The sequence below is a fragment of the Pantherophis guttatus genome, chromosome 8, assembly GCF_059756535.1.
Source record: "Pantherophis guttatus breed Tessera chromosome 8, ASM5975653v1, whole genome shotgun sequence".
In the NCBI taxonomy this organism is placed as follows: Eukaryota; Metazoa; Chordata; class Lepidosauria; order Squamata; family Colubridae; genus Pantherophis; species Pantherophis guttatus.
The window spans coordinates 2,062,875-2,192,252 of NC_142070.1; the positions used below are offsets into that span (position 1 = coordinate 2,062,875).

Below are 129,378 nucleotides of genomic sequence, written 5' to 3' on the forward strand. Positions count from 1 at the left end.
CAGTGGAACAGCTTGCCACCAGAAGTTGTGGGCGCTCCATCCTTGGAGGTTTTTAAGAAGAGACTGGACAGCCACTTCTCTGAAATGATAGAGAGTCTCCTGCTTGAGCAGAGGGTTGGACTGGAAGACCTCCAAGGTCTCTTCCAGCTCTATCCTGATTGATTGATTGATTGATTGATTGATTGATTGATTGATTGAATCACTGCCGTTAAGTTGGTAACACAATCGTTAAGCGAATCTGGCTTCCCCATTGACTTGCTTGTCATAAGGTCACCAAAAGTGACCACTGGGACACTGCAATCGTCGCAAATATGAGACAGCTGCCAAGCATCTGAATTTTGTTCCTAAGAACACGGGGAGGGTGCAACCGTCGTAAAGTGTGAAAAACGGCCATAAAGTCACTTTTTTCAATGCCTTTGTAACTTTGAATGGTCACTAAACAAATGGCTGTAAGTCAGGAACTGCGTGGACTGGTTTTCTGAATTTCAGCCGCATCCCAACCCTCACCAGATCTTCTTTCCCTGGTCTAGAAATCCCAAAAAGGAAGATGCCCCCCCCCCCACAGCCCTACGTCTTTTATCATAGGAAAGCCTTTGGCGCCACCTCCTGGCTGCCTAAAGTCATGCCATTTGCTGTTTGATTCTTTGCTCCATTTCAATCAATCAATCAGACTAAAGCTAAATGGGTACTTTAGAGCAGCGCCTGCCCCGCAACCTTTGGGGCACCAGAGACCGGTTCTGTGGACAGAGGTTTTTCCGTGGACCGGAGTGGGCATGATTTTGCATGCTGCCTGCTTGTTTGCGTGGGCCGGTTTCTGGCATGCCATGCTGTCTCAGGAATTCTGGGAGTTGAAGTTGCTATCTTTAGCTAACATTTCTTGATTTTTCTGGGTTTCTGTGTTGAACCTACAAATCACAAAGGAAGATGCCATCTTCCTCTCTTCAGTCAGAAGATTAAAGTGGACAACCAATTAAATATGAGCCAAGAGTATGCAGTGGCAGCCAAATAAACCAATGCAATCCTAACTTGCATTAACAGACGGGAACAATCAAGATCAAGGGAAGTACTAATACCACTCTATAAAGCCTTAGTAAGACCACACCTAGAGTCCTGCATCCAGTTTTGGTCCCCACACTATAAAAAAGATGTCGAGACTCTAGAAAGAGTGCAGAGAAGAGCAACAAAGAGGATTAGGGGACTGGAGGCTAAAACATACGAGGAACGGTTGCAGGAACTGGGTATGTCTAATTTGATGAAACGAAGGACCAGGGGAGACATGAGAGCAGTCTTCCAATATCTCAGGGGCTGCCCCAAAGAGGAGGGAGTCAAGCTATTCTCCAAAGCTCCTGAAGGCAGGACAAGAAGCAACAGATAGAAACTAATCAAGGAGAGAAGCAACCTGGAAATAAGAAGAAATGTTCTGAACGATCAACCCATGGAACAGAAGTTGCCTTTGGAAGTTGTGGGAGCTTCATCCCCGGAAGCTTTCAAGAAGAAACTGGACTGCCATCTGTCACAAAGGATATAGTGTCTCCTGCTTGGACGGGGGCTAGACTAGATGACCTCCAAGGTCCCTTCCAACTCTGTTAATCTGAGTTTTAGGTGCTCCATCACTGGAGGTCTTCAAGAAGGGACTAGATAGTATAGGATGGTATAAACTCACTCCTGCTTTGAGCAGGGGGTTGGACTAGAACAGGGGTCTCTCTCCAACCTTGGCCACTTTAAGACCTGTGGACTTCAACTCCCAGAATTCCTCAGCTCAGCTTTGCTGGACTAGAAGACCTCGAGGTCCCTTCCGGCCCCATCTGAAGCAAGGCAACCCAGCTGCCTTTCCTTCCATGACCTCCAGAGGGCGCGCCCGAGGGTGGTGGAGGAGGAGGAGCAGCAGAGCCGGAATTAGCGACCTTTTTCCCACCACCACCACCACCACCACCTGCCCTCACTAAACATGGCGGCGCGCAGAAACGGCGCCGCCACGTGGCGCCGACGGAGACGGCCGGCGTGCCCTGATCCAAGATGGCCGCCGCGGCTTCAGGCGGGGCTTGTGACGCAGGGCTGGGCGCCAAGCGGCGGGACCGGGGAGGGGGGGGGCTCCTCCGCCCAGCCCCCCCCTCTCTCTCTCTCCTCCCCTCCCCCCCCCGCCATGCCCCGCCGGTTGGAGCGCCTGGCCAACGTGGTGCTGCGGGTGCCGCCCGTCGTCCTCCTGGACCTGCTCTACCGGTGGGACGTGCAGGCCTTCGCCGACACGGGGCGCCCCCTGGCGGAGCGGCTTCCGCTGCTGCGGGGGGGCCGCCTGTGGAGCCTCTGCTACGCCGGTGAGGGCGCGGAAAGGGCGCCACGCGGAGAGCCAAGAGGCCAAAGGGGGGGGAGGGGCAGGGACTCCAACTCCCATGGGGCGCTGGGGGGGAGGGGAGGAATTAAAGGTGGGGGGGTCTCTCCCCTCCCCCCCCCCAGGAAGGAGAAGCGCAACTCACAAAAGGAGGCAGAGCCTGTGGGGGGAGGGGAGGGGAGGGGGGGTTGGGGGGCTCAGCCTTCGACCCAGGAACCCCTCCCCCTCCCCCAACACACACTCACACACCCCCTTTATGGGATGTGGGATGGGGGTCTCTCTCCCCTCTCTCTTATACACACACACACACACACACCTCTGGGAAATGGGGTAGGGTCTCCCTAACACTCATACACACACACACACACTTCCCCCCTCTACTTCTACCTGGAAAGTGGGATGGGGGTCTCTCTCCCCTCTCTCTTATACACACACACACACTTCTACTTGGAAATGGGGCAGGACTCACACAGACATACACAGAGAGAGAGAGAGAGACCCCTCTCCCTGGGAAGTGGGGAAGGGTCTCCCTTTACTTTTATTTGATTTGCATACCGCCCTACTCCCGAAGGACTCAGGGCGGTGAACAGCCAACAATAAAATACATACATACAAAATTTAAAAAGCAGAAATAAAATCAAATTAAATAGTTTTGGCCTAGACAGATTAAAACCCCAATCAATTTAAAACAAATTTAAACTTTGAGGATTAAGGATATTAAAAATATTAAAATATTAAAATTGTTTAAGTGGGGCAGGGTCTCCCTAACTCTCATACACACAGACACACATACATATACTTCTACTTGGAAATGGGGCAGGACTCACATATACACACACAGAGAGAGACCTCTCTCCCTGGGAAGTGGGGAAGGGTCTCTCTAATACACACACCTCTCTACCTGGAAAATGGGGCAGGACTCACACACACACACACACACACACACACACACACACACACAGACCCCTCTACCTGGGAAGCGGGGCAGGACTCACACATATATATACACACACACACATACATAGGCAGCTCTACCTGGAAATGGGGCAGGTCAATCAGATCTCTATCATCAGTGCACAACATTGTGTACAATGAGTAATGAGGTCTCACACAGACATATACACACACACACGCAGAGGCCCCTCTCCCTGGGAAGTGGGGCAGGGTCTCTCTAACACACACACACACACACCTCTACTTGGACGGATGGACACACCAAGAGCCTTGGTGGCGCAGTGGACTAAAGTGCTGTTAAGTAGCACCAGCTGCCTGCCATTACTGCGAGTTCGAATCTCACCAGGCTCAAGGTTGACTCAGCCTTCCATCCTTCTGAGGTAGGTAAAATGAGGACCCGGTTTGTGGGGGCAATAAGCTGACTTTGTATAAAAAAGAACCCCACTTGTGGGGGGGGGGGGCGAAAGCCCTACTAAGCAGGTATATACAAAAGTATGAAGGCTGTTGCCCTGAGTCTCCGGAGAAGGGCGGCATATAAATTGAACCAGTAAGTAAGTAAGTAAGTAAGTAAGTAAGTAAGTAAGTAAGTAAGTAAGTAAGTAAGTAAGTAACAAATAAATAAATAAATAAATAAATAAATAAATAAATAAATAAATAAATAAATAAATAAATAAATAAATAAATAAATAAATAAATAAATAAATAAATAAATAAATGGGGCAGGACTCACACAGACATACACACGCACACAGACAGAGAGACCCCTCTACCTGGAATTGGGGCAGGTCAATCAAATCTTTATTGTCAGTGCACAACGTGTGTACAATGAGCAGTGAGGTCACACACACACACACATATACACACACACACACAGGAAGAGACCCCTCTCCCTGGGAAGTGGGGAAGGGTCTCTCTAACACACACACCCCTCTCCTTGGAAATGTGGCAGGACTCACACAGACATACACACACATGGGAAATGGGGTGGGGGCCTTCCTCCCTCCTTGTGAGTGGGGTGGGGGGCTCTAGCGGTCCAGGCAGGGAGCGAGTTGCAAGAGCAGGTCCCAGCGCCAGGATGGGGGGGGTGAGGGGCTGTGGGGGTGTCGGAACGTTGTTGGGCAGCTGGCGGCCTTGTGGCCCACTTGCAACATCCTTGCCAACCGTTGTGGCGGAGAAAAAACCCGGGGGTGTGGGGGAGGAGGATGCAGGGGGAGTCACCTTATTTGGGGGGGGAGAATGCAACTTGTGAGGGAGGCAGGAATTTTGAGGTGGGCACTTTGCATGGCCTGCATCCGGCCAACTGACATTGGTATAGCTGGTCCTCGACTTACAACAGGTTGCTTAGTGACCATTTGGAGTTAAAACGTGGTGGGAAAACGTGACTTATGACCGTTTTTTCACCCTTCCTTATGACCGTTGCAAGGTCTGCGATGTACATTCGGACACTTGTCAACTGACTCACATTTATGACGGTTGCAGCGTCCCCCCCGGGGTCACATCATTCTCCTTTTGTGACTTTCCGGCGGGGAAAACCGGATTCGCTTAACAACCGTTTTACTCATGGTAACAGCTGCAGGGATTCACTTAACAGCAAGAAAAGTCGTAAGACGAGGCAAAGCTCACTTAACAAATGTCTCGCTTAGCAACGGAAATGTCGGGCTCAATTGTGGCCGTAAATTGAGGACTACCTGTATTTACTTATGAAATGTACATTCCGGGCCATTCTGGGTGCTGAAGTATCTCGGGGCTCTTTGCAAGGAGATCAAAGTAAGAATTAAAAGAAAAACATCGGAAATGCAACTTTCTGCCCCCTTCCTCCCCCCCCCTTTTCTGAGGTCACCTGCTGTGCCTGATGGTCTTGGTTCTCCCGCTCCTCTCCCTGGTGCAACTCTACCTTCAGCTGCTGGCCCTCCTGCTGCTCTACCTGTCCCACCAGGTAGCCTGGTAAGACGGCTGCTTCCTCCCCCCCCCAGGAAAGTCCGTGGGAGGAAGGGTGGGGAGACCCCCGGCTTTGGAAGCTCGCTGGAGACACCTTGTGTCACCTTAGCCCGGCCTACCTCGCAGGGCTCTTTATTATTATTATTATTATTTTATTTTATTTTATTTTATTATTTTATTTTATTTTATTATTTTATTTTATTTTATTTTATTAATTAATTAATTAATTAATTAATTAATTAATTAATTAATTAATTTAATTAATTAATTAATTAATTTGTATACCGCCCTACTCCCAAAGGACTCAGGGCGGTGAACAGCCAAAAGATAAAATACATATAATACAAAAGTTAAAAAACCATTAAAATACAATTAAATAATTTGGCCCAGAAAACAAAATTTAAAACACCCCCAATTTTTTTTTTTTAATTTATGTAATAAATTTGTTAATTAATTAAAGGCACTGGCTTATAAAATGTATTCGTTTATTAAACTATTGATCAAATTTATTGATTTAAATGCCCTGCTTGTTAAATTTATTACATTCATTCATTACATCGATTACATATATTACATATGCGTTTATTGATTCATTTACATTTGTCTCTCATTCATTACATTTGTTTATTACACTTATTCAGTAAGGTATCACTTTTATCTCCAAACATGGCCGCTTTGAAGATTTGTGGACTTCAGCTGGATGGGGAGTTCTGGGAGTTGAAGTCCACAAATCTTTGGACTTCTGGGAGTTGAAGTCCACTTTGGTGGCCATGTTTGAAGAACCCCGATCTGGAGGGCTAACCGGGGAATTCTGGGAGTTGAAGTCCACAAAGCTTAAAGTGGACAAGGTAGAGAAAGGGGGGGGGGCTTCTGTAGACAACCGAGCAGGCAACGTTGTGCTTGTGTGGCTTCCTTTGTGTCCCTCTCTTGCTCTTCCAGGGACTACATTGACCATGAGGTGGAGCGTGGATTCCAGGGCGCCATCTATGAGGACCCGGTGGCCCTTGGGCACTTTGCCACGGCACTGACTGGTGAGGAATGGCGGTGGGAGATGGTTTGTTGGGTGGGGGTGTCCTGATGCTCTCCCTTGGTTGGCCTGTGGTTGGAAACGGGGGCACCGGTGAGGGGGTGCGTTGCCCAGGGAGACCGTGGCTTTAGCGGTAGAGAATTTGGGGGGAAGAGGTGGAGAAAGGGAGGGAGGAAAGAGAGAGAAAGGGAGGGAGAGAAGAAGGGAGGGAGGAAAGAGAGGAAGGGAGGGAGAGAAGGAAGGAAAGAAAGGAAATGGAGGGAGGGAGGAAAGACGAAGGAGAGAGGGAGAGAGGCAGGAAGGGAAGAGGAAGGAAGAAGACAGCAAAAAAAGGGAAGGAAGAAGGAAAAGAGGAAAAGGAAGGAAGGAGATGAGGGAAGAAGGGAGGAAGGAAACGGAGAGAGGAAGGAGATGGAGGGAGAGAAAGGAAACGAAGAGAGGGAGGGAGGAAAGGAAGGAGGGAGGGAAGAGGAAGGGAGGAAAGAGAAAGGAAATGGGAGGGAGGGAGGAAAGACAAAGGAGAGGGAGGGAGAAAGGGAGGAAGGGAAGAGGAAGGAAAAAGGGACGGAGGAAGGAAGGAAAAAGGAAGGAAGGAGACGGAGGGAAAAAAGAGAGGAAGGAAGGAGACAAGGAAGGGAAGGAAGAAGGAAAAGAGAAAAAGGAAGGAAGGAGATGAGGGAAGAAGAGAGGAAGGAAAGGGAGAGAGGAAGGAGATGGAGGGAGAGATAAAGGAAACGAAGGAGAGGGAGGGAGGGAGGAATGAAGGAAAGAAAGAAAGAGAAAGAAAGAAAGACTATTCCTGGCCGTTTTCTTGGCAAAATCTTTTCGGAAGATTGTCCAATTTGCCATTGCCGTCTTCTGAGGGCTGAGAGAGAATGACTGGCCCAAGGTCACCCAGTCGGCTTTGTGTCTGAGGCAAGACTAGAACTCAGGGCCTCCCCATTTCCCGTGGCCGAGACCCTTAACTCTCTGCGTCCTTCCCAGGCCAGGTGGCGGTCGTCACCCTCTGCGCTCTGCTGCTGAAGACCCGGCAGGTGGGGCTGCTCTGCGCCCCCCTCCTCCCGCTGGCCGCCCGGCTGTGCTGCCTCCCTCCCCAGGCTCTGCCCACCGTCAGCTCCTGCGGGGCGGCCCTGGCGGCCTTGCAGCTCCTCTATGGGGCAGCTTCCTACCTCACGGGGCTTTTCCGCATAGCTGCGGCCGGCTGCCGAGAGATCTTCCAGGTAAGGAAGGGTGGAGGGGTTCCTACAGGTGGGGGGAGGGCCTCAGCGCGCCCTTCCCTTCCCTTCCCTAGCTAGCCCTCCTTCCTCCTCCTCCTCCTCCTCCTGGCCACTAACCCCACTGCCTCCTATCACTAATTGCGTCTGTGTCAGCGTCTCACCTCTGACATAGAAAGGAAGATTGTACAATTGCAATTACAAGATAAGCCCTGGACTTTTGCCTGCTAAATCCCTTTGAAGCTCGGTCACCGTGGAAATGAAGGGAGGGGGGAGACATTCCTGTGAAATGACGAGACAAGAAGTCAGGAGAGTGACTTGGAAGATAGCCAATGAGAAGCAGAGAATTGGGGATCGGAAAGGGAGGGATTGGGAGGGGGCAAAAGGTCAGTCTTGTCCGCATCGAGTCATGATCCGGTGGCTGCGCTCGAATAAAGAGAAGATTTCCTTAAAGATTGGCAGTTTGGAAATTCATTTATTTTGAGATTGCATCGAAGTCTGACAGACTGCAAGAAAACCGCCAAGCTCAGAGAGCACCCAGGACCTCATAGTCCTCCTCCTCCTCCTCTCCTAAAGTCCTACCACTGATGAGGTTACCTAGTTGGGTCCTGAAACGTCTACAAGGAAGCTACCAAGCTCTGAGAGCACCAAGGACCCTGCAGATGTCTTCCTCCTCCTCCCCTCCTCCTCCTCCTCCTCCTCCTCCTCCTCCTCCCCTCCTCCTCCTCCTCCTCCTCCTCCTCCTCCAAGAGCCCATGCTGCTCCTTCCTCAGTTCCAGGGTGCCCCCACCCCCGAAAGGCCATCCTACTTCTCAGCTGCCCGCATCGAAGGGTCGTTGTGCTGGCTGAGCTTTGGCTGGCCTGCTCTCCTCCTCCTCCTCCTCCTCCTCCTCTACCCCCTTAGGAAGCCCCCCTTGGACGCTGCCGGGTGTTGCCAAAGCCGACTGGGGTCCCTCCGTCTCTCTTTGCAGGACCCCGAGGCCTATCATCTGGTGACCCTGGCCGGGTCCCTCTGGAGGCGGCTGGCTGTGCCGCTGGTCTTCTCCACCTTTTGGCTGGTCCTGTTCGCCCTGCAGATCTTCACCCTGGCCTCCTCCTCCTCCTCCTCCTCCTCCTCCGGCCCCCTCCTCTCCCAACAGGGCTGGCTCTTCGTCTTCCTCAGCAGGTAGGAGCTGCACCTGGAGGGGAGGGGGGAGGGGAGGGGGGCCTGCTGTCCGAAAGAGGAGGAGGAGGAGGCAGCCCTGGGGCAGCTGGCCCAGCTTGTCCTGTCTTCCGCCTTCCCAGCGTGGCCAAATGCTGCACCACCCCCTACTCGCTCATCGGACTCACCTTCGCCGTCTCCTACCTGGCCCTGGGATTGCTCCAGCTGGCCAGGCTCTATTTGAGCGGCTCCGGAGCCTTCCAGGACGGCAGCGTCACCCACAGGTGAGAGCATCTCCCTCCCTCCCTCTCTCTTCTCTTTTTATATCTCTCCCTCTTCTCCCTCCCTTCCTCTTTCTCTCCCCCTTTCTCTCCCTCTCCTTCCGTCTTCCCGCTCTCTCCCTCTGTTCCTCTTCCTGTATCTCTCTCTCCCTCTCTTCTTTCTCTCCCCTCTCCTTCTCTCTTCTCTCCCTCCCTCCCTCTCTCTTTCTCTCCCTTTTCCTTTCCCTCTCTCCTTTTCTCTCCCTTTCTCTCCCTCTCCTTCTGTCTTCCCGCTCTCTCCCTCTGTTCCTCTTCCTGTATCTCTCTCTCCCTCTCTTCTTTCTCTCCCCCCTCTCCTTCTCTCTTCTCTCCCTCCCTCTCTCTTTTTCTCTCCCTTCCCTTTCTCTTTCCCTCTCTCCTCTCTCCCTTCCTCTTTCTCTCCCTTTCTCTCCCTCTCCTGTCTTCCCGCTCTCTCTCCTTTATTCCTCTTCCTGTATCTCCCTCTCTTCTTTCTCTCTCCCCCTCTCCTTCTCTCTTCTCTCCCTCCCTCCCTCTCTCTTTCTCTCCCTTTCCCTCTTCTTTTTCTCTCCCTCGCTCCCCCATCCCTCTCTTCTCTCTTTATATCTCTCCCCATTTCTCTCCCTCTCCTTCTGTCTTCCCACTCTCTCCCTCTATTCCTCTTCCTGTATCTCCCTCTCCCTCTTTTCTTTCTCTCCCTTCTCTCCCTCCCTCCCTCTTTCTTTCTCTCCCTTTCCCTTTCCTTCTCTCCTTTTCTCCCCCTTTCTCTCCCTCTCCTTCTGTCTTCCCGCTCTCCCTCTATTCCTCTTCCTGTATCTCTCTCCCTCTCTTCTTTCTCTCCCCCCTCTCCTCCTCTCTCTTCTCTCCCTCCCTCCCTCTCTTTCTCTCCCTCTCTCCTTCTCTCCCCCTTCCTCTTTCTCTCCCTTTCTCTCCCTCTCCTTCTGTCTTCCCGCTCTCTCCCTTTATTCCTCTTCCTGTATCTCCCTCTCTCTTCTCTCTCCCCGCTCTCTCTCTTCTCTCCCTCCCTCCCTCTCTCTTTCTCTTTCTCTCCCTTTCCCTCTTCTTTTTCTCTCCCTCTCTCCTCCATCCCTCTCTTCTCTCTTTATATCTCTCCCCCTTTCTCTCCCTCTCCTTCTGTCTTCCCACTCTCTCCCTCTATTCCTCTTCCTGTATCTCCCTCTCTCTTCTCTCTCCCCACTCTCTCTCTTCTCTCCCTCCCTCCCTCTCTCTTTCTTTCTCTCCCTTTCCCTCTTCTTTTTCTCTCCCTCTCTCCTCCATCCCTCTCTTCTCTCTTTATATCTCTCCCCGTTTCTCTCCCTCTCCTTCTGTCTTCCCGCTCTCTCCCTCTATTCCTCTTCCTGTATCTCCCTCCCTCTCTCTCCCTTCTTTCTCTCTCCCCCACTCTCTCTCTCCCCCTCTCTCTCTCTGGAAGAGCACCCACAGAACTTTCAACATAGCCCTACAAACAGGTGGCAGCCCCCAGGGACTTGGTGGGGGGGGTCTACAGGATCTCCTCACATCCTTCTGCTCACCCCCCCCGACCCAAATCCCTTCAAGGGGCGTGACGGAAGGGGTGACGCTGTTGCTGCTGGCCATCCAGACGGGCCTCCTGGACCTTCAACTCCTCCAGAGGACCTACCTGCTCACCGTCATCTTCTTCATCGTGGCCACCTCCACTCTCCAATCTGTGACCGAAATAGCCGAGCCAGTCGTTCTGGGGCTGGGGGCATCGCAGAACAGGTGAGGTGGGGGGGGGGGCAGTGGTGGGCTGCTACCAGTTTGAGCAAACCGGTAATTGCGACCTGCGGGTGGGCCTGCTCCCGCCGAGGCGCAATCCCGTCTTATATCGCTGTGTTTGATGCCGCATGCCAGTGGTGGGTTCCTCCCGGTTCGGCCCGGTTCGGCCGAGCCAGTAGCGGTGACGATATGACAAACTGGTTGCTGGGCAAACCAGTTGTTACAGTGTGTGACGCCCAACTCTGGGGGGGGTAGGGGGCAGGCTTTTTCCATCGTGGAGTTCCACGCAGGTGGGGAGAGGGCGGAAGAGGGGATCCTCGACATATGGCCACAATGGAGCCCAAAGTCGCCATCATTAAGCGAGACGTTTGTTAAGTCAGCTTTATGCCATTTTTGCCACAGTTGCTGAGCAAAGCACTGCGGTTGGTCAGTCAGTCACCCGGTTGTTAAGTGAGTCTGGCTTCCCCTTGGGTTTTGCTTGCCAGAAGGTCGCAAAAGGGGATCATGTGACACTGCAGCCGTCACAAGTATGAGTCAGTTGTTGGGATGCTGCAACGGTCATAAGTGTGGAAAACGGTCCTAAGTTGCTTTTTCCAGTGCCGTTGTAACTATGAACAGCCATTAAACGAACTGTCGTAAGTCGAGGACCACCTGTATTTATCTACAGGTGGTCCTCAGTTTACGACCAGTCGCTTAGTGACTATTCAAAATGACAACCTAAAGGTAAGTCCTCGACTTACAACAGTTCATTTAGTGACCGTTTGAAGTTACGACGGCACGGGGGGGGAAAAGCAACTATGACCGTTTTTCACGCTGATGACCGCTGCGGCATCCCCACGGTCACGTGATCGAAATTCAGACGCTTGGCAAGCGACTCACATTTACGACAGTCGCAGTTTCCCAAGGTCACGTGATTGACATTTGGATGCTTGGCAACTGACTCACATTTATGACGGTGGCACTGTCCCTGGATAAGATGATCCCCTTTTGCGACCTGACGAATCCATGGGGGAGCCAGATTCACTTAACAACTGTGTTACGAACTGCAGCAATTCACTTAATGTGGTAAGAAAGTGTGCTTGAAGGGGGTAAAGCTCACTTAACAACTGTCTCGTTTAGCAACAGAAATGTTGCTCAGTTGTGGTCGTAAGTCGAGGACCAGCTGTATTCCTATGAAATCTCTCAAATCTCACTTACTTCAACGTGTGAAACTGGGTAAACCAGAAGAATCTGGGAATAGAGATAGTCCTCGACATACAACAGTTCGTTTAGCGACCGTTCAAAGTTACAACGGCCCTGAAAAAGGTGACTTACGGCCGTTTTTCACCCTTACGACCTTCGTACCATCCCCGTGGTCATGTGATCAAAGACGCTGGGCAACTGTCTCATACTTATGACGGTTGCGACCTTTCCGACCAGCGACATCCAGGGGGAAGTTGCTGAACGAGCGTGCTCCTAACTTAACAAACCGCAGGGGATTGGTTTAACAACGGTGGCAAGCAAGGTCGTAAAACGGGGCGAAACCCGTTCAACGACCCGTTCTCGCTTAGCGACGGAAAGGTTGGGCTCCATTGGGGTCGTAAGTCGAGGACCACCTCCTTGGACGCCATCTAACCCCAGCGTGGTCCCTCCTGGCTTGAGAAACGGGGTGTAGAGTTCACGAGGGACCTGAGTTTTGGGGGGGGGGTCTCCCCATCCGTCGGTCCACCCACCCACCCCGTTTTTTTTTCCCCTCTTGCAGGAATTTCTGGAAACACTTCCGTGGGGTGACCCTCTGCCTGTTTCTCTTGGTGGTCCCCGGATTCATGGCCTACAAAATCGCCCACTTCTTCCAGCCGGATTTCTGGCTGGTGATCCTCGTCTCCAGCTGCATGCTGACTTCCCTGCAGGTACAGCTCGGCATTCCCAATTCCATCCGAATAGAGCTGGAGGGGACCTTGGAGGTCTTCTAGTCCAGCCCCCGGCTCATGCTGGAGACCCTCTGCCATTTCAGAGAAGTGGCTGTCCGGTCTCTTCTGTCCAGGGATGGAGCACCCCCAACTTCTGGTGGCAAGTCGTTCCACTGGCTAATTGTTCTCCCTATCAGGAAATTCCTCCTTAGTTTTAGGTTGTTTTTGTCTTTGAATCAGAATAGAGCTGGAGGGGACCTTGGAGGTCTTCTAGTCCAGCCCCCTGCTCAAAGGAGTTTTTGGACAGTTGACTGTCCAATCTTCTTAAAAACCTCCAGTGTTGGAGCACCCCCAACTTCTGGTGGCAAGCAGTTCCACTGGTTAATTGTCCTCACTGTCAGGAACTTTCTCCTTAGTTCTAGGTTGCTTCTCTCCTTGATGAGCTTCCATCCGTTGCTTCTTCTCCTGCCTTCGGGGGCTTCAGGTAGAAAATAGGTGGAGCCCCCTCTTCTTTTGGGGCAGCCCCTCAAATATTGCAACATTGCCATCGTGTTACCCCAATCCTTCTCTTCTGCACTTTTATACAACAATGAATGACAAGAGATGGAAGGGACCCTGGAGGTCTTCTAGTCCAACCCCCTGCTCAAGCAAGAAACCCTTGAGCAGGAGGTTGGACTAGAACAGTGTCTCTCAACCTTGGAAGCTTGAAGATGGGTGGACTTCAACTCCCAGAATCCCCCAGCCAGCAGCACTCAGACAAAACGGCCATCAACGGGCACATAGAGATGGACCACATTTACACACCATTCAAAAGAGACAATCCAAAAGCTAAAAGATCACTGCACTTCCTGGCCAGAAATAAAATACCCACAAGAGCAGAGATTAACACAGTGTTTCTCAACCTTGGTAGTTTGAAGATGGGGGGACTTCAACTCCCAGAATCCCCCAGCCAGCGGCACTCAGGCAAAATGGCCATCAACGGGCACATAGAGATGGACCACATTTACACACCATTCAAAAGAGACAATCCAAAAGCTAAAAGATCACTGCACTTCCTGGCCAGAAATAAAATACCCACAAGAGCAGAGATTAACACGGTGTTTCTCAACCTTGGAAGCTTGAAGATGGGTGGACTTCAACTCCCAGAATCCCCCAGCCAGCGGCACTCAGGCAAAACGGCCATCAACGGGCACATAGAGATGGACCACATTTACACACCATTCAAAAGAGACAATCCAAAAGCTAAAAGATCACTGCACTTCCTGGCCAGAAATAAAATACCCACAAGAGCAGAGATTAACACAGTGTTTCTCAACCTTGGTAGCTTGAAGATGGGTGGACTTTAACTCCCAGAATCCCCTAGCCAGCGCTGCTGGCTGGGGGATTCTGGGAGTTGAAGTCCACCCATCTTCAAGCTTCCAAGGTTGAGAAACACTGGACTAGAAAATCTCCAAGATCCCTTCCATCTCTTGTCAATCTGTACCATCAGAAGATCACAAAAGGGGATGAACTGACCCCGGGGAGACCTCACGACCATCATAAATAGGAGTCAGTTGCCAAGTGGCTGGATTTTCACCAGGTGACTATGGAGGCCCTGCAACGGTCGTAAGTGTGAACCATGGCCCTAAGTCCCTTTTTTTTTTTCAGCGCCATTGTAACTTCGGTCACTCCATAAACGGTCGTAAGTGAGTCTACCCCAGTAAGAAGCTTCCCCCATTGGGTACCCAATCCCTTACACATTAACAGACTTGGAAGGGACCTTGTAGGTCATCTAGTCCAACCCCCCAACTCAAAAAGGAGACCCTTCACCATTTCTGACAGAGGGCAGCCCAATCTCGTCTTGAAAGCCTCCAGGGATGAAGCTCCCACGACGACCCATCAGGCACAGCCTCCCCCCAAGTCGTCAGGAGGAGGGTGGGAGCCGACCTCACTGTTGTGGCTCCGTTACCTGAGCCTGTGTCATCGGCAGGAGAGGACTCCGAGAGTGAAGGAGAGGAGTTGGCATGCCTCCCTCTCCAGGACCCTCCTCTCTGGCAATGACTTCGGTGTCCGCCGAAGGGCAAGAGATAGGGCCGGGGCCAAGCACGTCCACGCAGCCACAGATGGACAGTGATGAGGGTAATGAGTCTTGGCTGGATCCATGCCAGCGTCGCAGAGATAAGCGCGCGCAACAGAAGAAAAGGCGTGCCCGAGATTAGGCTGAGTCACTGGACCACACCCCACAGGGTATAAAAGGGAGCGTGGTGGCCAGTCAAACCTTGTGACGAACAAAGCTGAAAGCTTCCACGCCATTCTGCATTGCCGGACTTTTGGCTATAGACTTTGCTGGATTATCTCTGGACTTGAGTGACTCCGTAATTATTGAGCTGTTTCTTTTGATGTACCAGGAGTGGGGAGAAGTTATCTCTCCTCTTTGTAAATAATAAACTCTTGGCAGGCAGCCACTAGGTTGTAGCCAAGTTCTGTTATCATAAGGAAAAGGATTTTGCCGGCTGGTTTGGTCTTTAATTCTTGAACGTCTGTTGGTGTGTGTGCGTGTGGTTGGGGACAGAACACTCACTTCCTCGCCCCTCGTAGGTGACGGGGACCCTCTTCGTCTACGGCCTCTTCGTGGCCGAGCTCCTCCAGAAGACCCCCGTGGAGAAGATGGACGAGATCCTTTACTGCGTCCAAGCCGTCAGCCGGGTGCTGGAGTTCCTGGTGGCCCTGTGCGTGGTGACGTACGGCACCTGGGGGTCCATCGTGGGAGAGTGGACGTGGGTGGGGGCCTCGGTCATCATCGTCCACTGCTACTTCAACGTCTGGCTGAGGGCCCAATCCGGCTGGAAGAGCTTCTCGCTCCGTTGGGAGGCGGCCAAGAAGATCGGCTTGCTACCCAGGGCCACCAGCAGGCAGCTGGAGGATCACAACGACTTGTGTGCCATCTGCTTCCAGGTGAGTCACCTCCTCCCCATGTCTCCCCCACTGGGAGACCACAGGGGCAAGGATGGGCTTTGTAATATAATGCATCCAAAGGACAAACTAGCTTGAGGATGTTTTAATCCAGGGGTGTCAAACTCGACTTCGTTTGTGTTTGACCTTGTAGGGGGGCATGGTAAGGGTTGGTGTGGCCAGCTCGACGTCACTGGTGGCCCCAGTGGTCTACCAACGAAAACGGGCTCCCGAGCTCCGTTTTCGGCTGCAACAGCCTCCTGCAACGTTCTGCCAGCGAAAACGGAGCTCCGGAGGGCCCTCCCGAGCTCCGTTTTCGCTGGCAGAGACACCGCAGGCCAGTCCTTCGCCGTTTCCAGGGTGGGCCAAATCTAAACACCTCATGGGCCAGATGTGCCCCCCCCCAGGCCTTGAGTTTGACACCCCTGTTTTAAACCCTGGGGAAGGGGTCTCAAAGGTGTGGGGGGGGGGGTTTCCCCCAAGAGGCCACTGGACTTTCTGGTTTTTCTCTGAAGGCGTTTCGCTTCTCATCCAAGGAGCTTCTTCGGCTCAGAGCAGATGTCTGCAAGGAGTATAAATCCTTCCATTCCCCACCATCTAGTCCAGGGGTCTCCAACCTTGGCCACTTGAAGACTTGTGGACTTCAACTCCCAGAGTTCCTCAGCCAGCAAAGCTGGCTGAGGAACTCTGGGAGTTGAAGTCCACAAGTCTTCAAGTGGCCAAGGTTGGAGACCCCTGGACTGTTCAGAGCTGAAGGAGCTTCTTGGATGAGAAACAAAATGTCTTCAGAGAAAAACCAGAAAGCCGCCGCTTGGAAAAATAAAAAATAAAAAAAGGACCTTTGGGACAACGATGACCTGGATGACGGAGAATCTCCATAAACACCTGGGCAAGGGGGTTGGCTGGATGATCTCTTGAGGTCCCATCAACATTTCCCTAGACTTCCCCGAGACTCTCCGTATTCCCCACCCTCCTTTTGTTCGTCTGCCAAGGATTCTGCGGTCTCTTAAATGTACCTTCCACCGAACAAACGCAAACGCCATTTTGTCTTTTATTTCCAGCATTTATTTAAAATCCGTTCCAGAGTTGCCGCTTCCTAATCTGCAGGTAGACCTTGACTTAACAACCGTTCATTCAGTAACGGTTCAAATTTACAACGGCGCTGGAAAAAGTGAAGTTATGACTCTTTTTCATACTTACGACTGTTGCCGCCTCCCCGCATGATTTAAAGTCAGACGCTCGGCAACTGACTCATACTTATGATGGTCGTGGCATCCGGTGGGGGCTCACGCCATCCCCTTGGGCGGCCTTCTGACAAGTGAAGTCAATGGGGAAAGCCAGATTACTTAACAACCGTGTGACTGACTTAACCGCCACAGTGATTCACTTAACGACAGTGGCCAAGAAAGGTCGTAAAATGGGGCACAACTCAGTCAAGGGGGAAGGCAGATTTGCTTAACAATGGTTTCATTAATTTAACAACAGCAGGTATTCAATTAAACAACTGGCAAGAAAGGATCGTAAAATGGGACAAAGCTCAGAGAAATGTTGGGCTCCATTGGGGTTGTAAGTCAAGGACTACCTGTATCCCCTCAAGTTCACCATAGCAAGATCTTCATTCTAGATGAATTATTTGTAATTCTTGAATGTGGCCGAGATCCATCTGCTCCAAGCTCAGTGTTGTGACCCAGGCTCACTTAGTCATTGCAAGACACAATCAGTCTCAAACAAATCTATTTTATTATAACAGTTGAGAATTACTTCATTCCTAGCTTAGTCCAAATTAATTCCAAAACAAGTCCTTCAGAAAAAGTCCTTCCGCTTATCACAAACCTTTATCTTCTTTGGCACCCTGCCAAAGGCCTTTCATGGCAAAGCCCCACGAAGTTCAGAAACAAGAGACACCGACTGGAAACAGATTTAGCAATGTTGCTTTCCTACAAAGAGCCCAAGAGCCTTTACTACTTTTAAGTCTTATGGGAGGGGCCAATCATCTCCTGGCCTTATTCCCGAGTTGTCCCTTTTGCTTTAGCTGTTCTTGCCTTCTGGCAGCTCTGCGCATGCGCGCACTAGGAACAGGCTCCTCCTGTTCCTCTGCCTCTCTGCTGTCCGACTCTGGAGGCTCCGGAGTCAGCGCATCACTCCCAGATGGCTCTGGCCCCATCTCTGCCTCCGACGCAGAGCCCTCGTCCGGGCCTTCCCCAGACTCCAGGACTGGCCCATGTTCCTCCCCAGACTCCTCACTGTCCGACTCTACTGCCAGCTCCGCAGACTGCCGGCAGACCACAACACTCAGATCTACCCAGAGTCTCTTCTCACCTCTCTTTTTCTGTCTCTTTTTTTCAGGAAATGACCGTCGCCGTGATCATGCCCTGCGGCCACATTTTCCACGAAGGCTGCCTTCGCAAGTGGTTCTACGTGCAGGACACCTGTCCCCTCTGCCACCAGGCGGTTCAAGTCCCGGCTACCCAGGAAGTCCAGCAAAGTGATGCTGGACCAGAGGGGACATCCCAGCCAGAGCGTGGAGGATCCGTCGGCCACCAGAATACAGAAGACTCCAACAATGACAGGCTGCTGGACCCTGGCACGTCCAGTTGCACAGAGCAGCCTGGGCTTTTGCCACAGGGGTCTGCTGAGGAAGACGCTGTGTGTCCATGAGGGGCTGTACCTGGGCTCAGCCCTCCCCCAGAAAGAGCCCCCACCGCAGAAGAAAATTACCAACTGCCTGTGCTAGAAAGTCTAGAAAAATTCAGGGAATCGGTAGAGGCTCGGATTGTGGGGCAGCACCCTCTCCAAAGCGAGCTGAGATTACCCAGTGTGCAAAGAGACACCGGTCCCCCTTGGCCCTCGGCTGCTCGGAGTGCCGAGGGGCGTCGGGAGAGGCCCATGCCAACTGCCAGCCATCCTGCGGCAACGGGCAGCAATGCCGAGATTGTGGACGAGATTCAGGAGAAACCGGACGCTATCCGTGACCAACTGGACAGTCTCAGGGACATCCTTCCCGCCTCCCTTCCTAACCCTCATCCGTCACTTGCGGGCATTTCTCCCGAAAAACCCTGTATTCCCTAACCTCCTACTTCCCTTACCCTGTCAATTGCCTTTTTGCCAGCCTCACTCAGGAACGTCAACTGGAGAACTGTATTTTTCGAACCATGCAAAGTTTTGCTCGGAAAGCCCGTTGCTCCGTTCACCTTTTTTTCTGTTCGGGAAACCCGTCGGCTCGATTCTCTGAACACAACAGGCTGACTTCAGCCTGGTAGCTCGGCCCTGTGGCTTCCTCGTGGATTTTGGGGGGGGGCAATGGGTGGCATCTGGGCAAGTCCATAGGGCGGGCAGGTAACTCAGCGTCCCAGCGAAAGATCCTCCCAGGAGTGACCCAGCCCAGTGAGGTCACAAAGCACAGGGCAGGCATGAATTCCTCGGTATCCTCTTCTGCCCATTGCGTGTTGTGGTAGTTGTGTTGCAAAAGAGCCGTCCCAGGCTGGGGTCTTGCTTTCTGGCTAAATGAAGCAGGGATTTCCCATACAGACCACTTGAAGACAGCATGGCTGGCTGGGGAATTCTGGGAGTTGAAGTCCACGTGTCTTCAAGTGGCCAAAAGTTGGTACACATGAAATAAAGGAGAGGTGTGGATTTCCGGTGTGCAAACGGGAAGAAAAGAAAAAACCCGCAACTCGGCAGAGGGCAGATTCTGGGAAAAATAATAATAATGGGGTCCTTAACCCCAGAGTGGGGGGGGGAAATATGGGACTTGCCTCCCCCCTCAAATTCAAAGCCGACCAGCGTGAGACAAACCTCAAATCCTGAACGGTCGGTAATTAAAGCTCGAGGTGCCAAAGTGGGCTTAACTTGACCAAAGAGATTTAATCACACGGGTGGGCTTTTCAATAGGGTGGGGAGCAGGGGTGAAATGTAAAATTTGTTACTACCGGTTCTGTGGGCGTGGCTTGGTGGTGGGGGTGGGGGTAATGTGAGTGAGTGGGCGTGGCCAACTTTTTTTTTTTTTTTTTTAACTTTCCAAAGCATTTTTTTCTAATGCTTTGAAAAACCTCTCTGCCGATCAGGCAACTCAGCTGGGATCGTCAGAGACTTTTCAAATCATTATTTTTACCACCGCTTCGGCCAAGAGTTTGCAGAAAAAAATGCTTTGAAAAGCCTCTGACGATCCCAGCTGAGCCGCGCGATCATCAGAGGCTTTTTTTTTTACTTTTAAAAGCATTTTTTCTACCGAAGAGGTTGTAGAAAAAATGCTTTTAAAAGTTAAAAAAAAAAAAGCCTCTGATGATTGTGCGGCTCAGCTGGGCATGGGGGGGGGGAGCACAGGGATTTTTGCTACCGGTTCTCCAAACCACCCGTCGCCATCGCTGCCGGATCAGGCAATCGAATCCGAACCGGGAGCATTTCACCCCTGGTGGGGAGGAGGAGAAAGGCCGAAATTGGGCTTGTCAAAGGACAAGCCGGTTTCGTATGAATGGATTCTTTGACTCTCTAAAATATCTCAGTTGTGACCCAAGCCGATTCTCGGTTGTCTTCCTTGCACCCTGGTGCGCGTTGTGCGTTTGTCAAGTTGAGATCTATTGCTGAACTTAACCTGCAGGCGTTGTCGGTGCTTCAACACCGGAGGTTTTTTAAAGAAGAGATCGACAGCCGTTTGTCTGGAGTGGTTTGCGGGTCTCTCGCTTGAGCAGGGGGTTGGACTAGATGACCTGCAAGGTCCCTTCCGACTCTCCTTATTCTGTATCAAGACTAAGGGCGACGTGATCACAGTCAACCAATATTTGAGGGGCTGCCCCAAAGAAGAGGGGGGTCCACCTATTCTCCAAGGCACCTGAAGGCAGAACAAGAAGCAACGGATGGAAATTAATCAAGGAGAGATTAGGAAATAAGGAGGAATTTCATGACAGTGAGAACAATTAACCAGTGGAACTGCTTGCCACCAGAAGTTGTAGGTGCTTCATCACTGGAGGCTTTTAAGAAGAGATTGGACAGCCACTTGTCTGAAACGGTATAGAGTCTTCTGCTTAAGCAGGGGGTTGGACTAGAAGACCTCCCGGGTGCCTTCCAACTCCTGAACGGACAATCGGCTCCAAAGGACAATCCACACTACTCTAGAGTGTGGTTTTTTTTCCTGTTTTCTTCGCAGGTCACCCGGGTTTCAGGTTGCCATCACACAACTGAGTTGTGTAACCCGGTGCACAACTGGGTCTGTGAAGAGATTAACAAGGATTGTTCCCAGTGGTGAAAAGCCTGCCTGTTAATCTCAGAAACCAGCATATCTGGCTGGGGAAGTTTAGATGGCCTGCGTAGCCTTTGAGGATGGCTGGATTTCAACACTCTATACAGATGGCGCATGTGATACACAGTATATGAATACAGTAAATCCCACTCCCTTCTAGCACTGATGATGTAACCTAGACGGATAACGAAATGTCTGCAACGAAAGAACCAAGCTCAGAGAGGACCAAGGACCCCACAGTTCTCCTCCCCCCCCCCTCCTCCTCTGCAAACCCCACTCCCTTCTAGAACTGATGATGTTACCTAGTTGGGCAATGAAATGTCTGCAAGAAAACCGCCAAGCTCAGAGAGCATCAAGGACCCCACAGTCTTCTCCTCCTCTCCGCAAAGTCCCCTCCCCTCAAGCACTGATAATGTTCCCTAGTTGGTTCATGAAATGTCTCCAAGAAGACCACCAGCCTCAAAGAGCATCAAGGACCCCACAATCGTCGTCTTCCTCCTCTCCTCAAACCCCGAGCCTTGGTAGTACAGTCGTCTAAAGCAGTGGTCCCCAACCCCCGGTCCGCGGACCGGTGCCGGGCCGTGGAGTACCTGGCACCGGGCCGCGTAGCGGCCGGGGGACATGAACGCTGCAGCGCAAAGGCTCCTGGGCCGTGCGCAATGGGCCGTGCGCAAAAGCTCCTGGGCCGTGCTCCCACCCCTGCGCGCGCTCAGCGGGCCGCGGCGATAAAAAGGTTGGGGACCACTGGTCTAAAGCACCCTGTTATTAACATCAGCTGCCTGCAATTACTGCAGGTTCAAATCTCTCCAAGGTTCAAGGCTGACTCAGCCTTCCATCCTTTCTAAGGTAGGTGAAATGAGGACCCAGTTTGTGTGGGCAATAAGCTGACTTTCTATAAATATACAAAAGGATGAAGGGCTATTGCTTAACGCATTGTAAGCCGCCCTGAGTCTCCGGAGACGGCCGGCATATAAATCAAATTAAAAAACAAAACAAAACTCCACTCCTTTGTAGCATTGATGATGTGACCTAGTTGGGTAATGAAATGTCCCGCAAGGAAACAACCAAGCTCAGAGAGCATCAAGGACTCCAGAATATATTAATTTTGTGAGTCTCTTGATGCGCTCTAAGCTTGAGGACGTTTCATTACCCAACTAGGTAACCTCATCAGTGCTTCCGTCTCTTCCACTGGTATATTAAACTTCAAGTTTTTCTTAAAAAAAAAAAAAAGGCTGCACGTTGAACGGTTTTGGAATTAATACAAGGAATGGATTTTTATCTCTCGCCCTCCCTTACAAAACAATGGATGGGGCTTTGGAGATTTTGTAATAAAAACACATGGAAGCTGGTTTCAGGCCAGATGCGCCATTTCCAAAATAATGAGCTGCTAAAATTCACAGCGTGGAAGGAGAGAAAGGCGGGATTTTGCTATCATCTCCTTCCTGCCTTCCTTCCTGGCGTTTCCGCTCAGTTTCTCCAAGCGTTTTCTCTGACGCACCCAGGACAACTGACATTTTGACTCGGAGCCATAATCCATTTAGCAGGACGATTTCCGCGGAAATCTATCCACGCTTTGCTGTCTTTCCAGCTATACCTAACATCAAAGTAAGCTGGCCTCTTCCCGATTGGCCACGGTGACGTCTCCCAGAATCCTTAGCAAGCATGGGGCAGGAATTCTGGGAAATACGCCCCCAGAACATCATTGCAATTGATTGGAGAAGAAGACTTGTCAGCATCATGTCACTTCACCCCTCTAGCTGAAGGTCTAGCTGTTTGTTTACGGTTAGTCCTCGACATACGACCACAACATTTCTGTTGCTTAGCAATAGCACTTAGATACCGCTCTGCAATGCTTTTACAGCCCTCTCTAAGCAGTTTAGAGTCAGCGTCTTGCCCCCCCCCCCAACAACCTGGGTCCCCATTTGACTGACCTCGGAAGGATGCGTCAACCTTGAGCCAGTCAGGATCGAACTCCTGGCCGTGAGCAAAGTTTTGCCTGCCATGCTGCATTCTAACCACTGCGCCACCACAAACGCCATAAAAGACAACGGTTGTTTGAGTGAGTTTTGCCGTGTTTTACAACCTCCTTGCCATCATGTTAAGCAAATCACTGCAGCCTTAAGAAAGTCATTGAGACCACTTGGAGCAGTGTTTCTCGACCTTGGAAGCCTGAAGATGGGTGGACTTCAACTCCCAGAATCCCCCAGCCAGTGCTGCTGGCTGGGGGATTCTGGGAGTTGAAGTCCACCCATCTTCAAGCTTCCAAGGTCGAGAAGGAGTTTATCTGTGCCCTCGGGGTCACATTTATGGTGCAAATGGGTGTGGACACTTCTTGGAACTGTTTGAAAAAGGCCTTGTAAACTGCTGGTTTGAAAGAGGGGTCAAAGAGGCCATCTAGGTTAACATTAACAGAGTTGGAAGGGACCTTGGAGGTCACCTAGTCCAACCCCCCCCCCCCGGCCAAGCAGGAGACCCTCCACCATTTCTGACAAATGGCGGTCCAGTCTCTTCTTGAAAGCCTCCAGGGATGAAGCTCCCACCACCTCCGAAGGCAACTTCTGCTCCATCGGTCGATCGTTCTCACTGTCAGGAAATTCCTCCTTAGTTCCAGGTTCCATCACTGGAGTTTTTTTTTTTTAAAGAAGAGATGGACAGCCATTTGTCTGGAATGGCTTGGGTCTCCTGCTGGAGCAGGGGGTTGGACTAGATGACCTGCAAGGTCCCTCCCGACTCTCGTTATTCTGTATTCTGAATCTCTCCTTGTTCAGTTTCCATCCCTTATTCCTTGTCTGGCCTTCAGGTGCTTTGAAGAATTGCTTGACCCCTTTCCTCCTCTCTGGGGCAGCCCCTCAAATATTGGAAGATGCTCTCCTGTCTCCCCTGGTCCTTCTCTTCACTAGACTAGCCATGTCTTCTGTCCCACTATGATTCACTCAAATTTCTTTCTTTCTTTCTTTCTTTCTTTCTCTCTCTCTCTCTCTCTCTTTCTCTTTCTTTCTTTCTTTCTTTCTTTCTTTCTTTCTTTCTTTCTTTCTTTCTCTCTCTCTCTCTCTCTCTCTCTCTCTCTCTCTCTCTTTCTTTCTTTCTTGTGCTTTGGAAAACAGCTTGACCCCCTTCCTCCTCTCTGGAGCAGCCCCTCAAATATTGGAAGATGCTCTCCTGTCTCCCCTGGTCCTTCTCTTCACTAGACTAGACATATTTATTCTTTATATGTTTTAGCCTCCAGGCCCCTAATCATAGAGGGACGCGGGGGCTCAGTGGCTAAGACGCTGAACTTGTCGATCAAAAGGTCGGTGGTTCGAATCCCGAGGGCCGCGTAACGGGGTGAGCTCCCGTTCCTCGTCCCAGCTTCTACCAACCTAGCAGTTCGAAAGCACGTAAAAAAATGCAAGTAGAAAAAATAGGGACCACCTTTGGTGGGAAGGTAACAGCGTCCTGTGCACCTTTGGCGTTGAGTCATGCCGGCCACATGACCACGGAGACGTCTTCGGACAGCCCGGGATCTTCGGCTTTGAAACAGATGAGCACTGCCCCCTAGAGTCAGGAACAACCAGCACATATGTGTGAGGGGAACTTTTACATTTACCTTTACGCCTAATCATCTTCGTTGCTCTTCTCTGCACTCTTTCTAGAGTCTCAACATCTTTTTCATAGTGTGATGACCAAAACTGGATGCAGTGCTCTAGGTGTGGTCTTACTAAGGCTTTATATGGAATAGCCCTCAATCAAAGGAGATGGGGGTGGGGTACGACACCACCCATCTCCTGTTTCCGACACCATCCTTTCAGTAGTTCCAAGAAGTAGTTTCCCCACCCAATTGCACTATTCAGGTGATCCTCAGGGCACGATGAACCTCCAAGTGGCCTCAATGACTCTCAGAGAGAGTACTAACGCCCAGAGGACTGTGAGGAATGTAAATCCTTCCGTTCTCCACCATTCAGTCAGAACCGAAGAAGCTTCTCAGATGAGAAGTGAAACGTCTTCAAGGAAAAAAAGAAAAAGAAAATCCGGTTGCCTCTTGAGAAGAAAAAAAAAAATTACCTTTGGGACTTGTAATATTTTCCAACCACTCTCCTCCTTCTCCGGCAACTTGCAGACCATAATAAGAGTGATTGGTGGTGCTTCTTCTGGCCAGCAGCTGCTACTACCGGGCGGGAGAAGAAAGGAGAGCTTTCTCAATGGCTGCCTTAAATTATCCGCCATAAAACTGTAAGGATAAAACTATGCACAAATTTCATCCTTGTGGTGGATAAGAGTTCAGTCATCTGGTTACCACAAATTACACGAGCCTATTTTTTCTGCCAACCTCAACGCTGGAGGAATGCAGATTAAAGAGACTTTGATGAAGGCCCTTTGAGAGTTAGGGCCCTCCTACCTTCTCCAGGGGACGTGGTGGCTCAGTGGCTTAAGACGCTGAGCTTGTCGATCAAAAGGTCGGCAGTTCAGCGGTTCGAATCCCTAGTGCCACGTAAAGGGGTGAGCTCCCGTTCCTTGTCCCAGCTTCTGCCAACCTAGCAGTTCGAAAGCAGGTAAAAAATGCAAGTAGAAAAATAGGGACCACCTTTGGTGGGAAGGGAACAGCATTCCGTGCGCCTTTGGCTTTGAGTCATGCTGGCCACATGACCACGGAGACGTCTTTGGAGAGCGCTGGCTCTTCAACTTTGAAACGGAGATGAGTACCGCCCCCTAGAGTCAGGAACGACTAACACATATGTGCGAGGGGAACCTTTACCTTACCGTCTCCACCAGGGAAAAAGCTGCATCCGTCACTAAGAGGACATCCATAGCAGTAGTGAAATTCAATTTTTTTTACTACAGGTTCTGTGGGCGTGGCTTGGTGTGGCTTGGTGGGCGTGGCAGGGGAAGGATCCTGCAAAATCCCCATTCCCTCCCCACTTCTGGGGAAAGGATATTGCAAAATCTCCATTCCCAGCCCACTCTGGGGCCAACCAGAGGTAGTATTTGCCGGTTCTCCAAACTACTCAAAATTTCCGCTACCGGTTCTTCAGAACCTGCTGGATTTCACCCCTGATCCATAGACATCATAAGTTCTTGACTTAGACCAGACATGTTCACCACACTTCCAGCTGTTGGAAGTTCTCCACGGGTCTGGTGGTCTTCCGACTTAGCTTTGACTAGCTTTGGGCTTCTTCAGATAGCCATACCACAAGGAGCTGGCTTATGGGGCACTTTGAGAGACCTAATAGGGGCACGAATTATGACGTTCAGGACTCAATTCATCCGACACGTGAGATGGTTATTAAGTGTGAAAGAGACACCCAAGTGTTTCTTCACGTGAGGTCAAGCGATCTTGGAGGTACGTCTTCCAAAACCACATGTCCATCTCCCTTTCTTTCCTTCTTCCTGGTCATAAAGTCCTTCTCCCTCAAAGCTTGGCCCCTGATGATGTCACGTTGGTTTCTTCGCCGCAGAGATGTCCACCCAACCTTCTTCCAGCGCCTGTTGGGACCTTCTCAATGGGATGCCGCGGACTTGAATTTATTCCTCCAGACGGGGGGGTAGAAATATAGGTACTCCTTGATTTACAAGCATTTGTTTAGTGACAGATCGAAGTTACGACAACAGTGAAAAAAGTGATTTAGAGCAGGGCTCTCCAACCTTGGCAACTTTTAAGACTTGTGGACTTCAACTCCCAGAATTCCTTGGCTGAGGAATTCTGGGAGTTGAAGTTCACAAGTCTTAAAAGTTGTTAAGGTTGGAGACCCCTGATTTAGAGAAAGATCTTTAAAAAAAAAAAAAAGTAAACGATTGAGTTTAAAAATCTAATAAATAAATAAATTCGGAAGAAATCTAGATAAAGTGAGCCAGAATGGGATGCGAGGGCAGAGGCTGAAATTTTAGGGAAAAAATTAAAAATGCTAGAAAAGTAAAGAACTAAATGATTTTTTTAAAAAAATAAGGATTAAAACTACCTGAGGTCTCCTCCACCTCACTCGGTCCCTGCAACTGAGCATGTGCAAAACCTAGTATAGGCAGTCCTCGACTTATGACTGCAATTGAGCCCAAAATATTTGTTGCTAAGCAAGGCATTTGTTAAGTGAGCTGTGCCCCATTTTACGACCTTTCTTACCACAATCATTAAGTGAGTCACTGCTCACTTGTTAAGTGAGTAACATGGTTGTTAAGTGAATCTGGCTTCCACATTGATTTTGCTTGTCAGACGGTCGCAAAAGGGGATCATATGACCCCGGGACACTGCGACCGTCATTAAGTTCATGCCAGTTGCCAAATTTGTCTGAATTTGGATCATGTGACCATGGGGATGCTGTGACGGTCGTAAATATGAAAACTAGTCGTAAGTCACCTTTTTCTCAGTGCTGTTGTATCTTTGAACCGTCACTAAACAAATGGTTGTAAATCAAAGACTACTTATAGTCTTTAAGCCCTTCATTAATTCAGCCTGACAGACATCCGGAGGGACATGTTCAGCATCTATGCAGGTAGTCCTCGACTTACGACAGTTCATTTAGCGACCGTTCAAAGTTACAACGGTACTGAAAAAGGTGACTTAAGATGGTTTTTCACAATTACAACCTTTGCAGCATTCCCCAGGGTCACGTGATCAAAATTCAGACTCGGAAGTCTGGGAGTTGGAGTCCACCCATCTTAAAGCCTACTGGTTGGAGGATTCTGGGAGTTGAAGTCCATCCATCTTAAAGCCTCTTGGCTGGGGAATTCTGGGAGTTGGAGTCCACCATCTTAAAGCCTGCTGGCTGGGGATTCTGGGAGTTGTAGTCCACCCATCTTAAAGCATGCAGGCTGGGGGATTTTGGGAGTTGGAGTCCACCCATCTTAAAGCCTGCTGGCTGGGGGATTCTGGGAGTTGTAGTCCACCCATCTTAAAGCATGCAGGCTGGGGGATTTTGGGAGTTGTAGTCCACCCATCCTAAAGCATGCAGACTGGGGGATTCTGGGAATTGAAATCCACAAGTCTTAAAAACTTCCAACTTTGGAGACCCCTGTGTTGAGCCCTCAAGCAATCGGAGCCAAGAGCAATTAATGGGGGGTGGGGTGGATGCGTGGTGGGAGGGGCAGGGGGGCAATTATAACTGTTCCCCCACTCCCAGAGGATTTTAGTGGGTTTACAAACAACAGAACGTTGTTGTAATTAGAGATCAAGATTTCTAACACAGCAATCCCAACAGCTGTCTCCACACCAAACATATAGAGAGTCCTCAATTTACAACTCTTCTTTTAGTGGCCGTTACAATGGCACTGACCTTTTTTTACACCTACGACCGTTGCGGCATCCCCGTAGGTCACCTGATCAAAATTCAAGACCCTTGGCAACGGACTTGTATTTATGACGGTCGGGGTCACGCGATCCCCTTTTGCGACCTTCTACTGACAAGCAAAGTCAGTGGCAAAGCCAGATTCACTTAACAACCGTGCCCCTAACTTAAGCAACAGCAAAGATTCACTTAACAACAGTGGCAGGAAAGGTCGTAGATTGGGGCAAAACTCACTTAACATCTGTCTCGCTTAACAACCGAAATTTGGGGGCTCCACTGTGGTTGTAAGTCGAGCACTACCTGTATTATTACTTCTGACCACAATGGAGCCCCAAAATTTTTGTCGCTAGGCAAGACATTCGTTCAGCGAGTTTTGCCTCATTTTATGACCTTTCTCGCCGCAGCTGTTAATGAATCACTACAGTTATTACGTTAGTAAAACGGTTGTTAAGTGAATCTGGCTTCTGCATCGACTTTGTTTATCAGACGGTCGCAAAAGGGGATCATCTGACCCCAGGGCTCTGCAACCGTCATAAATACGAGTCAGTTGCCAAGCGTCCTGAATTTGGACTCCATGAGCCCGGGGGATGCTGCAATGGTGGTTAAGTGTGCAAATCGATCGTAAGGTCACTTTTTTTCCCAGCGCCGTTGTAACTTCAAAACAGTCACTAAACAAACTGTTGTAAATCGAGAACGACCTGTCATGCTTAAAATTAAAAATCCCAGGGAATAAAATCCGGCAAAGGTAAAGAGGATCAACAAACTCCTCCTCCTCCCTCTAAGGCAGTGTTTCTCAACCTTCGAAGCTTGAAGATGGGTGGACTTCAACTCCCAGAATCCCCCAGCCAGCGGCACTTAGACAAAACGGCCATCAACGGGCACATAGAGATGGACCACATTTACACGCCATTCAAAAGAGACAATCCAAAAGCTAAAAGATCACTACACTTCTTGGCCAGAAATAAAATACCCACAAGAGCAGAGATTAACACAGTGTTTCTCAACCTTGGTAGCTTGAAGATGGGTGGACTTCAACTCCCAGAATCCCCCAGCCAGCGCTGCTGGCTGGGGGATTCTGGGAGTTGAAGTCCACCCATCTTCAAGCTTCCAAGGTTGAGAAATACTGCTCTAAGGAAAGTTGCACCAACCTTCCCAAATACTTTTCGGGATGGACAAGAAGGAGGGCAAAGGACATTCAGTAGGAGCAGCTTGCAAAATTTGGCTACCTTGGCACATCCGCTGGCTTCAGACAACTCACCAAACTTTGGCATGCTTTGCAGGGCCTCCAAATGCCGTTTGCTCCCTCGCCCTACTCAGGATCGGAGCATCGGCTACTCAAACCTGCATTTTATCTGTCAGTAATGGGGTGTAGGGTCTCCTGCCTGGGGAGGATGGAGAGACGGGGGGGGGGGTGTTGGACTAGATCAGGGCTCTCCAACCTTGGCAACTTTTAAGCCTGGAGGACTTGGAACTCCCAGAATTCCCCAGCTTCAACTGGGAGTTGAAATTGCCCAGATTGGAGATCCCGGGACTAGATGACCTCACAAGATCCCTTCCGACTCTTTTTTTTTTTTTAATTTGATTTATATGCCACCTTTCTCCGGAGACTCAGGGCGGCTTACAATGCATTAAGCAATAGCCTTCATACTTTTGTATATTTATACAGTCAGCTTATTGCCCCCACAATCCGGGTCCTCATTTTACCTACCTTAGAAAGGATGGAAGGCTGAGTCAACCTTGAGCCTGGTGAGGTTCGAACTTACAGTAATTGCAGGCAGCAGATGTGAGTGGATGTTAATAACAGTGCTTTAGTCTGCTGAGCCACCAGGGCTCTTAAGAGCTTGGCCTGGGATACGGGGGTCCTCTGAATGCAAAGGGAGAGAGAAAGCAGGACTGTTCTTAGCTCGAAGGAGGGAAGGAAGGAAGGAAGGAGGGAAGGAAGGAAGGAGGGAAGGAAAAAAGGAAGGAAGGAGGGAGGGAGAGAAGGAAGGAAGAAAGGAAGGAAACGATTAAGGAAAGGGGGGAGCTTTGGGGGAGTGAGGGGGGCTGCGGATAGGGCCCTATGAAGGGGGGTCTCGGGGAACGGAGACCCCTGGGGGAGGCACATGGATGGATGGGGGGGAGCCTGCAAAACTTTGAGGGGCTCCCAGAGGAGAGACGCACTTTCCGAGGCTGGAATATTTGGGGGGGGGGCTGCGAGTGGGGAGGGGGGGCGGCGAAGACCGAGGCAGGGATCCCGGGGGAAGCGAGGATGACCAGAGAGGGAGGGAGGGGGGGGGTCTCCAAGCCCAGCGCGTCCCTCCCGCGGTCATCCCCGCCGCCGCCGCCGCCTCCGTCCGTCCCCTGGAGTCCGCCCCTCCCCGGATGATGTCAGCTTGCTCGGCCCGGTGGCTGCAGCCCCCTCCTCCCTGGGGAGGCGGAGGGAGGCGGCATGGCCCGGCTCGGCCCGGCCGGAGGAGGCGGCGGCGGCGGCGGCCCGCTCCCCCTGCGGCTGGAAGCTGCGCCCGGGCCCGCGCCGCACTGGCTGGCGGTGCTGATGCTGCTGCTGCCGCCGGACGAGGCGGACGAAGAGGAGGAGGACGAGGACGAGGAGGAGGAGGAGGACGGCGGGCAGCAGCACCAGCAGGGCGGCCAGGCCGGCCGTCGGAGGCAGCAGCAGCAGCAGCAGCAGCGCAGGCGGAGGCGGAGGCGGAGGAGGCGGCTGCGGGCGGCGGGCGCTCCGGCCGGCGGGCTGCTCCCCGGGGACCCGCGGCGGCGGCTGCTGCTCCTGCTCCTGCCGGCCAATGGGGGGGGCGGAGGAGGAGGAGGAGGAGGAGGAGGAAGGAGCCCCGGACCGCGCTCCGACCTGCCCGCCGCTCCGGTAAAGTCCGCAGCCGGCGAGAGGAGGGAGGGGGGGAGGGAGGGAGGGGAGACCCCCAGCCCCGTCCCCCTCCCGCGTGCTCTGGCAGACCCCCCCAACTTTTCCTCTATCCAGCCCCCTCCAGCCCCCTCCCCCTCCCGCTGCCCCCCAGTCCCCGGTCCCCACTCCACTCGCCCTCTCCCCCCTCCATCCCCCCCCCCATCTCGCCTTGGACGCTCGCTCACCTCCGGCGGCCCCGGGCTCTGCATCCCGGGCGCGCTCCGCTCCGGTGGTCCCCGTGGCCCCGGGGGTAGCCCTGCCTGCTTACCCGCCGCTGCCTCGCCTGCCGCTCGCCGGCCTCCTCCTCCTCCTCCTCCTGCCCCCCGCCCTTCCCCACCCCTCCCCCCTCCCTCCCTCCCTCCCCGGGGGCTCCTTGCTCTCTGATTCCTCCATCCTCTCCCCGCCGAGGCGTCCCCACCCAGCGCTCGCCTCCCTCCCTGCCTGCCTCCCTGCCTGCCCCGCCGCCGCCGGGAAGCCAGCAAAGCATCCCCGAGCCCGGATTGTCACCCCGACACCTCGTGGCGGCGGGAGCAGGTGGTGGCGCCAGGGCAGCCCCTTTCCTCCCGGCCCCCGGCCCCCCCCAGGCTGGGCTGGGGTCTCGGACGGCGCTCAGCCTCTGCCCCGCTCCCCAGTTTCTCGCCCCGGGGTCCTCCCGTCCTCGTCGGAGAGCTGCTGGTCCCGGAAAGCCGAGAGACCCCAAACTTTCTTCCGAGCGCCCCCTCCTCTCCTCCCCAACAAGCCCCTGCTCGGGGGGGCTGGGATTGTTTTGGTTGGAGGACGGCACGCGCGCGCCCACCCGACACACACTCACACTCACACACAAACACACACACACACACCCCTCTGGAGGCAGAGGTAAAAGGCAGTTTTGATGTTCTCCATCCAGGAGAGCCTGGCCAGAGGGGGGCTGACCATGAAAGAGGAGCCTCTGAGCGGAGGGGGACTCTCGGCGGTCAGGTCGTGGATGCAAAGCACCGGCGTCCTGGATGCCCACACGGCTCTGCAAAGGTAGGACGCAAGAGACAAACCCCCCCCCGTCCTTCTCCTTGTAACTCCAGCCGGCGACCCCCCCCCCCGTTCCCTCTCCCTGCCTCAGTTTCCCCTCTGGTTTAGGGACCCGCCGAGCTTTTTTTTGACTGCCTCCTTCTGCGGGGAAGGTTGAGGGTCAGGGCAGGAGAGGGCACCTCCCTCCAGGAGACCCACCCAAATACCAAAGGGCTGCCGCCTGCTTCGGGGTTAGAACCTGGTCTGGGAGTGGGAGAGCAAACTAGGAATGTTGATTTGCTAAGCGATGCTTGCTTGAGTGGGCGCAAAGGATGGGGGGGGGATTGGGAGAGGATAGTTGTGAGGGTCAGCCCTCACGGTGGTGGGTGGTGGTGGGGAGCTGTGTCTCGGGCATTTGGGCTAAGCAGTTGACCCCCCCTGTTCAACCCCCTCGAAATACTCAAGTGAGCAAGTAGAAGATCTCCTTTGTTGGAGCTCCTCCTGGGCCATCAGGTCCTCTCTGGAAGTCCCTGCAGGAGATGACAAGACAGCCGAAGATGACTCCGAGGTGGCTGATGTGATTTTTCTTTCGGCGTGATTTGGAAAATGTTCCTTGAAAGTAAAATAAGACTTCCGGATGGAAAACCAAAAAGCAGCTAGAAAGAGTTCAGGCTGAGCTCTCCTTTAGTAACACCCATCCCTGCCGTTTTTTCAACTTTCCAGCTATCTTCTAAAGTTCGATTTTATATATATATAAAAATTCTGCAGCTTTAATGATCTTTCTGGTTTTCAAAACAGCGAAAGGATCTCTCTTTCTCTCTCTCTCTCTCTCTCTCTCTATATATATATTTCTTTGTTGTTGGACTTGTCCGCATCGCAAATCTATCTACCTTTCGGTCTTGCTTTCTATCTCTTCCTTTTCCTGCTTGTCAATAAACAAGGGTTGTATGAATGATTTCTCCCAGGACTTGACGAGTAGGAGAGTTAGCTCCTTTGGATTCGAATTGATTTTCTATCGATCGCAAATGTCCCCTGACCTTTGACATCCAATCTTGCTTGGCACGGGAGTTCAGCTTGGTTAAACAAAGGAAATCGGAATTAGGTTGCATAGCTAATGAACGAGGGGCGGGGAAGGATGGACAGAAAGATGAGTGTCCCCTTCCCAACCCGTTTCCCCCCCCCCAAGATTCCCGTAGAATTGGATCTTGGCATCTGCTAGTTAACAGAATATCAGAGTTGGAAGGGACCTTGGAGGTCTTCTAGTCCAACCCCCTGCTCAAGCAGGACACCTTATACAATTCCAGACAAATGGCTGTCCAATCTCTTCTTAAAATCCTTCCGGTGTTGGAGCATCCAGAGACAACTCGTTCCACTGATTAATTGTTCTAGCGGTCAGGATATCCCTCTTTAGTGCTAGGCTGCTTCTCCCCTTGATGAGGTTCCATCCCTTGCTTCTTGTCCTGACTTCAGGGGCTTCGGAGAATAAGTTATCCCCCCTTTTTCATTGCAGCCCATCAAATATTGGGCCATGTTATTATGATCTAATGTGTGGACAAATATTATAGAGTACAAGTGTAAGCAGAATGACAGAGTTGGAGGTCTTCTAATCCAACCCCCTGTTCAAGCAAGAGACCTTCTACCACTTCAGACAAACGGTTGTCCGATCTCTTCTTAAAAACCTCCAGTGATGGAGCACCCACAACTTCTAGTGGCAAGCTGTTCCACTGATTAATTGTCCCCACTGTCAGGCAATTCCAGATTGCTTCTCTCCTGGATTAGTTTCCATCCATTGCTTCTCGTCCTGCCTTCAGGGGCTTTGGAGAATAGGCTGACCCCCTTCCTCTTTGGGGCAGCCCCTCAAATATTGCAACACTGCTATCATGTCTCCCAAGTTCACAGCTTCATCTATCTTGCTGCCAGCCTTTCCCGTCTGTTTGAGCTTGAGGATGGGATACCAGGCCTGCGTCTTCCTTGGGCCAACACGCCATCTGAAGACGGTGCCCCATGGAGGAATCCTGCAACGCAATTTGTACATTCACTAGCGCTTTCTCATTGTCGAACCGTTCGGTAATTGATCCAATTCTTTCAGCGCTCTCTCGTCCCCCCCCCACGCACAAATATTTCAAGTCTTTCGGCAGCCCTACCATTTAGTCTTTAATTAACCGTTCAGTACCGCTTTATAATGCCTTGGTAAGACCACACCTGGAATGTTGCACCCAGTTTTGGTGGCCACGATATAAAAATGATGTTTAGAACAAGTGCAGAGAAGAGCAACCAAGATAATTAGGAGGCTAAAATATATGAAGAACGGTTGCAGGAATTGGGTACTTTTAAGTCTACTGAAAAGTAGGACTAGGGGTGGCATGATAGCAGTCTCCCAATATTTGAGGGGTTGCCCCAAAGAAGAGGGGATCCACCTATTCTCCAAAGCACCAGAAGGCAAGACAAGAAACAATGGATGGAAACTAACCAAGGAGAGAAGCAACCTGGAATTAAGGAGAAACTTCCTGACAGTGAGAACAATTAATCAGTGGAACGGCTTGCCTCCAGAAGTTGTGGGTGCTCCATCACTGGAGGTTTTTAAGAAGAGGTTGGACAGCCGTTTGTCCAGAATGGAATAGAGTCTCCTGCTTGAGGAGAGGGCTGGACTAGAAGACCTCCAAGGTCCCTTCCAATTCTGTTATTCTGTTACTCTGCAATCATATAAGGTAGTCGGTAATAAAAAAAAAATCAGAGGCCACCACTATCATCCAGGATCAGGACTAGAGGGAAGTTGCAAAAGATGATGATGATGGAAGAAGAGAAGAAGGAGGAGGAGGAGGAGGAGGAGGAGAGGAAGAAGATATCCATTCAATCGCGTCGGACTCTTGGCGATTCTATGGACCAACTCTCTCCATGTCTTCCGATCTTGCGCTGCTTCTCTTGAGTTCTTGCAAAAGATATTCTCTTCTTTTTCTATATTTTTCTGCGGACTCTCCATTCCAAAGCTGCCCTGCGCTGTCGGGATGAGTGCAGAGCCAAATGTGTCCCTTAAACCCCCCTGAAGCCGTACAGTTCTGATGGTCTCTGATCCTCCATCACCGCTAGCCAAGAGGCTGGGTGCGTTCATCCAAGGCTGGAGATTTATCCTGCCACTGGAGATTTAATCTGGTTCTCCCTTCGGTGTGCCACCGGTTTCTAGATTGCGGTTCAGGTCTCTGAGCCAGGGCAGGGCTAGGCTGCTTCAGCTGAGTCCTGCAAAGACATTATGTGTATAGATCTGGCTTTGTGGGTGACAGTCGGTCAAGGAACACTGCAAAAAAAATGCATTTAGCCATCGCTAAATCAGGCTTTAAGTGGGCAGCTTTGGCCCGATGACAGAAGCAAAGAGAGGCTCCTAAAAGAATAGAGGAAGGGGCCCCACCGAGCTCAGGAAACCTACATCACAACAAATGGAACAGAGTTTAGCCCTTTTTTTCTGGCTTTGAAGACTTTGGGGGGGGGGAAGACCCTGAGGTTGGGAAAGATGGAAGGCGAAAAGAGAAGGGGACGGCAGAGGCAGAGATGGTTTATGTCGTGTTTCTCCGGAGTCGACACAGTAGTGTCAAGATTTCCTTTTCCCCAGTTTTTGCTCCGGAGCGAAGCTTTCCAATTGCTAAGTGAAATCTGGAGTCGCTCTGGAAAAAGGCAGCGGTGGTCATTACAAGCATCCACATTTTTGAAATATTCCTCATTCTCGTTTGAACCATCTGGGCTGAATTCATTCAGAAAGAAGCGTTGCTGTCTTATTTGGTTTTCTTTTTTTAATGTTGGCCCGGATAGAAACGTCTGCCTGCCTGCCTGCCTATCTCTCTCTCATCTATCTATCTATCTATCTATCTATCTATCTATCTATCTATCTATCTATCTATCTATCTATCTATCTATCTATCTATCTCATCTCTCTATCTCTCTATCTATCTCATCTCTCTCTCTCTCTCTCTCTCTCTGTCTCTCTCTTTATCTATCTGTCTGTCTGTCTCTCTACCTATGTACCTACCTACCTGTCTACCTACCTACCTATCATTATCTCTCTCTCTCTCTCTCTATCTATCTATCTATCTATCTATCTCTCATAGTCTATCCTATCTACCTACCTACCTACCTACTCCTCTCTCTACCTATCTACCCCCTCCTCTTTCATATGTATCCATCATCTCTCAACATCTTGTGCCAAGGAGAAGGAAAATCACTTCTCCTTATTCTTATAAATTATAAGAATAATTTATATTCTTGCCTTTCTCTTTCATGCACCTGAGTGAGCCACTTTTTAAAAAATTCCTCATCGTAATCTTTTCTAGATTTTTCTAAGTGAACCGGAAAACGTTCAACTTTCATTCTTACTTCTTTCTGGTTTGGACTTGTATCATCTAACTGCTTATTTTCTTTCCTTCTATCTCTTTCAATTTTGAGGTCTGTTTTTTCCCCCCTCCACTCCAATGAGGTGAAAATCAGGTAGATGGGTGCTTGAGTTGCAGAGTTCATCATGTTCCCCAGCAAAGCCTAGCTGAATTTGCAGATTGAGAGACATCACTGAACTTTCTCTGAAAAGCCAGATTGGTTGTCGTTGTTGTTCAGTCAATATGTTGTGTCCGACACTTTGCAACACCGTGGACCAGAGCACGCCAGGCCCCCTTGTCCTCCACTGTCTCCCAGAGTTTTCCCAAATTCATGTTCGTTGTCTCCACGACACTATCAGAATAACAGAACAGAATTACAGAATAACAAAGTTGGAAGGGACCTTGGAGGTCATCTAGTCCAACCCCCTGCTCAAGCAAGAACCCTACACCAATTCAGACAAATGGTGGAGACATCTCTTCTTAAAAACTTGTTGGAGCCTTCACAATTTCTCGAGGCAAGTCGTTCTACTGAAGCAGTTGTACTTTCTCCCTGTTGCTCGTCACCTTGTCCCATTAATGGATCAATAATTTCCTTGACTTTTTCTCTTGTTTTTCACATGTTGAAAGAAGCTTCAGGGTTTTTTTTTTGTTGTTGTTATTTTTAACTTTTTGTCGCAAGCCTTAGTTCATTTTGAGCCTTAGCTTTCCTAATTTCATCTTTGCAGGCTCGGGCTGTTTGCTGCTCTTCTGCCTTAGTTATGTGCCTTTCTTTCTACTTTTTCTACTTGGCCTTTTAGTCTTTCCATTTATCAGAGAGTTCTTTGTGCAGCCATGCCGGTTTCCACTATCTAACCATCTCATCCTCTTCTGTCCTCTTCTCCTTTCACCTTCCGTCTTTCCTGACATCATCAGGGTCTTTTCCGATAAAAGTTGTCTTCAAAGCCACATTTTTAAAAAGGTGAAACTCTATTCCATTTATTTTGACAAAGCTGGGTATTTTATTTTTATATACGATTGGGCTTTCTGTGCACCTGATTAGCAAACTGGCTTGCAACAACCGTAAGAGACTCAAAACAACCTTCGTACAGTTGCAATCCAGAAAAAAATTCCTAATGAACGTTTGGATATCTCTGTCCTGGTGGGTTGGATACGAGGCAGCCCACCTTCCTGTGCTTATAATGTTTAACATCTGAATTCCAATTCAGGAGAAATTTAGCAAATCTGTCCTGGATGGGAGAAACCGGGAGCTGGTACATTCAGAGTTAATATTTGTTTCTCTTCAAGCTGTGCTTGCATTTGTTCCCCTTGCTCTGTCCGTAAGGTTGCAGCCGAGAGGAGCGCTAAACCGAGCTGATAAATAGAAATAAATAATAATATAATCAGCCCCCAACACTCAGATCCAAGCTCAACACACGCATTTGATGGCGCAGTGGCGCATACATTTGAATAAAGAGGTTTTGCCCGTGTCAGGAAGATTTGGGCGGTTGAAATCTGCCAACGAAAGGGCTGGAATTGCATGGAATTTATTCTTTTTTAAAATTCAGTGACCAGATGGGTGAATCCATCTGAGTGCAGAATCACTTTGAGTTTCATGCTGAATTGTCAGCTTCTCCCAGGCAGGTCTGGGAACATTCTTGGTTCTAGAGAAGGACTCCAATATTTGTTAAGCAAGAACGGTCGTTTACGGCGTGAAAATATGGAGAAAGGCTCAAACCGGGCAAAATTTGGGTGGTCCTGAATACAGGTAGTCCTCTACTTACGACCACAATTGGGCCCAAAATTTCTGTCGCCAAGTGAGACCTTTACTAAACGATTTTTTGCCCCATTGTACGATCTTTCTTCCACCATCGTTAAGCGAATTGCTGCCGTTGTTAAGTTAGTCACATGGTTGTTAAGTGAATCCGGCTTCCCCATGGACTTTGCTTGGCAGAAGGTCGCAAAAGGAGGATCACGTGAACACCCCTCCCCCCGGGAACACGGCGACCGTCATAAGTATGAGTCAGTTGCCAAGCGTCTGAATTTTGATCATGTGACCATGGGGAGGCCGCAACAGTCGTAAGTGTGAAAAACGGCCCTAAGTCACTTTTTTCAGTGCCGTCGTCATTTCCAGCGGTCACTAAACGAACTGTTGTAAGTCAAGGACCGCCTGCAGTCTTGAATCTCGGTAACCTGGCTGCCTAGGAAAAGCGAAAGAGCCTCTCCTGAAGGAGGTGAACAAGGGAAACCTCTTGAAAACAACGAGATCGAAAGCGGAATACCGAAAGGAAACAATTGAGCATCGAGTTTCCTGCTGGAAAAAAGAATCTTTGCAGAATTTGCACGCAGCCCCCAGCTTGCTGTGGCTGACGGTGGTTGGGGGAAATTGCAAACTCACTGACCTCGATGAAGCCTGGTGGTTCACTCTGTGTGTGCGTGCGTGTAGAATCAGAATAGAGCTGAAAGGGACCTTGGAGGTCCTCTAGTCCAACCCCCTTCTCAAGCAAGAGACTGTATATGACAAGTGTCTGTCCGGTCTCTTCTGGCTGGTGAGCCTCATCTCCAGCTGCATGTTGACCTCCCTGCAGGTACAGCTCTGCACTCCCAAATCAATGAGAACAGAGCTGGAGGGGACCTTGGAGGTCTTCTAGTCCAACCCCTGACTCAAGCTGGAGACCCTCTCCCATTCCGGACAAATGCCTGTCCGGTTTCTTCTTAAAAGCTTCTAGTGATGGAGCACCCACAACTTCTGGTGGCGAGCTGTTCCGCTGGTTAATTGACCTGACTGTTAGGAAGTTCCCCCTTAATTCCAGGTTGCTTCCCTCCTCGATTAGTTTCCATCCGTCGTTTCTTGTCTTGCTTTCTGGTGCTTTGGAGAACAGGTGACACCCTCCGCCCCCCTCTTCTTTGGGGCAGCCCCTCAAACACTGCTATATCAGGTCACGGCTGGTCCTTCTTTTCACTGGCGTAACCGTACGGAGTTCCTGCAATCCTCCTCCGTTCGTTTTATGACGCTCCTGGCCACGGCTTCCCGGCGCTGGGTACAATGCGGGGGCCGTGGTGCCTTTCCTGTAAGAGCCCGGGCGCTGGTCTGCTTTGCTAGGAAATGCTCGGATTGAATTATTAATGGAAGCCTCTCCAGCGTCAGGGACCGGCGGAGCCCCCCCTCCCTCCCCATTCTGCAGGCTGCCCCTCCTCCCTCATTCCTGGGGCCTTTGGGGAAATGGAGGTAGAATTAAATGCAGGTGCAGGAAAGGGAAGCTGCAGTTAGGAAGTTTCTCCCCCCCCCACCATTTTTAACCCTTTCCTTTCTCCATCTGCGCACCCCCTCCCACCTCCCCTCTCCCTACTGCCGGAGGGGCTAGGGTCCGTGTGGGTGTGTGTGTAGGTGTGAGTGTCAGGTGCCCGCTGGCCTCCCTTCCCCTCCCCACCCCACCTCAAGTCGGTATCCCGAACATTTGGAAAAGGAGGAGGGCAGGCAAATTGGGAAAGAATGGTGGGATTGTGCGATGGAAGGGCCCTCCCGAGGTCATCTAGTCCGGCCCCCTTGGATGTAGAAAGTCAGTTCTAAGTCATCCCGAAGAGAGGGCTGCCGGGTTGGACGCAGAGAGAGAACATTTGGGGGCCTTGAGTGACAAATCAGATACTCTTTGGAGCGGCTCCAAAGATTCACACACACAAAGCAATAAAAATATCCAAAATAAATATACACAGCAGTAGAGATACAGGTAGTCCTTGACTTACCACAGTTCATTTAGTGACCAAAGTTACAACGGTGCTGAAAAAAAGGGACTTGCGGCCGTTTTCCCACCCTTGCAGTATCCCCCGCTGATCAAAATTCAGTAGGCCTGGCAAGTGACTCCCATTTATGACGGTCGCAGTGCCCTGGGGTCACGTGATTTCCCCCTTTTTGCGACCTTCTGATAAGCAACAGGGAAGCCAGATCCATTTAACAACCGCATTGCTAATTTAACTGCCATGATTCGCTTAACAACGGCGGCCAGAAAGATCGTAAAATGGGGCAAAACTCACTGAATAACCGTCTCAATGGAAAATTCTGGGCTCAGCTGCGGTCGTAAGTCGAGGACTACCTGGGCTATCCACGCAGCAGCTTTCTGCACCAGTTGCTTCACTTTTTAGGCGATACACAAAGAATCGCAGGGTACATACAAACACTTCTCAGGGATTCCAGAGACGGCATTCATAGAAATGTGGTTTGCATTTAATTTCTGGAACAAACCGAAGCAAGATATCTGAGTGGGGTGCGGTGGAGAAGCAGAATGAGAGAGAGAGAGAGAGAGAGAGAGAAACAGGAATGAAAAACCGGAATTAAGACCGTCTGCCTGCAACTCCCGAGGGATCAGCAGGTGACAGTAAGCGAGAAACCCGATCCCCGTTGTCGCACGAGGCTCACAGCTGAAGTGTCGTTGGGCTGTTGGCTTTAGGGCCGTGTCCAATATCATCTTTTGAAAAAGTCAGCAGTAGCAGAAAACTAAAAGAGAGAGAAAGACAGACAGACAGACGGAGGACTTGAAAATAATCCTCCAGCCCCTGCAACTGGTTTTGCAACGGATGGAAACGTATCAAGGAGAGAAGTAACCTAGAACTAGGGAGAAATTTCCTGACAGTGAGAACAATTAACCAGTGGAACTCCTTGCCACCAGAACTTGTGGGTGCTCCATCACTGGAGGCTTTTAAGAAGAGATTGGACAACCATTTGTCTGAAATGGTATGGGGTTTCCTGCCTGAGCAGAGGGGTTGGACTAGAAGACCTCTGAGGTCCCTTCCGACTCTGTCATTCTGTTGTTTTGAAGAGAGTAAGTGCAAAGTGTGGGCCCAATTGGCCAAAAAAAACACCTCAGGGTTGGAAACCTGCGGAAGTGGCCTTCATCCTGCAGTGGGTAGACAATGGCTAAAATGTGGAGGAGGAGGAGGAGGAGGAGGAGGAGGAGGAGGAGGAGGAGGAGGAGGAGGAGGAGGAGGAGGAGGAGGAGGAGGAGGAAGGTATGATGCACCTGTCATTCATCTTATTTATGCATTTGTTAATCAAAGGAAGAAACTACCTGAGTTGCCTTTGCAACACCAGGAGACTTGCATTAAGCATGTGTCTGTCTGTCTGTCTCAATAACGATTTTATCAAGGAAGGAAGGAAGGAAGGAAGGAAGGAAGGAAGGAAGGAAGGAAGGAAGGAAGGAAGGAAGGAAGGAAGGAAGGAAGAATATTTCTGCAACTGGCTGGAATTAAATTGGAAGCACTGACTTTAGGATGGCTTCCGTTTTCCGTAATATGAGATCTCCTGCCTGGGTCAAACCAATAATTCTATCATCCCCTGCCGGCGTAATGGCTGGGAATCATGGGACTTGTAGTCAGGCAAAGCTGGAGGAGGCTGAATCGGGGTGGTTGTGCTGTATGATGAGAGAAGCCGCCTTTCTAGAATCCTCCACGGTAGCTTCTTCCAAGGATGCCCAGCACAGCAAACGGTGGTTCTAATGTTAGTAAAAACCACTTCTTTTTTTCTGATGAGAATAAACAGAGGAGGCAGTGAGGAATGAATAAACTTTGTTTTCTTACAGAGGAGATGCCACGTTATTAGTTTCCCTGTAATTCCCGCTTGTTTTCTTGCAGACGTTTCATGACCCAACTAGGTAACATCATCAGTGCTAGAAGGAGAGGGGTTTGCAGAGAAAAGGAGGAAGAGGACTGTGGGTCTTTGGTGGTCTTTGAGTTTGGTAGTTTTCTTGCAGATATTTCAATACCAAAATAGGTAACCTCATCAATGCTAGGAGAGGGGTTTGCAGAGAGGAGGAGGACTGTGGGGTGGGGTCCTTGATGGTCTCTGAGCTTGGTAGGTTTCTTGCAGACGTTTCATGACCCAACTAGGTAACATCATCAGTGCTAGAAGGGAGTGGTGGGAAAGGAGGAGGAGGAAGAGGAGGATTATGGATCCTTGGTGCTCTCTGAGCTTGGTTGTTTTCTTGCACATTTGGCACAGAAGATCTCTGTATCAAACCCAATGTGTCAACGCATTTCTGGTCCACTTAATTCATTAACATTCTGAAACTTTTCTGTCCAATATTGTCCAAACCTTTCAGGGATTCAAATACAGACAGTGCGCAAACTCCAACAGTTCATTTAGTGACCGTTCAAAGTTACAACAGCACTGGAAAGAGTGACGTATGACCATTTTTCACGTTACGACCTTTGCAACATGATCCCCCTGATCCCAATTCAGAAGCTTGTCAAACTGTTTCCTGTTTATGACGATTGTGGCTTCCCTGGGGTCATGTGATCCGTTTTGGCGAGCTTCTGACAAGCAAAGTCAATGGGGAAACCGGATTCACTTAATAACCCGTGTTGCTAACAATGGCAGTGACTCACTTAACAACCGTGGCAAGGAAATTCATAAAAGGAGGCAAAACTCACTAAACAAATATCTCACTTAACAAAATAAATTTTGGGCTCCGTTGTGGTCGTAAGACAAGAACTCCCTGAAGCATGCAAGCTGATCTTCGATCCAGAAAAGCAGAGTGGAGTTCAACTCCCATAATTCCCCTGCCAGCGTGGAATTCAGTTTGTCAAGTTTTTCACCCAGTCCCGTGCAGTGTGTAAGGTTTCGGTGAGTCACAACTATCTCCCGGCCCCAAAATTTGAACGCTTTTGTTTAAACGTAAACTCCATCTTTGCAGATTAAAAATACAGTCTTCAATTTTGCTTGTTTAGCGACCGTTCGAAGTTAGTACGACGCAAAAAAAAGCGCGACATGACTATTTTTTCACACTTATGTCCGTTGCAGCATCCCCAAAGTCATGTAATCAAAATGCAGGTGGTTCTCGCCTTATAACAGTTTGTTTAGTGACTGTTTGAAGTTACAACACCACTGACTTTTGTGACCATTACAGCATCCTCAAAATTCAGAGGCTTGGCAATTGACTCATATTTATGACCGTCGTAGCATCCCAGGGTCACATGAGCCCCTTTTGTGATCTTCTGACAAGCCAAGTCAATGGGGAAGCTGGATTCACTTAACAACGGCAGTAATTCGCTTAAGAACCGTGGCAAGAAAGGTTGGAAAAAGGGGGGAAATTCACTGAACAATTGTCTCGTTTAGCAACAGAAATTTGGGGCCCAATTGTGGTCGTAATTCGTAAATTGAAGAACTACGATAGTTCATTTAGTGACCGTTCAAAGTTACAGCGGCACTGAAAAAATGACTTTTGACCGTTTTTCATGGTTACAAGCTTTGCAGCCGAGGTGGTATGCAGCTGGTTCAGACCGGTTCACCTGAACCGGTAGCAGAAATCGTGGGTGGGCCCACCTACCCGCCCACCCTCCCTGGCTCTATGCCATCCTATTTAGGCACGGTTTTGAGGCTGGGTGCATGCGCAAAAGGCGTGCGCTCCAGTAAAGCACATACGTGGAAGGCCGGGCACATGCGTGGGCACATGCATGCACATTTGCGAACCAGTAGGGAAAGTAAGTGAATACCACCCAATATTTGCAGCATGCAACTGGTTCATACTTATGACCATTGCTGCATTCCAGGCTGATGTGATCCCCTTTTGCGACCTTCCGACAAGAAAGTCGATGGGGAAGCCAGATTCACTTAACAACTTTGTTACAAACTTAACAATGGCAGTGATTCACTTAAGAACTGTGGCAAGAAAGGTCGTAAATTGGGGTAAAATTCACCGAACAACCGTCTCACTTAGCAGCAGAAACTTGGAGCTCAGTTGTGGTCATAAATCGAGGAGTACCTGTATTACCTCCATCACTACTGCTCTATTTTTCCCTCTTTCTCTCTCTGGATTTTTTGTTTCTTAGCTAAACAGATCTTGGAGAAAACAGTGGATGGAAAAGTTATTTCCTTGGGGAATTGCACTGAGAAAGGGAAAAGTTTGCCTCACTTTTGTGTGTGGGTTGCAGATTGGGAAGAAATCTTGTTTTGCATTGTTAAAGGAAAAAAGATTGTCCTCTCTCTGTTTTCTCTAATTATTCTTCCCTTTTTGGACTGAAAGGCCAAAGCAGCTATTTCTGGCCCCAGTAAGGCGGATAGAAAGAACGGAAAAATCAGCCTTCCTAACAGATCAGCATGGAAACCCTACCAATTTATCATTATTAAAGCAATTTATTATTTGATCTGTCCGATAAGTCTTACAGGGAAGCCCAAATGCTACGCTTGGAATACAGGTAATCCTCCACTTTACGACTCCAATTGAGCCCAAAATGTATCTTTCTAAGCGAGACATTCGTTAAGTGAACTTTGCTCCATTTTACAACCTTTCTTGCCACCGTTGTTAAGTGAATTGTTGCAATTGGTAACATGGTTCTTAAACGAATCTGGTTTTCCCATTGACTTTGCTTGTCAGAAGGTCACAAAAATAGATCACGTGACACCCCCAGGGACACTGCGACCGTCGTAAATATGAGTCGCTTGCCAAGCGTCTGAATTTTGATCACGTGACCACGGGGGACGCTGCAATGGTTGTACGTTTGGAAAATGGTCCTAAAAGTCACTTTTTTCCGTGCCGTTGTAACTTTGGTCATTAAATGAGCTGCTGTAAGTTGAGGACTTACAGGTCCACAATTGGACCTGTAAGTTTTGGTCACCATAATATAAAGAAGATGTTTAGAAAAAGTGCAGAGAAGAGCAAGAAAGATGATTAGGGGGCTGGAGGCTAAAACATAACAAAAAACAGTTGCAGGAATTGGGTTTAATTCTAGTTTAATGAAAAGAAGAACTATCAGGGTGACATGATAGCAGTCTTCCATTGTTTGAGGGGCTGCCCCAAAGAAGAGGGGGTCCACCTATTCTCCAAGGCAGAACAAGAAGCAACGGATGGAAATTAATCAAGGAGAGAAGCAACCTGGAATTGAAGAGAAATTTCCTCACAGTTAGAACAATTAATCAGTGGAACTCCTTGCCACCAGAAGTTGTGGGTGCTCCATTACTGGAGGATTTTAAAAGGCAATGGACAATCTGGAATGGTATAGAGTCTCTTGCTTGACCTCAGGGTTGGACTAGAAGACCTTCAAGCCAGGTCTCTTCCAACTCTGTCATTCTGTATTCTGTAAATGTTCAGAAAAGAAGGATTAGGGATGACATGATAACAATCTTCCAACATTTGAGGGGTTGCCACAAAAAGAGGGGATCAAATTATTCTCCAAAGCCCCTGAAGGCAGGACAAGAAGCAACAGATGGAAACTAATCAAGGAGAGAAACAACCTGGAATTAAGGAGGAATTTCCTGACAGTGAGAACATTTAACCAGTGGAACAGCCTGCCACCAGAAGTTGTGGGTGCTCCATCACTGGAGTTTTTCAAAAGGAGACCGAACAACTGTCCGGGAATTGCGCAGCAACTGTCCCAATGAAGTAATAGAGGATGACCTGAACTTGTAATTTTATATAAATAAATATATTTAACATTTATATTTATATCAGTCAAGATAGGAGCCTCATGAGGTAAAATCCACACAGGAACATCCTCATGTGGTAAATAACCGAGCTCACAGAAGAAAAAGGCGGGAAAGAAGGAAACACCCCCTTTTGCCCACAGCAACCAATCACGGCGCAGGTTGCCTCATGTAGGCGCCAGCTCTCTCCCATCAATCAGCTACAACTGTGTGTTCTGGCAAATTGTACAACGCAACTGATACGTTTAAATAACAATTAACAACAACCATTTGTTTGAAATTTGTACTGCTTGAACGGGGAGGGGGGGTGGACTAGAGGACCTCCAAGGCCCCTTCCAACTCTGTTATTGCTATTCTGTTGTCATTCTGTTATTCTGAGATGCAGATCTGGAAGTTTGGATAGTTTAAAAAAAAAAAAAGGACGAAAAGGGAGTTTTCAGTTCGTATCAAGGCTCATGCGCCGGTGCAGAATACCTTAATACATAAAAATGAGGGCCGGTGGAAGAATTCCTGGTTGATTAATCATCTCCCTTTTAACTGATTGACTTAATTTGAATACATTTTCTTATTGCTGCTACCTCTGTCGCTTGCTTTGGACCAAAAAATAAGACATCCTTCCTTCCATTCCTTTCTTTTTCTCCTTCCCTCCATCCTTCCCATCTATCTCTTTCCTTCCTTCCTTCCTTCTTTCCATCCATCCATCCATCCCTCTCTTCTTCTCCTACACTCCATCCATCCATCCCTCTCCTTTTCCTACATTCCATCCCTTCCATCTATCTCCTCTTGTCCTTCCTTCTCCTTCCTTCCCTCTTTTTCTCCTTCCCTCCATCCCTCCCATCTATCTCCTTCCTTCCTTCTATCCATCCCTCCCTCTCTTTTCCTCATACCCTCCATCCCTCCCATCTCTCTCTTCTTGCCCTTCCCTCCCTCTGTTTTCCTCATACCCTCCATCCTTCTATCTCTTCTTGTCCTCCTTCCTTCCTTCCCTCTTTTTCTCCTTCCCTCCATCCCTCCCATCTATCTCATTCCTTCATTCCCTCCATCACTCCCTCTGTTTTCCTCATAACCTCCATCCCTCCCATCTATCTCGTCCTTCCTTCCTTCCTTCCTTCCCTCCTTCCTTCCTCCCTCCCTCTCTTAATAATCTGAATAATATGCACTTCCATTTTTAATGGTTGGTCATACAGTCAGCCAGATGTTTGAACTGGATTTGGCATTTTTATCCACCAATGGAGTCCTTTGGCAGGCAGACATTCTTGTTTGAGTTAATGAAAGGTATCATCATCACAGGATCTCAGCTCTTCCAAGTCAAGCTGCCTTTTGCAATTGACCGATAGTGAATTTGTCAATGCCAATAGTGTTTAAAGGGTGCTCCAGTTCCCAAGGCACCTATTAATACTGGTACCATCTTTGCTTGCTTTTGCCACAGTCGTTCTACTTCTATTTGCAGGTCTTCGTATTCTGAGATTTTCTCCATTTCTTCCCCTTCTCTCCTGCTGTCTCCGGCTACTGTCACGTCCGTTACCCAGGCTCTTTTTTTTTGGTCTCTCTTACCAACAGTTGTTAAGTCTGGAGCCTTTTGTAGCAGGAGCTTGTCTGTCTGAATTCTCAAGTCCCAGAGCAATTTTATCATCTTCATTTTCTTCATCTGTTTTGGCGGCTGTTTCTGTGCGGCAATATTCGGGTTTTAAGTCTTTTACGGGCATCAACCTCTCCACAAGTTGGGCTGGTTGAAATTTTATTTATTTATTTAATTATTTTTTAAAAATTACATTTAGTCTTTCAAAGATAACTACAGGTAGTCCTTAATTTACAGGTGTTCATTTAGTGATCAGTTGAAGTTACAACACCACCGGAAAAAAAATGACATGACCACTTACGACCATTGCAGCATCCCCCGTGGTCACATGATCAAAATCCAGATGCTTGGCAGCTGACTCATATTTATGACGGTTGCAGTGTCACGTGATCCCCTTTTATGACCTTCTGACAAGCAAAGGCAATAGGGAAGCTGGATTCACTTAACGACAGGTTACTAACTTAACAGCTGCAGTGATTCACTTAATAACTGTGGCAAGAAAGGTTATAAAATGGGACCAAACTGAACAACTATCTCACTTACCCAACAATGGGTTCAATTGTGGTCGTAAGTCGATGACTACCTGTACCAGGCCCCAATTGGGTTTTGGGTTTCCAGACAGCTGTTTCCTACAGCTGGGTCTCTCTCAGGTTTCCTTTAATCTCCTAAAATTTCTCCTTCATTTATGATTTTTTTCCCCCTCCAGCCCTCTCACGGATGGGTTTTGCAGAGCGGTATTGTACTTTAATTCCCCAAATAAATGAAACCAACATAGCAAATTTCCTTTATACCTAATATTACCTTTGCCAAGTTCCAAAGCAGTTGAAATTCCTGCTTTTTCCTTTCTGTACAAGTCCAGGTGTGTCTAAAGTGTTGATTATAATTCCCGGGAGTTTAAAGTATTTGTTGTCTGGATTGTAATGCACACAGCAATCATTTCCCAACTATGGCAGAGATTATTATATCACCAAAATGTGCTTTCTTTGCAGAAAATCTGCAGTTCCAGGCTTGACAAACAGGCCTAAAAATAAACAGTTCATTTAGTGACAACTTAGTGACCATTCAAAGTTACAGTGGCACTGGAAAAAAGTGACTTATGACCATTTTTTCACACTTAACGACTGTTGCAACATCCCCATGGTCATGTGATCACGGTCACACTGTCCTGGGATCACGTGATCCCGTTTTGTGACCTTCTGACGTGCAAAGTCAACGGGGAAGCCGTGTTCACTGAACAATCATGTTACTAACTTAACAACCACAGGGATTTGTTTAACAACTGTGGCAGGAAAGGTCCTAAAAGGGGGTAAAAAAACACATTGACCAACTGTGTCGCTTAGCAACACAAATGCTGGGTTCAATTGTGGTCGTAAGGTGAGGACTGCCTGTAGATGAAATTGCGCCTGGACGGAGGATACAAAGAACTTGTAAATAAGAAAAATTGGATTTGTTCTGTAAGTGGCTATCTGGGAACTCTCACTCTCCATAAAACAGGAAAAAAGGAGCAATGGGACAAGCTGCCTACCTCAATGTTCTTTTGATGTTCTGGATTGAAATTCTCAAAGTTCCAAGTTTGCAACTCCTTTGGAGTCGTGGAGTCCTTGCTGCTCTCTGAGCTTGGTTGTTTTCTTGCAGACATTTCATGACCTAACTAGGTAATGTAGGCAGGCTCCATGATGGTTGTATGTCAAAGATTATCTGTGGAAAAAAATAGACTGGAAGACCTTCAAGATCCCTTCCGACCCTATTTGTCTGCTATTCTGTTATTTGTTACTCTGTTATTCTGCTATTCTATTACTCTGTTATTCCGTTACTCTGTTATTCTGCTATTCTATTATTTGTTACTCTGTTATTCTGCTATTCTGTTACTCTGTCATTCCGTTACTCTGTCATTCCGTTACTCTGTTATTCTGCTATTCTATTACTCTGTTATTCTGTTATTCTGTTATTCTGCTATTCTCTTACTTTGTTATTCTGTTATTCTGCTATTCTGTTATTTGTTACTCTGTTATTCTGCTATTCTATTACTCTGTTATTCCGTTACTCTATTATTCTGCTATTCTGTTATTTGTTACTCTGTTATTCTGCTATTCTGTTATTTGTTACTCTGTTATTCTGCTATTCTGCTATTCTATTATTTTACTATTCTGTTATTTTGCTATTCTGTTTTCTGCTATTCTGTTACTCTGTTATTCTATTTTTTTTGGCATAGAAAAGGAGGCTGAGTTCAGCCCCTGCAGATGTTTTGCGTTGCAGCTGCTTAAACACCTTTTTTTTCCTCCTTTCTCTCCCTCCCACAGTGGTATTGGGCTGGCTCGGGCCCATTTTGAAAAACAGCCCCCATCTAACCTCAGGAAATCCAACTTTTTCCACTTCGTGCTTGCCATGTACGACCGTCACGGACAGCCAGTGGAGATCGAGAGGACGTCTTTCATCGACTTTGTGGAGAAGGACAGAGTAAGGTCCAAACTCATGCGCGGTTCTCGCAAACACAAGAACCCAAACACACACAGACACACACAGGAAACAGTCAGGATAGAATATCCTCAAACCCTTCCAGTTGCAGTTATTCTGATTTTTTTCCCCCAGCAGCCATCAGAATCCACCAGAGCTAAACCCTTGCTGGAGTAATATTGAAAATATCCTTGATGGCTCCCTGAGCGCCTTTTTCATTCATTCATTCATTCATTCATTTTGTTATTGAACATTTGTAGTGGGGGGGGGGGGGCAAGGGAAGGAAAAAAAAAGATAACCCACAGGAGACACAGCATATAAAATAAAGACAAGAACCAGGAATAAGTGGCAAGCAGAAACACCCGAGAATCTAAAATAGCATAAAGGGAATTTTGCTGCAAGATATCATTATGACTTATAGCATTATAAACTATATCTATCTTTTTTAAAAAGGAAGTGAAAATACCTCTTCATTAAGCCTTTACCCAAAGCCACCAGGTCAACATTTTAAATACATTTTATTGTGTCATTCCAAGATATAAATACAAATAAACCCAAAAATTAAAAAACAGCAAGAGAAAGTGAGAGAGAAAAAGATGACGCCTGACTTTTTCAGTGCAGTAAAATGCAAAAAAACACCACAAACTAAACATTTTGCTTTACACTTCACAACTTTACCAGCCATTCCTATAATAACAAAACCATCGTAATCATCAAACTCCAAGTTTCCTTTTCTTTTCCAGACCAGAAAGTCCAGAAATAGAAACAAAACTCGATAAAATCCCTTTGATTAAAATGGTCTTTTTCTCCTCCTCTACTCACTCTCTCAAGCTACCTGCTTAGCACAGTATAAGTGGCTACTTAAAACTATCAGCTATGATACTTCAACTCCATGCTAGAAATCTAGTTTTCCATACAGTGAAAGCAGTGGTGGGATTCAAGTAATTTAACAACTGCTTCTCTACCCTACTGATTTCTTCCAACAACCAGTTTGCCAAACTGCTCAGAAAGTTAACAACTGGTTCTCCCGAAGTGGTGCAAACTGGCTGAATCCCATCACTGAGTGAAAGGATCATCTCTGGGTAAAGCCCCTCATCTAATAAAGATGATGTTTGTAGGGCACTGAGGGCATATTTGAGGGGGTGCCATCTCAACTTTTACATGCACACACACAGAGAGAGAGAGAGAGTAGAAAAAACAAGAATGAAAAAAAGAAAGAGATAGAAGAAAAAGAAAGAAAGAAAGAAAGGAAAGAAGAGAGGGGAAAGGAAAGAGAGAAAGAGAGGAAAAGAAAGGAAAGAGAAAGAAAAGGAAAGGGAAAAGAAAGGAAAGAAAGAAAGAAAAGAAAGAAAGAAAGAAAAGAGAAAGAAGGAAAGAGAGAGGAAAAGAAAGGAAAGGAAAGAGAAAAGAAAGGAAAGAAAGAAAAAGAAAGAAAGAAAAGGGGAGGGAGGGAAAGAAACAGAAATAAAGAAAAAGAGAGAGAAAGAAAAGAAAAAGAAAGAAAGAAAAAGAAAAAAGAGAGAGAATGAGCAACAGACTGCAGCGGGAGCAGGGCTCAGGAATGAGTCAGTCTGGACAGGATGTCAAGATAAGAGAAGAAGGAGAAAAGAGGAAGAGGAGGATGGTTGCACCCCAGGCTAATTTCTACACGAAGCACTTTCAGAAGAAGACACCTCTGCCCTCTCCTTTTCCCAAACTCCCCGTCTTGGCATAAGGAAGATCAAGGATTTCCCCCAGTCTCAGAAAACAAGAGACAACCCCAGTTCATCCACTCCCCTTCCAGTTGATTGCACCTCCAAAGAAAAGCATCTCCCGCTTGCCCCGCTGTTCCTGGTTAAACGTGTCTTTGAGGAACACCAGGTGGAAGATCTCCGCTCTTCGCCTTTTTTCATTCCTCCTTTCCTCCTGACAGGAGCAGAACGGAGAGAAAACCAACAACGGCATTCACTACCGGCTGCAGCTGCTGTACAGTAACGGTAAGGACCCTATAACCTTAGTTTGGGGCTTTGGTGAAGCTCTGCTGCCTTTGCTGAAGGCTATTCAGAAGACGGAAGCTGCTGAGATACATTTGCTCATCTAAATTTTATCTTGACCCTCCACCTGCAGCCGAATAGTTAGGATAGGGTTCAGGGTGGCTTCAGAAGCTTGCAAGGTATGTTTGCAAGCCATTGAGGAAAGGACAACCCCCCACCCCAACACACCCCAAATTGGTGGCTACAGGGCTGGAGGTCAGCACTCTTTTAATCAAACTCTGGACTTAAGTAAAACGTGCCGAAAGCATTTGTAAGAAACCATCCAGACCTTGAGAAAGAGTGCACAGAAAAGCAACAAAGATGATTAGGGGAACGGAAGCTAAAACATATTTATTTATTTATTTATTTATTTATTTATTTATTTATTTATTTATTTATTTATTTATTTATTTATTTATTTATTTATTTATTTATTTATTTATTTATTTATTTATTTATTTATTTATTGGTTCAATTTATATACCGCCCTTTTCCAGAGACTCAGGGCAGCTTACAATGCATTAAGCAATAGCCTTCATACTTTTGTATATACCTGCTTAGTAGGGCTTTCGCCCCCCCCCCCAAAGCGGTGTTCTTTTTTTTTTTAATACAAAGTCAGCTTATTGCCCCCACAAACCGGGTCCTCATTTTACCTACCTCGAAAGGATGGAAGGCTGAGTCAACCTTGAGCCTGGTGAGATTTGAACTTGCGGTAATTGCAGGCAGCTGCTGCTACTTAACAGCACTTTAGTCTGCTGCGCTACCAAGGCTCTTCCCTTGGTATATGAAGAATGATTGCAGGAATTGGGTATGTCTAGTTTAATTAAAAGAAGTATTAGGGGTGACATGATAGCAGTCTTCCAATATTTGAGGGGCTGCCCCAAAGAAAAGAGGGTCGAGCTATTCTCCAAAGCACCTGAAGGCAGGACAAGAAGCAATGGATGGAAACCAATCAAGAAGAGAAGCAACCCAGAACTAAGGAAGAATTTCCTGACAATTGAGAAACAATTAGCCAGTGGAACAGCTTGCCACCTGAAGTTGTGGATGCTCCAATACTGGAGATTTTTAAGAAGATGTTGGACAATCACTTGTCTGGAATGGTTCAGGGTCTCCTTGAGCAGGGGGTTGGACTAGAAGACCTCCAAGGTCCCTTCCAACTCTGTTATTCCTTGCATGTGTTATCTTAGTTGCTTTTCACAGCTCACTCGTCTTCTTTAAAAAATGCACAATTTGCACCATTGGATGCCAAGTTATAATATATGTTCAGTGAGGTTTTTAACCTTTCAGAACATTTTCCCCAAACATGGCCACTTTACAGAGAGCGAACGTCAACTCCCAGAATTCCCTAGCCTGGAATTCCGGCTGGGGAATTCTGGGAGTTGAAGTCGACATGTCTTCAAACGGCCCAGTTGGAAACCCATTGGGGTAGACCCAGGCTGGGGAGGCAGACGGTTAAACACCGCAGAGGCTTAAAACACAAGGAGTCGTCGTCTTGAGCTGCTGTGCTGCGGTTCTCAGCCTCAGCGACTTGAAGAAGAGAGGTGGACTTCAACTACCAGAATTCCCTAGCAGGGCTGGCTGAGGAATTCTGGGAGCTGAAGCCCACCTCTCTTCAAATCACCAAAGTTGAGACAGGCTGTTCTGAACTCTCTCCAAACTTTGTTTTTTCCCAGGCCTTCGAACCGAGCAAGACCTCTACGTACGACTCATTGACTCCATGTCCAAGCAGGTAACAACGCCCTGTGCTTGGGGTGCGATGGGGAAGCCTCAGTGGTGAAATCTAAAATTTGTTACTACCGGTTCTGCGGGCGTGGCTTGGTGGGGGAGGGAATGTGACTGGGTGGGCGTGGCCTTTTCTTTTTCTTTTTTTACTTTTAAAACCATTTTTTCGGCGAAGAAGTTGTAAAATAATGCTTTCAAAAGGTTTCTGACGATCCCAGCTGAGTTGCCTGATCGGCAGAGGCTTTTTTTCTTTTAAAAGCCTCTGCTGATCAGGCAACTCAGCTTGGATCATCAGAGGCATTTAAAAGAAAAAAAGCCTCTGCTGATTAGGCAACTCAGCTTGGATCGTCAGAGGCTTTTGAAAGCATTTTTTCTACAACCTCTGAAGAGGTTGTAGAAAAAATGCTTTTAAAAGCCTCTGACGATCCCAGCTGAGCCGCACGATCATCAGAGGCTTTTTTTTTACTTTTAAAAGCATTTTTCCGGCCGAAGAGGTTGTAGAAAAAATGCTTTTAAAAGTTAAAAAAAAAAGCCTCTGATGATTGTGTGGCTCAGCTGGGCAATGGGGGGGGGGCAGGGATTTTTGCTACCGGTTCTCTGAACCACCCGCCTCCATCGCTACTGGATCGGGCGATCCGGTCCAAACTGGGAGCATTTCACTTCTGGGAAGCCTCCTTAACACATCTTGGCTTGGGCTTAAAAGGCTCAGAGTTGATAGATCTGGGGTTCTGAACAAACACACACCACAACGCTCATCGCAAAGTCCCCCAAAGGACACTGGGAATTGTAGTTTGGAGTAAGCTGCAGTGGACAGCTTCTTTTCACAAGGGGACATGGCCTTCCCACCGTCTCAACCATACACAGATAGCCCTCGACTTATGAGCACAGTTGAGCCCCAACATTTCCGTTGCTAAGCAAGGAAGTTGTTAAGTGAGTTTTGCCCCTGTTTTACAACCTTCCTTCTGACAAGCCAAGTCAATGGGGAAGGCAGATTCACTTAACAACCGTTTTACTAGTTTAACAGCTGCAGTGATTCACTTAACAAAGGTGGCCAGAAAAGTTTGCAAAATGGAGCAAAACTCACATAACAAATTTCTCACTTATCAGCATACATTTTGGCCTCAATTGTGGTCATACGTTAAGGACTACCAGTATTGTATTTTACTCATAGAAGTACAACAGTTTCTTATTTACCACAAATCTTCGTAACCCTGACCTCTGATCCACCCAGGATCAAATAAAATTAAATGTCCCCCGTGTTACGAAAAGACAGAACTTTTGATCAGTTCCCCGCCCCAAAATTAGGCCTTTTCCTAAAATTTGCTAGTGGAGGAAAATGTCTACAGAGATTCTCTGAGCTCAGAGTTGAAGAAGCTTCTTGGATGAAAAGCGAAACGTCTTCAAAGAAAAACCAGAAAGTCCAGTTGCCTCTTGAAAAAGCACCTATGGGATAGTGGAGGAAAAATGCAATCCGGTCTCCGTTTGATGAGAAAACAAGTCACTCTTAGAATTTGTACGCTCTGAACGAGCTCACTCTGGAAAAGGAGTCCCAGGGAATTAATTCTAGCAAATAATTGAAGATGCTTCATTAAGTCTCCATCTTATTAATCAACACCATTAAGTGGAGAGGCAGATTCCTGGCTGGGTGTTAAGAGCATCTGGCCCAGATGGGACAGCGGGTGTTTAACACCTACTTTGCACCAAGGAGTATCCAACTGCTGTTTTTTTTTTTTTTTTTGAACCCTGGATTTTCTCCCAGAGATCTGACTTTATGCTTGACGTTAAATGGAAAGAAGGAAGAGAATGATGCTCTGTTAAAAAAATTACAGATGGGTCTGCAGCGGAGAAATCCAGCTGTTTTCCAACGCAGGCATTCCCTGGCATTATTCGAATTAACTGGCAAATACACGTAGTCCTCGGGTTACGACCGCGATGGAGCTCCAAATTTCTCTTGCTAAAATGAGACAGTCGTTAAGTGAATTTTCCCCCATCTTCCAATCTTTCCTGCCAGAGTTGTTAAGTGAAGCACTTTGGTTGTTAAGTGAATCGGGCTTCCCCTTTGACTTTGCGTGTCAGAAGGTCGCAAAAGGGAATGATGTGATCCCAGAGTGCTGCGACTGTCATAAATATGAATCAGTTGCCAAGCGTCTGAATTTTGATCACATGACCCTGGGGATGCTGCAAAATGGTTGTAAGTGTGAAAACCGATCATAAGTCATTTTTTCAGTGCCGTTGTAACTTTGAACGGTCACTAAACAAATGGTTGTAAGTTGACAACTGGAATACTGCATCCAGTTCTGGTCGCCACGATGTAAAAAAGATGCGGAGACTCTAGAAAGAGTGCAGAGAAGAGCAACAAAGAGGATTAGGGGGCTGGAGGATAAATCATACGTAGAACGGTTGCAGGAATTGGGAATGTCTAGTTTAATGAAGAGAAGCACCAGGGGAGACATGATAGCAGTCTTCCAGTATTTGAGGGGCTGCCACAAAGAAGAGGGGCTCAAAGTATTTTCCAAAGCCTCTGAAGGCAAGACAAGAAACAATGGATGGAAAGTAATCAAGGAGAAAAACAACCTGAAACTAAGGAGAAAATTCCTAACGGTGAAGCAATCAACCAATGGAATATTTTTTTCTTGAGAACTTGTGGTGCTCCATCATTGGATGCTTTCAAAAAGAGACTGGAGAATCATTTATCTGAAATGGGATAGGGTCTCCTGCTTGAGCAGGGGGTTGGACTAGAAGACCTCCAAGGTCCCTTCCAACTCTGTTATTCTATTTATTATTTATTTATCTATTTATTGGTTCGATTTATATGCCGCCCTTCTCTGAATACTCAGGGCGGCTTACAATGCTTTTAAGCAATAGTCTTCATACTTTTGTATATACCTGCTTAGTAGGGCTTTCGCCCCCCCCCCCAAGTGGTGTTCTTTTTTTATACAAAGTCAGCTTATTGCCCCCACAATCGGGGTCCTCAATTTACCTACCTTAGAAAGGATGGAAGGCTGAGTCAACCTTGAGCCTGGTGAGATTTGAACTTGCAGTAATTGCAGGCAGCTGGTGCTACTTAACAGCACTTTAGTCTGCTGTGCCACCATGTTCTATGTTCTATGCTCTATGAATTGCGCTCACAAGCTCAGCAACAGCCATTAACCACCCCTGCGGCCACAATATCATGTGACAGAACCAGGATTGTCCAGGGGGAGTATTGGCTACAGTATGCTGGACCGGCTGAATTTTCCAAGTCGTCTTCAAGGGCAGCCCCATGTAGACGGAAGCCCAGTAATCCAACCGCATTGAATTTTGTTCCTGAACCAGCTTGTTTGCCACATCCCCTCGATACACCGAAGCCTCAATCAACTTCAAAGCCAGCATTTTCCCAAGGCACCCTGTTTATATTATATACCTCTCCCCTCTCCAAAAAACCCCCCCCCATGGTTAAAGTCAACCGGGCTTTGGCAGTTGTGCAAACACAACTACATTGGGAAGCCCTCTTCAATGCACCGGGTAAATTGCAGCCAGTGGACCGAATTGCCATTAACAGTCTCGAATTTGCATTGTGTTAAATCGAGGGCAGCCCACAGTTCATTTTTTGAGCTGAGTGCCAGACTGAGGCTATGTTTAGTTAGGACTGATGCACCTTACAATGTTCCCCTCAGGTTTCTCTCTGCTGCAAGCCAGTTCCTGGAAGTTGACCAGATGCAGGAAGACAAGCAGGATGATGAGAGGAGGGGTTGCTGCTTTGGAGAAGGGCCCCACAAGGTGATGGCTCCCTCCTTGTAGACCTCTCCATGCAAGGACTGTAGCTCACGGTCTTTAAAGGCACCCTCGCATGGAGATGTCTCCAGGGAAGGGAGCCATCATGTGCTCAGAAGCTGCTGGAGATGCAGCTGTCCAGGACAGAAATGCTTCACCTCTCCTGATGACCCAATTCAGACAGTCAAGGGTGCCTAGCAAGGAACAGAGGGAGGGGAGGAGGGAGGGAGGGGAGGGGAGGAAAGAAGGAAGGAAGGGAAAAGGAGAGAAGGAGGAAGGAAGGAGGGAGGGAAGGAAGGGAATGAGGAGGGAGGGAAGGAAGGAAGGAAGGAAGACCTAGAATTCTGGATGGAAGGAAGGAAAGAAGGAAGGAAGGAAAATGAAGGAGGAAGGAAGGAAGGAAGGAAGGAAGGACCTAGAATTCTGGATGGAAGGAAGGAAGGAAGGAAGGAAGGAAGGAAGGAAGGAAGGAAGGAAGGAAGGAAGGCCTAGAATTCTGGATGGAAGGAAGGAAAGAAGGAAGGAAGGAAAATGAAGGAAGGAAGGAAGGCAGGAAGGAAGGAAGGAAAGAAGGAAGATAGGAAAATGAAGGAAGAAGGAAGGAAGGAAGGAAGGAAGGAAGGAAGGAAGGAAGGAAGGAAGGAAGGAAGGAAGGAAGGAAGGAAGGAAGGAAGGACCGACCTAGAATTCTGGGTGGAAGGATGGAAGGGAGGGAAGGAAGGAAGGAAGGAAGGAAGGAAGACCTAGAATTCTGGATGGAAGGAAGGAAAGAAGGAAGGAAGGAAAATGAAGGAGGAAGGAAGGAAGGAAGGAAGGAAGGAAGGAAGGAAAAGGAAGGAAAGAAGGAAGGATGCAAGCAAGCAAGCAAGCCCTTATTGGTACTAATAACTGAAGCCCTCCCAGAATGACTATTTATGGTCTTTTGCAGGGGACCAGCAGATCTGCAAATATCCGGGCCCTTCCTAATGTTGCGTCTCCTCTTTCATTGCAGGCCATCATCTACGAAGGTCAGGATAAGAACCCCGAGATGTGCCGCGTGTTGTTAACTCACGAGATCATGTGCAGGTAAATCGTGCTTGGGAGTGGCAATGACACAGGCTGGTCATGGGTGGGATTAAGGAGGCCCTCGGGGAAGCTTCGAGTAGGGCATTTTGGGGTGTGAAGGTGAGACCGTTTTGCAAAGCAGCCAAAGCAACAACGGGACGATCTGGAGGTTGGACCCAATGGCTTGGAAGCAGGGGGATGTCTGCTGGGACGGGAGTCAAAAAAGTCAAAATGGCAACCATGACTGTGATTGAAGGGTGGAAAAAGGAGAAACTGAAGAATTCAAAGCAGTCACAGCCATTTTTTAGATTTCAGGAAAGGGTTTGGCTGCCCACTGTTGGGTTCAAGTTGCAGCAAAATCTGTCCGTCATTCTGGATTAATAACAAGAATGTCCAGAATTAATCCTTTGGGTCTAGTTTAAATCGATAGTTCTCCTGGTTTATGTGGCCTTGGGGAAGTGGTTTAAATTAAGATCAAGGAGGAGCATTTTTCAACCCAGGTTTGTAGCCATGGTTTGTAGAAAGTTTGTTCCTCTTAGCCACAGTTGCAAGGGTTTTTTCACAGAGCATGCTGTAACCTGGTCAAATCTCTCCAGTCCTGGCTTTGGAAATATAGAATCATTTTGGGGGTAGGGGTGGCAAAAGCAGCCATTTTTCAGAGTGCAACTACTTCTTCCAAAGGAGGCAGGGAGAGAGGGAAGGAGAGGGATGAAGGAGAGGGAGGGAAAAACGGAGGGAGAGGAAAGGAGTGAGAAGAAGGGAGGGAAGGGAGGGAGGGTAGAAGGAAGAAGAGGGAGGGAGGAATGAAAATGGGAGAGAGTGGGAGGAGGAAGGAGGTGGACAAAGGAGAGGGAGGGAAGAAGAGTGGGAGAGGGAAAGAAGGAGAAGAAGGGAGGGAAGGAGTGGGAGAATGGGAGGCAGAAGAGGGATGGAGGAATGGAAGAGCAGGAGAGGCAGAGAGGAAGGAGAGGAAAGTAGGAAGGGAGGGGAGAGAGAGAGAGAAAAGAAGGGAGGGAGGGAGGAGGGAGGGACGGAGGAAGAAGAAAGAAGGAAGGAGAGGGAAATGAGGGAGAGAGAAGGACAGGAGAAAGGAGAGGGATGGTGGGAGGAAGAAGAGGGAGGGATGAACAAGTGGGAGGAAGGGAGAGGGAGGGAAGGAAGGAAGGCTAAAAAAATACAGATATGAGAAGTGTAGTTCACTTTACACCATGAGAAGGGGATGCACAGATCCGGTGGGCTGTAAGACTTGGAGGCAGACCCCCCCTGGAAGACCCTCAAGTCTCCCAAAATATCAACATTGCAGGAAAAGCGACCTGCAGGTTGCTGGGTTTCCATTCCGTCCGGGTGCTTCTCATTCCCGGCGTTGTGAGAAAAGCGTTGTATCAATTTCAGCGTGCAAGCAAAATCGGGAGGCGTTTCCGATAGCATCTTTTTCCGGCCAAGAAATTTTTATTGAAAAGCTTTCACCTTCAGCTTCTGGGAGAAAGCATTTCCGGCCAAGGGAGCTGCAGCTGACAAATGCTTGCACCTTTTAATAAAGTTAGAGCTGCTGAGCTTGTCCTGATGATTTTTGGCTACACAATTGTAATGCGCTCTTATTAACAAGGCAGTTCAGGTGTCCATAGATGGGGAATTCTGGGAGTTAAAGTCCACACATCTTAAAGTTGCCAAAGTTGGGCACACCTGTCCTAGGTGTTCTCTTGGAGGTCTCTTAGTCCAGCTCCCTGCTCAAGCAGGAAACCCTATGCCATTCCAGACAAATGGTTGTCCAATTTCCTCCTGAAAACCTCCAGTGATGGAGCACCCACAACTTCTGGTGGCAAGCTGTTCCACTGTTTAATTGTTCTCCCTATCAGGAAATTCCTCCTTAGTTCTAGGTTGTTTTTCTCTTTGATTAGAATCAGAATCAGAATATAGCTGGAAGGGACCTTGGAGGTCTTCTAGTCCAGCCCCCTGCTCAAGCAGGAGATCCTAGACCATTTCAGACAAATGACTGTCCAGTCTCTTCTTAAAAGCCTCTGGTGATGAAGGACCCAAAACTTCTGGTGGCAAGCTGTTCCACTGGTTAATTGTCCTCACTTTCAGGAAGTTTCTCCTTAGTTCTAGGTTGCTTCTCTCCTTGATTAGTTTCCATCCATTGCTTCTTGTCCTGCCTTCAGGGGCTTTGGAAAATAAGTTGACCCCCCTCCTCTTTGTGATAGCCTCTCAAATATTTAAACTCTGGTATCATGTGACGCCCTAGTCCTTTTTTTCTCTAGGCTGGCCCAACCCAAATCCTCCTAAACTAAACTGATGATTAGTTTCCATCCGTTGCTTCTTGTCCTGCCTTCAGGTGCTTTGGAGAATAGATGACCGTCTTTTCTTTGGGGCAGCCCCTCAAATACTGGAAGGCTGCTATCATGTCACCCCTGGTCCTTCTTTTCATTAAACTAGAATTAAACCCAGTTCCTGCAACCGTTTTAACTTCCAGTCCCCTAATCCTCTTTGTTGCTCTTCTCTGCGCTCTTTCTAGAATCTCTCTTTCTTCCGCTTCCTGATTCTAGGTTGTTGTTGTTAGTTGTGAAGTCGTGTCTGACCCATGGCGACCCCATGGACAATGTTCCTCCAGGCCTTCCTGTCCTCTTCCATCCTCTGGAGTCCATTGAAGCTCACATTGACTGCTTCAGTGACTCCATCCAGCCACCTCCTTCTCTGCCGTCCCTTTCTTCTTTTGCCCTCCATCGATCCCAGCCTTAGGCTCTTCTCCAGTGAGTCCTTCCTTCTCATTAGGTGGCCAAAGTATTTGAGTTTCATCTTCAGGATCTGGCCTTCTAAGGAACTCAGGGTTGATCTCCTCTAGGACTGACCGGTTGGATCGCCTTGCAGTCCAAGGGACTCGCAGGAGTCTTCTCCAGCACCAGAGTTCAAAGGCCTCCATTATTTGGCCTTCTCAGCCTTCCTTATTGTCCAACTTTCACAGCTGTCCATTGCAACTGGGAAAACAATCGCCTTGACTATGCGCACTTTTGTTGGCAGGGTGATTGCTTTTTAGAATGCTGTCTAGATTTGCCATGGCTTTCCTCCCCAGGAGCAAGCGTCTTTTAACTTTTTGGCTGCAGTCCCCAGTTGTGATCTTGGAGCCCAGGAAAATAAAATCTGTCATTACCTCCATTTCTTTTCCATCTATTTGCTAGTTACTAGTTACTTCTAGGTTAAGGAGGTAGGAAAAAAAACAACAACAACCTCACACCAAGTCTTTGCAGAATCCAAATCCTTGCACTGTAATGTGCTTTTGAACTCAAAAGACTGGGTACACACACACACACACGTACATGGGTGCCACCATGTTGCAAAACGAAGCCTTAAGAGGAACCCCAGGACTCAGGCTGGGCAGGCTATGCGTGTATATGTTGCCTCTGTATGTAGAATGCCTGGCTACATTCGCACCCAGGACCGCCTCCCTCGCCAAGTGCTGGGAGGTGGGCCCACCGGAGGAGTGCGAAGGAGTCTCCCTCGACAGCCAAACTCCCCTGCGACCTATTAACACCGGCGTTGTTGCTTTGTTTACGGCTGTTCTGCTCTTGGTGTTTTGCAAATTAGCACGGCTGCCTGGTTGCCAAGTTGGAGGGCTAATTGATGTTCAGGAACCTTGCTAATGATCCCGGGGGCTAAGGGAATAGGTTGGGTGGCTCGGGAGTCGTAGGAGCGACTCGGGAGGGCAAAATATTGTGCCTTCCACGCACGCCTTTGGTTGTGTTGTTTATGGAACGACGACGACGGATGGAATTGCCGGTCCCCCGAGGGGAATTGGGGTGAATTTAGAGCTCCCGGCTGTTTATCAGATCAACGATTAATTATATTTAATGTGAGGGATGGTACTTGCTCTAATGATTGAGAAAACAGTAATTGGGTTGGGTATCTCGAAAAGTGTAGCATACAAAGGCAAGGAAGCTTAACGCTGAGACAAGATCCGGTCAGTTTCTCCGTCTCTCTCCTTTGGGGAGGTTAAATCCGGAAATCCATGTTCGACCGGCTGCATGAGTGATTTTTCATCTCTGGATTCACTATGTTTGGTAATAGGGATTCCTGCTTGAGCAGGGGGCTGGACTAGAAGACCTCCAAGGTCCCTCCCAACTCTGTTACTCTATTATTCCATTATATAGTTTCTTGCAAAACAGTGTGGCTTGGCTTTCCAGGTGTCCAAACTTGGCAACTGCTTTGGAGTGTGAGTCCCTGTTGGCGTCTCTTTAAAGCAGCTGCTTCTTTTCCCTGGATGAAAAAGATGCGGTTGCTTTAAAGGGAGAATTCTGGGAGTTGAAGTCCACAAGTCTTAAAGCTGCCAAGTTTGAAGGCCTCTGCTTTAAAGAGTTGCAGATGAGCTTCTTCCAGCTCCCATATATGCAGCAAAGCACTTAAAAAAACCCCCAAAACCTCAACCCAAACCACTTCACAGCCTTCACCCCACAGTGGGTGGGGGTGCCTTTCTTGACTGCCCCCCTCCCGCCCCCCCAATGGATGAGAAGCCCAATGGTTTGCAAGCTTTGTTCTCTGTCCTTGAGAGGCAAGCCGAGTTTCAGAGTTTTGTGGGTTTTTTGTGGCAAGAAGAACCAAGTTGCAAAGTGAGCCAGCCCCCTTGGGACTCTCTTAGAGCGCTGATTTCTCTGCTGACTCTGTGCAGGAGGGAAGTCAGGAAAAGGTGACGCGTGCGGGCATCCGGCATTTCTGAATCATAAATACGAACATAGTAGCAGTAGTACTTTTATAGTGTCTTTCAATTCTATCTGGCAAACTTAAATAGTTAAGGGGATAGAGGAAGGATTGGGGTTGGTATGGAAGGGAGGGAGGGCGGGAGGGGAGAGATAGGATGGAAGGAAGGAAAGAAGGGAGGGAGGAGGGAGAGAAGATAGAAGGAAAGAAGGGAGGGAGGAAGAAAGGAAGAGAGGGAGGGAGGAAGGAAGGAAGCAGGGAGGGAGGGAGAGAGGGAGGAGGGAAATAGGATAGATGAAAGGGGGAGAGATAGGATGGGAGGGAGGGAGGAAGAGAGGGAGGGAGGGGAGAGATAGGATGGAAGGAAAGAAGGGAGGGAGGGAGGATAGAAGGAAAGAAGGAATGGAGGAAGGAAGGAAGCAGGGAAGGAGGGTAGAAATAGGATGGCGGGAAGGAAATAGGATGGATGGGAGGGAGGAAGGAAGGAAGGAAGGACGAGATAGGATGGATGGATGGATGGATGGATGGAAGGAAGGAAGGAAGGAGGGAGGGAGGGAGGAGATAGGGTGGAAAGAAGGAAGGAAGGAGGAAGGAAGGAAGGAGGAGATAGATGGATGGATGGATGGATGGATGGATGGATGGATGGATGGATGGATGGATGGAAGGAAGGAGGGAGGGAGGAAGGGAGGGAGGAGATAGGATGGAAAGAAGGAAGGAAGGAGGAGATGGATGGATGGATGGATGGATGGATGGAAGGAAGGAAGGAAGGAAGAAGGAAGGAGGGAGGGAAGGAGGGAGGGAAGGAGGGAGGGAGAAGATAGGAAGGAAGGACGGAAGGAAGGAAGGAAGGAAGGAAGGAAGGAAGGAAGGAAGGAAGGAAGGAAGGAAGGAAGGAAGGAAGGAAGGAAGGCTAATTTTAAAAACATGTCCAAGTAGAAGCCGAAGCAAGACCATGGGTTCTGATTAACACTTCAGAACTGCCAGCCCAATTCTGGTTCTCTCCACACAAAGCATGTAACAAAGCTGCTCTCTGCAACAACCAGCTCCTTGCTTAGCCTTTCTGCATCAAGACAGCTTCATTCCGGCAACACCCGAAGCAGATCAGGCTTTTGCTGGGTGGCCTACAACCCAGATGCTGCACTGGTCCAAAGGGTGGAAAGAACGGTCAGGAGTCCCTTTTTTTCAGGGCTGTTGTAACTTCAACACGAACCGTTGTAAGTCGAGGAATACGCATAGATGCTGACCTAATAGGATGCCTCCTTCTTCGCCGTGCTTTTCATTCAGAGAGTTGATGGCGGGTCTTTTTTTCCGATGTCCAGGGAGGGTCATCGCCATCTTGAGTTCCTCCTTTGCCCTGACCGTCCCTCTCTTTCTTCCACCCAACAGCCGCTGCTGTGACAAGAAAAGTTGTGGGAACCGCAACGAGACCCCTTCCGATCCAGTCATCATTGACAGGTAAGTACCAACAGAACACTTCCGAACGTCCACAATGTTGTTATCCTGCGAGAGAGGCAGAGATACCCGTGAGCAGAGCCAAACACAGATTTGGTTGAAGTGTTAAATCATAGAAAGGGAAGAAAGAGCCTTTCTTCCTTATATAATAATGGAATAACACTTATTCTTTGCAGGTTCTTTCTTTAGTTTGGTGTAGTGGTTAAGGTTAGAAAATAGGGGTCTGTGAGTTCTAGTCCCACCTCAGCCAAGAAAGCCAGCTAGGTAACTTTGGGCCAATCCCCAAGTGACTATGAATATTAGTTCTGCCTTAACCAGCTGGGTGATTTTGGGCCGATCACTAGGAGACAGGGAGTTCTAGTCCCACCTTAGGCCTGAAAGCTGGCTGTTCACCTGGAGCCATTTCCTCTCTCACAGGGTTATTTCTCTGGGGGCGGGAGGAACATGCGTTGTATTGGTTCACCATTTTGAGTCATTTATAAGCATAATAAAGGCGGGATAGAATTAACAAACAAACAAATAAATAATGGCCAAAGCTCAATTGGCATTAGATAAGGAATGAGAGAATTCATGGACATACTGTAAATGTTTGTGACAACGCAATGATTCTAAATCAATGACAGGTTTAACCCCATTTTACAGCTCAGCCTCTTCTCAGAGTAGCAGAATAGAGTTGGATGGGACACTGGAGGTCTTCTAGTCCAACCCCCACCTTAAGCAGGAGACCCTATACCATTTCAGACAAATGGTTGTCCAACCTCTTCTTAAAAACCTTAAAAATCTCCAGTAATGGAGCACCCACAACTTCTGGTGGCAAGTTGTTCCACTGATTAATTGTATTCACTGTCAGGAAATTTCTCCTTAGCTCTAAGTTGCTTCTCTCCTTGATTGGTTTCCATCCGTTGCTTCTTGTCCTGCCTTCAGGGGCTTTGGAGAATAGCTTGACTCCCTCTTCTTTGGGGCAACCCCTGAGATATTGGAAGACTGCTATCATGTCCCCCCTGGTCCTTCTCTTTGTTAACATACCCAATTCCTTAAGTGTTGTACCTTATGATTCTTGATGAACATATCTTTTCTTTTATGTACACTGAGAGCGTATGCACCAAGACAAATTCCTTGTGTGGCCAATAAAAAATTCTATTCTATTCTATCCTATTTTATTCTATTCTATTCTATTCTATTCTATTCTATTCTATTCTATTCTATTCTATTCTATTCTATTCTACTCTACTCTACTCTACTCTACTCTACTCTACTCTACTCTACTCTACTCTACTCTACTCTACTCTACTCTATTTCTGCAACCGTTCTTTGTATGTTTTATCCTCCAGCCCCCTAATCCTCTTTGTTGCTCATCTCTGAATTCTTTCTAGAGTCTCAACGTATTTTTTACATCATGGCAACCAAAACTGGATGCAGTATTCCAAGTGTTGCCTTACCAAGACATTATAAAGTAGTATTAACATTTCACATGATCTTGATTCCATCCCTTTGTTAATGCAGCCTAGGACTGTGTTGATTTTTTTGGCAGCTGCAGTGCACACTGTGACTTGTGGTGCCTCCCAGCTCCGCAATTCTACCTATTGTGTACTGGGAGACAAGGGAAATGTCTTTGGTTTGCAAGGCTGATATATCTTAAGACCCAGCAGAAGCTGGTGGAGGAAGATTTGGGGGTAGATAGGGGCAGAAAAGGCAGCCCAGCCCAACCCAAATCTGGGGGACTATGGAAAGAAAAGGAGGTGTTACACGATCCTCGCAAAGTTTAGTTAATTTTTGGTTTGCCTGGAGATCTTCTGGTCCCTTGGACAAGTCATCTGCTCCCTTCACTCAGAAACCAGGACGCTTCTCCTATTGTCACCTTCTGTGCTTGTGTGTCTGTGTGTGCAAGCACTCATGCAAGTCATTTTCTCCCTCTCCCAAACAAAACACCAAGGGAATGACAGGGGCCCTCCTGTCCCGGCATATCCCAGTGGCAGTTGGGGGGTCTTGATAACACACTGACATTTCCCCAGCCTTTGTCCGCTCCCGATAACATCGGGCGCTGCGCGAGGAGGCCCCATAGCTGGGCAGACCCGCCTGTCACTCAGTCCCACTGCGGAGGCCTCCAGCCGCTGAAGGAAAATAATAAGGATTGACAAGCCGGCGGGGAGATTAGAAGCAGAAGAATCAAAGCTATTAGAGGCTGTCTCGCCTTTGTCCCTGCTGATCTTTCAGCCTTTCCTACCATCGGCTCTCGTTTGCTTGTTGTTCCTCGCGCACATATTCTGACCTAGGCTTCCTGAGTCAGTAAAACACACGAGTAGTCCCAAAAATCCCTTTTATTGCAACAGCTGGGAATTCTGTTCATTCACAGAGGAGTCCCAAATAGTTGTAAAGAGTCCTTCGGGATAAGGACGATAATCACCCACCTTTATCTCCCTTGACACACTGCCCAAAAACCTAATTGGCAAAGCCACACGGAGTCCAGAATCAAACAGAGCTTCAGGCTTTAAACTGAAGAAAATTAACAATGTTGCTTCCTGCAAAGGCCCACGTGCCTTTGCTCCTCTTTAAGCCTTATGGGAAGGGCCAATCATCTCCAAGCCTTACTCCCGAGTCGTCCGTTTTGTTTTAGCTGTTCTTGCCTTCTGGCAGCTCTGTGCATGAGCGCACTGGGAACAGGCTCCCCCTGTTCCTCTGCCTCGCTGAGGTCCGACTCTGGAGGCTCCGGAGGCAGCGCATACCTCCCAGATGGCCCTTTCTCTGCCTCCGACGCAGAGCCCTCGTCCGAGCCTTCCCCAGGCTCCAGGACTGGCCCATGGTCCTCCCCAGCCTCCTCATTGTCCAATTCTGCTGCTAGCTCCGCAGGCCGCCGGCATATCACAACAGCGCAGGACAAAAAAAATCCGTCCACCTTCAGATTAAATTCCAGCAAGTTTGTTGGTGTCAGCTTTGCAAATCCTGGAGCTGGGCCAGGACAAACCAGGGCTTTGCGGCATAAACCTACATCCTACATGCTGCTTTGCAGATCTTGGGGCACAATCCAGATTCCCCCCAAAACTGAGGATATCCGACAGGAAGGCATCAAAGATGCAACAGGAGGAGGAACAGGGGATTGGGCTTTTGCCCTCCCTTCCGCTGTGCACACTTACCCACACATGGACCTACCTCTCCAGATGCAGCCTTTCTCTGAGAATGCAAAACCTCCAATGGTTAAGAATACCGTAGTCCTTGACTTGCGACCACAATCCAACCCAAAATTTCTTTTGCTAAGCGAGACAGTGGTTAAGTGAATTTCCCCCCACTTTACGACCTTTCTTGCCACAGTTGTTCAGTGAATCGCTGCCGTTGTTAGGTTAGGAACACGGTTGTTAAGCGAACCTGGCTTTCCCCATTGACTTTGCTTGTCAGAAGGTCGCAAAAGGGGATTATAGGACCCTGGGATATTGTAACCGTCATAAATATGAGCTGAATTTTGACCGCAGGACCTAGGCATGTTGCAATAGTCATAAGTGTGAAAAATAGCCGTGTCCCTTTTTTCAACGCCACTGTAACTTCACTAAATGAACCGTTTGTTATAAGACGAAGACTTCCTGTACTGGACCAGCCAAGTGGAGGAGTCAAGTAGGGAACCTGTCTGGAATCTCTAGGTGGGCATAAAAGGCGAAGTCTGACCCCTTTGAATTCCATTGAACCTTATTTAGTCTGGCACGAAATTGTCAGTCTGGGAAGATTCCTGTAAAATAGGCATGCGCAATGAAGTAGCTAGTTTAAAATCTTCACATGGGAATCTGGTTGTTAATACCTGACGCTGTCCTTCCGCAAATGCCCGGCAGGACATCCAGAGGCATTCAGGGCCCCATGTCCCCTATCCTTCACCCACCCTCCCACCCACCCCCAACCCTTTTGCAACCCCAAATGGCTACGGCTTTCACCCTTCTTGCAAAGATGGGTGACATTTGGCTAAGAGCAATGAGAAGATAATTGCCAGAACTCCTGTGGGAGTCTCTCAAATTAGCATGCTGGCCATTTTCTAGTACAGATAGTCCTCGACTTATAGCAGTTTGTTTAGTGACCGCTCAAAGTTGCAACGGCACTGAAAAAAAGTGACCCAGGACCGTTTTTCACACTTACGGCCGTTGCAGCCTCTCCGTGGTCACGTGATCAAAATCCAGACGCTTCTCAACTGACTCGTATTTATGACGGTTGCAGTGTCCCGGGGTCACATGATCCCCTATTACGACCTTCTGATGAGCCATGTCAATGGGGAAGCCGGATTCGCTTAACAACCATGTCACTAACCTAACAACTGCAGCGATTCACTTAACGACTGAGGCCAGAAAGGATGTAAAATAGGACAAAATTCAAGTGTTTCGCTTAGCAATGGAAATGTTGGGCTCAATTGTGGTCGTAAGTCGAGGATTACCTGTATTTGACCAGGTCTCAGTTCAAATCCTCTACCAAGAGCCTTGGTAGTACAGTGGTCTAAAGCACCCTGTTATTAAGACCAGCTGCCTGCAATTACTGCAGGTTCGAAGCTTGCCAGGCTCAAGGTCGACTCAGCCTTCCATCCTTTCTAAGGTAGGTAAATTGAGGACCCAGTTTGGGGGGGCAATAAGCTGACTTTGTATAAATATACAAAAGTATGAAGGCTATTGCTTAGCGCACTGTAAGCCGCCCTGAGTCTCCGGAGAAAGGCAGCATATAAATCAAATTAAAAAAAAAAAAATCCTAACCTGAATTGGCTGGCCTCGACTCCTTCTTGGAAAGTTCGAAAGTTGTCCTATTTCTCTTTTTCTGGCTTCCAAGTCCGTCTGCCCACTTCCTCTTCTCTAGCCATGTAACCCTTCCCTCGCATCTGACACGGTTGGGGAGTGGAAGGGGGGGGCGTCCTCCCTCCCTCACCCTCCCTCCTCCTTCTGCTCCCCTTCTCTCTTTCTCTGCCTCCTTCTCTCATCCCCTCGTTCCTCTCTCCTCCGACGGCGGCCAAACCCTCTGGTTTAGAGAGCATGGTAAGTGCCCTATCAACATGTTAATCAAATTACTTAGGAGCTAAAATTGACGCTTTTCATTAATTATACAAGATTATTCTAATTGCGAATTCAAATTTATGCGCTCGGAACAGAAGGTGTTCGGCAGCGTCGCTGGGAATTTGCATGTTAAATGGGGAGCGCGGCACATTAGGCATGCTAATGTATGCACATTGTCTTTATTTTTAACTCCCTGGGTTTCTATGCACCACTGCTACTTAAGAAGGTGAGCAAGTCGGACATGTGTTTATTCTTATTTCCTTCTCTTTCATGCGGAGGTAGAGGTAACCTAGAGAGGAGGGCAGGGTGTTGCATTGGTGTATGTGTAAAATTACCAATTCGCTGTCAATCTTGCGACGGGGAGGGCTGCTTCCCACTTATTCCTTCCCACCCTCTCCAAAATTTATGATTTTTTTTCTTCTTCCGTCCTCTGTGCCTTCCCTCTCTTGATTACCACCTGCAAAGACCTCAGGAACCCTACCCAACCGCTAGTCTCAACTAACATTTCCTTGGAAATCATTTGCTTCTACGATGAACCTCCTAGACGTTTAACAGAGTCGGAAGGGACCTTGGAGGTCTTCTAGTCCAGCCCCTAGTCCTGCTCAGGCAGGAAGCCCTAGACCATTTTAGACAAATGGCTACCCCATCTCTTCTTAAATACTCCAGTAATGGAGCACCCACAACTTCTGAAGGCAAGATATTCCACTAATTGATTGTTCTCACTGTCAGCAAATTTCTGCTTAGTTCTAGGTTGCTTCTCTCCTTGATTAGTTTCCATCCTTTGCTTGTTGTCCTGCCTTCAAGTGCTTTGGAGAATAGCTTGATCTCCTCTTCTTTGGGGCAGCCCCTCAAATATTGGAAGACTGTTATCATGTCTCCCCTTGTCCTTCTTTTCATTAAACTAGACATACCCAATTCCTGCAACCGTTCTTCATATGTTTTAGCCTCCAGCTCCCTAATAATCTTTGTTGCGCTTCTCTGCATTTTTTCCAAAGTCTCAACATCTTTTTTACATCGTGGCCACCAAAACTGGATGCAATATTTCAAGTGTGGCCTTACCAGGGCATTATAAAGTGGTATTAACACTTCACGTGATCTTGATTCTGTCCCTCTGTTGATGCAGCCTAGAAATGCGTTGGCTTTTTTGGCAGCTGCTGCACACGGCTGGCTCGTATCTAAATGGTTGTCCACTAGAACTCCAAGATCCCTCTCACAGTTACTACTATTGAGCGAGGTACCATCTATACTGTACCTGTGCATTTTGGTTTTCTTGCCTAAATGTAGAACCTTACTTTTTTCCACATTGAATTTCATTTTGTTAGATAGCGCCCAATGTTCAAGATCCTTCTGTAGCTTCAGCTTATCTTCTGGAGTGTTGGCTATTTTTTTTTTTAATTTGATTTATATGCCGCCCTTCTCACGGTGGCTTACAGTGCACTAACAATGTGCTAAGCAATAGCCTTCATCCTTTTGTATATTTATACAAAGTCAGCTTATTGCCCCCACAACTGGGTCCTCAATTTACCTACCTTAGAAAGGATGGAAGGCTGAGTCAACCTTGAGCCTTGGTGAGATTCGAACCTGCAGTAATTGCAGGCAGCTGTGTTAATAACAGGGTGCTCTAGACCACTGTACTATCAAGGCTCTATTCCTGCCAGCTTGGTGTCGTCTGCAAATTTGATGAGTTCCCCATCTATCCCCTCGTCCAAGTCATTGATGAAGATGTTGAAGAGCACTGGGCCTAAGACAGAGCCTTGGGATACCTCTACTATTATTTTTTCTACCACTCTTCTGTTTCACCCATGGCTAAACCTAGGGAGTTTCCCCCTCTGCTTTTCTTCACTGGGGTGGAATGGGTCTCAAAAACGGGGAGACCAGTCCTTTCTAGAAGTGGGTTCTGGACCCGAGGGAGGAGATGGCGTTGAACCCAGGGCTCCTCAAGAAGAGAAATGTTGAGACCGGCGTTTCTCAACCCTTGGCAACCTCCAGGAATTCTGGGAGTTGAAATCCACCCATGCTGGCTAGGGAATTCTCACAGTTTAAGTCGCCAAATCTGAAAGTTTTATACAAATTTCATCTGCTTTATCGATAGAAGAGAATATTTGTAGCTCAGGGTTGAACTGTGGGGACCTTGGTGCTCTCTGAGCTTGGTGGTCTTCTTGATGACGTTTCATGGCCCAACTAAGTCACTTCATCAGTGCTTTGGTAGAAGGAAGGGGGTGGTGCAACCTCAGAGAGCACCAAGAACCCTATAGTCGTCGTCCTCCTCCTCCTCCTCCTCCTCCTCCTCCTCCTCCTCCTCCTCCTCCTCCTCCTCCTCCTCTCTGCAAACTCCCCTCCTTTCTAGCACTGATGATGTTCCCTAGTTGACTCATGAAACATCTCCAAGAAAGCCACCAAGCTCAGAGCACACCAAGAACCCTATAGTCCTCCTCCTCCTCCTCCTCCTCCTCCTCCTCTCTGCAAACTCCCCTCCTTTCTAGCACTGATGATGTTCCCTAGTTGACTCATGAAACATCTCCAAGAAAGCCACCAAGCTCAGAGCACACCAAGAACCCTATAGTCCTCCTCCTCCTCCTCCTCCTCCTCCTCCTCTCTGCAAACTCCCCTCCTTTCTAGCACTGATGATGTTCCCTAGTTGGGTCATGAAACGCCTGCAGGAAAACCACCAAGCTCAGACTCGTCCACAGTTCAACTGAGAGCTACAAATATTCTCTTCTATCAGCTGATTGTGGGCTTTTGGCTTTTTCGGGGACCTTTGTGGAGGTTGAGCTATCTTCCCACTTCTCTCTGTTTCTGCCTCTCTCCTCCTGCAACCAGCCCTGGCCTGCTACCTGTTAATTATTGATGCTAGGATGACAATTATAGGTCCCTGCACAAGCAGGCTAAATATTTCATCAGCTTCCAATGCTGTAGGCAGGGGAAGAGAGCATCCTTCCATCCCTTTTCATGGCAGCTTTGTCTCCGCCTCTGACTTCCTGGGTCCAAGACCCACATTTATCCTTCTTTTTTTGGAGCCTGAGGCAGAAGGAACTTGAACCTCACAGATTATTGGTCCATCAAGCCGAAAGCCGCTTCTTCTCCCTGTAAGACATTCCTGCCATCCCAGTTTCTTTTCTCTTGGATCAGTTTGCTATTTTGAAGCAGAATAACAAAATAACAGAATATCAGAGTTGGAAGGGACCTTGGAGATCTTCTAGTCCAACCCCCTGCTTAAGCAGGAGACCTTATACCAGGGTTATCCAACCTTGGAACATTAAGACCTTATGGGCTTCAACTCCCAGAATTCCCCAGCCAACATAGCCTTGATGTTCACAAGTCTTAAAGTTCCCAAGTTTGGACATCTTTACCCTATACCATTCTGGACAAATGGCTGTCCAATCTCTTCTTGAAGACCTCCACTGATGGAGCACCCACAACTTCTGGTGGCAAGCTGTTCCACTGGTTAATTGTCCTCCTTGTTAGGAATTTTCTCCTTAATTCCAGGTTGCTTCTCTCCTTGATCAGTTTCCATCCGTTGCTTCTTCTCCTGCCTTCAGGTGCTTTGTAGAATAGGTTGATCCCCTCTTCTTTAGGGCAGCCCCTCAAATATTGAAACTCTGCTATCATGTCACCCCTAGTCCTTCTCATCGTTAGATTAGACATACCCAGTTCCTGCAACCGTTCTTCCTATGTTTTAGCCTCCAGTCCCCTAATCATCTTCGTTGCTCTTCTCTGCACTCTTTCTAGAGTCTCCACATCTGTTTTGTGATGTGGCGACCAAAACTGGATGCAGTATTCCAAGTGTGGAATATTACCAAGGCCTTATCAAGTTGACCTATCTTTGAGATTTTCCAGCGTGGGCTTTTAATCCCATGCTCCCTGTGCTGGAAGGGACCTTGGAGGTCTTCTAGTCCAACCCCATGCCCAAGCAGGGGACCTTATACCATTTCAGACAAATGATTGTCCAATCTCTTCTTGAAAATCTCCAGTGATGGAGCACCCGTAACTTCCAGTGGCAAGCTGTTCCACTGGTTAATTGTCCTCCGTGTTAGGAAGTGTCTCCTTAATTCCAGGCTGCTTCTCTCCTTGATTAGTTTCCATCCGTTGCTTCTTGTCCTGCCTTCTGGTGCTTTGGGCCTCTCTCCCTTTCTTACCCTCCCTGCGGGCTCAGCTATCTCCCGAGTTCCTATTCCTGATTGATCATTCTCTGCTGGAATGGGACCCATTAGCTGCCTGCGAGGCAGCCAGGGATCAGTTTCCAATCAATACCCTTTTAGACAAACAAGGATGTATTTCTGAGCTGCCTTAAAGGGACCACACCAGGATGGAGAAGGAGAAAAGCGAAGAACCTGCCACGGCAGGATTTTAATTTTGGGGCAGAGAGACGGTCAGCGGTCATCAGCAAAAGCACAATTCTAATTCTCATGAACTCAATTTGGGGATAACCCCCCTCCCCTGCGTTTTCCTTCCCCCTTAATTCTTGCCACTCGAAGCCCTGTAGCCCTTCAATCAGAATAGAGCTGGAAGGGACCCTGGAGGTCCTCTAGTCCAACCCTCTGCTCAAGCAGGAGATCCTAGGCAAGTGACGGCTAATCTTTTTGCCACCGCGTGCCAAAAGCAGGGGGAGCGTGGGGGGGGGGTTCGCGCACGCATGCCCACACACATAATTTTTTGTGCCCCCCCCGCGCATGCACATGTGATACCTCCACGCTCTCCCCACTATTGGCACGTGATGGCACAGTGGGCCCAGTAGGCCCATTTTTCACCCTCCCCAGGCTCCAGAGGCTTTCTAGGAGCCTGGGGAGGGTGAAAACGACCTTTCTCACTCCCCCGGAGGCCCTCCAGAGGCCAGAAATGGCCTGTTTGCTGACTTCCGGTGGGACCAAAAGGCCCGTTTTTCGCTCTCCCCATGCTCCAGAGCCTTTCTAGGAGCCTGGGGAGGGCGAAAATGAGCCTTCCCCAGAGGCCCTCCGGAGGCCGGAAATAGCCTGTTTCCCAACTTCTGGTGGGCCCAGAAGGCCCGAAAATCAGCTGACTGGTGCACACATGCGCGCCAAAGCTGAGCTCACATGCCCACCGATATGGCCGATATTTCACACTTATGGCCATTGGAATATCCGCATGGCCACATGATCAAATTCAGACACTTGGCAACTGGCTCAGATCTATGACGGTCCCCGTGTCCCAGGGTCACCTGATCTCCTTTTGTGACCTTCTGACCAGCCAAGTCAACGGGAAAGCCAGATTCACTTAACAACTGTGTGACTAACTTAACACCTGTGATGATTCGCTTAACAACTGAGGCAAGACAGGTCGTAAAATGGAGCGACACTCTCTTAAGAAATATCTCACTCAGCAACATAAATTTTGGGCTCAATGGTAGTCATAACTTGAGGACTACCTGTAACTAACCTAATTCTGAAGATTTTAAAGGTATCTGTGTGTTGTACATTAGGAAAGAAACAGGGTGACGGCTTAATAGATATATTAATTTAATAAGTAATAAGCAGTTTTCTAAGGAAGTTGTTCCTAGAATTCACTGGTAGCTTTTAGCGCAAATTAGCCCTAACTAAACGGCTTTGAAATTAGGGGGATTTAATGTTGCTTGTCATTAAAACTGCTTTCTGTAGTTATTGTGCATCATCACCAAATGGAACAAACCATGTTTGTTACACACTTGAAAAGAAGCACCATATTTTAATCCTAAACGAGGGACAATTTTTTGAAATACTATGTCGGGCAAGCTTAATTCAGCTGAAATCAGCCAGCTAAATCAGTTCTCCAGTTATTGTGTGTCTTGGAACATTAGGTTCTATATATGCCATTCCTGATATGATCGCCGTCTTTTTATCTTCAGCTTCCTGTTTGGCAACAGGTTGGGAGATTCAACGAGGGTACAGCCATAGATTTGCATGGTTATTGGTTTGACGAGAGCTTATGTGGATGTTCTCCCTGTGGAGGACAGGAAGTAGGAATTCCCAGCAGTCTGCTCAATCTAGTTGGGAAATTGCAGATAAATCACGGGGAGGGAGAGAGGGAGGAAGGAAGGAGAGGGAGGTGAGGAAAGGAGGGATGGAAGAAGGAAAAGAGGGACGAAGGAAGGAAAGAGACGGAATGGGGGAGGGAGGCAGGAAGGAAGGAAGAAAAGGGGGGGAGGAAGGAAGGAAAGGGAGGTGAAGAAAGGAAGGATGGAAGAAGGAAAAGAGGGAGGGAGCGGAGGCAGGGAGGGAGGAAAATGAGGTGAGGAAAGAAGAAAAAGGAAGAAGGGAAAAGGAGAGCAAGAAGGAGGGAGGAAGAAAGGAAGGAAAATGAGAAGGATGTGAGGAAAGAAGGAGGGATGGAAGACAGGAAGGAAGGAAGGAAGGAAGGAAAGGAAGGAAGGAAAGAGGGGGAGGAAGGGAGGAAGGAGAGGGAGGTGTAGAAAGGAGGTATGAAAGAAGGAAAAGAGGGAGGGAGCGGAGGGAGGAAAATGAGAAGGAGGTGAGGAAGGAAGAAAGAAGGGAAGAAGGGAAAAGGAGAACAAGAAGGAGGAAGGAAGGAAGGAAAATGAGAAGGATGTGAGAGAAGAAGGAGGGATGGAAGGAAGGAAGGAAAGGGGGAGGAAGGGAGGAAGGAGAGGGAGGTGTAGAAAGGTATGAAAGAAGGAAAAGAGGGAGGGAGCGGAGGGAGGAAAATGAGAAGGAGGTGAGGAAAGAAGAAAGAAGGGAAGAAGGGAAAAGAGAACAAGAAGGAGGGAGGAAGGAAGGAAAATGAGAAGGAGGTGAGGAAAGAAGGAGAAAGATAGGAAGGAAGGAAGGAAAATAAGAAGGATGTGAGGAAAGAAGGAAGGATGGAAGACAGGAAGGAAGGAAGGAAGGAATTACTGAGATCCTTTGTCAGATGCAAGGAAGCCAATGGTCAAACTCTTATAAGGACTCCTGAAAGCAATTGGTGTTCCTTTTTTCTATTTTCCTCTATTTCTAGATTTTTTCTCAAGTTCTTCCTCAAATGCAACCAGAACTGCTTGAAGAATGCCGGCAATCCGCGAGATATGCGCCGGTTCCAGGTGAGGTTCTCACTTGTACGAGTCCGACATTCCTCTTTCTTCTCCCCAGCCCTTCCCTGGAGACCCCCTTTTCAAAAAGAAGACACCTTCCTTCGTAGCATTTGCTCCTCCAGTCTGGTTGGGCCTCCTGGAGCCCTGAGGTTCTGCACAAAATGGGATGCATCTCACTTCAAGGAAGAGGGCGGCCCATAGGTTGGGTGGGGGGGCTGGAGCTATGGAGAAGATCAATGTATCTGGGTTCACCATGGAAAATGGGAGCTTTAGTACTCTCTGAGCTTGCCTGCTTGCTTTCTTGCAGACGTTTCATGACCCAACTAGATAGCATCATCAGTGCTAGAAAAGGATAGGATGGGATGGGATGGGATGGGATGGGATGGGATGGGATGGGATGGAATAGGATAGGATAGGATAGGATAGGATAGGATAGGATAGGATAGGATAGGATTTTTTATTGGCCAAGTGTGATTGGACACACTAGGAATTTGTCTTGGGAGTGAGGATTGGGAGGAGGAGGAGGAGGAGGAGGAGAGGAGGGAGGAGAACTGTGGGGTCCTTGATGATCTCTGACCTTGGTGGTTTTCCTGCAGACATTTCATAACCCAACTAGATAACTTAATCAGTGCTAGAAGGGAGTGGCGATTAGGAGGAGGAGGAGGAGGAGGAGGAGAAGAGGAGGGAGGAGGAAGACTGTGGGTTCCTGGTGGTTTCCTTGCAGACGTTTCATGACCCCACTAGGTAACATCATCAGTACTAGAAGGGAGTGGGGTTTGCTAGAAGGGAGTTGAACAATCTTGGAGATTCTTTGGCTGGACTGTTTCGTGTTCGCTTCTTTGGCAGTTCCTTGATTGGGTGTATTGTTTAAGTAAAGTGAAAATAATACCCCACCCGTACCCCATCTGTAATCCAGATGGCCGATGCAAACAACAGGGAGATCTAAAATATTTGGCCAGACAGCCCTTTGAAGGTCCAGCAGCTTTGAAGGACTCTGGCTTTTCTTCTTCCCGGACTCTGCTCTCTTGCACCAATGTGGCTCAGGTTTGCTCATCAAGATGGGTGTGTTTGCTCTAGCAACCTCTGGCCGCCTGGCACCGATGCTATGCAAATTGGCACGGCTGTTAATCATGTAAAAATGTCACAATTACCATATCCTTATGCAAGCGAACTGATGAAGCTACTAGCTAGTCAGGGCTGGGGGATACCTGAGGAGTCCTGGACCACAGGCCTCTGATTTTACACAGCTCTTCTCGGCCCCTTTTAGGTTTCTGGCCGATGGCCAACGCAAGACAAAACGGGTTGGGGTGCGGGGAATGCAACTTTTTTCATCCTCAAATGATCTTGCTTTCCATTTGTGAGTTGCACTGGTGGGATTCAAAATTTTTTACTACCGGTTCTGTGGCTACCGGCTTGGTGGGCGTGGCAGGGGAAGGATACTGTGAAATCTCCATTCCCTCCCCACTGCAGGGGAAGGTTACTGCAAAATCCTCATTTCCTCCCAATCAGCTGGGACTTGGGAGGCTGATGGGGGCGGGGCCAGTCAGAGGTGGTATTTACCGATTCTCCGAACTACTCAAAATTTCCGCTACCAGTTCTCCAGAACTGGTCAGAACCTGCTGAAACCCACCTCTGGTAGTGAGCACTGGGAAGGTGGAGGATTCGCCAGTTGTGCCCTCCCCAACTTGTTGTTTTGGGCAATGGGTGTTGTAGTCTCACCCATCTGGATAGCAAACAGTTGCCTTTTAGGCAAGATCAATATTCTGCAGGGAGGTGGTAGATAGATAGATAGATAGATAGATAGATAGATAGATAGATAGATAGATAGATGATAGGTAGGTAGGTAGATAGATAGATAGATAGATAGATAGATAGATAGATAGATAGATAGCAGATAGATAGATAGATGATAGATAGATATAGATAGATAATTAGATAGATAGATAGATAGCAGATAGATAGATAGCAGATAGATAGATAGATAGATAGCAGATAGATAGATAGATAGATAGCAGATAGAAAGATAGATAGCAGATAGATAGATAGATAGATAGATAGATAGATAGATAGATAGAAAGATAGATAGCAGATAGATAGATAGATAGATAGATAGATAGATGATAGATAGATAGATAGATATAGATAGATAATTAGATAGATAGATAGATAGATAGATAGATAGATAGATAGATAGATAGCAGATAGATAGATAGATAGATAGCAGATAGATAGATAGATAGATAGATAGATAGATAGATAGATAGCAGATAGATAGATAGATAGATAGATAGATAGATAGATAGATAGATAGATAGACAGACAGACAGACAGACAGACAGACAGACAGACAGCCAATAGCTGATGATAATGATAGGTAGATGATAGATAATAGAATAGATAAAAGATGATAGATAGATCTGAATATCTGGCCGAGTGTGTAATGAACCATAATAATGGTTGGTAGGTAGGTAGGTAAGAAGGTAGACAGACAGAGACACAAACAGACAAGGACAGGACAGGATAGGATAGGGAGAGGGGAGCAATATGTAGACAGATGATAGATATGATAGATAAATGTCAGAGAGAGAGAGAGAGATGATAGAGAGAAGAGAAGAGAGAGAGATAATAGAAAGAGGATAGAGAGAGATGGACAGTCAGATTTGGGTTTTTGTTTTTTTTTTAGTTTCTTTCTTTCTTTTACATACTTTCTTTTGTATCCTCTGGAAGTAATTCTTTTCTTACTAAACCTCTCTTCCTACTTCTTTAATCATAAAAGTTAAATTGTGTTGAAACAACAGCAACCCACTACCCGAACAACAGAAAGACGATTTTTTTAAACAGCTAAATTTCTAACGTTGCTGTGTTTGGTTCTATCCTGATCATCCTCCAAGCTCTCTTTCTGATTGTTTGTATTCGTCCATTTGATGCTTCCCTTTCCGCAGGTGGTGGTGTCGACGACGGTGAATGTCGATGGCCATGTCCTTGCCGTGTCCGACAACATGTTTGTCCACAACAATTCCAAGCATGGACGCCGGGCACGTCGGTTGGATCCTTCAGAAGGTACCCTTGCCTATATACACTTTTGCACACCAGCAACCACAAAACTCCCTTTAATAATAAGAAGAAGAAGAAGAAGAGGAGGAGGAGGAGGAGGAGGAGGAGGAGGAGGAGGAGGAGGAGGAGGAGGAGGAGGAGGAGGAGGAGGAAAATTTGGAATGGAATGAAATAGAATAGAATAACAGAGTTTGAAGGGACCTTGGAGGTCTTCTAGTCCAACCTCCTGCTCAGGCAGGAACCCCTAGACTATTCCAGACAAATGGTTACCCAATCTCTTCTTGAAAGCCTCCAATGAAGGGGCAGCCACAACTTCCTGAGGTTGAGAAACACGGCTTTGCGGCTGTAGTCCTCAATTTACGACCACCACTGAGCCCGGGATTCATGTTGCTAAGTGAGACTTTTCCTCAGCGAGCTTTGCTCCAGTTTACGACCTTCCTTCCCACGGTTGTTAAGTGAATCACTGCAATTGTTAAGTTAGTCACACGGTTGTTAAATGAATCTGGCTTCCCCATTGACTTTGCTTGTCAGAAGGGTGCAAAAGGGGATCACGTGACCAGCCCCCCCCCCCGGGACACAGCGACCACCATAAATACAAGTCAGTTGCCGAACATCGAAATATAAACCCCGTGTCCATGGGGAAGCCGCAACGGTCGTAAGTGTGAATAACGATCCTGTCACTTTTTTCAATGCCGTTGTAACGGTCACTAAATGAACTGTTGTAAGTCAAGGACTATCATTAGGCAGAAGAACATCCACCAGGCATGGAAGCCAGGTTTAGTGTCTAATCCCGGTTTAGTGTTACCTCTTTCCCAGCCAATGCTGGCCAATATGTTGGCTTGGCTTTAGGATCTTAATTGAGAGGAAAACGGAATCCGGCTGCTGTTTCTTGGAGCCTTCCAAGAGGGTCCCCTTTGAGCTGTGGGGAGGGGGCGTCTCTTTGGTGCCCTCGTCCTTGGCCTGCTTCCCTTCCCTTCCCCTCCCCTTCTGTCTGAGGGTCTTCCCTCCCCTCCTGGTCTGTGCGGGGGATTCCTGACGCTTTATCCTTCCCCCCTCTCTCTTCGCCCTCCTAAAGCAGCCACGCCCTGCATCAAAGCCATCAGCCCCAGCGAAGGCTGGACGACGGGAGGGGCCACCGTGATTGTCATCGGGGACAACTTCTTCGACGGGCTTCAGGTGGTCTTTGGCACCATGCTGGTCTGGAGTGAGGTGAGTCTGCCGGCTTTCCCCCCTCCCCATTTCTGGATTTATTTTTATCTTCCTCTTTTGTCTTTCCCTTTCTTTCTTCTTACTACCCTCCATTTTCCCCTTCCCTTCCCTTTCTCCATCCTCTCCGCTTTGCCTGCCTCTTTCCCTTCCCTTCTCCTACTCTTCCCTTTTCCCTTCCCCTTTCCTTCCCTCCCCTCCTCCCTTCCCTTTCCCTCCTCTCTGCCTGCCTCTTTCCTTCTCCTTCTCTTCCCTTCATTTACCTCCTTCCCTTCCCCTCCCCTCCCTTCTCTTCCCCTCCCCTCCCACTCTTTCACTTCCCTCCCCACCCTCTCCTCTCTCTCTCTCCTCCCCCTCCCTCTTCCCCTCCCTCTTCCGCCCCCTCTCCCTCCCGCCCCTTCTCTTTCTATCCCATCCCACCATTTTATGTCTGATTCTCTTTCCCTCCCTTCCCCTCCTCCTTTTCCGTCTCCTCTCCCACTCCCTCTCTTCCCATCATCCCATCATTTTATGTCTGATTCCCCTCCTTCCCCTCCCCTTCTTTTTTCCCTTCCTTTCCTCATCCCTTCCTTCCCTTCCCACCTAACCCCAATGCAAAACCTTTTGAGTCCCAGCAAAATCCATGATCTAACTCCATTTTTGGGGGGATGGCCTTCATATTTTTGCTCCCAAGAGAGTTTGCAGAAACAACCCAGCTCAAGTTAACCGCAGGCAGAAATGGCGCAAAGCCCACCCACCCCCAATGTAAAACCCAAAAGCAAAGAACGCCTTTGGGTCTGGGGTCAAAAATCAGCCAGTGCAGAAACTGCACCTTTTTCTGGGTGCCAAGACAAAAGCATAATGGAAGGCGTCTATAATTCCCATTTTCAGGTCCAAGGCACATCACTTTCCTCATTGGGGGGGGGAGTGTATCGGCACCCCTTTTGTGGGCAAAAAGACCCTCCACTTCCTGAAAGGAAATTTCTCTGAGCTGCTGCTGTGGCTACTTGTCCATGGAGTCTTTCCCAGGTGGGGTGGCTGGGAGGGAGATTGCAGGAAGAAGGGAGACCGAAAGCAAGGGACAATAAACCTCACGGGGGGGTGGGGAGAGAGAAGGAGAAGGAGGAAGAAGAGAAGAAGGAGGAGGGATACAGGAGGAGGAGGAGGAGGAAAAGGAAGGGGAGGAAGAAAAGGAGGAGGAGGACAGTGGAAGAGGAGAAGGAGCAGAGTGGAAAGGAAGGGGAGAAGAGATGCAGGAAAAGAAGAAGGAGAAGGAAGAAGAAAGGAGAGGAAAAGAAGAGAAAGGATGGAGGAGGAGAAGGAGAGGGAAGAAGAAAGGAGAGGAAAAGAAGAGAAAGGATGGAGGAGGAGGAGAAGAAGAGAGAAGAAGAAAGGAGAGGAAAAGAAGGGAAACAATGCACAGGAGGAGGAGGAGGAAGGGGAGGAAGTGACTGCCAGCCTCAAAATCTTCATGGCTTCTCAGCGTCCTGCTGCCCCTTCCCTTAGCACAAAACTTCCCCGTCTGACCATCCTCTTCTCCCCATAACAGCTGATCACGCCTCATGCAATCCGGGTTCAGACGCCGCCCCGGCACATCCCCGGCGTGGTGGAGGTGACCCTGTCCTACAAGTCGAAGCAGTTTTGCAAAGGAGCACCTGGGCGGTTTGTCTACACAGGTAAGCGCTGGACACGAGGGAGGGAGGGCAGGGTGAGAAAATAAGGGATAAGAGACAGGCGTCCGCAGCTTCTGCCATGGGATGGTTGGGCCACAAAGTTGAGGCAGGCAATGGAAATGCCCCCACACTGACTGGCAAGAAAGAGAGAAAGAAAAGAAAGGAGAGAGAGAGAGGGAGGGAGGGAGGGAGGGAGGGAAGGAAGAAAGGACGGAAGGAATGAAGGAAGGAAGGAAGGAAGGAATGAAGGAAGGAAGGAAGGAAGGAAGGAAGGAAGGAAGGAAGGAAGGAAAGGGAGGAAGAAGTGGGAGAGGGAGGGAAGGAAGGAAGGAAGGAGTGGGAGAGGGAGGGAGGGAGGGAGGAAGGAAGGTGGAAGGAAGGAAGGAAGGAGGAGGAAAGAAGATTCATTTAATGACTATTCAAAGTTAAAATAGCACTGAAAAAAGTGACATGACCATTTTTCACACTTACGACCGTTGCACCCTCCCCATGGTCACATGATCAAACTTCAGACACTTGGGCACTGACTCATATTTACAACCGTTGCTGCATCCCAAGCTCACGTGATCCCTTTTGCGACCTTTTGACAAGCAAAGTCAACGGGGAAGCCCAATTCCTTTCACAGCCAGGTTACTAACCCCTCCAGTGATTCACTTAACAACGGTGGCAAGAAAGGTCATAAAATGGAGCAGGATTCGCTTTGACCGTTGTCTCAGGGCTGCATTGTGGTCGTAACTCGAGGACGTCCCGTATATGAGAGGGAGGGAGACCCCCTGTGCTGCCATCAAGGTAACAGTAACGGAGGTATGTGCAAGGAATCGCAATGCCACAACCGGGCCCGAGAAACGATTGCAAATATAGTCCGACAGATGCAGATTAGAAAAGCGTGCAAAATTACGCTCATTTGCATCTCTTTCTCTCTCTCTCTCTTTTTTTTTTTGCTTGTTTGGCTTAATTCAGGTTATTTTGTTGATAGGGAAAGCAGCAGTTTTATGACAAACTGAAAACTTCATCCTTTAGGGCAGTTTTGAGCTTTCCGTTACAAAATAATCTGGCGTGTGGGTGGCTTATTCTTCAATTGGCTGCCGCCCGTGTGCTGCCAAACAGTGTTCTTAAGGACTAGAAACTTGGTTTGCAGAGGGAGGGGCAGAGGTGGGTTTCAGCAGGTTCTGACCAGTTCTGGAGAACCGGTAGAGGAAATTTTGAGTAGTTCAGAGAACCGGTAGTAAAAATTCTGACTGGCCCCGCCCCCATCTATTCTCTGCCTCCCAAGTCCCAGCTGATCAGGAGGAAATGGGGATTTTGCAGTATCCTTCCCCTGGAGTGGGGTGGGAATGGGGATTTTACAGTATCCTTCCTCTGCCACACCCACCAAGCCATGCCACGCCCACCAAGCCACACCCACAGAACCAGTAGTAAAAAAATTTGAAACCCACCACTGGGGAGGGGGTGGAATTATTATAGCGGTGGTGTTGACATTGGGGATAAAAGTGGGGAAAAAAGAATTCATGCTGTTTTTAGCACTTACCAGTGGAAGTTTCACTCAATCAGGCATTTCAAGAGGTGAATTTTGATAAGTTTGCCTATTTTTTGTGCTCCTGTAACTGATTTGGCACAACTACCGAACAAGAGAGACACAGACTTCAGAGGATAATTGAAAGTGCAGAAAAAGCAATGGCTACCAACCTGCCTTCCAGTGAGGATCTGTGTATTGCACGAGTCAAAAAGAGGGCTGGGAAAATATCTACAGACCCCTCGCATCCTGGACATAAACTGTTTCAACTCCTACCCTCAGGATGGCGTTATAGGGCCCTGCATGCTGAAACAACCAGACACAGGGAAAGGTTTTTTCCCCTCGTGCCATCACTCTGCTGAACACCTAATTCCCAAACCCTTGTCTTATGTCTAAGGATAGTCACCCCTGTAGTAGGGCTGTATTACTATTACCCTTCTCATCTTTTGTATCACCTTCTCCTATTGGTATCTTATGATTGCATTAATTTTTTGTTTGTATGTGGAATAGGAATAGGAATAGGAATAGGAATAGGAATAGGAATAGGAATAGGAATAGGAATAGGAATAGGAAGAGAAGAGAAGAGAAGAGAAGAGAAGAGAAGAGAAGAGAAGAGAAAAGAGAAGAGGAAGGAAGAAGGGGAAGGAGAAGAGAAGATGGAATGGAGAGGAATAGAATAGAATAGAATAGAATAGAATAGAATAGAATAGAATAGAATAGAATAGAATAGAATAGAATAGAATAGAATAGAATAGAATATAGGGAAGGGGAGAGGAGAGGAGAGGAGAGGAGAGGAGAGGAGAGAGAAGAGAAGAGAAGAGAAGAGGAAGGAAGAGGGGGAAGGAGAAGAGAAGATGGAATGGAATAAAGGAGAGGAATAGAATAGAATAGAATAGAATAGAATAGAATAGAATAGAATAGAATAGAATAGAATAGAATAGAATAGAATAGAATATAGGGAAGGGGAGAGGAGAGGAGAGGAGAGGAGAGGAGAGGAGAGAAGAGGAAGGAAGAGGGGGAAGGAGAAGAGAAGATGGAATGGAATAAAGGAGAGGAATAGAATAGAATAGAATAGAATAGAATAGAATAGAATAGAATAGAATAGAATAGAATAGAATAGAATAGAATAGAATAGAATAGAATAGAATATAGGGAAGGGAAGGGAAGAGGAGAGGAAAGGAGAGAAAAGAGAAGACGAAGGAAGAAGGGGAAGGAGAAGAGACGAGAAGATGGAATGGAATAAAGGAGAGGAATAGAATAGAATAGAATAGAATAGAATAGAATAGAATAGAATAGAATAGAATAGAATAGAATAGAATATAGGGAAGGGAAGGGAAGAGGAGAGGAGAGGAGAGGAGAGGAAGGGGAAGGAAGAGGGGGAAGGAGAAGAGAAGAAGAAGGGGAACAGGGGGAAGAAGAAGGGAAGAGAAGAGAACAGAATAGAGAACAGAACAGAATTGTTTGCTGCTCAAGTGTGATTAGACACACAAGGAATTTGTCTCCGGTGCAGAAGCTCTCAGTGTACATGCAAAACAACAAAGTAATCATAAGATGGGATTGCTCTGCCAAGCATCCTCTCCTCCCCTCCCCATCTTTGTCTGCCCTCCCGGACATAACCCCAGCCAGGAGGGCTGCGTTGCCCCCTCCCTCCCTCCCGTTGCATGGCTAACCTTGCATGCTGTGGCCTGGGAAAGGGGTCTGCGGGGGGCGGGGGGCAGCAGAGGGAGCCCGGGAAATCAATAGCAATTAAGGTCGCAGAGAGGCTGCCCAGAACTGAAATGGTAGCATATGTTTACACTAAATCAAGCAATCCATCTTCATCCCAGGGTAGTAACGAAGCACATGCCAATCTGGGCTTGTGGGGGGGAGGGATGACGGAGGAGGAGAAGGAGGAGGAGGAGGAGGTTCAGGGAAGCTGTGTTTGTTTGTCGGAGGGGATCCAGGTAAAGGGGGCAGGGGTCCCTGATACGCTGGGCTTGCTATTTATTCTTATTTATTTACTGCCTTTATTATCTTTGTCAATAACTCAGGGAAGTAACAATATGTAATATGCCTTCTACTTCCTCCTATTTTCCCCACAATAACAATCCTGCGAGGTAGGCTGGGCTGAGAAAGAGGGAGTGGCCCAAAGTCACCAGCCGGGTTTCGTTCCTAAGCCAGGACTAGAATTCACTGCATGCTAGTGATTGGCCCAAAGTCCCCCACTTGGCTTTCTTGCCCAAGGCTGAACTAGAACTCACTTTCTCCTGGTGATCAGCCCAAAGTCACCCAGCTGGCTTTTGTGCCTAAGGCGGGACTAGAACTCACCGTCTCCTAGTGATTGGCCCAAAGTCAAACAGCCAGCTTTCATGGTTAAAGTGGGACTAGAACTCACTGTCTCCTGGTGATCGGCCCAAAATCATCCAGTAGGCTTCCAAGACTGAAGTGGGACTAGAACTCACTGTCTCCTGGTGTTTTGGTCTAAAGTCACTTTTGTAGCTGACCTCAAACAGCTAAGCAGCACTGGAACAGCTTCAGATTCGGATTGGAGACCACAAGGAGATCCTAGAGCAACAGATGAGAGCAGAAAACTGCAGCCAACCCCTTTCGGACAGTTGCTGTGAAAAATGGCCTCTGTGCACAGCAAGCCCAAAGTCATGGTCAGCTGGGGTTGAGTCAGCTGGACGCTGCGACTGCCAAAAAGGTCACTACCATCCTAACTTCATACAGAGAATTTGAGTCAATTAAGGAGTCTTGGCTTCAGGCCCCAAATCCCTAAATCCCAGCCTTTTAGGATGTGACTGTAAGGATTTCGTGCATTTGCACAGGATTGGTGCTGCCTATAGAGAAAAGTACAGGTAGTCCTTGACTTACAACCACAATTGAGCCCAAAATTTCTTTTTTTTTAATTGAAAAAGTTTTTCAAATACAGATTTTTCCCCCTTTCCCCCCCCTCCCTAACCCCCCTCCCCCTCCCCTCCCCCCATGGCTTCTCCAAGATGAAATCCAAATTGATATCACATTATATAATACTTTACCACCCTTTTATATAATACTTTACCACCCCCTATGTGCTAAACATTTCTTTCTAACATTATTATTATACCCCCCGTATACTATACATTTCAAAACAACATTTGGCTATAAAACTATACAATAGATCCTAATTTGGCATTTATTCTACTCATAATCTACCCATTTCCTCCACCCCGTACATATATCTCTTAATTCAAATCTTTTAAGTATATTAATATCTAAACATAACATCCGTTTTCCTAAACAAAGCAATCAGTAACCTAACCTATCTCCTTGTACCATATCAATTTTATTTCACCCACTTTCCTGCAGGTCTACCATACATAATATATTTAATATCTTTATTCTTCTGCCCGTATCACTAAAAGATATTTCCATATGTAAATAAAATCCTCAAATGACTTTAAATTTGTATTCCATATAGTATCTTCTGTAATGTCTTTCAACTAGATTGTTAATTCCATCGACCATGTTCGGGTAACATCAAATCCTGCTTCCAACAGTGTATTTAGTGAGCCCAAAATTTCTGTTCCTAAGCGAGACAGTTGTTAAATGAATCCCTGCAGCTGTTAAAGTTATTCACACGGTTGTTAAGTGAATCTGGCTTCAAGGAAAGAAGCAACCTAGAACGAAGGAGAAACTTCCCGACAGGGAGAACAATTAACCAGTGGAACTACTTGCCACCAGAAGTTGCAGGTGCTCCAACACTGGAAGTTTTTAAGAAGAGATTGGACAACCATTTGTCTGGAATGCTACAGGGTTTCGTACCGGAGCCGGGGGTTGGACTAGAAGATCTCCAAAGTCCCTTCCAGCTCCTGTTCTGTTACTCTATTGACTTTGCTTGTCAGAAGGTTGCAAAAGGAGATCACCCGATCACGGGATACTACAACCATCATAAATATGAGTCAGTTGCCAAGTGTCTGGATTTTGATCCCGTGCCCACGGGAATGCGGCAACCATCGTGCGAGAAACGGCCATTGAGTCGTTTTTTTCACTGCCCTTGTAACTTGGAAAGGTCACTAAATGAAGACTACTTGATGTTTGAAGACTACTTGATCTAACGAAATGAAATTCAATGTAGAGAAAAGTCAAGTCCTACATTTAGGCAAGAAAAACCCAAAAGGACACATATAGACTGGGTGAAACCAGGTTTCTTAATAGCAGTGACTGTGAGAGGTTCTTGGAGTCTTAGTGGACAACCAGCTAAATATGAGCCAGCAGCCAAAAAAGCCAATGCAATCCTAAACTGCATTAACAGAGGGAAACAATCAAGATCAAGGGAGGTACTAATACCACTCTATAAAGCCTTAGTAAGACCACACCTAGAGTACTGCATCCAGTTTTGGTCCCCACACTATAAAAAAGATGTTGAGACTCTAGAAAGAGTGCAGAGAAGAGCAATAAAGAGGATTAGGGGACTGGAGGATAAAACATGCGAGGAACGGTTGCAGGAACTGGGCATGGCTGGTCTAGTGAAGGGAAGGACCAGAGGAGACAGGAGAGCATCTTCCAATATTTGAGGGGCTGCCACAGAGAAGAGGAAGGGGGTCAAGCTATTTTCTATAGGCCAGACAAGGAATAATGGATGGAAACTGAACAAGGAGAGATTTAACCTGGAAATAAGGAGACATTTTCTGACAGTGAGAACCATCAACCGGTGGAACAGAAGTTGCCTTTGGAAGTTGTGGGAGCTTCATCTCTGGAGGCTTTCAAGAAAAGATTGGACTGCCATTTGTCAGAAATGGTGTAAGGTCTCCTGCTTGGGTGGGGGGGTTGGACTAGATGACCTCCAAGGTCCCTTCCAACTCTGTTATTCTGTTAATGTGTTCTTTGCACGCTGCAAATCTGATGGCTTCCTTCTTTCCACGCGTAGCCCTGAATGAGCCAACGATCGATTATGGGTTTCAACGCCTACAGAAGGTGATTCCCCGGCACCCCGGAGACCCCGAACGCTTACCAAAGGTAGGAAAACCCCCCCCCCTCTTCTTCTCTTAAGCGTCTCAGTGTTGCGTCGATGTGTCGAACTCCGACTTTGTGAGAGACTCACTGTGTTTGGCTACCGGTTTTCATTTCCATGCCAAACAGGAGTTTATTTTGTGTTTTTTTCAATTTTCTGATGAGGATGAGGAAGAAAGTTTTAGGAAACCTGGTTTTCCTCTTTATCGGCTGGTTGGGTTTGTCAACGGCAGGGAGTTGTGTGGTTGTTGTTGTTGTGGTTACTACTAGTTGTGGTTACATTGACAAGTCCCAAACTTTTCCCACCTTGTTTTCCTCTATTTTTTATTTTATTTTAGGGGAGTTTTGGCAAAAAAATTGAACATGGAAAATAGCACCGCAGGGCGTGATTAAAGATAAAAATTGAATACAGGTAGTCCTCGACTTATGACCACAATGGATCCCAAAATTTCTGTTGTTAAGTGAGTTTGTCCCCCTTTTACAACTTTTCTTGCCACCGTTGTTAAGTGAATCATTGCAGTTGTTAAGTTAGTAACAAGGTCGTTAAGTGAATCCATTGACTTTGCTTGCTAGAAGGTCGCAAAAGGGGATCACGTGACCTCAGGCCACTGCGACCGTCATAGATATGAGCCAGTCGCCAAGCGTCTGAATTTTGATCTCGTGACCCCAAGGAGGCTGCAGTGGTCATAAGTGGGAAAAACAGTCATAAGTCACTTTTTTCAGTGCTAGCGTAACTTGGAACGAGTGTCACTAAACCAGTGTTTGTCAACCTTGGTAGCTTGAAGATGGGTGGACTTCAACTCCCAGAATCCCCCAGCTGGGGGATTCTGGGAGTTGAAGTCCACCCATCTTCAAGCTACCAAGGTTGACAAACACTGCACTAAACGAACTGTCGTAAGTTGAGGAGTACCTGTAAACCCAATATTTTGCAGTGTTTTCATTCCTCAGTTTCTCAGCAAAACCACAAACTCTGAGCACTGAGACAGTTTGGAAATCACATCACCCCCATCCCACACACACACACACACACACCCAAACACATGTGCACACACCAACACATATGTGTGCACTCACCTACATGCATACCACGCAAAGGGCCCAGAAGGACACACAGCCCATCACGCCTTGACGAGCCTCAAGGGACGTCAGCACCCACCCACACAAACACACCCACACGTGTGTGCACAAACACACAAGCACATACGTGCCCAAACATACATGCACACCACGCAAAGGGCCCAGAAGGGCACACTCTGCATCACGCCTTGACGAGCCTCAAGGGACGTCACCACCACCCCACACGCACACACACAAACACACAAACCCGTGTGCATGCACGCACCTGTATGTGCACAAAACCACACAAATGCGTGTGCGCAAACATATATGCACACCATACAAAGGGCCCAGAAGGACACGCCTTGACGAACCTCAAGGGATGTCAGCACGCACACACGTGCACCCACACACAATATTTGCACAAACATACATGCATGCCCAGGAGGACACGCTCCACATCATGCCTTGACAAGCCTCGAGGGATGTCACCACCACCCCTTGTGTATACACAGACACAGAGCGTGCAAAAGGACCCATTCCAGTTACTCCTTGAAGCCCAGGAGGAAAGCAGGATGGCGTGGAAGTCAACCGGACTTCCTCAAGGCAGGAGGAGGAGCATTTTTTTGTGCCCATCCTCTGGCATGAGGGCACCTGCCAGGCTCCTGCCGTGGTGGCTGGGTGCCTCTCGCTCGTGCCGCCATCCTTGGGAAATCCGGCTGATGCCTCTGGGCAGAGAGCAGCTGGCGGCAAGAGGGGGCTTCAGATGGGGAGTGACAGCCGAAGGCAGCCGCCAAATTGGAGCCATTAATCATGATTTGACACGGATGTAGGAGCTGCTGCGGGGGCTGTTTGCCCACACGGCTTCCCCATTCCTGCCTTGGGGGGGGGGGCTCAGTGCCCCATGCCTGGGGGGCTCAGAAGCCTCCCACCAACCCATGGTGAACATAACCCCCCCCCAAACATTCTCCATTCTCTCCTTCTGCCCACCTCCCTTTTTCAACCCCATTGGCGAGTCTGGGGTCTCCTTCTACGAAGGCCCCGCAGAGGCTGTCGGTCCCGGAAGAAAACCCCTTTTTATCCAAATTAATTTACTTTCAGGATTAGATTTGCTGAGAGGGAGACAGGCAGGGAGGGTTTCCTACACACAGCTTTCTCCCCGTTCAGGAAACACAATAGATGCCCGTGGTTGAGATGGTTCTTGAGGTAGACACTCTCTGTATATGGAGGCTCTTTGTCTCATTCATGTGTTGGCCCGAATTCTTTGGGGCAGATGAAATTTGGGCAATTGGTGCATCAAATTATTTATATGTGGGGGGGGAGGAGGAAGAGGAGGAGGAGGGGGAAGGGGAGGGGGAGGAAGAGGAAGAGGAAGGGGAGGTATTAAGGATACGATGACTACAGCTTTCATGACTACATCCTAAGTTGCAGGGCTTGCGAGATTTTAAAAACGCCACGCTTTAAGAAAAATAAATAAATCTCCGATTTTGAGCTAACTTTTTTTTTAGAAAAGGTGATCGAGCGAACAAAGAAAACCTCCAGAGGGAAATAAAAATACAGAGTGGAAGATAAATTAGGAACCAAAACCTCAGGGAATGAAAAGATCCAAAGGGCAGCAAAATGTAGGAATATGCACTCCTACATATAAAAATATTAGGAATATGCCAAGTTGAATGTTCCATCTTTTTTTCTCCAGATTGCGCCCATCTTGGGTCCAAGCCAGTTTTCCTAAAATCAATCCTCTAAATCGGTGTTTCTCAACCTTGGTAGCTTGAAGATGGGTGGACTTCAACTCCCAGAATCCCCCAGCCAGCGCTGCTGGCTGGGGGTTCTGGGAGTTGAAGTCCACCCATCTTCAAGCTACCAAGGTTGAGAAACACTGCTCTAAATTCTAGGTAGTTGGATGTCCAAAGCCACAACTAGTTGCTGAACCACAGCCAAATTGGAATATTAATGTTATCCTTATCTAGTGTGTGTATGTGAGAGAGGGGAAGGAAGGAAGGAAGGAAGGAAAGAAGGAAGGAAGGAAGGGAGGGAGGGAGGGAAGGGAAGGAAGGAAGGAAGGAAGGAAAGGAAGGAAAGGAAGGAAGGAAGGAAGGAAAGGAAGGAAGAAAGGAAGGAAAGGGAGGAAGAAAGGAAAGGAAGGAAGGAAGGAAGGAAAGGAAGGAAGGAAAGAAGGAAGGAAGGAAGGAAGGAAGAGAAGAGAAAGAAAGAAAGAAAGAAAGAAAGAAAGAAAGAAAGAAAGAAAGAAAGAAAGAAAGAAAGAAAAACATTTTTTGAAGAAAGAGGACCATTTGAAATAATCATATTTAAGATTTCCACCCAGAATGACATTTGTACAGAGTACAGGTACAGAGTCCTCAACTTAGCCTGTCAGAAGATGGCAAGAGGGGATTGCGTCACCCTGGGGATGCTGCAACTGTCATAAATACAAGTCAGTTGTCGAGAGTCTGAGTTTTGATCATGTGACCATGGGGGATGCTGCAACGGTCGTGTGAAATATGGTCATAAGTCACTTTTTTCATTACCGTTGTCACTTTGAGCAGTCACTAAATGAACTGTTCTACGTCGAGGACTACCTGTATAGAGTGAGAACAATTAACCAGTGGAACAACTTGCCACCAGAAGTTGTGGGTGCATCATCACTGGACATTTTTAAGAAGAGATTGGACAGCCCCCTGTCTGAAATGGTATGGGGTCTCCTGTTTGAGCAGGGGGTTCGACTAGAAGACCTCCAAGCTCCCTTCCAACTCTTGTTATTCTGCTATTAAGTCATCGCTGGCAATCCAAATTGGCTTTCTATCCCCATAGCAGAGACCATGTTCCGGATTCAAGGTGTGGGATCCTGAACCCGAAGAGAGAGAGAGAGAGAGAGAGAGAGAGAGAGAGAGAGAGAGAGAGATGGAGGGGGGGAAGAAGGAAGGAAGGATAAAGGAGAGAATGAGGAAGGAAGGAAGGAAGGAAGGAAGGAAGGAAGGAAGGAAGGAAGGAAGGAAGAAAGGAAAAAGGAGAGAATGAGGGAGGGAGGGAGGGAGGGAGGGAGTAAGGAAGGAAGAAAAAAGGAGAGAATGAGGAAGGGAGGGAGGAAGGAAAAAGGAGAAGGAAGGAAGGAAAAGGAGACAATGTGGAAGGAAGGAAAGAAGGAAGGAAGGAAAAAGGAGAAGGGAGAGAATGAGAAAGGGAGGGAGGGAGGAAAGAAGGAAAAAGGAGAGAAGGAAGGAAAAAGGACAGAATGAGGGAAGGAGGAAAGAAGGAAAAAGGAGAGAAGGAAGGAAGGAAAAAGAAAAGGAGAGAATGAGGAAGGGAGGAAAGAAGGAAGGAAAAAGGAGAAAGGAGAGAAGGAAGGAAAAAGGAGAGAATGAGGAAGGAAGGGAGGAAGGAAGGAAGGAGAGAAAGAAGGAGAGAAGGAAGGAAAAAGGAGAGAATGAGGAAGGGAGGGAGGGAGGAAGGAAAGAAAGAAGGAAAGAAGGAAGGATAAAGGAGAGAATGAGGAAGAAAGGAAGGAAGGGAGGAAGGAAAAAGGAGAGAATGAGGAAGGAAGGAAGGAAGGAAGGAAGGAAGGAAGGAAGGAAGGAAGGAAGGAAGGAAGGAAGAAATTAAGAAATTCTCTGGGCACATCCTTCTCACCTTCTGCTTTATACAGTAAATGGTAAAAAAAAAGCTGTGTGATCTGACTCTCCTTTAGCCAAGACTGGGAGGGGGGAAGCCAGGCTGGGCTGCTCATTCATCATAGTTAAGCAGCCTGTCTCCCTCTCTCTCTCTCTCTCACACACACACACACACACCAGCTCCTCATGTGAGACTGTCATCAGAGCTATTCTGTGTGTGTGTGTGTGTGTGTACGTGCATGTCTGTGTACACAACTTTGGAGGGATGCAAAAGCAAGAGAGGTTTGTGTGTTTTTCTCTCTCAAGGGGGAAAAAACCTCTCTTGCAAACCGCACAACCCTCGAGCCCTTCCATCTGGGCCAACGCAAAACAACCACCACCTCCCCACAAAAGAAAGAAAAGCCAACAACCCCTGTGTGATTGTTGTGCTGCAAAGGCTCTAATTAATCAAACACTGAACCTGGAATACAGGTAGTCCTTGACTTACAGCAGTTCGTTTAGTGACCGTTTGAAGTTACAACGGCACTGAAACAAGTGATTTATGACCAGTTTTCACACTTACGACCGTTGCAGCATCCCCACGATTACGTGATCAAAATTCGGACGCTTGGCAAGCGACTCATATTTACGACACCTGGGGGTGTCACGTGATCTACTCTTGTGACCTTCTGACAAGCAAAGTCAATGGGGGAAGCCGGATTCGCTTAACAACCGGGTGACTATTTTATCAGCTGCAGGGATTCACTTAACAACGGTGGGGGAGAAAAGTCATCAAATGAGGCAAAACTCACTTAACCAACGTCTCACTTAGCAATGTAAATTCTGGGCTCGCTTGTAAGTCGTAAGTCGAGGACTGCTTGTGGAATGTGCGGCTTGCGGGATGGCGCATCGTTCAGACAGCAAGGCCAAGTTTCTAGTCCTCATGAGAGGTCAAGGTTCCTTTGTGGTCCCCGATGGGGCTTTCACCGCTAGGCTGTCAGAACGCACAGATAGGGGCCCACAAAATGGTTCACACAAGGCCAGGAAAAAACTGGGGAGCGGGAGAGGAAGGGGATGATGGAAAACTGATCCCGTTTCCTAAATCCAACTTTAGATAAAATATAGGTTCTCCTTGCCTTAGCCCCCCAAAAATTTCCGTCACTAAGCGATGCGTTTGTTAAGTGAGTGGCCGTAATGTTATTACTTTTTTCCCCCCTAAGTTCTTAAGCAAATCACTTATTAAGTGAGTCACACAGTCATTAAATGAACCCCTATCGATTCTGAGAGTTGAAGCCCACCTGCCTTAAACTTGCTGGGGTTTGAAGCGCCGGAGCCTCTCCATCCCTGCTCCCCCCCCCCAAAAAAAGGGGGGTGAGTCTGACTCTGAGACTTTGTGGGGTGCTGAGTGAATGGCAAACTTGAGGGGCAGGGGGGAGATTGTCTTGCTGCTGTTTCCTCCCAAGCCCCCTCCCCAATCCCTCCCCCACCATCTCCGGCCAGAGTTAACCGGCTGCTTTGCGTCACCACCTTCACATGGGGATGGGAGGGGAGGGGGGCTCAGTGTGCCGAAACCGGCTGGAAGCCTCCCTCCCCTCCCTGCTCCATTACGGTATTGATCGGAGAGAGATTGCCGAAGACAGAAGAGCAAGTGGCCGTGATTGTTGGCACTTAGCTTGACAGCTATCCAATAGCCTTGAGATCCTGATGTACGGTCCGGAGAGCTGGCCGGTTGGTCTCGCGGTTGTCGGGAAGCCGGGAGAAGGAAAAGTGGAGCGGGCAGGGTGGGTGGGTAGGTGGGTGGGCATCGAGCGGAGGACCAGAACCTTTCCAACCTGTGCCAGGGACTTGGTCAGCGATGGTGTTCCTTCTCCCAAACAGGGTTACAGGGAGTCCTCGGCTTACAGCCATCTGTTTAGCAACAGAGTTACGACGAGCCTGAAAAATGGGTCACCCGACTGGTTGTCCCAAATGTGCTTTTTAGGTAACTGGTTTTTCTTCGTAAACATTTCGCTTCTCATCCAAGAAGTTTCTTCAACTCTGGATAGTGGGGAATGGAAGGATTTCTATTCCTTGCAGACAGCTGGTCCTTTGCATCCTTTTTTAGAGAGTCGTTGAGGCCACTTGGAGGTTTGACTGTGTCCTCAGGGTCACTTGGGTGGTGCAAATGGGTGTGGCAGTCCTTCTTAGGATTGCTGAAAGGAGCTGTGTCGTAGATTGGAGGTAGATGATGTCATATCCCTCCCCCTCTGTTGAGAGAGGGCTGTTCAATTTTGACATAGGTGGCCTCTTTGACCCCTCTTTCAAACCAGCAGTCCTCTCTGTCCAAAATGTGGACTTTGCTGTCTTCAAAAGACTGGCCTTTGTCTTTTAAATGCAGATGGACTGCTGACTCTCGTCCTGATGGGTTAGTTCTCCTATGTTGTGTCATGCGTCTGTGAAGTGATTGTTTTGTTTCTCCACCAATCTTCTGTCTACAAAACGGTTCCTTCAATAGTTCCAAGAAGGCCCCACACCCATTTGCACCACTCAGGTGACCCTGAGGACACAGAAAGAGTGCTAACGACCAGATGACTGCAAGGAATAGAAATCCTTCCATTCCCCACCATTCAGCCAGAGCTGAAGAAGCTTCTCGGATGAGAAGCGAAATGTCTTCAAAGAATAACCAGAAAGTCCAGTTGCCTCTTGAAAAATAGCACCTTTGGGACAACCACAACCTGGATGACTGAGAACCTCCATAGACACACAACCGTTCCTTACACTTTGCAACTGGCGTAGCGTCCCTAGGGTCACCTGATCAAAATTTGGGCACTTGGCAACCAGTATGGGTAGTCCTCAATTTACAACCGTTTCTTTAGTGACTGTTTGAAGTTACAACGGCACTGAAATAAGGGACGTATGGCCTGTTTTTCACACTTACAACTGTTGTAGCTCTGTGGTTGCCTGATCAAAATTTGGGCACTTGGCAGTCGGCCTGTTACAGCATCCGGGGTGATCGTGCGATCACCATTTGTGACTGTGACAAGCAAAGTCAAAAGAGTCTCTAAACGAAGGGCTGTTAAGTCGAGGACTACCTGTATCTGCAATTAGACCCAGGTTTTGCCCAGCTCAGTCTATCATCTATCATCTCTGTCTATCTATCTATCTATCTATCTATCTATCTATCTATCTATCTATCTATCTATCTATCTATCTATCTATCTATCTATCTATCTATCTATCTAATTATATTTCATACTTCCCAACTGCCAATCTCCCTCAGACAGTGTACAAGTTTATACTCCCTGATTGAGGAGGAGGAGGAAGAGAAAGGGGGGAGGAGGAGAAGGAGCAGCAGGAAAAGGCAGAGGAGGAGGAAGAGGAGGCGGGAGAAGAAGGGAGGAGGAGCAGGAAAAGGCAGAGGAGGAGGAAGAGGAGGAAGAGGGAGAGGAGAAAGAAAAGGAGGAAGGGGAAGAAGAGGAAGTGGACGAGGAGGAAGAGGAGGCAGGAGAAGAAGGGAGGAGGAGGAAGAGGAGGAGGAGCAGGAAAAGGCAGAGGAGGAAGAAGAGGAAGAGGGGGAGGAGAAAGAAAAGGAGGAAGGGGAAGAAGAGGAAGTGGACGAGGAGGAAGAGGAGGCAGGAGAAGAAGGGAGGAGAAGGAGGAGGAAGAGGAGGAGGAGCAGGAAAAGGCAGAGGAGGAAGAAGAGGAGGAAGAGGGGGAGGAGAAAGAAAAGGAGGAAGGGGAAGAAGAGGAAGTGGACAAGGAGGAAGAGGAGGCAGGAGAAGAAGGGAAGAGAAGGAGGAGGAAAAGGAGGAGGAGGAAGAGGAGGAAGAGGAGGAGGAGCAGGAAAAGGCAGAGGAGGAAGAAGAGGAGGAAGAGGGGGAGGAGAAAGAAAAGGAGGAAGGGGAAGAAGGGGAAGTGGAGGAGGAGGAAGAGGAGGAAGAAAAAGAGGAGGGGGAGAAGGAGGAGGAGGAAGAGGAGGAAGAGGAAGAGAAAGAGGAGGAGAAAGAAAAAGGAGGAGGAGGAAGAAAGGAGGAGGAGGAGGAAGAAAAATTTGCACAGCCTCTGCAATTTTTCAGTTGGTTTCCATCCCAGCAAAGCGATGTCTTTGTGATCCAACCAAAGACAATAATCCCTGCACAACAACAACAACATCAAGAACAATCTCTGAAATTGGAAGAATAGTTGGCAACCTTTCTCGGTCCACACCTCCCAGCCTCCTCCGGATGCATTCAATTTCTCTCCCACGTTGACAAACTCTGAAAAAAAAAAACACAATACAAGTGGAGCTTTGATGAGCTGCTGTGTTCCACAAATCCTAACAACCACACCCCAAACCACAAAGTCTATCCTCATTCTTGGAATGCAGAAGTTCTCCTTCGGTTTGAAGGACCCTGGGCAACGTTTTGGCAGCAGGATTGGCCCAACGAAAGACCCCATCTCCACAGACGGAGTTGCCAAGGGACGAAATAGTAGGCAGATGCCCTGTGGGTGTGTGTGTGTGTGTGTCCCATGTCGAAATGCACCAAGCGTTGGCCTCATTGCGATGTACCGAATGCATTCGAATTGTGGACAGTCTCCACAGCTGTCCGATCTTTGCAAAGAACCCTTCCGTTCCGCCCCTGGGTGCCTGCCAAATATTTTGGCCAGGAACTCTGGGAAGATCAGAGAGGGAACACAAATGCACCTGGAAGGTCTCCAGGAGAGGAAGAAGGGTGGCCTGCTAGATTGTGTGAACGGCTGACCCTCCAAAACCTCTAATGATTTTTTTTTAAATTTCAAACTGTTCCATGAATTCTGTTTTACGGCAGGGGTGTCCAATTTTGGTGGCTTTTCGACCTGTGGATTTTAACTCCCAGCTGGCTGGGGAATTCTGGGAGTTGATGTCCACAGGTTTTTAAATTCACCAAAATTGGACACCTCTGCTTTACAGCTTAATTGGCCTTGATTCTGATCTCAATCAATCAATCAATCAGGATAGAGCTGGAAGGGACCTTGGAGGTCTTCTAGTCCAACCACTTGCTCAAACTGGACAACCCTATACCATTTCAGATAAGTGACTGTCCAGTCTCGTCTTAAAAACCTCCAGCGATGGAGCACCCACAACTTCTGGTGGCAGGTTGTTCCACTGGTTCATTGTCCTTGTAATTAAGGTTGTAATTAAGCTGATCGATTAAGCTTTAATTGAATTAATTTGATTTCATTAAATTGGACCAAACTGGTCTCCTACCTGCTTGATTGTGAGCACAGCTAGAGTTTGTTCAACCATCTGGGCTTATTTCCCATCAAAAGCGTTCTTCTTTCACAGGGTTTGTTAGCAAGGTATTTATCTCAGCCGTGTCTCTCTTCCCGTAGGAAGTCCTGCTGAAAAGAGCAGCCGATCTGGTGGAGGCTTTGTATGGGATGCCCCACAATAACCAAGTAAGTCTCACCACCCTCGTCCCCCCCACCTCCGCCACCGTTGGGGAACGCTGAGAGAGAGGCCAGCAACGTCCTGCTTTGGTTTAACATCTGGTGAACATCTGGGCAAGGTTGTCCATGGTCATTGATGGGCCTGGTCACCCGAAGCACTGATGATGTTTGGTGGTCCATCACTGCCTTCTGATCTATCAAGGGCTACGATTCCATCCCAGGTCTGGATGGGGAAAACAAGGCTCTGATTCAAACTTAGCAAGTCCACACACATACCTGGGGATTCCACCTCACCTAATTAATTAATTAATTAATTAATTTTGTTTTCCTTTGTTTTGTTTTGTTTTATTACTTTATTAATCTATTTATTTATTTATTTATATTTATTTGTTAGTTTTGTTTTTGTTTTGTTTTATCACTTTATTACTTTATTAATCTATTTATTTTATTATTTTATTTTATTTATTTTTATTTTGTTTTGTTTTGTTTTTTTACTTTGTTTGTTTGCTTATTTGTTTGTTTGCCATATGGCACGCAGCTCCTAAATCATACAAAGGGAGCCAGTTTGGTGTAGCGCTGAAAGCGCCAGGCCAAAAACCAGGAGACGGTGAGTTCTAGTCCTGCCTTAGACTCAAAGCCAGCAGGGAGACTTTGACCTAATAACCAGGAGACGGTGAGTTCTAGTCCTGCCTTAGGCACAAAGCCAGCTGGCTGACTTTGGGCCAATCACCCAGAGAGACAGTGAGTTCTAGTCCCACCTTAGGCATGAAAGCCTGCTGGGTGACTTTGGCCTACTCACCAGGAGACGGTGAGTTCTAATCCTGCTTTAGGCACAAAAGGTACTCAAATAAGCAGCGGAAGCTTTCCAACCAAAAAGGAAAGAAATTTGGTTGCAGTGACTCAACTTCTAGACCATTCTTCCTGGTTAAGTAAGAATCTACTTCGAGGGTCTCTGGGTTTCTTCAGCTATACCTGGTAAAGGTAAGGTTGGAAGTAAGTAGGACCCCCAGAGATGGCTTCAAAAACCAGAGAACCTCTGAGGGAATTATTTTTCTGGATCTTTTTTAAGGCCACCTGGAGGTTATCTTGAGTTTTTGCAATCATACCTGGGTGAAATGGGCAAAGCTACCAAGATGCCTCCTTGGGATGCAGAAGTTTCATCTTTTCCCACCTGGTACCCTCCACCTTGGCTGGACTTCAAATTCCCACGATGTCTCAGGTAGTACACCGGAGGTCCTCAGGTTGGACAAGGGCCCTCTGCAGAAGATTCATATCCCAGCTCCAGCTGGCTGCAAACACATGAAACTGTCCCAACTTGCAAATCCAGCTGTGGACTTCTTCTTTTTTTTTAATTTGATTTATATGCCGCCCTTCTCCGGAGACTCAGGGCATCTTACAATGCGTTAAGCAATAGCCTTCATCCTTTTTGTATATTTATACAAAGTCAGCTTATTGCCCCCACAAACTGGGTCCTCATTTTACCCACCTTAGAAAGGATGGAAGGCTGAGTCAACCTTGAGCCTGGTGAGATTCGTACTTACAGTAATTGCAGGCAGCTGGTGTTAATCACAATGCTATCAGTCTGCTGAGCCACCAGGCCCCCTTGTAGATGTGAAGACCCTATTTTTTGGTGCAAGATTCCAAGGTTCCCAGAAATCTAATATCTCCCCTCTCCCTACCCCTGCTGTTTATCGGTGCAGATAATCATTTCCATTTCTTGGATCTTGCTTGCTACCCTCAACACACACACACACACACACACACACACACACAAAGAGAGAGAGTTCTGCCCAGAACCTTGCACTGCTCTGACTTGGGCCTATACAAACATCTGGCTCCCAAGCCAACATCTGTTTGTCATCAGGAATTCCAGGGCGATTGAGTAACCGGCTTCGAACAGCTCCCTGCTTCCTCACCCCCGTCCAAGGTCCAGCCAGTGTTTTCACAGCTCAGTCATGTCTCACAACACCTGGGCGGATATAACTGCGGTCCTGAGGAGGCGTCAGGTCAGGCCAAGCAGGTGGGAGGAGCTGGTTTTACGGGCCAAAGTCCCCGGGACTTCCTTTTCCAGGGTGTAAATCTTCCCCACCCGTTCAGGGGTGAGCGGCAACAGAACGGTGGGGCCGAATTCTCAGCCGCCCACCAAGGAGATGGCAAAGCCAGCATTGGGACCCGGCTACATGTTACACCCATCGCTTAAGAAGATGGAATGGCCCGGTTGTGCCCCATGCTAAGCAGGGTTGGGTTTAAAGTGGGTCAGGTTGGCAGTGCGAACTCGCCGTTGGAGGCGGAAAAGGGATTTCCGAAAAGCAGATTGATCTGTTTTTCCTTTCAACCACTTTAGAACGAAGAATCTTTGGGCTGGAAGGGACCTCGGAGGTCTTCTAGTCCAACCCCCTGCTCAAGCAGGAAACCCTATACTGTTCCAGGCAAAAAGCTGTCCAGTCTCTTCTGGAAAACCTCCGGTGATGGTGCAGCCACAGCTTCCGGTGGCAGGCCGTTCCACTGATTCATTGTTCTCATTGTTAGGAAGTTTCTCCTTAGTTCCAGGTTGCTCCTCTCCTTGACCCCGGTGATGGGCCCAAAGTCACCTTATTGGCTTTTGTGCCTGAGGCAGGACTAGAACTCACCGTCTCCTGGTGATTGGCCCAAAGTCACCCAGCCGGCTTTCATGGCTAAATCAGGGCTAGAACTCACCGTCTCCTTTTTTTTCTAACCAGATGCCTTAACCACTAGACCAAAACTGACATTTTGCGGCTCCAAATTCCTATTGTGCCTTTTAGCGTATTTATTATGGGATCATTAGAGCTACACCTGCTTTTCCTTCAGCGGCTGAAGGTTTACCAGATCGTGGTGTTCTCCCAGGGTCCTTCCATATTGAGGGAGGATTCGAACCTGGCTCTTCCCTGGTCCAAACTCCTTCCCCCTTTGGCTGCTGGGCCTTGGGAAATCTCCCATTTCTTTTTTTTTTTTTTTCCAGCCACCCTTCGAGCTCTCCGAGACCCTTTGCATGAGCCCAAAAGGATTGTGCAGCACCCTTTCCCAGATATGGGACTCCAATACCCAGCATCCCCAGCCAATGGGAAAGGGAGTATTCTGAGCGGCCACACCATGACGCGGTCTGATCTCTTGCACCCAAACAGGACATCATCTTGAAACGGGCAGCCGATATTGCCGAAGCCTTGTACAGCGTTCCGCGCAACTCTAACCAGCTGACGTCCCTAGCCGGGAACCATGGGCACTCGGGCATGATGGGCGTCAACTCCTTTGGGAGCCAGCTGGCCATCAACATCAGCGAGTCCACTCAGGGCTCGGAACAAGGTAGGCCAAGGAAGTCCTCACTTAGCGACCCTTCATTCCGCGAATGTTCAAAATGACGAGACTGCTGAATGAAGGAACGTAGGACAGGTACTCGAACTTACGGCTGTTGCAGTGCCCCTCCTCCTCCCGGTCATAAGATGGCGATCTGGGTGCCCGGCAATTCGTTCAAAGTTGTGTCAGGTTGCCACGATCACGTGACTGCCATGTCCAATCTTCTCCGATGGCTTCAACAGGGAGATCCAGGATTGCAGTCATTCAGTGAGGCGGTGACGTGGGCATCTCGCTTAATGACCGCAATGACCTAAATTTTTGATTCAGTCACGGTCATAAGTCGAGGACCACCTGTCATTGGACCCATCCCAGCTTGATGAAACCCATCGCATGAACCTCCTAATCTGGCATTTGGGGAGAGGGGGGGTGTAGACTACCCCTAAAGCTGGAAGCTCCATTTGCCAGTCCGCCCTAAGCGCCATCTGCCTAGGGTTCTCTTCCTCCAAGCTCCCTGCGGGTCAGAGAGTACAGGTGGCCTTGAGTTACGACCGCATCCGAGCCCAAAATCTATGTTGCTCAGTGAAACATGGGTGAAGCGGGTTTGACCCCCTTTTACGACTTTTCTTGCCACCGTTGTTAAGCGAACCTTTGCATTCGCTAAATTAGTCACACGGTTGTTAAGCAAATCTGGCTCCCCCCCTTGACTTTGCTCGTCAGAAGGTTGCAAAAGTGGATCACGTCCCCTCCCCCCCCGGGACGCGGCGACCGTCATAAATACGAGTCGTTTGCCAAGTGTCCGAATTTTTGATCAGGGGGAAACTTTCACGCTCCTAAGTCCCTTTTTTTCACTGCCATTGTAACTTTGAACGGTCACTAAACAAACTGTCGTAAGTGGAGGACTGCCCGTATTTTGATTTTCTCTCTCTCTCTCCGTCTGACTTCCAGGATACCCGCGCAGCGCAAGCAGCGTCTCGCCCCGAGGCTACGTGCCCAGCTCCACCCCGCAGCAGAATAACTACAACACAATCACGTCCAGCATGAACGGTTACGCGGGGGCTGCCATGACCGGTCTTGGGGTGCCAGGCTCCCCCAGTTTTCTCAACGGCTCCACTGCCAATTCCCCCTATGCCAGTGAGTATCGCAGCTGTTGTGTGATAGGGACCAACAACTGGGCACCGGATGGATTCATTGCTTGCTGTGGATTCACACAAACACTTGCGCGCAAATTTGGGGTTTGTTTTCTGAGCCGGGGTTATGTCGACCTTGGTGGTGAAAAAACATCTATTTATTTATTTATTTATTGGTTCGATTTATATGCCGCCCTTTTCCCGGAGACTCAGGGCGGCTTCCAATGCGTTAAGCAATAGCCTTCATACTTTTGTATATTTATACAAAGTCAGCTTATTGCCCCCACAAACTGGGTCCTCATTTTACCCACCTTAGAAAGGATGGAAGGCTGAGTCAACCTTGAGCCTTGGCGAGATTCGAACCTGCAGTAATTGCAAGCAGCTGGTGTTACTTAACAGTGCTTTCGTCTGCTGCGCCACCAAGGCTCTTCTGTCCCTGCAGGAGGGCTGCGAGTCTAAAAATCTTCTGAGCTGGATGGTCGGTTTATTTTTCTCACGGATAATTCGAGGCAACCAACCTATCCCAACACCTCGTTCTCCTCCTATTATTAACCCCACAACAGCAACGAACCTGCGAGGTGGGCTGGGATGAGAGAGAATGTCTGGTCACACAGCTGGCTTTCAATGCCCATCACCAACTCATACAAGGGGACAAACAACCCTCTGATTTGGAGTTGATCTCTTCTGGAGAGACCAAACATCTGGGGGGAGACTTCCTGGTCTGGAAAATTTTCCATTCTAGCTCTCTCTCATCCAGTCTGTCCCCAAAACTGGACACCAGAGAAGACCTTGGTGGATAATGGTGGAGAACAATGATGATGGAGGAGGAGGAGGAGGAGGAGGAGGAGGAGGAGGAGGAGGAGGAGGAGGAGGAGGAGGAGGAGGAGGAGGAGGAGAACTGTGGGGTCCTTGGTGTTCTCTGAGCTTGGTTAGTTTCTTGCAGACATTTCAATACCAAAATAGGTAACTTCATCAGTGCTAGAAGGAGAGGGGTTTGCAGAGAGGAGGAGGAGGAGGAGGAGAACTATGGAGTGGGGTCCTTGGTGTTCTCTGATCTTGGTTGTTTTCTTGCAGACGTTTCATGGCCCAACTAGGGAACACCATCAGTGCTAGAAAGGATTGGGAAATGAGGAGGAGGAGGAGGAGGAGGAAAGCAGGAGGGAGAGGGAAAGCAGCCACAGGAGGAGGAGGAGGACTGTGGGGTCCTTGGCGCTCTCTGAGCTTGGTTGTTTTCTCGCAGACGTTTCATTACCCTACTAGGTGATATCATCAGTGCTAGAAGGGAGTAGGGTTTGCGGAATGGAGGAGGAGGGGGAGGAGGGAGGAAGAGAATGAGGAAGAGGGGGAAAGCAGGAGGAGGACGACGACTGTGGGGCCCTTGGCGCTCTCTGAGCTTGGTTGTTTTCTCGCAGACGTTTCATTACCCTACTAGGTGATATCATCAGTGCTAGAAGGGAGGAGGGTTTGCAGAGAGGAGGAGGAGGAGGAAGCCAGCTGCCTTCCTCCCTTCCTGGGACTCGAGACACCCCCCCTTCTCTGCCCTACTGACCCGTATCCTTCTCTCTCCCCCACCACCAGTCATGCCATCGAGCCCACCCCTGGGGGCTTCCTCCACCCCCGCCGGCGTCTTCTCCTTCTCCCCTGTCAACATGATCTCGGCCGTCAAGCAGAAAAGCGCCTTTGCCCCGGTCGTGCGGCCCCAGGCCTCCCCGCCCCCCAATTGCACCAGCGCCAACGGGACCGGCCTGCAAGGTAAGTGAGCTCGTCTTCAAACCAGACTTACCACCCCGGTGACCGTCGCAAGCTCACCATCGTCCCTTATGTTACAGGTAGCCCTCGACTTACGACGGTTCATTTAATGACCGCTTGAAGCTACAACGGCACTGGAAAAAGCGACTCATGATCGTTTTTTCACACTTTTGTGACCGTTGCAGCATCCCCCACGGTTACGCGGTCAAAATTCAGACGCTCAGCAACCGATTCGTATTTATGACGGTTAGAGTGTCCCGGGATAGCGTGATCCCCTTTTGCGACCTTCCGACAAGCAAAGTCCATGGGGAAAGCCAGATTCACTTAACAACCGTGAGACTGACTTAACAACCGCAGTGTTTCGCTTAACAACTGGGGCAAGAACGGTCATAAAATCAGGCAAAAGTCGCTTAACAAATGTCTCCCCGAACAACAGAAGTTTTGGGCTCAGTTGCGGTCGTAAGTTGAGGACTACCTGTAGCTCCCAAGTCACAACCACAACATAAAAAAATCCCAGTTTTTCTCACAACCTGACATTTAGGGGATGATTTTTTAAAAAATGAAAGAATTAAGAAATATTAGACGTCTAATTAGAGATCAAATTGTAAATAGAAGTCAAGATAATTTAGATAAAAATGTAAGTTTAAGGTAGAGATATTTAGAAGCAGAATTTGTGTAAAGAGGTTAAATAGGCTAGAGATACCGATGCAGAAAAGTTATTAGTATTGAAATTTTGATATGTTTGTTTTTGGTTTATATTTTTTGTTTGTGTGTGTGTGTTTTTCTTGCTTTTTTGTGTATTATGTTTCTTTTTGTAACTGTGTATTTTAATCTTTAGAAATTTAATAAATATTATTTTTAAAAAAAAAGAAAGAAATATTAGACGTCTAATCAGAGAGCATTTCTGTGAAAGAAAGTAGAATTTGCATCTTCTATCGCCCCCAAAGTGGTTGCGAGACCTAGATGGACAGGAATAAATCCACTTCTGGGGAGAAGTGGGTCCCGTTTTCATCCCAAAGAGTGGTCAGGCTGACGGAATTTAAATGTTCTTTCCCACACCTAAAGCTAAAATTCTTCTCCTTGTTTTTTTAAAATAAAGAGCTTTCAGTCACTCTCAATGAGGACCAGTCTATTGTCTGGGCTGATTGGTAATGGAGATTTGAATTTCCCCCAAACTCTTAGTGGACAATGTTGTTTCCAACTCAGCGAAGTCCCCCTGGAGCTGCCTTTTCAAGGGCCTCCTTTCCAGGAAGCTGAAGAGCTACCAGACGAAGCAGCTTCTTCCCAGGGATTTCCTTGTGGTGCTTTTTCCCTTCTCCTCCCCATTCCCCCTTTCTTCTGTACACCCTAGAAGGGTGCAACCCCTAAATCTCTGCTATTAGGAAAGGAAATGGGAAATCTGTACCATTCAGTACTCAGAAGCTCCTGGGGGCTCTTTGGTCGCTACCTGTCTAAATCCAGGATAAAAGTGTTTTATGGAGAGGAATCAGGGAGCTTATTTCTCTGCTTCTCAAGTGTATCTTTACTGCAGTTTTTTGTGCTTCTCTAACTCTCTTTTTATTTTTATGTCTTGGCCTTCCTCTTTTCTTGCTTTTTCCTTCCTTCCTTCCTCCCTCCCTCCCTTTCTCTCTCTTGCCTTTTCCTCCCTCTCTCCTTTCCTCTATTTTATCCTTCCTTCCTCTCTCCTTTCCTTTTTCTTTGTTCTTCCTTCCTCCTCCTTCCCTTCCTTCCTCCCTCCCGCTTTCCTCCCTCCCTTCCTCTCTCTTTCATCTGTCTCATCCTTCCTTCCTTTTTCTCTTTCCCCTTCCTCCTTCCCTCTCCTTCCTTCCTTTTCCTTTTTCTTTCCCCTCCCTCCCTCTATTTTTTCTCTTTCTCTTTCCTTTCTTCCTCCCTCCATCCCTCCCTCCCTCCTTTCCTTTTTCTTTTTCCTTCCTTCCCTTCCTCCCTTCCTCCCACTTTCCTCCCTCCCTTCCTCTCTTTCATCTGTCTCATCCTTCCTCCTTTTTCTCTTTCCCCTCCCTCCCTCCTCTCCTTTTCTTCTACCCTTTCTCTCTTTCCCCTCCCTCCCTTCCTCCCTCTCCTCTCCTCTCCTCTCCTCTCCTCTCCGTTCCTTTTTCTTTTTCCTCCCTCCCTCCCTCCCTCTGTTTCATCTGTCACCCTTCCTTCCTTTTTCCTCTTTCTCCTTCCGTCCTTTCTCCCTTCCCTCCCTCCCTCCCTCCCTCCCTCCCTCGCTGCCTGCTCGAACCCACCAACCAGACCAACCCTTTGAGGATTCTGCAGACAAGTTTCAAACCGCCTCTCGGTCACTCCAAGGATTGGCTTACTCTTAATCACAGTATGTTCCTTCTCTCCTTCCGCTGCTTTGCCTTCTTCGCTCCCCCCCCTCTCTCTCCGCTGCTCCTCCCACCTTGAATTACTCCTCTGCAACAGCCTCATAAGCACCTGCATTCTCCACCAGAATGAGGGTAGATACTTAGGTGGATGTAACTATGTATGTAGAGGTATGGACAAACATTTGACTGAGATGGTGTGAGGCTCCTGCTTTGAGCAGAGGGTTGGACTAGAAGACCTCTGAGGCCCCTTCCATCCCTAGGCTTCTATGCTTCTATGACTTTTAAATCCCACAAAGACAACCAGGAATGACTGCAGGATGCGGTCCAAAATGAGAAATTAATGGCCTCAAGGATGCAATCCAATCGCCTCCTCATTTTTTATGGGCCATGCCTCCAAAGCAGCGCTTTTATAATAATGGAATGGAATAACGGAGACCAGACTGAGCTAGGCAGAAGAGAGAACAGATTTCTCAAAGCAGCTTTTTTCAAAAGGCCACCGGACATTTTTTTTTTTTTCTCCTTCAGGGGAAAGAAGGAAAACGTTTCACTTCTCATCCAAGAGGCTTCATCGCTTCTTGGATGAGACGAGAACGGAAACGTCTCCGTCTTCTTCCTCAAGGGGAAAAATAATAATAATCCAGTTGCCTTTTCAAAAAGGACATTTGGGACAACCCTGAGCTTGGATGATGGAGAATCTCCACAGACAGACCGAGAATAGAACAAAATGGAATAGAATACTTCATTTGGCCGTGTGGTTAAACACACAAGGCATTTGACTCTGATACACTGGATGTACTTGCAAAACAACAGAATAATAATAATAATAATAATAATAATAATAATAATAATAATAATAAATAATAAATAATAAATAATAATAATAATAATAATAATAATAATAATAATAATAATAATAATAATACATAATAATATTACATAATATTATTATTATAACAAGATCTTGTGGGACTTCAGGATTCAGACTGACAGGCACTTGGTCCACAACACACCTGACATAACAATAGTTGAAAAGAAAAAAGGATGGTTCATTGACATTGCAATACCTGGTGATGCACGGATTGAAGATAAGCAGCAAGAAAAAAATCACAAAGTACCGGGACTTGCAAATTGAAGTTGAGCGACTGTGGAAAAAGAAATCGTGTGTTGTCCCGATTGTAATTGGAGCCCTCGGAGCAATACCCAAAGGGCTACCCCGCTATTTAGAAATGCTAAATTTGCCGGACTTGAACATTTTGACTCTACAAAAAACCACCTTACTCGGAACAGCTTACATCCTCCGACGATACCTTAACAGTTCCTAGGTCCTTGGTTAGGACTCAAGCTGCTGAGCTATTAACCAGCCTCAAAGGCTGTGAATCTCACTAAAGATTAAATAATAATAATAATAATAATAATAATAATAATAATAATAATAATAATAATAATAATAATAATAATAATAATAATAATAATACCTTAACAGTTCCTAGGTCCTTGGTTAGGACTCGAGCTGCTGAGCTATTAACCGGCCTCAAAGGCTGTGAATCTCACCAAAGATTAACTAATAATAATAATAATAATAATAATAATAATAATAATAATAATAATAATAGATGTGGTGCAGCGTCCAGAAGAAGCATTCGCAGCCAAAATGGAGAAGTCTTCTTTGAATTTTGGGGAGGTGTGTCCAACCCAGGAAACCAGCCTGCCATGTTGTGGGACATCATCACCCTTTGAGGACATTGTGCCAAAAGTGATCTCCACAAACCTAGGTTCAATCGAGGTTAAAGAGAACCTGCAGAGATTCTCAAATCCTCCAGGTCAGCGTCATCCCAAAAGTGCTTTTCCAACACACAACTGGACTTTCTTTGGGGTTGTTTTTTTTTTTCCCCTTGAAGATCTTTTGATTCTCATCCAAGAAGCTTCTTTGGGTCCAACTGGAGAAGAACTGAAGAAGCTTCTTGGATGAGAAGCAAAACGTTTTCAAAAAATAAAACAAGGAAGTCCAGTTGTCTTTTGGAAAAAGCACCATTGGGACAGAACCTGGACAGTCTTGTGTGCAAATTTAGGGGTTAGGGGCCAGGCTCATGAAGATCAATATAACTCCAGAGTCATGATGGTATATCTCCTTTGGAACTGGGTGTGTCCAGTTTAATGAAAAGAAGGACTAGGGGGGACATGATAGCAGTCCTCCAATATTTGAGGGGCTGCCCCAAAGAAGAGGGAGTCAAGCTATTCTCCAAAGCACCTGAAGGCAGGACAAGAAGCAACGGATAGAAGCTAATTAAGGAGAGAAGCAACCTGGAATTAAGGAGAAATTTCCTGACAGTGAGAACAAGTAATCAGTGGAACGGCTTTCCTTCAGAAGTTGTCCACAAAGGGTGATGATGTCCCACAACATGGCAGGCTGGTTTCCTGGGTTGGACACCCTCCCCAAAAGTCAAAGAGACATTATTCTATTTTCTAACTTTTAAGAATCCAAAATCGTAAGTCAAACATTGTCATCATTAGCTCCTAAACTCTGCAACGACCAGATTTGAACGACTAGGGATGAGATGACGGCAGTCTTCCAATATTTACGGGGCAGTCACAGAGAAGAGGGGGTCAATTTATTCTCCAAAGCACCTGATGTCAGCACTTCAAGCTGCAGGTGTCGAAACCTGACACCTGAGAGTAGGACGAGATGTGATGGGTAGAAACTCATCAAGGAGAGAAGCAACTTAGAACTAAGGAGAAACATCCTGACAGTGAGAACAATTAACCAGCGGAACAACTTGCCTCCAGAAGTTGCAAATGCTCCAACACTGGAAGTTTTTAAGAAGAGGTTGGACAACTATTTGTCTGAAATGGTAGAGGAATTCCTGCCTGAGCAGAGGGGTGGACTAGAAAACCTCCAAGGTGCCTTCCGACTCTGTTATTCTATGTTGAATTACACCCAGAGAACCATGCATTTCTGCATTGCTCCTCAACAACAGTTGACCAGTGGAACTACTTGCCACCAGAGGTTGTGGGTGTTATTCTGTGATGGTGTCTTTATAATACGGCCAACTGAACTTCTCTAGGGTTGATTCAGACTTTCTTGTGTTTTCCAGGCCTGTCGGGGCTTATTGTCCCACCCATGTGAATCAGGGACGGGAGGAAGACAACGCAAACTGACTGGCACTTGGACTTTCGAGACCCTCAAATGGACGCCTGAGCCCCGGGCGCAAGACCTGGCTTCCGAATTCTCCTCATCCCTGGTGACTTCCACGTTATTGGTTGGACCCATCCCACAAGATCCCTTCTCTTCGGCCCAGGCTGCATCGGGGCCGAAGGAGGGTGACCGATGCCTTGGAGACCTACAACTCTGGATTTGGGGAGGGGGCTCCTTCCTTAAAGAGGAGGAGACAACCAGGGAGGAAGAGACCTTGAAAAGGGGTGGGAGCCCTACCATCTTCCTTCCATTAAGGGGTCCTTTGGCCATCCCGTCCCCCTCTGGTTGAAGGATCACAAACAGACCGAGGGAGACCCTCGCCCAGGCAGGGTCCCTCACTCAGGTAGACTTGCTCATGGCCAAGCGGGAGGGGTCTCCAATTCCGAGCAGGTTTGCTTTACTTAAAAGCTTGGGGGGTCCCACCCACCCACCCAAAGGAAAAGACCCCCCATGCAAACCAGGCTCCAAGCGTCAGCCCTCTCACCTATCCCCCCTCCCCAGGACTCCTGGCTCCTCCCAGGAACTGCCTTGCAAAGCAAGCTGGCTTGGATTAGGTCTACCCCAAGCCCACCCACCCACCCACTTCATCCTGGCCAAAAGTTGGCTTGTCTGCAGCCACCTTCAGCTGCTCCCAATTTTCCAGGCCTTTCTCTTAAGAAGAGGTTGGGCAACCATTTGTCTGAATTGGTGTAGGGTTTCCTGCCTAAGCAGGGGGTTGGACTAGAAGACCTCTAAGGTCCCGTCCGACTCTCCTATTCTATTCTATTCTATTCTATTCTATTCTATTCTATTCCATTCCATATTTTCTATTCTATTCTATTCTATTCTATTCTATTCTATTCTATTCTATTCTATTCTATTCTATTCTATTCTATTCTATTCTATTCTATTCCATTCCATTCCATTCCATTCCATTCCATATTTTCTATTCTATTCTATTCTATTCTATTCTATTCTATTCTATTCTATTCTATTCTATTCTATTCTATTCTTGTCTTTCTTACAGATAGTCCTCGACTTACTACCACAACGGAGCCCCAAATATGGGAGCCTTCTGTTGCTAAGCGAGTTTTGCCTCATTTTACGACCTCGCTTGACCCAGTGGTTAAGCGAATCACGGCAGCTGATAAGTCAGTCCCACGGTTGTTAAGTGAATCTATAATCTCCCCATCGACTTTGTCAGGAGGTCGTCAAAGGGGGGGGAATCACGTGACACCCCCCCCAAGAACGCCGCGACCGTCATAAATAGGAGCCCGTTGCCAAGCGTTCTGAGTTTTGATTACGTGACCAGGGGGATGCTGCCACAGTCTCATAGGTGTGAAAAACAATCATCGTTCCTTTTTTTTTCCAGCGCCGTTGTAACTTTGAACGGTCACTAAACGAACTGTTGCAAATCGAGGAAGCAGCCGAAAATCCCATTTTTCTCCCTCGAGGTTTACAAAAGAGTCAGGCATTTAAGCAACAGCAGCCATCATAAAAGGCCTCCTTTCTCTTTTCCACTTTCCACTTTTTTTTACATTCTTTCATCCCCCACCCACCTCCACCCCTCAAAAACGATCCGTAGCCCTTTCCAAACTTTCCAAAGCTTTTTTTAAAATATAATAATAATAATAATAATTTTTTCATCCCGCTGTTCTTTTTTAAAACCAAAAAAAGAGAGAAAGGGAGAGAGAGCAATTTTGTACCGACCGCAACCAATTCTCTGTCACGCCTTCTCCACTTTGTCTCTTTCTCTTTTCGTTTGGCAAAACAACCACAGCAAAGAGAAAATAGGCAGTGAGATCCAAGCGAGCGGAGGGGGGGCGGCAAGGGGGGCGGGGAAAAACCCCCAATTCCAGCTGGGATGCTTTTGCAAGTCCCATCGAAAGCAACCACCGAGCTCGGCAAATCCCTGGGGTTTCCTTTCCCCCCGCCTCTTGCATTATTTTTCTAGCCTTATTTCCGAGCAGCAAAAAGTGGGGGGGGGGGCCTGGAGGGGGGCGTGAATATCTGTAAATAAAGACTGCGGAGACAACAACAACAAAAAAGTTGGGATCCTAATCTGTCTGGCCAGGTTCTGTTCGCGGTGTATTTATCTTTGTCTCATGTTTTCCCTGGTCTTCCTTTCTCTCCTCCGTTTCCCTTTGATTCTTTCTTTCTTTCTTTCTTTCTGCTCTTCATTGTATGTCCTGTGATAACGTCCTGTTGTACGATACCCAATGTCGGTTAAACCTCCTGGCTGCACTGTTATTATTATTATTTTTTTCCAATGTAAGCACATGTAAATGAACCATTATTGCAATTTCTTAGGAAAAAGCCCTAGAATATATCAATATACCACTTTAATTGCCTCCTGCAGGAAGTCCCTCTTTTAATTGGCAGCTGATTCCTGTCTCGGGGAGCCCAAAAGCATTTTGTCCTTTTAAAAGGTCTGGGATTGGTGTAAAGACTCCTGCCTTGGTCAGAGGGCTGGACTAGATGACCTTCAAGGTCCCTTCCGGTTCTAGGATTCTATGATTCCCGCTCAATGCTCTAGCAGGGAGGCTGGACTAGATGACCTCCAAGGTCCCTTCCAACTCTTGTTATTCTGTAAATTCTGTTACCCCAGAGAGCTGTTTCTTCTACATAATATTATCTCAAGCCTGATCCATTGGAAGCCGAGAAAGGCTATCCGTGAGACCACCTAAATCCAGGTGAAATCTATGACAGATCATGGTGGTTTTTCTGCAGTTGCCAAGGTTAAGAAAAACTGGGTTAGAAAATAAGAGAGACTTTGTTTCATAAGCTCTAGTCTAACCTGTTTATCTCTCTTCTGGTTGGGGTGGGGTGGGGGGTGGGAGGATGACGCCGAGAGCTTTTCCTGAGAAGATTCTGCTGGATCAAGCCAAGGGGCAGGCTGGAACCCACACACTGGGCCTGCCCTTCAGAATCCAGGGCTGGTCCCATACAAGGGGGATCAGGGTTACATCACTGAGTGGAGGATTGAGGGTCCTGTGAAGAAGAGAGCATGGACAGACCCAAGTAAAGGCTCAGTTGCTCTACCACAGAAATGCAGGCAGCCTTTCTTTTTCCTACATGGGTTACAGAGGGAGGGGAGGGAAGAGAAGGGAGGGAGGGGAGAAGGAGGAGAAGAAGAAGAAGAAGAGGAAAGAAAGAAAGAAAAAGAAAGAAGGAAGGAAGGAAGGAAAAGAAAGAAGGAAAGAAAAAGAAAGAAAAAGAAAGAAAGAAAGAAATGGGAAAAGGGAAAGAAGGAAGGAAGGAAGGAAGGAAGGAAGTTCCATACTGGTTCCATCTCAAGGCTCTTTGCCCACCATCTGCCAGACACAGAAGCTTTTCTCAGTTTCCCAACAGGCCCAAAGTTGCCTCTGCACTCTAGATGAGTGTCTTACAACCCTGTGCGGACTTCAACTCCCAAATTCCCCAGCCAGGTCGGGAAGAGAACGAGTAGCATCCCCGGCAATCCTGCAGACCATGTTCAAGCATCGCTTATATGCCACATCCTGAATAGAAGGAACTTCCAATAATCTTTTCTGCTGTCCTCACCACTCTCTGCGCCGCCTTCCTCTCTGAAGCAGGAATGCTTCCAAACCAGACAATTATGCCATATGAGAGGATGCTCTCAGTCGTCCCTCTATAGCAGGGGTGTCAAACTGGATTTCTTCGAGGGCCGGATCAGCATTGTAGTTCTTCTCCGTGGACCGGTGGTGATGGGGGGGAGACGGGACGGATGCCTCCTACAGGACCCTGCCGGCCAAAATGAGGTGCGGGGAGGCACACGTGACCAGTGGGATTCAAGTAATTTAACAACCGGTTCTCTGCCCTAATGATTTCTTCCAACAACCAATTTGCCAAACTGCTCAGAAAGTTAACAACCGGTTCTCCCGAAGGGGTGCGAACTGGCTGGATCCCACCACTGCATGTGACCCCCCGTGACCCATTCTGGCTGCAAGTGGCATTGCAGGCTGATCCTTTGCTATTTCCAGGATGGCCCGTGGGTCAGATTTAAGCACCCTACTGGGTCAGATCTGGCCCACAGGCCTTGAGTTTGACACGGCTGCTCCATAGAAAGTGGTGAGGACAGTGGGAGGAATCGTAGATTCTTCGGATTCAAATATCCCTTTTACCCCTTCTTGGATGGGAATGGATCCAGCCTCTCTCAGTCGATCCTCTTCCAGAGGGCATGTGCTATTTTTTTCTTCTTTAGCGTAGGATATCTCAAAAGACCAACCCTTCAAACAGACGGTTGTGTGTTGTTGTTTTTTGTAGAAAACCGGATACCCACCTCCCCTGTTCTGTGGACAGGGAAAGCAAAAATCAAAAACAAACTGTCATAATTCGAGGACTATCTGTATGTATTCGGAGAAGGGAAATAAAAAGGAGGAGGGGGCAGGCCAGGGAAAGGGGAAAAACTGCTTCCTGCAGCTGTGTTGTTGTGTTTTCACAGCTGGCTCGCCGTCACATCATCCCTGGCCAACAGGCTTCCATCAAGCCAAGGGGAAACATCATCCTTGGCCATCACAACACCTATCCGGAAATGATAGTCCGGCGGTGCAACTTGCGGGGACCTCACAGTCACACCGATGGAGGCTTTTTGGCCGCTGCCCCGGGGAACTGACTGACCCTTGGCTTCTCCTGGGAGCAGAGCAGACTTCCGAGGCTGCTTCATAGCTCGGGGGGAGGAGGCTTCAGGTGGTCTCCATCCAACTCCTAACCAGTCCCGCCAACTGCTTAGCTTTTTCAACTGAGTCAAGCTTCTTACACACTAAGTGAACTGTCGTAAGTCGAGGACGACCTGTATTCTGTTAAAACTCAGCCGGACGGCATTGGGATGGCAACAGATATTGGGGGGGGGGCAGATGGGGGGGATTATAGCTAGCCCCGTCTGTCCTTCAAGGCTGCAAAGATACTTCCTTTACGTTGCTTTTAGCGACCGCCTCGATGGGCCTCCGTCAGTACGTGAAACTCTTAACCAGATGGGCCTATAAAACCCGTGCCATTCGTGTCTGTCAGATCTAACAACCCCCTTGGCCGCGCTTGCTAAAACCCGCACAGATGTTGCCCGCTCTCACAATACATGCACGCCTCCGAACCACCCCCCCCCGTGCATAGAAACCCCTCTCCTTTTGCAGACAGGAAGTGCCACGCTGGTTTGGGGTGGGGGTGGGGGCTTGGGAATGCATCCTTCTTTCGGTATCTCTGTCTCCCACCCCACCCCCACCCCTGCACTCATCTCAGGCAATGGAGATGGATCAGGGGTGAAATCCAGCAGGTTCTAACAGGTTCTGAAGAACCTGTAGCGGAAAATTTGAGTAGTTCAGAGAACTGGCAAATACCACCTCTGGCTGGCCCCAAGAGGGGAGGGAAATGGAGATTTTGCAGTATCCTTCCCCCAGAAGTGGGTTGGGAATGGAGATTTTGCAATATCCTTCCCCTGCCATGCCCACCAAGCCACGCCCACAGAACCGGTAGGGAAAAATTTTGGATTTCACCCCTGAGATGGATGGCGTGTAAATTTACTCGATCGATCGATCGATCGAACAAATGAAATTCAGCCAGCTCCCTCTCTTTAACTGTTGAACCCCTTCGTGGCGCACCTGAGCACCTGAAATACTGGGAACACTTGCCCACTGGGAGCAGGAAAGAAAGAGGCACTGGGTTCAAGACACGTCCCTGCTACTCGGGGTCTCGCTGGGGGTCCCGGCTCTGCCCCCACCACTGAAATACTCCTCTTTACGAGTTGTGCAGCCGGAGGCTCCGATGGGGAGTCGCAGGCCGGCTTTCCTGGGAGAAGAGCAGATGTTTGTGCAAAGAGGTTCGGTTTCTCTCCGACAGGCACACAATCCCACAGCCGCACTCAGTGCACCGCCAGAAGAGGACATGTCTGAGACGCCAGAGGAGAGAGACGTCCGCATGAATGCAACAGCTGGCAGCTCCTCGGAGTTCTTTGTTTGGACGGTGAAAGGGGATGGAAGCCTTGGGCTGAATCCCAATTCCATCCATTCCGCCTCCTCCCTCCCTTAGCTTACCTATTTATCCATCATCCCTTCCTTCCTTCCTTCCTTCCTTCCTTCCTTCCTTCCTTCCTTCCTTCCTTCCTTCCTTCCTTCCTTCCTTCCCTCCTGTCTTCCTCTCTCCCTCCCTCCCTCCCTTTTTCTTTTTTAGCTTCCTTCCTGCTTCCCTCCCTCCTCTTTTCCTCCCTTACTCCCTTCCTCATTCAGTCACTCACTCATTCCCCTTTTCCTTCCTTCTTTCCTGGCTTCCTTCCTTCCTTCCTTCCCTCCTGTCTTCCTCTCTCCCTCCCTCCCTCCCATGCTATTTCCTTCATTCCTTCCCTCCTGTCTTCCTCCCTCCCTTTTTCTTTTTTTAGCTTCCTTCCTGCTTCCCTCCCTCCTCTTTTCCTCCCTTCCTCCCTTCCTCATTCAGTCACTCATTCCCCTTTTCCTTCCTTCTTTCCTGGCTTCCTTCCTTGCTTGCTTCTTTCCTTCCTCCTATGCTATTTCCTTCCCTCCTTCCGTCCTGTCTTCCTTCATTCCTCCCTCCCTCCTTCCCATCCTATTTCCTCCCTTCCCTCCTGTCTTCCTTCCTCCCTCCCTCCCTCCTTCTCTTTTTCCTTCCTTCTTTCCATCCTCTATATTTCCTTTATGCCTCCCTTTTTCCTTTTTTCCTCCTTTCCTCCTTCCTTCTTCCCTCCCTCTCTACTTTTTCCCTTTTTTCCTCCCTTTCTCCTTCCCTTTCTCCCTCCCTCCCAATTGCTGGTTACAATTGTTCTTCCTGCAATCTCATCTACAGATAATCCCTGATTTACAACAGTTCCCTTAGTTGAACATTCAAAGTTACAACGGTACCGAAAAAAAGCGACTTAGGACCCTTTTTCACACTTATGACCGTTGCAGCCTCCCCACGGTCATGTGATCCAAATTCAGACGCTTCGTAACTGCTTCATATTTATGACGGTTGCCGTGTCCCAGGGGTCCCGTGATCCCCTTTTGAAACCTCTGACAAGCAAAGTCAATGGGGGAAGCCAAATTCACTTAACAACCGTGTCACTAACTTAACACTGCAGTGATTCACTTAACAGCCGTGGCAGGAAAGATCATAAAATGGGACAAAACTCACTTAACAAATGTCTCGCTGAGCAACGTAGATTTGGGCTCCATTGTGGTTGTACATTGGGGACTATCTGTAAACGTTGGACTCTGTACCTCTCCTATTCCGTTGCTGCTCCAAACCAGACAGTGATAGAAGAGCAATCAATCAATCAATCAATCAATCAATCAGAATAGAGCTGGAAGGGACCTTGGAGGTCTTCTAGTCCAGCCACCTGCTCAAGCAGGAGATCCTCTACCATTCCAGACAAATGGCTGTCTAATCTCTTCTTGAAAACCTCCAGTTTTTACAGCTTCTGGTGGCAAGGAGTTCCGCTGGTTAATTGTCCTCACTGTTAGGAAGTTTCTCCTTAACTCCAGGTTGCTTCTCTCCTTGGTTAGTTTCCATCCGTTGTTTCTTGTCTTGCCTTCTGGTGCTTTGGAGAATAGGTGGACCCCCTCCCCTCTTCTTGGGGGGCAGCCCCTCAAATACGGGAAGGCTGCTATCATGTGGCTGTATAATTCCCTTGTAAAACTGACTCTGAACTTGCATCGAGCGTGCTAATTGTCCCGGGTGCAAACCTTCCCTTGTGGGTCTCGTCCATCCTCAGAAGGAAAACTTTCACCTTCCAGGAAGGGATCGGACGGGGTGCTTAGTGCAGTTTTACCGGTACTTTCACCCCCCACCCCACCCACTAAAAGCACATTTAAACTCTCCGGGAAAAAAAACCCGAACTGATGCTAATGCCAAAGAGGGCCATTTTCGAAGGCCCTTCCCTGCCTGCCACCCACAGAAAACTCCAGCGCAGCATTATGGGTTAAGAGGCCTCCTCTGGGAGGAGAAATTGAGGGGAGGGGGCTTCCCTTTGGTAATTGCTTGTGAAGGATCAGGGTGAGCCTCAGAAAAAGCAGCTTTTAGCATTTCCTCAAAAGCCCTTCAGGACAGAGGTTAAAACAAAAAGCAAGAATCCGGAAGGCAGGCGATCCCTTTGTGATTGCTTCCATTTCCCAGCCCTTCCTCCCCCCCCCCTCCCCACCGCCCCCACCCTGGAAGAATGGCCCCAGCTATTAGCCGTAATGGTAATGGGCCATTAAAGAACCGCCTCTCGACCATTAATGTCTGCTGAAGAGCCGCCACCGGGGCCTCCCCTGCAAGCAATCAGGGTCAGAGGATCCTTGGAGCCAAAGGAAAGGAAGCAAAGTCAGTTGGTACGCGGATGGGGGACCACTAGGATAGCTTTGGGGGAGATTGGGGGGAGGAGGAGGAGGAAAGGGATGAAGGAGAAGGATGGAAGGGAGAAGAAGGTGAGGAGGAGAGGAGGAGGGAGGGAGGGAGGAAGGAAGGAAGGAAGGAAGGAAGGAAGGAGAGAAAAGAAAGAAAGAAAGAAAGAAAGAGAAAGAAAGAAAGAAAGAAAGAAAGAAAGAAAGAAAGAAAGAAAGAAAGAAAGAAAGAAAGAAAGAAAGAAAAAAGATGAAGGGAGGGAGGGAGGGAGGGAGGGAGAAGGATGGAAGGGAGAAGAAGAGGAGAGGAGGAGGAAGGAAGGAGAGAGAGAGAGAAAGAAAGAAAAAGAAAGAAAGAAAAAAGAAAGAAAGAAAGAAAGAAAGAAAGGGAGAAGGATGGAAGAAGAGGAGGAGGAGGAGGAAGGAAGGAGAGAGAGAAAGAAAGAAAGGGAGGGAGGCAGAGAGAAGGATGGAAGGGAGAAGAAGAGGAGGAGGAAGGAAGGAGAGAGAAAGGAAGGAAGGGAGGGAGGGAGAAGAAGAGGAGGAAGAGGAAGGAAGAGAGAAAGAAATAAGAAAGAAAGAAAGAAAGAAAGAAAGAAAGAAAGAAAGAAAGAGAAAGAAAGAAGAAAGGAAGGAAGGGAGAAGGATGGAAGAGAGGAGGAGGAGGAGAAGGAGGCGGAGGAGGAGGAGGAGGAGGAGGAGGAGGAGGAGGAGGAGGAGGAGGAGGAGGAGGAGGAGGAGGAGGAGGAGGAAAGGATGCTAAATGACAGTCACCTCCTGGTGGGATTGGACTCTGGTCAATCTCCTATCCAAACAGTGTGAAGGATTGATGGGAATTATATTCCAAAACATCTGGAAGGCTACTATTTACTGTTTGTCTGGCAGTGAGCAACACCTCAATTGAGGAACTACTAACTCTGATTACCCACCAAACTGTAAACAACAGTCTAGTCAAGGAACTGCCAAGAACACTCCCAGTAGCACTGATGACGTTATCTAGTTGGGTCATAAAACGTCTCTTAAGAAAACAACCAGGCTCAGAGAGAATCAAGGACCACACAGTCCTCCTCTTCCTCCTCCTCCTCCTCCTCCTCCTCCCACAAACCCCACTTCCTTCTAGCACTGATGATGTTCCCTAGTTGGGTCATGAAATGTCTACAAGAAAACAAACCAAGCTCCGAGATTACCAGGAACCCTGCAGAGTAGACCAGTCTTTTCCTTCACCCCAGTGTGCTAATAAATGCTTGGATTTCACGGTGGGTCAGTCCAACTAACCCCAGCAGGAAAATCCTGCATTGCGCAATCCAGGTCGGGGAACTGCATTTTTATACAATCTCTCCCAGTTCTTGTCAAGACGGATTTTTTCCCCATTTCGCCCTCTTATTTCAGGTCCAACTTTTTCAATATCCCAGCTGTTGAGTTATAAGTTAGGAAAAGTGAGGAAAGAAGAAGAATAATATTGCCACCCCACCCACATCCAGCTTGAATTAATTCAGCCCTGATCCAAAAACTGCTGGAAATCAGAAGAACACGGAACTAACCAACTGGATGAGCTGATATTTCTTTTCTTCCTTTTTTTTTCCCAAGCCAAACTCTGGCCACCTAAACCCTGCACAAAGTTAGCCCCCACCCCTCTCCTAGAAGAATGAAATATTTTGGGAAATATTAAAAAAGGCAGAATATTATATTTCCCTAAAGGAGAAACATGCTCTTGGAAAGGAGCCCCACACTTTTCTTAATAGCCCCAGCAGGACTGGGCCAGTTTATCTACAAGACAAAAAGATTTCCCCTCCAGGGTGATGGGAGTAAGACATGGCTCTCCAGGACATAATAGGATTAACCTACTAGCAGCAGAGCTCACTACATGGCACATTCTAATAATAATAATAATAATAATAATAATAATAATAATAATAATAATAATAATAATAATAATAATAATAATAATAATAATAATAATATCATCATCATCATCATTATCATCAAAATCATAATAAATAATAATTATAATATAATTATATATAATTATATTATTATTATTATTATTATTATTATTATTATTATTATTATTATTATTATTATTATTATTATTATTATTATTATTATTTCTATACCGCCCTTCTCCCGAAGGACTCAGGGCGGTGTACAGCCTATTAAAAGCACAAGACAAACATCAATTAAAATAATTTAAAATTATTAAATAATTCGGCTCAATTTAAAACCCCAGAAATTTAAAAGGGCATTGCATCACCCACCCCAGCAAACTTCAACCAAACTTATCTCAGACAAACATGACCCCACATGGCCTCGTGAGAGTCTGACAACAGCCAATAGAATGCATGTTCTTGCGCAGGAAGAGGAAGCTCAAGTGCAAAGCCCAGAGAAGGTATAAATACCCCTCCCCACTCTCAACTCCATGTGGTCAGTTACCCAGAACCATGAATGCTGGTGGTTCTGGTTCATCATTAAACCATCTTTCCAATCCAGTGGAACAACTTGCCTCCAGAAGTTGTGAATGCTTCAACACTGCAAGTTTTTAAGAAGAGATTGGACAACCATTTGTCTGAAGTGGTGTAGGGCAGTGATGGCTAACCTTTTTGCCGTCGCGTGCCAAAAGCAGGGGGGAGCAGGGGGGTCATGCGTGCACGTGACCACACCCATAATTCAATGCGCCCGACCCCCCCAATGCATGCATGTGTGACCCACCCGCACTCCCCCTGCTTTTGGCACATGATAGCATGGTGGACCCGGTAGGCCCGTATTTCGCCCTCCTCAGGCTCCAGAGCCTTTCTAGGAGCCTGGGGAGGGCAAAAACAGCCTTCCCCACCCCCTTGGAGTCCGGAAACAGCCCATTTGCTGACTTCTGGTAGGCCCAGAAGGCCCATTTTTCACTCTCCCCAGGTCCAGAGCCTTTCTAGGAGCCTGGGGAGGGCGAAAATGGCTTCCCCCCACCCCCAAAGAGGCCCTCCGTTTCCCGACTTCCGGTCCCACCGGAGCTGAGCTACGGCAACACCCGCGTGCCCACCGATATGGCTCCTCGTGCCAGCTGTGCCACACGTGCCATAGGTTCGTCATCATGGGTGTAAGGTTTCCTGCCTAAGCAGGGGGTTGGACTAGAAGACCTCCAAGATCCCTTCCAACTCTGTTATTCTATTCAATTCTATTCTACTATAATTTCCAATATCTTCCTCCCGCCTTGGAACTGAACCAGATGGATATTTCTTCCAACAACCTTTTGCCTATTATAGGGGCGTGCATCCTCAATTTGCACGTATGTGCGTAGACACACACACACACAGAGTCCTGGCAGGGAGGGGGGAGTGGAATTAATAAACCAGAGGGAGAACAATACCCATTGCATTCCGTTGCTTTTATTGAACCCAATTTAATCTAATTTAAGTTTTGACAAGGCCCACCCACAAATGCAAATTGGTTTTAATCAGCATGCTTGCCACATTGCATTTTCAAAAGAGGGAGGGATTCGAAGTTAGGAGGCAGGGCGCATCGCAACGGCAAGGAAAATAACTTCAGAATGTTTTCCTAATAAATAAATAAATATGTATGTTCCCTCCCTCGGTCTTGGATTTGGTCCCCTGGAATTAATTTTCCCATTAAAGATGATTAAATATTTATTTATTTATTTATTGGTTCGATTTATACGCCGCCCTTCTCCGGAGACTCAGGGCGGCTTACAATGCGTTAAGCAATAGCCTTCATCCTTTTGTATATACCTGCTTAGTAGGGCTTTCAGCCCCCCTAAGCGGTGTTCTTTTTTATACAAAGTCAGCTTATTGCCCCCACAATCCGGCTCCTCATTTTACCTACCTTGGAAGGATGGAAGGCTGAGTCAACCTTGAGCCTGGTGAGATTTGAACTCGCAGTAATTGCAGGCAGCTGGCAACTAAGTGCTACATAACAGCACTTTAGTCCACTGCGCCACCAATCTACTCCAGAGTTTTTCAAACCTGGCAGGGGTTAAGTTGAGTGGACTTCAACTCCCAGAATTCCACTGGTAGGTTTAGCTCCTAGTAGAAGAGCAATCAATCAATCAATCAATCAGAATAGAGCTGGAAGGGACCTTGGAGGTCTTCTAGTCCAACCCTCTGCTCAAGCAGAAGACCCCTCTACCATTTCAGATAGCTGGCTGTCTAGTCTTTTCTTAAAAACCTCCAGTGATGGAGCACCCACAACTTCTGGTGGACAGCTGTTCCAGTGGTTAATGGTTCTCACTGTTAGAAGTTTCTCCTTAATTCCAGGTTGCTTCTCTCCTTGATTACTTTCCATCCGTTGCTTCTTGTCCTGCCTTCAAAGGGGCTTTGGAGAATAAATTGACCCCCCTCTTCTTTGTGGCAGCCCCTCAAATATTGGAATACTGCTATCATGTCCCCCCCTCGTTCCTCTTTTCTCCAAATCCTGCGACCGTTCTTCATATGTTTTTGTCTCCAGCTTTAATCACCTTAGCTACTCTTCTCTGCGCTTTTTCCAAATTTTTTTTTTCAATGAAATTTTTCCAGTGACAAAGCAACCAGTTTCTAGCACCCACCTCTGCTACTTTGTTCTCACTCCCTATTTCTTCCCATTTGGCAAGGAAGAGCTCGTTCACATTAATGGTTTGTTCACAAGCAGTCAGGTAGTTTCTGTGTCACCAAGAATGTCAGGGCTGTGCCTTTTTCCAAGAGGGAACTGGAACTTCCTTTGTTTTCCTTGAAGGCATTTCGCTTCTCATCTAAGAAGCTTCTTCGGTTCTGGCTGAATGGTGGAGAATGGATTTACATTCCTCGCAGTCCTCTGGTCGTTAGTCCTCTCTCTGAGAGTCCTTGAGGCCAGTCCTTTCAGAAAGTTCCACACCCAATTTGCACTATTCAGGTGACTCTCAGGGCACAGATAAACCTCCAAGCGGCCTCGGTTTTCTTGCAGACGTCTCATGACCCCAATAGGTAACCACATCAGTGCTAGAAGGAAGTGGGTTTGTGGAGAGGAGGAGGTGGAGGAGGAGGAGGAGGAGGAGGAGGAGAACTGTGGCATCCTTGGTGCTCTCTGAACTTGGTTGTTTTCTTCCAGACGTTTCATTACCCAACTAGGTAACAATATCAGTGCTAAGAGGAAGTGGGGTTTGCAGACAGGAGGAGGAGGAGGAGAAATTAACAATATGATGGATTACTGAAATGTGAGAAAATGTTCTTTAATGCAAAAGAATATAATGCATGAAAGCAAAACATTTTCCCCCCAACCCTGACCACTTTAAGATGTGTGGACTTCAACTCCCAGAACCCCCTAGCTAGCTAGCAAAGCTGGCTGGGGAATTCTGGGAGTTGAAGTTCATCCGTTTTCAAGGAACGAAGTTTGGTTTTTGTTTTTTTAAAAAAAAAAAAACAACCCAACCCAGTTACAGGCTGGAAGCTGTAAATAAATCAAAGGGAAACACTGAAAGCCAATTAAAAACACAGAGACTTCTGGCCAAGCAGATTTTTCCGAGGGAGGTTTCGCTTCAAAAATATTTATCCCAGGTTTTTTTTTCCTTTTGTTTTGTTTTTTGCTGAACTGGTGGGAGCGCGTGCCAAACCCCACTGGTGTGACTTGGCAAGCCGCCGGGCCCAGCTGTCACTGCCAACTGTGTAAAAAAAAAAAAACTTGGGAGAGAGACAAAATCCCCAAGATCTATCAATGGAACCTCGTTGGTGCTGCCAACAGCAGGTGTTTATTGCCTGTTGCCTGCAAACTGAAGCTAAACAGCCTCAGAAATAAACAAACACACACAGAGAGACACAGAGGAGACCCGTTTTAGCAAAATGAATGCTTCCTTCCAAGCTTTATTCCAGAGCCGAGGGTGCAAAATAATCCCAGGAGCGTCTAACTGGAAGGGAAGGGATGGTACGGGAATCCCAAACAGGAACTTAAGAAGTGAATGTGGCACTTGGCCAAACGTCGTAGGATAAAACACGCACACGGAATTCACAACTGCATTGGAGGAGAAGGGAGGGCTGGGAGATGTCATTCATGCTAACAAAGCGTTGACAGCATCCTGACATGGCACAGATGTTGGGAACATCTGCTTTGGAACGCATGAATATTAATTGGGCTAGATGTTTGCCCAGAACAGCAATGCAGTTGCAAAAGGATGAGAGAGACAGAGAGAGACAGAGACAGAGAGAAGAGAGAGAGAAAGAGAGGAAAGAGAGATAAAGAAAGAGAGAGAAGAAAGAAGAGAGGAGAGAGGAGAGAGAAAAGAGAAAGAGAGAGAGAAGAGAAAAGAGAGAGAGAGAGAGATAAGAAGAGAGGAGAGAGGAGAGAAGAAAGAGAAAGAGAGAGAAAGAAAGAAGAGAGGAGAGATGAGAGAGGAGAGAGGAGAGAAGAAAGAGAGAGAAAGAAAGAAGAGAGGAGAGGAGAGAAAAAAGAAAGAGAGAAAGAGAGAAAGAGATAAGAGAGGAGAGAGGAGAGAAGAAAGAGAAAGAAAGAGAGAAAGAAAGAGAGAAGAAAGAAGAGAGGAGAGGAGAAAAGAAAGAGAAAGAGAGAGAAAGAAGAGAGGAGAGAGGAGAGAAGAAAGAGAAAGAAAGAAAGAGAGAAAGAAAGAGAGAGAGAAGAAGAGAGAAGAGAGAAAAGAGGAGAGAAGAAAGAGAAAGAAAGAATGAGATACAGAGGCAGAAAGAGAGAGAGAAGAAGAGAGAAGAGAGAAACAAAGACAGAGAGAGAGACAAAAAGATGGAAGAGGAGAAAGAGAGAAGAAAGAGAGAGAGAGAGGAGAGGAGATAGAAATAGAGAGAGTAGAGAGAAAAGAGAGACAGAGAGAGAAGAGACAGAGAGAAGAGAAAATGCAAAGAGAGCGAGAGAAGAAAGGGAGAGAAGAGAGAGAGAGTGGGGGTTAAAGCTTTGTCTGGCCATTCTAGCCAAAAATACGGAAATGTCTTCGGACAGTCCTGGCTCAACGGCCTTGAAACAGAGATGAGCAGCACCCCTTAGAGTCGCATACGACTGACAGGGAAATCTTTTCCTTTACCTTTTAATCTACTAGTAAATTTGGGGCAAGGTAGAAGACCTTTCGTGAGGGCGGGGCACGAGGGCTGAGTGATTAAAGATGCTGAGCTTGTCAGCTGGAAAGCCGGCAGCCCAGGTTGAAGACCCAAGCACCGCCCAAAGGGGTGAGTTCCCGTCCTGGCCTCAGCTCCTGCCAACCTAGCAGTTCGAAAAGCATGCACATGCGAGTAGATCAATAGGTACCATTCCGGTGGGAAGATCACACAGCCCTTGATGACTGGGCACGTGACCACGGAAATATCTTCCGATAGCGCTAGCTCCGTGTGCCTTGAAACGGAGATGAGCAGCGGCCCCTAGAGTTGGCAACGACTGGAGGAGCAAAATCCCCAGGGACCCCTTTTTACCCTATTGTAACTTTCAACGGTCACTAAACGAATGGCTATCAATCAAGGTTTGAAGCAAGAGAGATGAAGAAGCGAACGTTTCCCCAGGAACTCTAACGAAGCCACGGATCTTTGCAACATACAAGCAGGGAGCCCTTCATGTACCCTGGAAATGATCCCCCCTCCCCTTCCCCTAGACACCCCCTTTACCCTCCAGGGACCCCCCCCCCCAAGGGTTAAATCCCTCTCTGAGTTGCAACAGCTGTCTGGAAAGTGGCAACCCTGGAAAAGTGGGTTCCCTCCCTCGGTTCTCTGTCTGTGGGTGGGGGACGCCCTGCCCCCCCCCCCGCCCCCGGCCCTTGAGCCCCACTCAGCAGAGAAGCCTGCTGATGTTTAAATTAAAGGATAACGTGCTGGAAATAATTGCCTTAATCAAGAAAGGTTAATTAGACTGTTGGGGTGTTGCAAGCAGAGAGTTTCTCACAGTGCAGAATTCATGTTGGGGGGGGGGCTCGCATCTTCACACTGGTAATTGGAGGCGTTTTTCCTAAACAGACCCAAGTGGTCCTCCACGGAATCCTCCCCCCCCTTAGCAACGAGACCCCAAATGTCCCCAAGCATCCCCCGTCTCCTGGGGATTGGCCCAAAGTCACCCAGTCAGATTTCATGCCTGAGGCAGGACTAGAACTCATTGTCTCCTAGTGGTTGGTCCGAAGTCACCTTAACGGGCTTGCATGCCTAAGGCAGGACTAGAACTCACCTTCTCCTGGTAAATCTCTCAAAATCACTCATCGGCTTCCATGCCTGGGGCAGGTCTCTTGGTGATTGGCCCAAAGTCCCCCAGCCAGCTGTCATGCCTTAGGCAGAACTAGAACCCACCGTCTCCTGGTGATTGGCCCAAAGTAAAAAATCCTTGTGGTGCCCTTTCCTGCTCTGTCCTACACCGAAGGGTTGACACCTTCCTTTCTACTTCTAATCTGCTCTACTCTGACTAAACTCAGCATTCAAAGCTTCCGTTCCCCACTTTAAAAAGAGACTGGGGATTGTTTTAACGTTTGTCAGACGACGGTCAGCAGGAAAGGCAACAAAGCTAGGTTAGTCAACCAATTGCTCCCCTTAACTGGTCCCACACACAACAGAGTGTTGCTCTCTCGCAACAACCCTAACTAACCCTAACCCAGGGCTCTGCAACCTTAAACACTGAAAGAGCCATTTGGGCCCGTTTCCCACAGAAAAGAAAACACCGGGAGCCACAAAACCCTTCCCGTGCCTGACTATTCCTTGAGCGGCCACAAAACTAGCATTATGTAGTTGAATTAAACATTCTGTTTTCTTCTGAAACTTTTCTTCTCTTGGATTTATCCATGGTTGACCTACCGGGGGTTGAGAAGCTCAATAAATCGCGTGCCGGCGGCTGTCGCACATTGGTGGTTGTGACGCATATTTTGAGTGACAGGGAGCCGCAACAGAGGGGTGTAAGAGCCACATGCGGCTCCAGAGCCGCAGGTTGCTGACCCCTGCCCTAACCCCAACCCGGAGAGACAAATACCAATTATATTGCTTAAAGCTGACCCAACCTCTTTACCCATCAGCCCGCACACTCTCTGTTGTGGCTCCGTTGCCTGAGCCTGGGCTATCGACAGATGCAGACTCTGAGACTGAGGGAGAGGAGTTGGCAAGGCCTCCCTCTCCAGGACCCTCCTCTCTGGCAATGCCTCCGGAGGACACCGAAGGCCAAACGATAGGCTCAGAGCCAAGCACGTCCCCACAGCCACAGGTTGACAGCGACGAGGAAGATAAGTGCTGGCTGGACTCTCAACAGAGGCGCAGGGAGAAGCGTGCACAGCAGACGGGAAGGTGTGCCAGAGATTAGCTGAGTCACTGGACCACACCCCACAGGGTATAAATGTGGGTGTGGTGGCCGGTTCAGTTTGTGACGAGCAAAAACTGGAAATACTCCATGATCTCTGCGTTACTGGACTTTGCCTGCATTTGGACTAATCCTTGTATTGCTGAAACTTTCCCTGCTTTATCAGAATGCTTGCAGTCTAATCTTTGTTTTGTGTGAGTAAAGTCTGAATTGGCAGCTAGCCACTGGGTTGCTGCCAGCTTTATCTTCAAAGAGTTTTGTCGTGTGGCTTATTAACTCCGGGCTGTCTGTGGGGGTGCGTGTGTGTGGTACGGGGACAGAACACTCTCAAACCAAATGCACGCTGGGAAGCCAGGCTCCATTTTCCTTTAGCATTTGAAGAATCCATCTTAATCTGTGGCACATGGTCATCCAAGGACAAACCCACATCCCACACACAGAGCATGGCTGGTGAGATTTAAATTGCTTGTATTTATTCATTGTTGTGTAACTCAATACTGCCTATTTTGTACTTGGTTCTCATTGTATGCATCCCTATTTTCCCCCAGTTTCACCATATCCTGTTCTTTCAATAAAACATCCAGATCTATGCACACAGTCTGTTTTATTAGAGGATAGGTGGGTTTAGCTGCATGTCGAGCTGCACACAGACTAACATGCAGTGAGGACAGAACAGGGCTCAACCTATTCTCCAAAGCCCCTGAAGGCAGGTCAAGAAGCAACGGATGGAAACTAATCCAGGAGAGAAGCAACCTAGAATTGAGGAGAAATATGCTGGCAGTGAGAACAATGAACCCGTGGAACAGCTTGCCACCAGAAGTTGTGGGTGCACCATCCCTGAAGGTTTTTAGGAATAGATTGGACAGCCAATGGTTATTTCTGTTACATCTGTTCTCTTAAGGTCAAAGTCCTTATAAAGGTAAAGGTTCCCCTCGTTCCCGACTCTAGGGGGTGCTGCTCATCTCCGTTTCAAAGCCGAAGAGCCAGCGCTGTCCAAAGACGTCTCCGTGATCATGTAGCTGGCATGACTTAACGCCAAAGGAGCACGGAACGCTGTTCCCTTCCCACCAAAGATGGTCCCTATTTTTCTACTTGCATTTTTTTAAGTGCTTTCGAACTGCTAGGTTGGCAGAAGCTGGGAGAAGTCACGGGAGCTCACCCCGTTCCGCGGCGCTAGGGATTCGAACCGTTGAACTGCCGACCTTTCGATCGACAAGCTCAGCGTCTTCGCCACTGGGCCACCGCGTCGCTCAAACTATAAATCCTTACAGGCTGTGGTTAAATTTCTCCCTTCTTCTTCTGCAGCTTCCTGGAAACATCTGGCTCCTAAATCAGTGAGGTGTGAAGAGGGAAGAGTCAACCTGAAATAGTCCCTTTTCTTACAGGATGAAGGGAGGAAGGAAAAAAAAGCCAAACTTTTTGCTAAGAAATCCCTCCCTTCC

The 129,378-nt window shown here is 47.9% G+C and overlaps 2 protein-coding genes across 6 annotated transcripts; both read left to right on the forward strand.

Annotated features, from left to right (window-relative positions):
• The first annotated feature begins 2,043 nt into the window (after positions 1 to 2,043).
• On the forward strand, positions 2,044 to 18,611 carry LOC117658516 (RING finger protein 145-like). Of its 2 annotated transcripts, XM_034406641.3 has the most exons (10): positions 2,044 to 2,315; positions 5,119 to 5,227; positions 6,161 to 6,252; positions 7,233 to 7,468; positions 8,434 to 8,627; positions 8,747 to 8,887; positions 10,439 to 10,621; positions 12,360 to 12,507; positions 15,085 to 15,441; positions 17,785 to 18,611. In XM_034406641.3, exons 1-10 carry the CDS (start codon positions 2,144 to 2,146, stop codon positions 18,094 to 18,096), a joined length of 1,944 nt encoding a protein of 647 aa, XP_034262532.2. In that variant the 5' UTR covers positions 2,044 to 2,143; the 3' UTR covers positions 18,097 to 18,611. The 2 variants fall into 2 exon arrangements, with proteins under 2 accessions (XP_034262532.2, XP_087730921.1); XM_087874795.1 differs by lacking the exon at positions 8,747 to 8,887.
• An 11,722-nt stretch (positions 18,612 to 30,333) lies between these two features.
• On the forward strand, positions 30,334 to 111,140 carry LOC117658515 (transcription factor COE1-like). 4 transcript variants are annotated; one of them, XM_087874796.1, is made up of 18 exons: positions 30,334 to 30,787; positions 31,713 to 31,834; positions 49,436 to 49,592; positions 51,502 to 51,565; positions 53,275 to 53,330; positions 58,068 to 58,141; positions 64,193 to 64,261; positions 76,213 to 76,294; positions 79,228 to 79,345; positions 80,415 to 80,548; positions 82,074 to 82,200; positions 88,599 to 88,687; positions 98,656 to 98,721; positions 101,856 to 102,033; positions 102,970 to 103,155; positions 104,730 to 104,903; positions 107,157 to 107,235; positions 110,326 to 110,465. In XM_087874796.1, the coding sequence occupies exons 1-17, from the start codon at positions 30,359 to 30,361 to the stop codon at positions 107,228 to 107,230; spliced, it is 2,199 nt and encodes a 732-aa protein (XP_087730922.1). In that variant the 5' UTR covers positions 30,334 to 30,358; the 3' UTR covers positions 107,231 to 107,235; positions 110,326 to 110,465. The 4 variants fall into 4 exon arrangements, with proteins under 4 accessions (XP_087730922.1, XP_087730923.1, XP_060548233.2 ...); XM_087874797.1 differs by having other exon boundaries at positions 80,418 to 80,548; XM_060692250.2 differs by lacking the exon at positions 107,157 to 107,235 and having other exon boundaries at positions 110,326 to 111,140.
• The last annotated feature ends 18,238 nt before the right edge of the window (positions 111,141 to 129,378 follow it).

Excerpts from the sequence above, each read along its gene's own strand:
- LOC117658516 (XM_034406641.3), top strand. The coding sequence starts at position 2,144 with ATGCCCCGCCGGTTGGAGCGCCTGGCCAACGTGGTGCTGCGGGTGCCG. Across the intron at positions 8,628-8,746 it reads CTCTTCGTCTTCCTCAGCAG|CGTGGCCAAATGCTGCACCA; the intron begins GTAGGAGCTGCA and ends CCGCCTTCCCAG. Across the intron at positions 8,888-10,438 it reads GACGGCAGCGTCACCCACAG|GGGCGTGACGGAAGGGGTGA; the intron begins GTGAGAGCATCT and ends AATCCCTTCAAG.
- LOC117658515 (XM_087874796.1), top strand. The coding sequence starts at position 30,359 with ATGGCCCGGCTCGGCCCGGCCGGAGGAGGCGGCGGCGGCGGCGGCCCG. Across the intron at positions 102,034-102,969 it reads CACTCAGGGCTCGGAACAAG|GATACCCGCGCAGCGCAAGC; the intron begins GTAGGCCAAGGA and ends TCTGACTTCCAG. Across the intron at positions 104,904-107,156 it reads CAACGGGACCGGCCTGCAAG|ACCAACCCTTTGAGGATTCT; the intron begins GTAAGTGAGCTC and ends CCCACCAACCAG.